This window comes from Vipera ursinii (genome assembly GCF_947247035.1).
Source record: "Vipera ursinii genome assembly, chromosome: 4".
NCBI classification, from domain to species: Eukaryota; Metazoa; Chordata; class Lepidosauria; order Squamata; family Viperidae; genus Vipera; species Vipera ursinii.
Window position 1 is genome coordinate 76,944,663 of NC_139514.1, and position 144,179 is coordinate 77,088,841.

General features: G+C 42.6%; 1 protein-coding gene across 2 annotated transcripts; it reads left to right on the top strand.

Moving 5' to 3' along the window:
- Positions 1–41,672: 41,672 nt before the first annotated feature.
- LOC310639678 (arylsulfatase D-like) lies at positions 41,673–110,380 on the top strand. 2 transcript variants are annotated; one of them, XM_083361512.1, is made up of 11 exons: positions 41,673–41,851; positions 43,565–43,639; positions 52,006–52,155; positions 52,958–53,079; positions 65,030–65,152; positions 67,249–67,672; positions 81,612–81,748; positions 84,504–84,638; positions 96,539–96,701; positions 97,902–98,023; positions 108,502–110,380. In XM_083361512.1, exons 2-11 carry the CDS (start codon positions 43,617–43,619, stop codon positions 108,855–108,857), a joined length of 1,755 nt encoding a protein of 584 aa, XP_083217638.1. In that variant the 5' UTR covers positions 41,673–41,851; positions 43,565–43,616; the 3' UTR covers positions 108,858–110,380. The 2 variants fall into 2 exon arrangements, with proteins under 2 accessions (XP_083217638.1, XP_083217639.1); XM_083361513.1 differs by lacking the exons at positions 52,006–52,155; positions 52,958–53,079 and having other exon boundaries at positions 41,705–41,851.
- Positions 110,381–144,179: the final 33,799 nt, after the last annotated feature.

The following is a 144,179-nucleotide window of genomic DNA, read 5'->3' on the forward strand; positions in this document are numbered from 1 at the left end:
GTCTCACCCTGTAGCCTATTTTTCTGAACAACTGAATCCTGTTGCTCAAGGATGGCCAGCATGTCTTCGGGTCGCTGCAGCTGCTGTTCCTCTTTTGGGGGCTGCTAAACATTTAACCTTTGGGGCTCCTATCACAGTGGAATCACCCCATTCCATCCAGGATTTGTTAGCATCCAAGGGGGGCCATTGGCTTTCAGCCTCCTGACTAGAGCGGTATCAGATTGCACTCCTTGACAACCCACAAGTTCATGTTAAGCACAGTGGCAGGCTTAATCCAGCAACCTTTCTTCCCCAACTGGAACAGGATAGTGAGCATGATTGTGTACAGATATTACAGAAGTATTTTCTGGCTGACCAGATCTAACTGGCCAGTCATTGGAAGAAGCAGATAAGGACCTGTATACAGATGGCAGCAGTTTTATAAATCTGGGAGAATGGCTGTCTGGCTATGCTGTGGTCACATTGGATCAGGTGGTGGAAGCTGCAGCTCTCCCTGCAGGTACCCCAGCTCAAACAGCTGAACTCATTGCTTTGGTGAGAGCCTTGGAATTGTCAGAAGGTGTGGTTGTTAATATTTTTACAGATAGTAAATTTGCTTTTAGTGTTCTACATTTATTATTATTATTATTTTTATTTATTGGATTTATATACCGCCCCTCTCTGAAGGGACTCGGGGTGGTGTACAGGGCAATTAAAACACTATAAATAACAGACTTCCAGGTGGCAAGGCATCGCCACAGGCAGCCATTCTGGCTGTCAGCCCCGCCGGCTCCGTAGAGCCGCCGAAAAAAGTGCCAATCAGCTGTTTTGGTGGCTCGGAAGCCCCCTCCTTGGGAGAAGAGGAGGGGGTGAGCGCTCAGGTAGGGGTAGAGCTCTCTGGGGCTGCCAGAGCTAAAAGTTCTGGCAGCTGAAGGATTGAGCCCCCCCGAAGCCTGAGTTTGCTCTGGACTGCGGGGCGCCTCTGCTCCGGGTTTTTTGGAGCAGAGCAGGGTGTCCGCAACCATCCCTGCCAGCAAGAAAGAACCTTTGAGAACCTGGACGCAGGCAGAGCGATACAGGAGATCCAGGTGAAAGTGAATTTATGATCTTTAACTAAAAGGACTCTGTGGAGTTTGAAAGTGAAAGTGCGTACTAGGCAATAGTGGGTGAAAATGGCTGCCAAATCCTCTAAGGTTCCTAGAAGTGCAGGGGCTTCTCCGGTGCAGCAGTTTTCGTTACAAGCTTTAATGCCCCCTCCCTCTGCACCTGCACCTGCATCTGTACCAACTCTTACAGTTAAAGACCTGCAGGATGTGTTGCAAGAGGCTATGAAAAAGCAATCCCAACAATTAGCTGAGCTTATGGATGAAAAGCTTACAGAGCTTCTGGATGAGAAGTTAACAGAAATAAGGGCAGACATCTTACTTGCATTTCAAGGCATGGCTATATGCATAGAGCGCTTGGACGAGAGAGTGGAAGATCTCAGCCAAAATAATATTAGATTAGATGCAAAAATGACAGAGACTGAAAATGTGGAGGAGAAAATTGATAGTGATTTGACCTTGGTACAATACCATGAGATGGAGTTTGCTGTGAGAATTAGAGGCTTAAAAGAGGATCCTAAAGAAAATTTGAAGAAAATAGTTTCTGAGGCTTTGGAAGGTGTGCTGGGGCGACCAGCAGATGCAATTATGGAGGATATAGATAAAATCTTCCGTGTTAATTCATGGATTGCAAGACAAAGGAAATTACCCAGAGATGTGGTGGTTTATTTTACAAAGAGAGCAATTAGAAATGAGGTTATTCAAGCCTTTTACAATACTAAATTTGCAATTGCTGAGCAAGAAGTTTTGATTTTAAAAGAGATCCCTCCAAGAATCCTAAGGAGAAGGAAGGAATTCGCCTTTTTGGCACAAGAATTAAGACAACGTGATATTAAGTTCAGATGGGAGATACCGGTGGGTATGGTGGTGATGCATGAAGGCATGAGACATCGTCTTACTACAGTGTTGCAGGCACGTGATTTTTATAGTAATGTTTTAAAAGCAGTCCCCATACCACTTTTGGAATCTACAAAGAAGAATGGTGAGGGAGAGCCTCAACTACGCAGTGAGAATTTACAAGGTGCTGAAGGAACAACGCAGATAGATGAGAAAGCTACAGGAGTGGATCAAATTTCAGTATCATCGGAGGAGGCCAGAGACCAGAGGATGACGCGTGCTGCTTTGAGACGAATGAGACGAGAGCAAGAACAAGACCAGCAGAAAGTCATGATGGCACCTCCAAAACTTACTTATAGTGAAGCTGTGGGAGGAGCGCGACCTAAGAGAGTGCAGGTGATTTTGGAAGAAGCACTCCAAAAGCTTCAGGTCGTGAAGGATGGCGACAAAATTTCTAACCTGGAATGTTAATGGCTTAAATTCACCACAGAAGAGAAAGAAAGTTTTTCAATATTTAAAACAATTCAAGAATGATGTTATTTGTTTACAAGAAACACATATCAGAGTTACGGATCAAAAGTACTTATTAAATTCAAGACTGGGTACACAATTTATTGCCTCTGCAATGGATAAGAAAAATGGAGTGGTTGTTTATGTTAAGAATACCTTGACAGCGGAGCTAATTGAAGCAAATAAACAAGGAAAATATGTTATAACTGAACTGTTAATAGAAGGCAAGAAAACACTTCTGGTGGATTATATGCTCCTAATCAACAACAAGCAGACTTTTATAGTTTACTACACAGCAAGATTACTCAGGGGGATTATAAATCTTTTATTTTTATGGGAGACTGGAACGGTGTTTTGGATGTACAAATAGACAAGAGTGTTTTTTTTTAAAGTATTCCAAGTCATGCTAAACTGCCTAAATCTTTTTTTGAAATGAAGGATGATTTGGAATTGCGAGATATTTGGAGAGAAAGAAATCTGCAAGAGAAGGACTATACTTTTTTCCGATAGACATCAATCTTTTTCTAGGATTGACTTTATACTAATTACTAATGATTTCTTTTCCAGGATTAAGAAGATTAAGATTTGTCCAAGAACTATGTCTGATCATAGTCCAGTCTGGTTAGAGATAGAAAAAGATAATAGAGATAGGCACTCCTGGCGTCTAAATGAGAATCTGTTTAGAAATCAGGAAAATGTGGAAGAATGTAAAAAACAGATGAAGGATTTTTTAAAAATTAATATGAATAAAGGTACTTCTATTGAAATGGTCTGGGATGCTAGTAAAGCTTATATGAGAGGTGTATTAATATATTTGAATAACAAATATAGATGCAATTTGGAATTCAGGAGGAAGGAATTAGAGAATGAAATTAGGGAAAAAGAAAAGGCTTTAATTTTTTATCCATCGGATGTGAAGATTAAAGAGGTAATTAATTTATTAAGGGGACAGTTCGACAAGTTGATGGCTGATCAAGTGGCAACTAACTTATGATATGCTAGACATAACACTTTTTGCAATGCCAGTAAACCAGGTAGATGGTTAGCTTATTTGTTAAGGAAGAAGCAAAGGGCTTCTAATATAGATAGAATAGAACATAAGGGTAAGGTAGTGTATCAGCAGAGTCTTATTAAGAAGACTTTTGTTGATTTTTACTCTAAGTTATATGCTAGAGATAAGATTAGTGAGGCAGATATTGATGTATATTTGATGAATGCTAATATTCCTGTTCTTACACAAGAGCAAAAGGAAGAGATGAATCAATTGATAACTGAGGAAGAAATTTTCTCAGCAATTAAACAATTGAAAGTGGGTAAGGTGCCAGGTACGGATGGATTGACTGCTGTGTATTATAAAAATTTACAGTTAGAGATGGTAAAGGCATTAAGGGAATTGTTTCAGACAATTCAAATGGGAGGAGGGGTGCCCCCGTCCTGGAAAACTGCTTTTATTTCTTTGATTCCGAAGGAAGACCAGGATGTCACCCAAGCAAAAAATTATAGGCCAATATCACTTTTGAATACGGACTACAAGATATTTGCTAAGGTTTTAGCTAACAGATTAATGAGGGTATTGCAACAAGTAATTCATGGTGATCAAACTGGGTTTATAAGTGGTAGACAAATGAAGAACATTGTGAGGCATATAGTTGATTTGTTGGAATTTTTGGAAAGAAACAATCAGATCCCTGCAGCGTTGATCTTCTTGGATGCTGAAAAAGCCTTTGATCAATTGGATTGGTAATTTCTGTTGAAAGTATTAGATAAAATGAACTTTGGGGATAAATTTTTACAACCAATTAGGGCACTATATCAAAAGCAAACAGCCCGTATAATAGTTAATAATAGTTTGACGGAAGTATGTAACATTGAAAAGGGCACAAGGCAGGGGTGCCCATTGTCACCTTTACTATTTGTTTTAACATTGGAGATATTATTGATTAAAATACGGGACTCGGAAAAAATTAGGGGAATTCAAATAAGAGATCAGGATTACAGACTGAGGGCGTTTGCAGACGATCTGGTTGTTACAGTAACTCAGCCTGAAGATTCAGTGGTAGAACTGATGGAGATAATAACGCAATATGGGAAAGTTTCTGGATTCAAGGTTAACATACAAAAAACTAAAATGTTGTCTAAGAATATGACAGTATCACAAAAGGCGGTTTTAGAAGAGCTAACGGGATTTGAAATTGTTAAAAGGGTTAAATATTTGGGGATATACTTGTCACCCTCAAATGTAAAACTATATAAAAATAATTATGAAAAGTTATGGGGAAAAGTTCAAAAAGAATTGCATAGCTGGAAAAGAACTACAATTATCTTTATTGGGAAGAATTGCAGCAGTGAAAATTAATGTTTTGCCGAAATTTTTATTTTTATTTCAAATGATACCTATTCTTAAAAAGGATTCAAACTTGGAGGAATAGCAAAAGGGTATTAATAAATTTGTCTGGGCAGGGAAAAGGCCACGAGTTAAATTTAAGATTATGCAGGACACGCGTGAGAGAGGTGGTCTTAAAATGCCTAATCTTAAACTATATTATGAAGATGCTGCTTTGTCAGTGATAAGTGATTGGATTAATTTAACACAAGTGAGATTATTAAATCTTGAAGGCCATGATTTGTTATTTGGTTGGCATGCATATTTATTGTATGATAAGAAGGTGGATAATGTGTTCAAGGTACATATTTTAAGACATGCTCTGTTGCGAGTTTGGAAACAGTATAGACATAAGTTAAATTATAAGATACCTATATGGGCAATACCGAAACACACAATAGAAAATATAAGTGTTGGGTTTAAACATGATGTGACTACATATAAGGAAATTTTAAGTTTGGAAAGGAATGTATGGCATTTGAAGCCGTATAATATCTTAAGAGAAGAAAAGATTGTACAAAGTTGGTTTCAGTATGGGCAATTTAAAGGCCAGGTGGAAAGAAGACCAGAAAATTGGTTTTTCAATGACTGATGAAAATCTGGTAAAGCAAATTAGAGATCAAGGTCAAGCACATATTAAAAGGATATATCTTGCATTGATAGAAATTGATTCAGAGACAGAACTTGTTAAAGACTGTATGATAAAGTGGGCTCAGAATTTTCAAGAAGTCATTACTTGGGAAAAGATTTGGGTGAGAAATGTAAAATTTACACAAGCTCAAAACTTAAGAGAGAACTTTTATAAAATATTTTATAGGTGGCACTTAGATCCTAAAAAATTAGCAAGTATGTATCCGAACTGCCAGCCTAAATGTTGGAGGTGTGGTGGTGAAGATGCAACGTATTTTCATATATGGTGGACCTGTAAAAAGGTTAAAGCTTTTTGGATTAAAATCTGGTGGAACATGCAAAAGATATTTAAGAAAAGGATAAAGTTTTGTCCGCAATTGTTTTTATTGGATATTATTACTGATACTACTGTTGTGGACACTAAGTTGATGTTGAATTTAATTACGGCAGCAAGACTTTTAGTAGGGCAATATTGGAAGAAGGAAGAACTGCCGACTATAGAAGAATGGACTTTAAAAGTTTCCAACCTGGCGGAAATGGCAAAGATCTCAGCGTACTTGAAAGACCATTTGGAACAGAGATATATTGTGGAGTGGAAAAAATGGATTGATTATATCCAGAATAAATATGGGACTAAAAAGTTTCATTTAGCATTTGAATAAGTATTGATGTAATATTTATATTGCTTGTAGTTATTTTATAAGAGTTAAAGTGCGATAGATTTAATAGCTTATTGTTATTTGCATAAGGTAGATTATGATTGTTTGTATTTTTATACCCTGTATTTAGCTCTGGGAAGTCGGGGAGGGGGGAGGGGGAAGGGAGGGACGTGTTGGGGAGGGTTGGGGAGAGGGAAGGGGGTTGGGAGGGGTTTTGTTTCGTTAAAAAAATGTATTGTAAAACTTTTCAATAAAAAAACACTATAAATAACATAATGTATAAAAATTAAAACAGAATTAAATCAAATAGCCCTAAACAATACACAGTTTAAAATTTATAATTTTTTAAAATTTAAAACTAAAACCCCAATCCCTCAGTCCAGGCCGGCAAGTTCAAATAACCAAGTCTTCTGGTCGCGGTAAAACGAGCGAAGGTCGGGAGCCATATGGAGCTCAACCGGAAGCTGATTCCAGAGGGCAGGCGCGCCCACAGAGAATGCTCTCCCCCTGGGGGCCACCCGTCGATATTCCCTGACTGATGGCATCCTGAGGAGGCCCTCTGTGTGGGAGCGCAAAGGACAATGGGAGGTTAACGCCGGCAAAAGGTGCTCCCATAAATAACCCAGACCCATGGCATTTAGGGCTTTATAGGTCATCACCAGCACCTTGAATCTCACCCAGAAGACAACTGGAAGCCAATGCAGCTCGCGGAGCAGAGGTGTTACATGGGAGTATCGGGAGACCCCCATCACAACTCGCACGGCCGCATTCTGCACCAGCTGGAGCCTCCGAGTGGTACTCAAGGGCATCCCCAAGTAGAGAGCGTTGCAGTAGTCTATCCGAGAGGTCACGAGCGCATGAGTGACTGTGCGCAGGGCATCCTGGTCCAAATAGGGCCACAACTGGTGCACCAGGTGAACCTGGGCAAAAGCCCCCCTGGTCACAGCTCTTCAAAATTGAGCTGTGAATCAAGGAGGATGCCCATGTTGCGAGCCCTATCTACGGGGATAACACCTCACCCCCCATCATTAAAGGTGGAATAGAATGATTCACTCGAGATGCCGGTATGCACAGCCACTTGGTCTTGTTGGGATTTTGACGAAGCCTGTTCCTCCCCATCCAGACCCTCACCACCTCCAGGCAATGGGATATCACAGAGAGGGCATCACTGAGTTGATCTGGGGTGGAAATAAAAAGCTGGGTATCATCAGCATACTGATGATACCCCACCCCAAAACCATGCATGACCTCACCCAGCGGCTTCATATAGATGTTGAACAGGAGAGGTGAGAGGACTGACCCCTGAGGGACTCTGCAAACAAGAGGCCTCAAGGCCGACCTCTGGCCTCCTGCCAACACCGACTGTGAACGACCCAGAAGGTAGGAGGAGAACCACTGTAAGACAGTGCCACCCACTCCCAACCCCCTGAGGCACCGCAGTAAGATACCATGGTCAATGGTATCAAAAGCCGCTGAGAGGTCTAACAGGACTAGGACAGAGGAGCAACCCCTGTCCCGAGCCCACCAGAGATCATTCACCAGTGCAACCAATGCTGTCTCCGTGCTGTACCCAGGCCTAAAGCCCAATTGGTAGGGGTCCAGATAATCCGCTTCCTCCAGGAACAGAGTAAGCTGATGAGCCACCACACTCTCAACAACCTTCGCTAAAAAGCGAAGGTTGGAGACCGGATGGTAGTTATTCAAAATGGCCGGGTCCAGAGCAGGCTTCTTGAGGAGGGGCCTCACCACCGCCTCCTTCAAGGCGACGGGGAAGCTACCCTCTCTCAAAGAAGCAGTTATTACTGCCTGGAGCCAGCCTCGTCTCCCCTCCCAAGCTGCATAAACCAGCCAGGAGGGGCACGGGTCCAGTAAACAAGTGGTGAAACTCAGCTTCTCCATGATCCTGTCCACTTCTTCCGGAGTCACAGGATCGAATTCTTCCCAAGTAATATTCCCAAGACCGCTCGATTCCCCATCGTCAGACTCTGCCCAGTCGGAGTCCACGCTGGCCTGAATCTGAGTGATTTTATCCTCCAGATATTGGCTAAATTCCTCGGCACAACCCTGAAGGGGCTCCTCCCTCACCTCCTGATTCAGGAGGGAGCGAGTCACCCCAAACAGGGAGGCCGGGCGATTATCTGCGGACGCGATGAGGGCAGCGAAGGTTCTTAGTCACAATCGATCAGACTCAGACCGGCTGGACCTCCAACAGCTCTCTAGGCTCTGTCTCCGACGCTTCATCTCCCGGAGCTCCATGTTGAACCATGGTGCCCGCCGGGATCTGCGCCAGGTCAGGGGCCGCATGGGATCAACACGGTCGAGTGCCTCCGCGGCCACCCTTTCCCAGGCTTCCACTAAGGCATCGACCGGGCTGTGAGCGAAGATGGCAGGCACAGATCCAAGTGCCTCCTGGAACCGTTCAGGGTCCATTAGGCACCTGGGATGGAACCACCTAGTCGGTTCCGTAACCCCACGACAGGGGGTGGTGAAGCGGAAGGCCAGCCGCAGGAGGTGATGATCGGTCCATGACAGGGGAGTAATAAATAGAGATCCCCCTCCCAGATCATCAAGCCACCGTCCAGATATAAAAATAAGATTGAGTGTGTGACCCCCCTCATGAGTCAGGCCCTGAATTACCTGGGTCAGGTCCATGGCCATCATGGAGGTCATGAACTCCCGAGCCAACCCAAGGATGGCAGGTTAAAGTCCCCCAGAACCATAAGTCTGGGGAACTCAACCGCCAACCCAGATAGGGTGTCGAGGAGCTTGGGCAGGGTGGCTGCTACACAGGTAGGTGAAAGATATGCCAGCAACAAGCCCAACTGAACCCCACGGCCAAATCTCAAGAGGAGCGACTCACACCTGAATATCTGAGTAATGGTTGCCTCCCGCAGACACAAGGTCTCCCTTACAACCACCACAACACCCCCACCCCTTCTCTGAGCCCGGGGCTGGTGAAGCACATGGAAACCTGGCGGGCAAAGATCAGTCAGAGGGACACCTCCCTCTGGGCCCAACCAGGTCTCAGTAATGCAAGCCAGATCGGCATGCTCCTCCTCAACCAGCTCTCGGATAAGGGGAGCCTTGTTAACTACCAATCTGGCATTAAGGTACACCAGCCTGAGCTCAGGGGTCTGCTCATCCCCGCTCCCGGGAATACAGGGTAAATCCAGGGGGTTGGAGCACGCCACCTCTTGAAGATAGCAGGGGCGTGCTCCCGCATGTTGATGCGGCCCCCCGTACAACCACCTGTTGCCATTCCCAATCGTTGTGGGGATCCGCAACCCCACCCTTCCTTCCGGAGACCCAGAGGCGCCCAACCCAAGCCCGGTACCACCGCGACCTGTCACAAGCCTGGACTGAAACATGGTTGGTAGAATGCCCCCCAGATTCCAACCCAAACTGCAATCCAACCCTCCCCCTTAACCCCTTAAATTTTTTTGCTAAAAAACAGATCAGGGGTCTCTTCCTAACAATAAACCGGAGACCCCAATCCATACCTGGCCATCTCTCAGGGTCCCAACAATTGGGCCCGTCATCAAGAGGAGAGGTAGAAAAGAAGGCGGGACGCACCCAAGAGGGAGGAACACCCCTGAGGGCATATAAGTCCGTGCCTGAATAACGTAAGCGTGCCATGAATGGCCATGTGAGTTCGGGAAGTGGCAGTCAGATGTCGAAAGATGATGTCATATCAGAAGGATGATGTCATATCAGAGTCCAAAACCACCAGTCCAGCACCACTCTCACTTGTGCTGGGTACTCCAGAACCAGTCAGCAGTCGTTCTCTCACCCCGACCTCGAGGCTGATCTGGGAGGCAGATGGAAACCCCATCCAGGGAAAAAGAACATACCCTCACGGATCTCCTACATCCGGAGAGGTTGTAGATGAAAAAGAAACTGAGCCGCCCTCTCACAGCGACTCTTCACCCTGGGTCCTCCTGAGTCTTTGGGGGACAAGAGAAACAGCATGCAAGAGTCCAACTCCATATAGGTGATAGGCAAGCCCAGCCCAACTTGGAAGCCGTAACTCCAGGCCATGATTGAAAGGCTGTTTTGCTAGGCAGCCAGCCAGTGCACAACCCAGCCAGCCAAGAACCCGGGAAGCAGCCCAAGCTGCTTCAGATCTCTTAAAGGCAGCAGATCTTAATCAACATAGGAGACCAACACCGTCCTGATTTACATGGGGCCTTGTGGAAAGAACGTGATTTACTCATTGCTCAAGGTAAAATATGGACAAGATATTTTGAGGTTACTGGATGCTGCTCCCACAGAAGGTGGATGTCATGCATGTGAGGGCCCATGGTAAGGATGATACTAAACATGGAAAGGGGAATGCCATAGCTGATCGCATCGCCAAGTCTGCTGCAATAGATCCCCTGTCCCCTTGGTATGTGGGTGCACTTGTACCTTTACTTTTGCCTATGCCAGCTCCAATGTATACTTCACAGGATAGGCACACAGCTTATAAAATGGATGCTGTCTATCAGGGAGAATGGCTGGTGAAAGATGGGAAACGCCTTCTCCCAGATCATGAATTATGGGCCCTCTTACGAGAATTGCATGCCAGCACTCACTGGGGTTGCAGAGCTATGGCTGAATTTCTTATCAAGGATTATGTTTGTCTTGGGATATATGACAAGGCCCTCACAACTATCAAACGATGTATCATTTGTGAATGGAATAATCAAATAAAAACTATTAAGTTTCCATTGGAGAGGCTTAGGACTGGTCATGCTCCTGCCAGTTTTTGGGAAGTTGATTTTACTGAGTTGCCAAGGAAACAGGGTTTTCAATATTTACTCGTTTTTGTGGATGTTTTCTCTGGATGGGTTGAGGCTTTTCCTTGTACTAACAAAGCACATGAGCTGGTCAAAGCTCTTAAGGAAATTATCCCACATTTTTCCTTCCCTTACCAGGGCATTGGTTCTGATAATGGGCCCCACTTTATCTCTGATATTACTCAGCAGGTGTCAAAGGCCCTGGGTATTGATTGGCAGCTTCATTCAGCCTACAGATCCCAATCATCGGGGTGCATGGAGAAGGCTAATGGCATTCTTAAACGTCATCTTGCCAAGCTTGCTAAGAAGACACATCTTACTTGAGTTCAGGCACTACCCCTTGCTCTTTTGTGTGTGAGGACTGCCCCCAGGCAACCTCTTGGCTTATCTCCCTTTGAGATCATGTATGGTAGGCCCATTCTTTATCATTCTTCCTTGTCCACTTCCCTCCCTGTTTTTGGAGACCAGACTGTCAGGGAATATATGCACTATCTTGCTAATAATGTTTCTTCCATTTCTCAGCCTGTTCAGGCCCTCCATCATCCGGGGTTGGATCATCCACTCCATCCTTTCCTTCCTGGTGATTGGGTGCTTGTTAAGTCCTGGACTGATTCTGGCCCTTTGGCTGAACGCTGGAAAGGACCTTTCATTGTTCTTCTCACTACTCACATGGCAGTCAAGGTTGCTGGAATTCATGCTTGGATTCATCACACTTGTCTTCGCTCTTCTTCGCCACCTTCTGACACTGAGGACCAAGTTGCTTGGACTGTGGCCCCTGGTGCTGAGGAAGACCTTAGGCTGAAGCTTCTGTTTTAGGGCCAACACTGATCTGTATGCTGGGACGTGTTGGTCATTGTGATACCTGTGCCTGCCGGGCTTCTGCACGGGCGGTTTCCTCTTACCAACTTCCTGCTTCCTCACATCACAGGCATCACTCCTCTCTCCCTTGGCTGACATCTGGTTTTTTGTTTGGGTTGTTCATATTTTCTTTTTTGTTGTTCTATCTTGTTTTTCTTTCTCTGCTCCCTCTTTCTTTCTGTCTGTCTTTCTTTTTATGGAGCCTAATTTGCCCCTGGGGGGGGAGTTTGGCAGGGGTGGTCAGGTTCTGGTCATGGTTTAAGTGTGTGACATAGTAGGATGCACAGACATGGACTCCCTTAATATTTTACCACACTCAAGGACTCTCATTATGTTTTGGAGAAGACAGACTCATAATCAGGAGAGTCCAGAAGTTGGCAAAGACAACCCAAAGAACCCATCACATGTATTCCACCCTGGCAGGTCAGTTTCAGGACATCAGCCAGAAGTTTTCCATAATGATGTGGTTGGACCTAAAAAGGGTACTTTGCACAACAAAGCCCAAAGTAAGACATCTGATATTTTGCCTCCAGAAGAAACCAGACATCAGGAGGGGTTTCTGCCATTTCCAGGTGATCACATCTTGGCAAAACAGCCACCTTCTTCTGATTCTGGGGATCCTAAGTCTGTGCCTGAATTGTCTGGAGAATTACAAACATCATTTCCCATCCTTCCCAGTAAAATAGGCCAAGATGCCCCCCAATTTCCCAGTCCCTCTTTGGGAATTTGGGGCTCCAACACCCATATACAGAATATGCAAGCATGGGTTAAGCTTTTGAATATAACAAATTGTTGGATCTGCACACATATATCCCCCCACTGGTACACATGGGTTGGTCATGGAGGCTACACCCTTAGGGGCTTTTATGTTCAGCATGAACAATGTCACTAGGGGTTGGACACTTCTTGTGTTTGGGGCAGGAAAGCTGCGGATTGCTAAATTAGGGGCACTACAGCACACACTGGTGATGACATATAAAGCCCTAAATGGCTTGGGTCTGGGATATCTGAGGGAACACCTGCTGCCAGCATCAAGTTCCCTTCGTCCTGTGTGCTCCCACAGGGAGGGCATTCTTAGGGTGCCACCGGTAAAAGATTGCCGGCAGATAACACCCAGGGGGAGGGCCTTCTCTGTGGGTGTGCCTGCCCTCTGGAACCAGCTGCCTGCGGAGCTTAGGACTGCCCCCAACCTTCGTTCATTTCACCGGGACCTGAAGACCTGGCTCTTTGAGCTTTCCGGCCCAGGCTGAGAGTTTTAATCGGGGGTTTTTTATATTTTTTCAGGAATTTAATTTAATCTTTTTAAATTGTTTTTAATCTTTGTATCAATGTTTTAAGTACCCTGTAAACCGCCCTGAGTCCTTCGGGAAAGGGCAGCATATAAACTCAATAAAATTCAAATTCAAAAAATTAGAGTGGTATCATCTGCATATCTTACATTGTTGATATTTCTCCCAGCAATCCTTCATTTTTAAAAAACAAGTTTTATTGATTTCTCCCAGCAATATTAATTCCAACTTTTCATTCATCTAGCCATGTCTTTTTCATGATGTGCTCTTCATATAAGTTAAATAGGCAGGGCAACAGTTTACAGCCTTGCCAGATGCCTTTCCCAATTTTGAACCAATCAGTGCTTCCGTGTCCAGTTCTCACTGTTGCTTCTTGAGCCGCATATAGGTTTCTCAAGAGACAAATAAGATGGTCTGGTACTCTCATCGCTTTAAGAACTTGCCACAGTTTGTTGTGATCCACACAATCAAATGCTTTAGCATAGTCAATGAAGCAGAAGTAGATGTTTTTCTGGGACTCCCTAGCTTTCTCCATGATCCAGCGTATGTTGGCAATTTGATCTCTAGTTCCTCTGCCTCTTCGAAATCCTGCCTGTACTTCTGGTAGTTCTCGATCCACATACTGCTGGAGTCTAGCTTGTAGGATTTTAAGCATAACTTTATTAGCATGTGAAATGAGTGCAATGCTGTGATAGTTTGTACATTCTTTGGCACTGCCTTTCTTTGGAATTGGAATGTAAACTGATCCTTTCCAATCCTGTGGCCACTGCTGAGTTTTCCAAATTTGCTGGCAAATTGACTGTAGCACTTTTACTGCATTGTCTGGCTCGATGTCAGTAACCACCTCATTGTGGTTATCTGCGATGTTAAGTTCGTTCTTGTATAGTTCTTCTGTGTAGTTTTGCCACCTCTTCTTAATCTCTTCTGCCTCTGTTAGGTCCCTGCCATTTTGGTCCTTTATCATGCCCATTTTTGCATGAAATATTCCCTTCATCTCTCCAATTTCCTTGAAGAGATCTCTGGTCCTCCCTATTCTATTGTTTTCTTTCTTTCTTTGCACTGTTCATTTAAGAAAGCATTCTTATCTCTTCTAGCTATTTTCTGGAATTCTGCATTCAATTGGGCATAACTTTCTCTTTCTCCCTTGCCTTTCACTTCCCTTCTTTCATCAGCTATTTGCAAAGCTTCCTCAGACAGCCATTTTGCTTTCTTGCATTTATTTTTCTTTGGGATGGTTTTAGTTTCTACTTCTTGTACAATGTTGCGAATCTCTGTCCAGAGTTCTTCAGGCACTTTGTCTATCAGATCTAATTCCTTAAATCTATTTGTCACCTAGTGCTTTTCCCTACTTTCTTTAGTTTAAGCCTAGATTTTGCAACAAGAAGCTCGTGGTCTGAGCCACACTCAGCTCCTGGTCTTGTTTTTACTGACTGTATAGAGCCTCTCCATCTTTGGCTGCAGAGCACATAGTCAATCTGATTTCTGTGTTGACTGTCTGGTGATGTCCGTGTGTAGAGCCGTCTCTTGGTTTGTTGGAAAAGAGTGCTTGCAATGACCATCGTATTCTCTTGAGAAAATTCTATCAGCCTGTGCCCTGCTTCATATTGTACTCCAAGGCCAAACTTGCCTGTTATGCTGGTTATCTTTTGGCTTCCTACTTTAGCATTCCAATCCCCCATGATGATAAGGACATCGTTTTTTGGTGTTAGTTCTATAAGGTGCTGTAGGGCTTCACAGAACCGGTCAATTTCATCCTCTTCAGCACCGGTGGTTGGGGCATAGACTTGGACTACTGTGATATTGAATGGTTTGTCTTGGATTCAAACTGAGATCATTCTGTCATTTTGGGGATTGTATCCCAGTATTGCTTTTCCTACTCTTTTATTGACTATGAAGGCTACTCCATTTCTTCTGAGGGATTCTTGCCCGCAGTAGTATACCTGATGGTTATCTGAATTAAATTCACCCATCCCTGTCCATTTTAGTTTGCTGATTCCTAAGATGTCGATTTTCAGTCTGGTCATCTCTTGTTTGACCACATCCAGCTTTCCTTGATTCATAGATCTTACATTCCAGGTTCCTATGGAGAAAAAAAATCTTTACAGCTTTGGACTTTCCTTTCACCACCAGATACATCCACAGCTGAGCGTCCTTTCAGCTTTGGCCCAGTCACTTCATTCTTTCTGGCCCTACTAGTACTAGCCCTCTGCTCTTCCCCAGTAGAATATTGGATGCCTTCCGACCTAAGGGGCTCATCTTCCAGCGTCATATCTTTTTGCCTTTTGGTAGTGTCCATAGGGTTTTCATGGCAAAGATACAGGAGTGGGTTGCCATTTCCTTCTCCAGTGGATCACATTTTGTCAGAACTCTCTGCTATGACCTATCCGTCTTGGGTGGCCCTGCACAGCATAGCTCATAGCTTCATTGAATTACTCAAGCCCCTTCACCATGACAAGGCAGTAATCCATGAAGGGTAAAACTGCCTAGAGTTAGTATTTTAAAGTATAACTATGAACCAAAGTGCAGCAATGTTTAATCGAAGCATGAACTTTGTTACACACATAGCTTCTAGATGAAAAGCAGGCACTCTCATAGATAAAGAAGGGAAGACATAAATCCTTTATAATTGCAATTATCCATTTTGGGTAACAGTCCACCTTGTAATAAGCTACACCCTTAGTTAGCAGGATATTACAAATCATGCCACAGAAAAGGGAGGGGAGATAAGACAGGACCAAAAGGAACTTTTGATCTAATAATTGGAGGGTTTTGTAATTATAATGGTTGCTAGGTGGTCGGAAAAGCATGTGACCATTTGAAACTTATCAACTGGGTTTCAGTTGGATGTGATGTGATGCACGGGACAGGGTATAAAAACCTATGCAGAAATTCATTCAGTGTGGCTCTTTATTTGAATATAGAAGGGTACACCAGATTTACAAAATCTTTAATAAAACTTTCCCAACACCTTTGGAGTTGAATTTTTATTCCTCACAATTTGGTGGCCCGTAGGGGGAAAGCTGTAACTCAGAAATTCCTTGGCTGGCTCCAGTAAGAATTCAGGAGGCATGCCCTGCTGATTTCAGCAGCCTAGAGATCTGAGCCACCTGGGGGCATCTGAGGTCTACCCAAACTAACCCATTGGAACAAAACAACTTTAAAGGAACTGCCAATTGGATTAAGCAAGGAGATATTTCGACAGAGAGAACTCTGTGCACGGACCCTGATGAGTACTTTGTGGGTGGACTCACCTGGGCGGTCAGGACTGGTATGTTTGTGAGACCTGGGCAGGCATGATCATAGAACATAAAAGTATTAAGGATCAATCTGGGATCCTGTATATACAAAGAGAGAAATAGGTTGACTGTGTGTGTTGGGGGTCTCATAGACAGGGAAAAATCAGTCATTGGCAATAAGGCCAGTAAGGGGATAAAATATCCCCTGGAAAGTCCCTTGGAGCAAAGGTTGGCAGGAGAAACTATATACTTGAGGTAAAAGTAAAAATATTATGATAAAGTATGGCTGTTTTAAATGCTAGCAGGATGGGATGGAATCATCTGGAAAATATACCTGGAATAAGAGTAAAGCTACCATGACTCAATATTGTTATTTTGAGTGGCCAAGAAATCCTATTACAAGCACTAGTGCATTTTGCCCAACTTATGAAAGTTTTGAAAATTGGCTATGTCAAACACTGAACATATATGTTAATAAAAGAAGTTTATATGTCTGTTAGATTCCAGGCAGTAAATAGTTCATTTTTGTTAAGAGTGTGGCGGTAGTGATTATGTGTGTCTGCCTGTGTTGTGTCTAATAATAACAAAAAGGCCTTATTTAAAAACAAAGATAAAGAGATTTGTAAAAAGGAGCTCATAATAAGTTATTGGTTTGTCAGGAGAAAGTATGAAAGGAAATATTTGTATATGGAATTTTGATGCAAGCAGTTTGAATGGAAAGGAATGTGTGAATATGCTGATGTGTGTAAGTTGTAGATTTTTTTGTTGATGCTGTAAAAGTGAAATGGAAAGGCAATAGCAAGTTTTTGCATGAGGATGTGGAAAAAATATGCATGTGAAGGAGAGAAAACTATTTTGTTGGTGAGATTTTTGTAGTAATTTCTTCTTCTTTTTCCTGTCTCCTTTTTCGCTGGCTGTGTAGCTTTAAGAGTGAGAGAGACAGAAAGGGGAGGGGGAGGGTCTGCTCTTTTTAACTATTTTTTTTCTGCTTAGAATTCTGGTTTGAGAAAGGTGGGGTGGATGTGAAATTTAATACCCACTCTTGCAGTTTCAGCTTTTTTTCACAGTTTTAAAATGTTTAGTTCAGGGGTAGGCAACTTTGGCTCTTTTATGACTCGTGGAATTCAACTCTCAGAATTCCTGAGGCAGCCTGCCCCTGGTTTAGTTAAACTATATATCCATCAACCAAAAGAAATGACTCTGAATTGTTTTGCTTAGATTTGTAAATGTTTTAACCTACTTAATGGAAATTTGTTTCCACCTGAATGGAATCTGATCAAATTGGAATTTGACTAAATTTATATTAAAAGCAAACATTTTATACTAGAGTTTGATACAAAACTATTTTAGTAATTCAGAATATCTCATTACGCTTGTTTATTTTTTGGGGAGTTTATTTTTTGTTGTTTTATTTTTTTATGTTTTTATGTCTGTGTGCTGGACACAGTGATGGAAAATAATACCTAAGAGAATTGAAGGAATTGTAATTCAATCCTTGCCTAAAACAAAGGAGTTGAGAAGATTTTGGGGATTATAAATAGCTATGCTGTTTTGACTAAAAATTTGTATGCAAAACTGTTAGAAAAAGAGCTTATGTTAAACAAACTCAAGCAGAGATTGGTAAGCACTCCTTTGTTGGTTCTTTACTAAGCAATTTGTTTGTAAATACAGACAAAGGCTTGGAGGTTTTGTCCCAGAAGTGGGGGGAAAGAGGCAGCCAATGGCATTTTTGTCTAAAATTGACATTTGGGGAAATGTCTTGGTGGTTAGCATTTCTTATCAAATGTGGGTAATTTTAAATCAGAAAGCTGAAAGGAGGTAAACACTTGTTCATAGCAAGGGGGTGGGAAGAGACATAATGAATATGGGGACATATTAGAACATGCTCTGATAGTGTAACAATGGATAAGTGCATTAGAGTTTACAGGAACTGTAAACCCTGGATGACTGCAGAGATACGAACACTCCTGAGAGCCCGGGATTCTGCCTTTAAGGCAGGGAACAGGGATAGATACAGAGAGGCCAGGGCAAATCTCAGAAGAGGCATTAGGATGGCAAAACAACAATACAAATAAAAGGTGGAGAACCATTTAGCGAACAACGATCCCAGGCAAGTATGGCAGGGACTGCAGCACTTAACCAACTATAAGGGCAGCACGAGGAGCATGGTGAACACTGATGCCTCGTTGGCTGCAGAGCTGAATATCTTCTTCGCCCGCTACGAGGTTAAAAGACCAGACCCAGTAGCCTTTGCTGGCCGGCCTTCTTACTCTCAGCCACCCACCCTGTGTGAACACCAAGTGAGAGCTGTATTGAAGGCTGTGAATCCCAGCAAAGCCGCAGGCCCAGATGGGGTGCTGGGGATAGTGGTCAGGAATTGTGCCGATCAATTAGCAGGGGTCCTGACAAGGATTTTTAACATCTTGCAAACGGCATGTGTACCATCGTGCTTGAAAGCAGCTACCATTGTCCCAGTCCCCAAGAAAACTGCAGTTGAGTGCCTGAATGACTACAGACCTATTGCATTAACGTCTGTAGTCATGAAATGCTTTGAAAGATTGGTTCTCCAACTTCTTAGGACATGCCTCCCACTGGACTTTGATAAACATCAATTTGCCTACAGGGGAAATAGGTCAATAGACGATGCCATAGCTACTGCTTTACACTCTGTAGCAAGTCATCTCGAGAAACCTGGAAGTTACGCCAGGATGCTTTTTGTTGACTACAGCTCGGCTTTCAACACCATTTTGCTGAGCATTCTCATCGAGAAGCTGACTGACTTGAAATTCTCCCCTGCCATCTGTGATTGGATTCAAGACTTTCTTAGGGATCGGTTACAAACAGTGAGGGTTGGGTCTGTTTTGTCCACCCCCTGAAGCTTTGCACTGGCACGCCACAGGGCTGTGTGCTTAGCCCCTACCTGTACTCTTTATACACTTATGATTGTGTATCATCTGACGCATCCACTGCGATAATCAAGTTTGCAGATGATACAACTGTGGTGGGTCTTATTACAGGTGGGTCTGAGACAGCATATAGGGCGGAGGTACAAAAACTATCCATATGGTGTAGTAACAACAACTTGCACCTAAACATTGGCAAGACGAAAGAGATGGTGTTAGACTTCCGGAGAAAAAAGGAGGAACCTGTCCCACTTTACATTGGGGAGGACTGTGTAGAGAGAGTTTCCTCCTTTAAATTTCTGGGAGTCTACCTCTGTGAAGATCTGACCTGGAAAGTTAACACAACCCAGGTGGCTAGAAAGGCCCAACAGAGGCTTCACTTTCTTAGGGTCTTGCGGAAGAACAGGGTAGAACAACGGCTAATGACCCTCTTTTACCGGTCTACTATAGAGAGTGTCCTCTCATATGGTATTGTGGTTTGGTATGCTGGTCTGACAGCCGCGGACAGGAAAGTATTACAGAGGGTAGTGAGCACAGCACAAGACATTGTGGGCTGTTCCCTGACACCACTGGATGACATCGCCAGGGCTTGTTGCCTTGGAAGAGTGAGGAAGATTCTCAGGGATGACTCACACCGGTAGGAGATATAGGAATATAGCCAGCCATACCAACAGGCTGAAAAATAGCTTTTATCTGTGGGCTGTTAGGCTTTTAAATGGGACATAATTTTATGCAGAATTGACTTGGGAGGCCAGTGTGTGTTGTAGTTGGTTCACATGGTGTGGTAGGATGGAGGGTTTGTTGTCACTGTGTGTTGGGGGGAGAGAGCACGGGGGGAGGCTCAGCTAATCTCAATGTACACATGTTGTACTTTGACAATAAAGGTTTATTATTATTATTATATAGACTTTTAAAAAGGCCCTCCTGACATCATCATCATCATCATAAAAATAAAAATAAAAATAAAAGAAAGAAGAAAAGAAAGAAGTTAGGCCAGAGTGTAATGACCCACTTCAGCTGTCCTCCCAAAAATTCAAACTCTTGAGGCAATCACTGCTTCAAAGCAGGATTCTTTTATTTGGGGATCAGTAACAGTGGGGATCAAGGTGAGGTCTGAGGTAAAAGCTCGTTAACATCGTATAGTCATCCAAACTGTAAAACCCCTCCCACCAAAGCCACGCAGGGATTTGAATTATATCCAATCAGCTGGCATCTCGGGGCAATTAGCTGTTGCTTTGGGCGTGCAACTTCCTGGCTTCACTGACATCCAGTTTGTCACAATTGTCTTCGGAGAGCTACCGTACCCCTCCCCATGACAATCAGGAAAAGGAAGCAGAACTGGTGAACAAATACAAACATGCAAGTAATGCTGGGCTCCCCATTCCTGCAACAGAATGGCAGGTTCCAAAGATGGAAGGACAGAAGGAAGGTAAGTGAAATAGAGAACCAGACCCCTTTCTAAAAGGAAGGAGATCCACCTAGAGAAGAGAAAAAAGAAAAGAAAAAAGAAAAAAGGGGGGACAACAACAATGTTATTTAGGTTTATCAGAAACAGTGTATGAAATGTTTTAAGCAATCGAGGAGCTCTAACATGTTCTTTGTAGATCCATTCCCTCTGGGAACTGGGAGGTCTTTCCAAGACACAAGGTAGTGAGTTTTCTGATGGTGGGTTCTAGAGTCTAAGATGTCATGAACCTCAAAATGTTGTTCTCCCTCAATCAAGATAGGGGTAAGAAGAGGGGGAGCAGGTGGCTTGAGGTCAGAGGTAATTTCTGGTTTCAGCAAACTGCAATGGAAGACTGGGTGGATTTTCCATAGATTATTTTAATTCTAATTTTAATTTTTAATAATTATTTTTTAATTTTAATAATTAATTAATAATTAATCAATTCTAATTTTAATAATTAATTTATAATTTGTAATAATTTGTAATAATTAATTTTTAATTTTTAATTAGAATTTTGTTTAATTGGAAAAGGACCCACAAATTTTGGACCCAATTTCTTTGAGGGTTGTAGCGATTGCAAATATTTAATGGCAAGAAATATATTTTCTCAATGTTGAATGGTTTTTGTTCATTTCTTTTCTTATCGGCCTGGGTTTTGTAAGCTTCCCTAGCCTCATCTAGAGCCTTCCTGACTACTGGCCAAGTATTCTGTAGTTGCTTAATCCATTCCTGTAGTGAAGGGATTTTAGGCTCTTTAAGAGGAAGTTCCAGCATGGTTACAAAAGTCTACCCATTGGTGACTTGAAATGGGGTAAATTCAGTGCTAGAATGTACAGCATTATTTTAGGCCACTTCGGCAAATGGTAACAAGTCTGACCAGTCATTCTGCTGGTAGTTAATAAAACATCTCAGGTACTATTCCAGGACAAATTGTTCCATCCCCCCATTCGTTTGAGGGTGGTGAGAAGATGAGAGGCCTTGGCTAGAGCCCATTAAATTCAGAAATGCTCTCCAGAATTTAGAAGTAAACTGGACCCCTCTATCAGAAATTATCCTTTGTGGGGCGCCATGGAACCAATAGATATTTTGTAGAAAAGGTTTTGCCAAAGTTTTTGCTGGGGGAATTTTTGAGCATGGGATGAAATGTACCTGTCTGGAAAACAGATCTGTAACCACCCAAATAACCATATTACCAGCATTTTCGGGTAGCTCCACAATGAAGTCCATGGAAATTTCTCTCCATGCTGCTGAAGCACTTGTTACTGGTTGAAGTAGTCCTGGGCTCTTCCATTGGCACCTTTTGCTGATGCACATGTGGGGCAGCTGACCACATAACTCTCAATATCTTTTTTGAGTGCTGGCCACCAAAATTGTCTCTTAATCAAGTGTAATGTTTTCACAAACCTGAAGTGGCCAGTGATTTTTGAATCATGTCCAGCCTGCATCACCTTAATTCTCATTTCAGCTGGGACATAGATTTTCTCCCCAACACATGTTAGTCCATCCTTTATATTACATATATGTTATGGTTGCAGTGCCACTCATTAGTTTGTAGTGCTGATTTGAATTCATGTGATAGAGTTTTGTTCACCAGAATTTTCAAGTTTGATTGGGCCCTGATGGTAACTAATTGGTGAGGGTATAAGAAGGTTTTAGTGATCCTTAACAGCTTTCTTGCTGTTATATTGAGGTAACCTAGAAAGAGCATCAGCTAAAAAATTCTTCCCTCCAGGTAGGTAGTGGATAGTGAAATTAAAATGGTGAAAATATTGAGACCACCTTGCCTTTTTGGGTGAAAGTTTCCTAAGAGTTTTCATTGCCTCTAGGTTCTTATGATCCGTCCATACTTGGAACGGTATTGTCAAAGCAAGAACATGTCATGGTTCCAACAAGTATTTTATTCCTATCAAGAAAATGTCTCCAAGTTAGCAATGTCCACCATACTGCGTAGGCTTCTTTCTCCCAGGATGCCCACCTTTGCTCCATCTCTGAAAGTTTTCTGGAGGTGTAAGTGCATGGTTGTAATCGCCCCACTTTGTTCCTCTGTAGTAATACAGCACCCACAGCTACGGCAATAGCATCTGCTTGTATTATAAAAGGTTCCTCTGGGTCCGGGTGCTTCAACACTGGTTCCATAGAGAAAAGGGTTTTTAGTTTTTCATCTGCCATTTGGCACTTCACTGTTGATAAGTTTGCTAGGCTTTGGCTTATCCCCCCCTTTAGTTTTTAATAAATTCGTAATAGGAAGAGTGATTTGTGTGAAAGAGGGAATAAACTGCCTGTAGAAGTTCGCAAATCCCAGAAAACTTTGAATTTGTTTTTGAGTTTTAGGAGGAGCCCAGTATAATATGGCTCTTACATTTTCTGGGTCCATCTCTATTCCCTGGTGCGATATGCAATACCCCAAATAGTTAATGTGACTTTTGTGAAATTCACGCTTTGATAATTTAGCATACAGTTTAGCGGAGTGCAGTTTCTCTAATACAGCCCTGACTAGTTTAGTGTGTTCGTCTTGGGATTCTGTAAATATAAGGATATCATCTAGATAAACTAGGACTCCCTTATAGAGGTGTCCTCATAAGACCTCATTAATTAGCTGCATAAAAACTGCAGGTGCACCTTGTAACCCTGAATGGGAGGACCCTAAACTGGAAGCATCCCAGGGGGCAGTTAAACACAGTCTTCCACTCATCTCCTTCCCTAATTCTTATGCAGTAGTATGCCTCCCTTAAATCAAGCTTTGAGAAAATTCTGCCCTTCGACAGGTGTGCTAGCATGTCCTTCATCAATGGTAACGGATATACATTTTCCACGCAGACTGCATTGAGGCTCCTATAGTCTACACAGAGACGAATAGAGCCATCTTTTTTTTTCTCTCAGAACAACACAGGGGGTGCCACTCGAGGTTTGGTAGGCTCAATGAACCCCCGGTCTAAATTCCTATCTATAAAGTTTTTTAGTTCATCCAGTTCCCTAGGAGTCATAGAATACATTTTTGGCTTTGGTAACTTTGCCCCAGGGATGATTTCAATCGCGCAGTCTGTGGATCGATGAGGGGTAAGTTCATCTGCCCTCCACTCACTAAACGGCTCAGCCAAATCTCTGTACTCCATTGGTAGGCTTTGACTCTCTGGCTCAGTAAGGATAGCGGTAACCTTCAGTTTCATTTCACTCCCTTCTTCCAGATAGTTACAGGGATTTAGAGTCTCTTTTTTCTAGAATCTGAGTTTCGCCTCCCTCCAGTCCACCATGGGGTTCCAATTTCTTAACCATGTTAGCCCCAAGACTAGTGGCCATTCCATTCCAGGGCCCACAATAAAAGGTAGAGTTTCTATGTGGTTCCTAGGTCGATGTGTAAGAGACTAGTGGTAAAGCTGGCAGGCATCCTCCATGCGATCAAACCATCCAATTGGTGAAATGTGATTGGACTCTTTAGTTTCCTAAGGGGCACTCCCATTTTCCTAACTAGTTTTGGGCCAATCATGCACTGAGTGCAGCCTGAGTCTAGTAAGGCGGCTAATTTCATGTCTTTCCCATACCAGGGATAGACAGTTCTACGGGGACCATTATTGGATCGATTGGCCCACTCGCCAATGGGTCATCCTCTTCCTTGTCTTCCACAGATCCGTGATCCTTGAAACGCGGGGCCATAGCTCGACCTTCTCGGTTGTGGCCCCAAGAGACCTTGGTGGCTTCGGTGGCCCTCATTAGGGTGTGGTGGGTTTGTAATGGTCTACCAGCCAATAGATGATCTCCCCTTCCTGTAGGTATCTTTGCTTGACACTCTGTGGCCCAATGCCATTCTTTCCCACATTTAAAACAGGCAGTGTTGTGGGGTGAGATAGGCGGTGCTTGTGTGGGTTTCCTTCAGTTTTCTGAGTATGGGGTGAAATTTAACTTCACCAGGTGGTGTAATTGCTTACACTGATCAATTTCTACCTCTTCTGCCAGCATGCACCAGTCATATAACTGTCCTGGGGCCTGTCCAGGGACCTATCAGTAAATTATACTCTTGGTAAAATAATGTCCCGGGAGTCTCTTTTGCTACATATGCCATTGTTGACAGCCCACATTAAGAAAATCATTACATATGTTATTTATCTAAGCAACAGCTGACACCAATGTAGCTATATTTTTCTGCTGGTTGATTGGATTTCTGTAAACACTAGATTGCTTATTGGAAGGACAATGACAATAAGGATTTTTCTTGTGCAATTAGACTTCTCCATGTGATTGTGACATTTTTGCAGGACCAGAATGCAGGTAAGGCTGATGTGATAATGGTGTCTCATTTGCATTTAAATGGATAGATGTGGCTATTTTGGTCTTTCTCTTTAGCCTTGCCTGGGAGATCAGAGACATTTATGCTGGAGTTAAACAATTTACCTTTGGGATAATTAACCCTGTCTGAGACTAGAGATACTCTTTTAAAAGACTGGAAAGCTTATTTGGCTTCTATTTGAAAAGTAGAAAGAAAACATTTTCAGATGCCTAGGGGAGAAAAAGTAATTTTGAACTGAAATAAAATCCTTTCTATATGTCTTGAATTAAGTAGTTGGAAATAGATTATAGACTGATATAACAACACTCATTTTACAGGAACTTAGAGAGCAAAACATGTTTCAGGAACAATAAACAGCCTCCCTCCTTCTCCAGTTCCCCACAGTTCTATTAATGGCTTTATCTTCCATTCCATCAGCTCTCCTTCCTTATCCTCCACTATGTTCTGAAACCTTGGTTTGTAAAATGTCTTTTCCATTTTCAATATTATCACTGTGTCTTCTAAGTTTTCATTTATCTGAGTCTGGTCATTAGTTTCATCCTTTAGATCAGGTGTGTCAAACTCAATTTCATTGAGGGCTGCATCAGCATTGTGGTTGCTCTCGGGGGGGGGGGTGAGGGTGTGTGGCCAGGGTGGGCATGGCCTACTGGGTGGGTGTGGCTGGAGTGGGTGTGGCCTACTGGGTGGGTATGGCCAGCTCTACATCATTCATGTCAAGGGTGCCTGTGGGGGCCTGGGCAGGAGTGGGACCGATCTGAGGGTCTCTGGCAGAAGGGGGTGAGACCATGGCAAGTGCCAAGGCATGGTTCACTGGAGGAGCCTCACTGTTCCTCTCAGGCCATGCGGGGGGGCTGGATGGTGGCACGGGCTGCCCAGAGCCCTGGGCAGCAGAGGTCAAATGCCCAGTTTGGCCCTCGAGCACCCACGGCACCAAGCCCAGCCCCACTTCCCCAAGGGGGTGCCCAGCTGAACTTACCTTCTCCTCAAGGCTGCTGCTGCTGTGCTTGCTCTCCTTAGCCAGGTTGCTCATGATGTGTACAAGGGCAAAGTCAGAGGGAGGCCCATTCCCACTCCATGGGAGGAGACTGGGCTTTGTATCCAAAGCTTCCTTAGCAATAGGATGGGAGACCCTCAGGATAGGCCAGGAGGAGGGGGCAAAGGGATGGTGAAAGGGCAGCAAGGCAGGACTAAGGCAGGACTTCCCTCAGACCCTCCCTCTCCTTCCTTCCCTCCCTCCCTCCTTCCTTCCTTCCTTCCTTCCTTCCTTCCTTCCTTCCTTCCTTCCTTCCTTCCTTCCTAAGAAGAGAGTGCTGGGAAAATCTTTGAGATGAGGGAGGGAGAAAAACAGAAAAGAAATGCAGCTGGGGAGGTGTCACCCTTTGTGAGGAATGAAGAAATGCACCATCACCTGGAAATGGCCAGCACATGGTGCTTGCCTACTTCACATATCTGGCTTGGTGGGCTCTGGAGGAGGGGATGCCATGAGCAGCATGAGAGCCAACGTTACCTGCACAATGCCACCCAGCCCCCAGCCTGCCCAGTTTCAGCAGGCAGCAAGGTGCTCTCAGTGTGCCAAGAAGGTGAGCCAGGCAGTGCAAATCTGAAAAGAAGCATGACACTGACCAGCCCCCAGCCTGCCTGATTTCAGCAGGCAGCAAGGCACTCTCCTCAGTGCACCAAGAGGCTGAGCCAGGCAGTGCAAATCCAAAAAGAAGGGCGACGCCACCAAGGCCCCAGACTGTCCAGTTTCGGCAGGCAGATGGGCGCTCCTCTCACAGTGCCAAAAGGCTGAGCCAGGCAGCGCAAATCTGAAAAGAAGCATGATGTCATGCAGCCCCAAGCCTGCTCGATTTCAGCAGGCAGCAGGGTGCTCTCCTCAGTGTGCCAAGAGGCTGATCTGGGTGGTGCAAATCCAAAAAGAAGTGCAATGCTGCCCAGCTTGCCCAGTTTCAGGAGGTGGCAGGATGCTTTCCTCACAGCACCAAGAGGCTGAGCTGGGTGGTGCAAATCCAAAAAGAAGCATGATGCTGCCCAGACCCCAGCCTGCCCAGTTTCACACTCCTCACAGCGCTGAGAGGCTGAGCCAGGCGGTGCAAAGCTCATCAGCTTTGCAGCTTGCTGCCTGCTGAAACTGGGCAGGCTGGGGGCTAGGCAGCATTGCACTTCTCATCAGAGTTATGCCACTTGGCTCAGCTCTTGGCGCTGTGAGGAGAGTGCCCCACTGCCTGCTGAAACTGGGCAGGCTGGGACCTGGGCGGCGTCACACTTCCTTTTGGATTCATGCCACCCGGTTCAGCCTCTTGGCACTGTGAGGAGAGCGCCCTGCTGCCTGCTGAAACCAGGCAGGCTGGGGGCTGGGCGGCATTGCACTTCTTTTTGGATTAGCGCCACCCAGCCCAGCCTCTTGGTGCTGAGAGGACAGCACCCCACTGCCTGCCGAAACCCCTCCCCCAGAGCCCATCAAGCTAGATATGTGAACTAGATGAGTGCCATTTGCTGGTCACTTCCAAGCGATGGTGCATTTCTTCATTCCTCACAAATAGTGACACCTCCCTAGAACACGCCCACGGGGCAAGGCCAATGCAGCAGGGGCTGGTCCCTCGTTGTTTCCAGATGGCCTTGTGGAGCTAAGACTGAATGTGTTTCAACATAGATGGCCATTGTGCATTGGCTCCTGGCTGGCTGGAGCCAGGGCCAAGGCAGCAGGGGCCATTCCCTCACTGTTTCCAGGATGGCTTTGTGGGCCACATAAAACCACTTTGTGGGCTGGATCTGACACGAGAGCCTTGTGTTTGACATGTCTGCTTTAGATCATCAATGTCTGTGTCAGCATTCTCTAGTTTTCCTTCTATTTTCTGGGTTGGTGGTTCCTTCTCTATAATTATTTTCTGAGTTTGTATATTTAAATTAGAAAATTGTTCTTTTATCTCCTTTGTGTTATTTTTAACCTGATCACAAGCTAAAGCAATTGTTTCTTGTATTAATTTCAACACAGAGATAATTTCTTTCTGTGTTTCATCAGTATTTTCTTGGTGATATGGCAAACAGGCTACTGGGGACAGATGTTAAGGGTGATTTTTTACTATTTAGAGCTAACTATGGAACATCCATTTTATTTTATTTTTTTATAAGTAGCCTTTATAAATTTATCCAACCAACTAGCCATTCCTAAACCTCCCCTAAGCAGATATAAGTAAAATTCAATTTTTTCTGTCCAATCAGAAATATATCCTTTCCAGGGAGAAAAAAGAAACATTAAAGGTTGTTTAACAATCAAGATTTATAATCCAAAGTGTTCCTTATGTTTCTTCTACAGGAAAATAGTTCCACAATACAGTTCTGAAAGTCAGTATTTGTGTTCATAATTCTGACAGGCCAATTTTAGAGTAATAAGCAGCCTCAAGTCTATTCCTTTTTTTCTCAATTGCAATTCTCAATAGTAAATCTTCCAAGGCCAGCCAAAGTCTTATCTAATTCTGAGCTTTGAGCCACGTTTCTTTTAGACATAAATAAGTTGTAGTGCCATAATTCACCACTAGATGTCATCAATGCCATTTCTCAGTTTTAAATCCAAAATTTATATTGTAAACTTTTCAAGTTTTTTTTAAAAAAAGGTCTTAAAAACCACTTTTAGTCTCCAAATTTCCAAGCCATACACACACACACACACACACACACACACACGAAACTGGGTGAGACCTGATCCACATTATATTTTAAAGACCCCTTCCTGAAAATCTGCCCAAAGCACTCTCCCTGAAGAGAGAGGGAAAGGGAATTTCCACCCCATTTCCTCAGAAAAGAAAAGCGGCAAATTAGTTACTTGGGGAAAATAGAGAAACCTATGACTCATCAGTCTTATAGGTTTCCCCATCTTCCTGCATCTGCAATGCTGCAACATCAAAACCAGAAGCCTCTCCCACCTTTCCTGATGGCGTATTGACCCTTTGCAAACAGTACTTCGTATCCCATATTATCCCAGTTCAAAATACTGAGTAAATTATGGTCTAATTCTGGCATATATAACACATTATCCAAAGTTTCTCCAATACCAGGTACGTAAATAATACCTTCCCCTTTAACAGCAGACTGTTGTCCATTTGCCAAGCTAACAAATGCTTGATTAGTTGGTCTCAAATTGGAAAACATTTGTGGGTCATTTGCAATATGGTGACTGGCCTCACTGTCCAAAAACCAAGTGTTTTTTTCAGTTAATGTCGCTACCAGGGAAAATGTTGGTTGTATAGTTCTACGATAATTTTTCGCTGCACCTCTGTTTCTCTGCTCGGGGCAGTGTCTCTGGAGATGCTCTGTAGAACCACATTTGAAGCAGCATTTCACCATGCAAACTTTCTCAGCTGCTCTGCTGGCATCTTTGGACATTGAAATTTTAGGCTTAGGCTGTGCATTCTTGCCCCCTCTCTGCTGCCTTTCCAGATGTTTCTGTTCCTCCTCCAGCAACCGGCCAGTCAAATAACTCATGGTTATGTCCTTCTCCTGCATGGCCTCTAAACTGGTCACTCAGATATTCCATGAAGTGCCCAATGAACTGAGCACCACATACACCTTATGTGACTCAGAAAAATTCATTTCTCTTTCCTCTAATTCTAGGAATGTCTTTCTCATGGACTGCAAATGCATAGAAATGATCTCTCCTGGGTTCAGCTGTGCTTTATATAGATTTCTTGTCAACATTACTTTGCTGCTTGCAGTCTCTCTCACATACACACTGCACAAAGCTTCCCAGCACTCTTTAGCAGACTGGAGACCCTTCATGTGTATTAGCTGGCTGTCCTCCAAACTCAGGATTATGCTGGCCAATGCCTTCTCATTTTTCACCACTCCCCAGCATCCAGGGCTGCAGGTGGATCAGCAAATATTATCCACAACTTCTCCCTTTGCAAGTATGCTTTAGCGAAGAAGCAGGCGAGACAGCAAAGTTAAGCAACTTAACTTTTATTACGAACCAGGCAAACAACAGAAGAACATGGCTCCTATTTATACTAGCAGCTGTCAACAGGTTAGCCAATCAGGGCTGAGCCGGTTTCCCGTGCCGTTTGCTTCCGCCAATCAGAGCCGGCTGGATTTGACAGCTCGGAGCTGTCATCGGCAGCGCGTGCTGTTGCCAGGTGATTTTGACAGCCGAGAGCTGTCAGTCGGTTGGCGCCTGCGTGGTTCGGTCCGGCAGCTTTTGACAGCTGTCAAAAGCTGCCGCGGCTTTACCTCAGCCCTGTTTAACACATATATATAACATTAATAATAAGTGAATACATAACACCCCTTACCCCTCCCTCTGATTGAGTTGATGTTCCCCAACTGTTTCTTTTTTGGGTTTCCCCATTCGAAGTCTTTCAAGTAGGCGGTGGGTCTTTTTATTCTTTCGGAGCGCCGGGGGGTTGTTTCAGCTGGTCGTTCCTTTTCCCCAGGCGTGTCGAGTGTTCTGAACCAGCCCTCTTCTAGCAAACCCCTATTCAAAAAGAAGAGACTGGAGAGCGTCCAAGGCTAAAAGGCTTCTGCCAAGATTTAATTACGCAGTTAACAAAAACACTAGAGCTTGTCTTCTCAAGCGGAAAAGTTGCTTTCAGCAACCAGCCCCTCCCCAAACACTCCTTTTATAGAGAGCTCAGGGCGTGGTCTCCCTGTGCCTCCTCCCGAGGAGTCCCACATTCTTTCTTTGTTTGTTCCTGCTCGACTGCCTCCTGCGTCGGGCGTCCTTGAACAGGGCCAGCTGTGGGTCATCATCTTCCGCACTATCGGGCTCACGCAGCTGAGAAGAGGGCCCCGGCTGGGAACTCTGCCAAGCCTCCACGCCATCATCAACCGGTTCGTCTCCCACACGGTCCTCCTCCCCCTCATCTGAGTCCTCCGACACATCTGAGCCGGCTGCCAAAACCACAGGCTGGCCCTGAGTCACAACACTGAGATCTGGCTCAGGGGGCATGGGGCCTGGCTCCGGCGTTTCAGCGTCGTTTTGTGCGGGGTCTTGTTGTGGTGTATTTTGATCGGGGGGGTTTTGGTGTGATAGTGTTTGCGGTGGGGCTTCTGCCTGCATTTCGTCGTTCCCCCTTTCCCCCATATTTTGTGGGCTGCGACGCCGAAGTTGGTCGATGTGTCTGCGGATGTGGGAATTGTGCCCAGTGTCTATGATGTATGATAGGGGACCTGTTTGTTCAATGACAACCCCTTGTGTCCATTTGCTTCCCCCTCCATAGTTCCTTGCCCAGACAGCTTGCCCAGTGCTGAGAGTCCTGTGTTGGAGGGGCAGTTCTGGATTTGGAGGGGATCTGTCTGGATGTAAATGGTCCAATCTAGTAGTTAGTCTCTTGCCCCAGCGGAGTTCAGCTGGAGACTTCCCTGTAGATGTGCATGGGGTGGTGTGTTGAGCCAAGAGGAATTGAGCAAGTCTGCGGTGCCAGTTGCCGGAGATGATTTTCCGCAGTGCCTCTTTTGTTGATTTCACCATCACCTCTGCCAAGCCGTTAGTGGATGGGTGAAACAGAGCCGTGGTGGTGTGCCTAATAGAGTTCGCCGTTGTGAAACTCTGGAATTCGTAGGAAGTAAATTGGGGGCCGTTATCGGAGACTATTACATCCGGAAGCCCATGTGTTGCGAACAACCCCCTTAAAACTTGTATTGTGGCTGCCGAAGTCATGCTAGTCACTGGGGCCACCTCCAGCCATCTCGAATAGCTATCCACGACTATTAGGAATGTTTGTCCCTGGAATGGACCTGCATAGTCTATGTGGATACGTGACCAGGGTGTCTTTGTAGTTTCCCATCTGTGAATGGGAGCCTGGGGCTGGGCTGCTCTGACAAGTTAGCAGGGATAGCAGCCGGCTACATGCGCTTCTATCTGTTTGTCTAATCCTGGCCACCAGACATAGCTTCTGGCCAGAGCCTTCATTTTGACGGTCCCTGGGTGACCTTCATGGAGGCTTTCTAACACCTTAAGTCTGTGTTTTTCAGGTATGATTACCCTGCTGCCCCATAATAAACATCCCTGATGGGTGGATAATTCCTTTTGCTTTAAAATATATGGTTGGAATTCTGGGTCTGGGGGTGTGGATTGCCAGCCAGACGTGACATAGCCTAAAACTCTGCCTAATGTTTTGTCTGCAGCAGTGGCTGCAGAAATGTCTTTAACCGATAATGGGCATTCAGGCAGGTCTGAGATAGCCAGTATCTTCCCAGCTGGTGCTGGGTCTGGGTCGATTATTGGTTGGGGCAGTCTGCTAAGCCCGTCAGCATGGCCCATGGTTTTCCCTGGTTTGTATTCTAAAGTGTATGAATAGGGTGACAAAAAGGTAGACCATCTCAGGATGCGGGGAGATAATATTTGGGGCGTTAGTTTGTTTACTGTAAAGATTCCTAATAGGGGCTTATGGTCCGTGAAAATGGTAAAAGGTCGGCCATATAGGTAGTCATGAAACTTTTTTACGCTAGCCACTATAGCTAAAGCCTCTTTATCAATCTGAGCGTAATTGCGCTCAGGTTTTGACAGCGTTCTGGAATAGAACGCTACAGGGGTTTGCGTTCCTTCCTTAGTTAAGTGGCTTAGGACTGCTCCGATGCCCTAGGGAGAGGCATCACAAGCCAGACATAAGGGTAGCTGTTCGTTGAACAGTGCTACCATTGCATTGCTAGTTAGTAAGTTTTTTAGTAGATTAAAACTTTTATCGTGCTGAGGTGACCAGTTCCAGGGTTTGCCTTTATCTAATAGCCTATGGAGGGGTTCAGCGATGGAGGCTTTATGAGGCAGGAAGGTATGATAAAAATTAACTAACCCTAGGAAGGCTTGTAGTTCCTGTTTATTTTTAGGGGTTGGTGCTGTTTTAATGGCTTTAATTTTTGTTTCAGTGGGGTGAATTCCCTTTGCGTCAATTTTAAATCCTAAAAACTCTGTTGAGGGCACCCCAATGGAGCATTTGTCTCATTTTAATTTAAGGCCAGCCTCCCTGAATCTAAGGAGCACCTTTGTTAATTTGTCAGCTAAGTCATTTTCTGATTTCCCTGCAATTAGGATGTCGTCGAAATATGGACAGACCCCAGGGATCCCTTTAAGTGTTTTTTCCATGATTTCTTGGAAGATCCCTGGGGCTGCAGAGATGCCGAATTGAAGGCGGTTAATTTTAAATGCTCCTTTGTCGGTGACGATTGTCTGAGCTAAGGCGGTGTCAGGGGTGACAGGCAGCTGTAAATACGCCTGCGCCAAGTCTAACTTAGCAAAAATGGCGCCTGACTTAATGGCCGCGAGGATGTCTTTGACAGCCGGGACCGGGTAGGCATGGGCATTTAATGCGCGGTTTAGTGTCGCTTTATAATCGGCACATAATCTTATTTCGCCATTTGGCTTAATTGGGGTCACTATGGGTGTCTCCCACTCTGCCCCTTCTACTGGTTCTAGGACTCCTAAGTTAGTTAATCGGTCTAGTTCAGTTTCTATTTTTTCTCTTAAGGCGAAGGGAACTCTTCTTGCCTTGATTCTGACAGGCATTACATTTGGGTTTAGTTTTAATGATACAGGCGGTCCTGTGTATTTTCCTAGCGAGCTGTCAAAGACATCCGCGAATTGAAGGCAGACGGATTCTAAGTTTGACAGCTGAATGGCGTTGACGCCTGTCAACGCTATCCCTAGCGCCTCAAACCAGTCCAGTCCTAGCAGGCTGGTCCTGTTTTCCTGGGTCACTAGTATAGTGAGGGGTCCTTTAAATTGTTTGAACTCCACTGGGACAGAAGCCTTTCCCCGGAGTTTAATGGGCGTTTTTTGAAAATCCGCTAGGCGGAGTTTGGTGGGGCGAAGGGCGGGCCGTTTTCTACTGTGGTTACAAATGTCCCTGTAAGTTTGCCAAGAAATGAGTGAGACGGAGGACCCAGAGTCCACTTCCATCTCACAGGGAATTCCATGAATCAGTACGTCCACCTTGACGTTGGGCTTAAGGGTGCTGTGGACTGTGTATTCCCTTGCCCTTCCTTCCACGTTTAGCACTAGGGGTTTGGAATTGTGCCTGGCCCTGGGTGTGTGCTGGTTCATACCTGCGGATGTCACCTCCAGTTCATGCAGATTTTCTCGGCTCCGGCTGCGGCACACGGCTTTGAGGTGACCTGTCTTTCCACATCCATGGCACTTGGCACTGCGGAACCGGCACGCTGCTCTCGGGTGGCTTCCGCCGCAGCTGGCACATTTAGCCCTGTTTGGCTGGTAGTTAGGGCCCCTCTGGTTGTTGGCAGGGCCCCCTCTGTTGTTGCGTTGCAGCCTGAGCTTTTCGAACCGCCGCTGTACAGCATCGATGTCCATGGAGACGTCGTCATCTTCTGGACCGCTGAAACCGCCGTCCTCCTGGTGCACGGACCCGCTGGGCCCGCTGTCAGGGGAACGTTGGTTGTCACCGTGGCTGTCCTCGTAGGCAATGACTTCTCTCGCCACTTCAGCCAGTGTCAGTTCGGGCTTGGCGATCAGTTTCCTCCTCAGCCGCTCATCTTTAAGCCCAATGACTATTTGGTCCCTGATTCGGTCCTCTAAGTCCGGGAACCGACATCACCGAGCGGCGTGTCTGACCCTGGTTATAAAGTCATTGGCGGGCTCGTCAGGGAGCTGTATTCTTCGGGCGAAATTTACCCTCCAGAAGAGCTCTGACTTCACGGGCATGAAGTGTTTACTCAGCCCCTCGGTGAGATCAGCGTAGGAGATCGTGGCGATAGGATCTGGACTGAAGAGTCCCACAGCGGCGTCGTAGACAGCGGGCCCGCTGAGCCAGAGGAGGGCGGCTGCCTTCACCCGGTCGTCCGTAATCTTCTTTACCACCAGGTATCCTTCTACCTGGCCCAGATGAGATTCCCAGCATTCTGGGTGGCGAGTGTTGAACTCTCGAATGTGGCCGTGGTTCGTCATGCTGTCTGTCTAGTCGTGGGTGCAGCTGCTTGCGTTGTGTGGGAGATAGGCTCCCAAGTGACTTCAGCGAGTGACTAGCTCAGGCTAAGGGAAAAAATCTCTTCTCCCCTTAGGCGGTGACTTCAGCTATGCAAGCAGGCATCCCACCTTCGTCGCCAGTGCTTTAGCGAAGAAGCAGGCGAGACAGCAAAGTTAAGCAACTTAACTTTTATTACGAACCAGGCAAACAACAGAAGAACATGGCTCCTATTTATACTAGCAGCTGTCAACAGGTTAGCCAATCAGGGCTGAGCCGGTTTCCCGCACCGTTTGCTTCCGCCAATCGGAGCCGGCTGGATTTGACAGCTCGGAGCTGTCATCGGCAGCGCGTGCTGTTGCCAGGTGATTTTGACAGCCGAGAGCTGTCAGTCGGTTGGCGCCTGCGTGGTTCGGTCCGGCAGCTTTTGACAGCTGTCAAAAGCTGCCGCGGCTTTACCTCAGCCCTGTTTAACACATATATATAACATTAATAATAAGTGAATACATAACAAAGTACATCTCCATTTTCAGATTACAGGAGAGGTAGTTTGTCTCATTCAGCCGAGATACTACAAAACCTCCTCCCATTATGCTGATGGACTCCATGTTGCCTGCTACCACTACAAACCACAACAAATCACAAGCCTCAACTCCTCTGGCTCTGGGTCAAGCTTTCACTGGGTTTCTCCTCACTCTGGGCCCATAGCCTGTCAGAGCATGCACAGTCTTATTGCACTGAGGTAACCCAAGAGAAAATACAGTGAACAGTGGTTTGTATTAAATGGTGGTTTGTGTTACAATATCTACAAATATACAGAAGGAACAAAAAGCATACACGTGGAGATAATTCAGCAAACTTCAATATACAGCAATTACAGCAGGAAACCGACAAGAGAGAAAGACTCTAGCAAGGCCTTCCCTTTTATATTCAAGCTCTTAAAGGGATACAAAGTCTTGCTGAATCATTCCTAATATTGCCTCATTCATCTCACATTATACAACTGCATAGCTTCTAAATCATTACCTTGACATTGTATTTCTTCTCATTATTTATTCATAGATGTCAGAATCTATTTATATTTCATTTCTAACTATCTCCTTGATGTGCAGGTTCTGAGGTTTTGCTTGATAACAAACATTTTAATTTTAATTTTTAATTTTAATTCCATTTATATCCCGCCCTTCTCCAAAGACTCAGGGCGGCTTACAAGCTTAGCAGTAGCCTTCATTCTATGTATATGCCTGCTTATTAGGGCTTTCATACACCCCCCAAGCGGCATTATTACAAAGTCAGCTTAATTGCCCCCAACAATCTGGGTCCTCATTTTACCTACCTCGGAAGGATGGAAGGCTGAGTCAATCTTGAGGAATACAGGAAACCAGAATTTGCCTTCAAAAGTATGTGTTTATTCAGCTGAATAGAGACAGGCTTCTCTAAAAAATGCGAAAAGCACCAAATAGCAAAGATATCTTATTTTTATACCTATTTTGGTTCTATAAGCAATTCACACAAGACTGAACGTCAACATCTTAGGAATCAGTGAGCTAAAATGGACAGGGATGGGTGAATTCAGATAACCATCAGGTATACTACTGTGGGCAAGAATCCCTCAGAAGAAATGGAGTAGCCTTCATAGTCAATAAAAGAGTAGGAAAAGCAATACTGGGATACAATCCCCCAAATGACAGAATGATCTCAGTTCGAATCCAAGGTAAACCATTCAATATCACAGTAGTGCAAGTCTATGCCCCAACAACCGGTGCTGGAGACGATGAAATTGACTGGTACTACCAAAAAATGATGTCCTTATCATCATGGGGGATTTGAATGCTAAAGTAGGAAGCCAAAACTTAAGGGGAATAACAGGCAAGTTTGGCCTTGGAGTACAAAATGAAGCAGGGCACAGGCTGATAGAATTTTCTCAAGAGAATACAATGGTCGTCGCAAACACTCTTTTCCAACAACCCAAGAGATGGCTCTACACATGGACATCACCAGACAGCCAACACAGAAATCAGATTGACTATGTGCTTTGCAGCCAAAGATGGAGAAGCTCTATACAGTCAGTAAAAACAAGATCAGGAGCTGACTGTGGTTCAGACCATGAGCTTCTTGTTGCAAAATTTAAACTGAAGTAAGTAGCAAAAAGCACTAGGCCACTCAAATATGAACTAAATCATATCCCTGATAAATACACAGTAGAGGTGGCAAATAGATTTAAGGAATTAGATCCTGATAGACAGAGTGCCTGAAGAACTATGGACGGAGGTTCACAACATTGTACAAGAGGAAGCAATTAAAGCCATCCCAAAGAAAAAGAAATGCAAGAAAGCAAAATGGCTGTCTGAGGAAGCTTTGCAAATAGCTGAGGAAAGGAGGGAAGCAAAAGGCAAGGGAGAAAAAGAAAGATATACCCAATTGAATGCAGAATTCCAGAGAATAGCTAGAAGAGATAAGAATGCCTTCTTAAATGAACAGTGCAAAGAAATAGAAGAAAACAATAGAATAGGGAGGACCAGAGATCTCTTCAAGAAAATTGGAGTGATGAAGGGAACATTTCATGCAAAAATGGGCATGATAAAGGACCAAAATGGCAGGGACCTAACAGAGGCATAAGAGATTAAGAAGAGGTGGAAAAATTACACAGAAGAACTATACAAGAATGAGCTTAATGTCCCTGATAACCAGCTCACTGACCTCGAGCCAGACATCCTAGAATGTGAAGTGAAGTGGGCCTTAGGAAAGCTGAACAACAACAAAGCTAGTGGAGGTGACAGTATTCCAGCTGAGCTATTCAAAATCTTAAAAGATGATGCAGTAAAAGTTCTACACTCAATTTGCCAGCAAATTTGGAAAACTCAACAGTGGCCACAGGATTGGAAAAGATCAGTTTACATTCCAATTCCAAAGAAAGGCAGTGCCAAAGAATGTACAAACTATCACACCATTGTACTCATTTCCCATGCTAGTAAAGTTATGCTTAAAATCCTACAAGCTAGACTCCAGTAGTATGTGGATCGAGAACTACCAGAAGTACAGGCAGGATTTCAAAGAGGCAGAGGGACTAGAGATCAAATTGCCAACATACACGTTGGATCATGGAGAAAACTAGGGAGTTCCAGAAAAACATCTACTTCTGCTTCATTGACTATGCTAAAGCCTTTGATTGTGTGGATCACAACAAACTGTGGCAAGTTCTTAAAGTGATGAGAGTACCAGACCATCTTATTTGTCTCTTGAGAAACCTATATGCGGCTCAAGAAGCAACAGTGAGAACTGGACACGGAAGCACTGATTGGTTCAAAATTGGGAAAGGAGTCCGGCAAGGCTGTATACTGTCGCCCTGCCTATTTAAGATGCAGAGCACATCATGAGAAAGGCAGGGCTAGATGAATCAAAAGTTGGAATTAAGTTTGCAGGGAGAAATATCAACAACCTAAGATATGCAGATGATACCACTCTAATGGCAGAAAGTGAAGAGGAACTAAAGATAGTCTTGTTGCGGGTGAAGGAGGAGAGTGCAAAAGTTGGGTTGAAACTAAACATTAAAAAAGCCAAGATCATGGCATCTGGCCCCCTCAATTCCTGACAAATAGATCAGGAACAAACGGAGGTATAGAATAGTGGCGACGTCTGCTGCTGATCTACTAAGAGACATGTTAGTCTCAAATGCTGTGGCACCTCCCTCCCTCACTTGTGGGCCCCTCAGTGGTTGCTTGGCTGTCGGGGGTGGTGACCAGCCTCCATGGGATTGTTGTCCCCCAATTGGCTGTTGCTCTCCAGGCTTCTGCATCACCAATCTGTTGCAAGGCCTCTGTTAGCTGACTTAGACCCAGAGGTTGCTGCCCCTCCTTCTGTGGGGGTTGCCATACTCCCCACTGCTGAGGGCGCCCTAGGTCCTCTTCCTCTGTGGGACTGGAGGCCCTAGCAGGGAACTCAAGGGGTTGGAGGGCTGTTAGCTCTGCGAAAAGGGGGCTGGGGGCCTCTTTTGGCAGGAGCTGTTCTGCGCTTCTCACTTCTAGTTCTTCAAACCTTTCCACTAAATTGTCAATTGATTGGCTTTGGACTGCAGATGGATATTTCCACTCACCTGAGTATTCAATCTCAGCTGGCCTGGCCATTCCCCACTGGTCTGGGGAATATGATGTGCAGGAATCTCTTTGTTGTCACCCCACCTCCTCTGCTTTGAAGCACCTTTGGGGATGGCAAGGCTGCTTTGAGGCGCCTGGAGTCTCCACTGGGCTTAATCCACTCTGATGACCAGACCAATTCTCCTGGTTGTTTGGGTCTAGCTCCCAACTGGGAGGATTGCTGAAACTCTTTCCCTGTCGGCTTCTTCGCTGGCCCTTCCCCTGCTGGGATGGCTGCTGGTGCCAGGGAGCTGGCTTCAGGCAATTTTTCTTCCTCCAGTTCCTCCCCAACTTTTGCCAGACTGTCTCCCAAACTTGGAGACAGTGATGGGAGGTCGGGACCCCCTAGTTAGTTTGTAAAGTAGAAAGATTCCAGCTTGATGTCAAGTTTCCAACGTATGAGGTTTTCAAGTGACTCTGAGGCATTGTTTACCTTAAAAGTCCTTTAATTAGCCCAATACACCGGCAAATGCTTGCTCGAGGAAGCTGGAATCTGAATCCCTTCCCCTTTGCACAATATATTAAACACAATTCTCCACCTTTCTATTTTTGTCATGAATCACATTCTCCAATTAATTTGAAGAATCAGTTTCTCTTCTGTTAGACAACCCACCAAGTTCTTATCTTCTTTTATTTCAGACGGCCTTGTGGTGCAATCCTCCTCCTCCCTCCTCCCAGCCATAATCCTAGTTCTAAAAGTAATGCACAAGTTTAACATATGAAACAGCTGCTTCTTCATCTCTTGTCAAGCAAGAACATTCGATGTTAGCAGCGTTGACACACTGCAGTTCCAAAAGTTTGGAAACAGTTATGAAGAATCTTGGTTATCATTGTGAGGAATAAAAATTCAATGCCAAGGGTGTTTGAAAACAAAACAAGTTTTATTAAAGCTTTTGCAAAAGCAGTGGAACTCTTGGTAATGGAAAATCCCAGAGTCCACACTTGAATCAATTTTTGCATAGGTTTTTATACCCTGTCCCGTGCATCACGCCACATCCTTCCAAAGTGAGCCCAGTTGATAGGCCCACCTGGTCACATGCTTTCCAACCATCTAGCAATCATTACAATTACCAGACCCTCCAATTATTAGATTAAATGCCCCTTTTTTCCTGTCTTATCTTCACTCCCTTTTCTGTGACATGATTTGTAACAGCCTGCTAACTCAGGGTATAGCCTTATCTACAAGGTGAATTGCCACCCATACTGAATAATTGCAATTATAAAGGATTTATGTCTTCCATAAGAATACCTGCTTTGCATCTAGAGGCTATGTGTGTAGCAGAGTTCATGCTTTGGTTAAACATGGCTGCACTTTGGTTCATAGTTATACTTTAAAATACTAATGTCATGGTTCCGACAAATGCAGTACTTCAAGGAACTTCAAGGCATTGTTTTCCTTAAAGAATCTTTTATTATACTTGCACAGCTTCGGCAAGAACATACTGAAGCCAAAATCTGAATTCTCCTCCCCTGAACACATCGTATCAAACACAATTCCCTCCCTTAATTAAATGTCATAAATCACATTCTCCAATTAGTTTAGAATGCAAACTTTCCCTTCAGTTTAACAACCCACCAAATTCTTATCTTCTCTTATTACAAACAGTCTTGAGATACATTCTCCCTACTCCCCCCAGCATTCACTAATTCTAGATCTAAAAGTAAAATATTTATTTATTTATTTATTTTATTACATTTATATACCGCCCTTTCCCGAAGGACTCAGGGCGGTTTACAGGGTAATTAAAAACCAATATACAAAAGTTAAAAACAAGTTTAAAAAAATTATATTTGTCCCTGTATAAATAAAACCCCAGTTAAAATAAGATTAATCCTCAGCCTGGGCCAGAGAGCTCGAAGAGCCAGGTCTTCAGGTCCCGGCGGAATGAACGGAGGTTAAATATGAGTTAAAGGAAGGCTATATCACCCTATGTTGTCAAGCAAGAACTTCCGATGTTAGCAGCATTGACAACTAATTCAAAGCAGTTTTTATAAATAAGCCTTATATAAATTGAATAATATGCTATTCATAAGCTATATGCTATTCTACAATAGTGTGCAGTATTCTAAAAGTATACTTTAAGTTGGTGTATATAGTTTATCTCTATTCCTCCAGCTTACTACATCTCATTTCCTAAAAATACCTTAGCTAAGTGCCTCTGTATGCTTATTCCTTTAACAGAAATGGAAAATTACAACATGTACATTTCTTGTGTACCTCACATTATAAAGTATAATCAGACTTAGTACAGATATAATGCCACATCAGAGTATAAGAAACAGAAAAAGAAGGGATCATGAAATTATATGCCGAATTACAATTGTACTGAAAAGGTTCTTTTCAAAAACTAGTCTATGTTTGAACAAATCTCCCTTGCTGAAACGTAACAAAGCTTGCCATTTTTTCCTATAGCAGTTGTTTTGATTTCTCCTAGATGAAAAGCTTTGAAAATAGCTCATTGTGCTCATGACTGTTTTGGAAAGACTTCAGTTAAAGGATGTGACGTCCCTTTTTTGGAGACGAGGGAGTAGCCATTAAGCCGTGTGAGGCTGATCCCTGTGAAAAACCTCTTTGTTCACTGATCAGTCCCATATGGGCAAATGAATGTCAACGGATGTAATCAGCAAGAAGCTCAGGGTTGAGAAAGGAAGCAGAGATAAGCTTGTAGAGTTTCCCACATCATTTATATTAAACTGCTCCCCCTCCCCCATAGGCTTTCAAGTACGCATGAGCAGATAGGATTAACGTGAGCAGTTTGTTATTAGCGTTCAGCAGACGTTGATGGAAGATGTTACACGTGAATGAAGTTCAGCATTCTTGAAAAACTAGGAATAAAATTTGCCTTCCACCCAAGCTGTCTAGTTGCTATTGTGGCTGCTGCTGCTTTATCTCTTGAGAACTAATGGAGATTTCTCCAGGTACTATATTAATTCATTTTCTTAGATTAAATATAGAAGTAATTTGCAAAATGTACTTCTGGCACTGAAAAATAAACTTGTGATAGTTTAAAATAGACTGGTTTGATAACATTTATTACAGGTTTTTCTGCACCAAATGTTTATTTTAAAAAATACTTCTTTGGACATGAATGATAAGCATGCACGAAATAGTTTTTTTTAAAAAGCTGCTGTTTTAATTGCTAATTTAATTCTAAAAAATGGGAATTACCTTTTTCTTTTTTTCTCACTAATGTGCCTCTGAGAGGCCATGTTATCTAAAAGAAAGTTGATTGAATCATATTCATGCAATATGCTTAGGCTGATGCAAACAGGAGGAGGATCTGTTTTACTTCATCGAAGAGGATTCTGTGCATGCATTGCACATGTGCAGGAGCTGCTGTTAACCAGACTTGGCTGACTGAGGCAAATAATCCCTGTGTCATTTGTTCAGTGACTCACCTGCAGGCTCTTCTCTTGTCAGCCTTGAAAGCTAGTCCAGACAAGAAGCACATCCAGAAGCAAAGCTCTAATTTTATTGTATGGTTATGTATATTGAAAGTACATTTCTCATTGACCTTTGCAGTCAATGACACTAGTAAGGGTCCCTTCTGAGACATTTGCCATACCCCCATTTCATCTTTGGGCTCAGCTGCCTCTGGTTTGTTATGATCTAGTTCACGGCTTTTCCACCTGTCTCCCAAGCTCATTCCCACATACCATTACAACATCCCTCTCTTATTCATGTATTCATAATTTTATATACATTTCAAAATATATAATTTCATAAACAATGTCTGTCTCTGTGTGTGTGTGTGAGAGAGTGTGGGGTAGGGGGGAATATGCTGCATCCATCTGTTGAAATATCTGTGGAACTTCTGTAATGTTTACCTGTAACTTTTCCAGGAGATTTTAGTAACATGCTAAGAAAGCCTTCAATAAATTAGAGAGCACTGGATTTTTTTTGTCTTGATCACGTTTATTGTGAGAAGGTACCTCTCTGTGGATTGTGTCTGGCAAGCTATGTATTCAGGGAGATATGACATGGAAATGCCTATGGTGTGCATGTATTATGCCTACATTGACATTTATCTTCTAAAAACTTAGTAAGATTTATGAATAGAGATTGGACAGCAAGGAGTTTTACAATTAGCAACACATTTCAGTGCAATGCCTAGCAATCTTTTAGACTCTACTTTTAGCAATTCCAGGCAGCATGAGGAATGATAGGTTTTATTGTCAAGCACAGTGGGAAGCATCAATCTGCAAAAGGAGCAACACTCTGAAAGCAGGGGTGTCAAACTGCCAGCCCATGGGCCAGATGCGTCATGCCAAAACCGTGCCCACCCCAGCTCTGGCAATGGGGAAAAAATTGCAACACGTCATGTGACATGGCAAGTTTGACACCCCTGTTCTAAAAGTCTTAATAAATTGAAAAATATTCCTATATGAGGAAATATGAAGTAATTTGTTTTATCTGGCAGAAGCATGGTAAAGAAATTAATCCCTCTTTCATCATTAAAAGATATCCATAAAAAAACTGAGGAAGAAAAAAAAGAAAAAACTTATTTTTCATCAGATTTCATAGACTGAGATCATCTCTGAACAAACTTTGAAGGTATTTAATATTTATAGCATGTCAACACAATTTCCAATTATCTGAATTTTTTCTAATATTGTCATGTTTTTCTCTAGTCTCAGATTTCTCATTCTCAGTATCTGCAACTTGACTTTCCTGGAAGATATCATGGAGTGTTGTGCACATTTCTGGTAAATGAAACAAACATTTTCTTTATTAATTTACTAATGTCTCAGTAAAATGTGTAATCTGGCACAATTGCATTCTTATGAACATTAGATTTAATACTTTTCAATTTATTACACTCCAGTACAATATGGAAATCAGCAAAGAGGGTCCATTATTCACCATTATCTCCTTTAAAGAGCAACACATATAATTCAAAGAAAGCTGGCATAGTGACAGTGGAGTTAAATTACCGAGTGAAAAGCTACATATATGGGATCCTTGTTTGATTAGTCATTTTGTTTTATTTCATAGAACCTAATTATATATAGTTTTTATTCTCTACTTACTGAGTACTTTATCTGCATCTGCTTTAAAAAAATGTTAATACACTGATAAGAAAGAAACAAGAGAAAATAACCTCTAGTATAAACTATTGAAGCAACAAAAAGTGATCTCACAGGACTTAGGAATGAAGATGTAAGAAATAATAACAGTGTTTGCAGAAAAGCAAGCCTCTGGAATGGGACTGAGAGAGGCTTAACTAGCAGCAGAATTCTCTATCATTTACTATAGGCAGGGGTGTCAAACTGGTGGTGCGCAGGCCATACGCATCGCACGCAGGCCATTCCAGCTCTGCAAAGGCAAAAAAGGTTGCAATAGTCACAATATGTCACGTGACACAATCAAGTTTGACACCCGTGCTATAAGGAATTACAAATAGAGCCCCTGAGCTGCCTAAATTCAATAACTTCTCAAGGCTGCCATTTGTTCAGTTGTTGCAACCACTTCAGAAGGTTGCTAGGACGAGATCCTTAAAAATGACAGTATTAAAGACTTCATATCCAGGCTAACCTTCCTGACAGCCCAGACTGTGATTTCAACCTTTGAATATTTAACTGCAATAGAGAGAAAAGTGGAGCTTCTGAAAGAGTTCTTTAATGTATTCATGCCTAATTATCAGAGATTATTACTACACAACGTCCTTTATCTAAAAATAAGATGCTTACTGTTATGTATTAAATGTTATACCATTATGTATTGATGCCACAATATTATTGTGTTAATAGTTATGAGGTAAAACTGGACGGGAACACGCGGCAGCTTTGACAGCTGTCAAAAGCTGCCAAGAGTTAATGCGTAGGCGTGACGGCTTGACAGCTCTCAGTTGATTGCAAACAGTTGACAGCTCCTGGCTGTCAAAACCAGCTGCCGCCGATTGGTCCTTGCCAGCAGCAGGAAACAGGTGCTGTTTGGATTGGCTACCAGCCCGCCAGCTGGGGTATAAAAGTAGGTGCTGTAAGTCTGTCGGCTGCCTGGTTCCTCACCAGTAAAGGTTGTCAACTTGAGCCAGCTGTCTCGCGTGATCCTTACAAGAAGACATTACACTGGAGATGAAGGTGGGATTTACTGCTTCGCAAAGCTGAAGTGACTAGCCGGGGAAAGAGAATCTCTTCCGCTGGCCCAGAGCTAGTCACCGCTGTAGTCACAGGGCGGGAAGTACAACTTCCTTAAAAATGCTTGTGAAGCAGTACCCCAGACCGGGACAGTATGGCCAACCTCGGGCATATCCGTGAGTTCGACATTCATCACCCGGAGTGTTGGGAGTCGCACTGGGGCCAGGTCGAAGGGTTCCTGCTGGTTAACAAAATCACGGACGACCGGTCCAAGGCAGCAGCACTCCTATGCCTCAGCGGGCTGACTGTGTATGACGTGGCCATTGGACTTTTCAGCCCTGAACCCGTTGCCTCAGTACCATACGTGGAACTCACGGACAGACTCTGTAAGCATTTCATGCTGACTAAATCTAAACTTCACACGACGGTGCCAACTCCCGGACAAATCAGCCACTGACTTCATAGCAGGGGTCCGGCATGCCGCACAAAGATGCTGGTTCCCGGATCTAGAGGACCGGATCCACGACCAGATAGTCAGTGGGCTTAAAGATGAATGACTGCAAAGGAAGCTGGTCGCAAAGCCCACCTTGAGTCTGGGCGAGGTCACCATGGAAATCATGGCTTATGAGGACAGCCACCATGAAACAACCAGACAACCAGGAAACGGACTGTTTGGGTCCGTACACCAGGATGACATAGCCCCCAGTGACTTTGGGGAAAACGACGTCTTGACCGATGTGGATGCCATCCAACGAAGGTTTGACAAACTCCAGACCCGCCTCAACGGTCGCAGGGGCCTGCCAAGCAACAAAACCGCCAGCAAAAACACCAATTACCCAAGGGGCAATCCACAAGAAAACCTGCCCAGATGTGCCAGCTGCGGGGGAAGCCACCCCAGAGCCACCTGCCATTTCCGCAGTGCCAAATGCCACAGCTGTGGCAAAACCGGGCACCTCCAAGCCGTATGCCGAAGCCGGAACCGGGAGAACCTGCACGAGCTGGAGGTGACATCTGCAGGTATGAGTGACAATGGCCAATAGAAAAAAGCCCCCTGGGTCACTAGTACAAGCTGTAGATAGGAATAAGGGGTTGCTGGCGGTCCATCAAGTACTAAAGCCTAAAGTCAAAATCAAAGTCTGGCTACATGGGGTCCCCTGCGAAATGGAGGTTGACTCGGGGTCTTTGGTCTCCCTCATTTCGTTAAAAAACTTCTGGGAGATTTGCTGCCGCAGCAAGCAACAAATTCCTTTACAACCCACCCAAATACACCTAGCTGATTTTCAAAAAGCCCCTATCACACTTAAAAGGAAGGCCGAGATATGGGTGGAGTTTAAGCAATTCAAGAGATTTCTAACAATCTTAGTTACCCAAGGGAACCGAACCAGCCTAATAGGCCTCGACTGGTTCGAGGCCTTAGGAATTGCCATAACAGGAGTTAACACAACCCAGGCCGCAAGCCTCGAGGCCATCTGCAATCAATTCACAGATGTCTTCGACGGCTCACTAGGGAAATATGCAGGTCCCCCAGTATCCCTAAAATTAAACCCAGAAATCTTACCTGTTAGAATAAAAGCCAGAAGGGTCCCGTTCGTGCTCAAAAGCAAAATTGAGAATGAACTGGACCGGCTAGTTAAACTGGGAGTTCTAGAACCTGTCGAGGGTGGTAATTGGGAAACCCCGATCGTTACCCCAATTAAACCTAATGGCCAAATTAGAATTTGCACCGACTATAAGGCCACCCTAAACCGAGCGTTAAATTTGCACGCTTACCCGGTCCCAGTAGTAAAAGACGTCCTCGCGGCTATTCGATCCGGCGCCATCTTTGCTAAGCTGGACTTGGCGCAAGCATATTTACAGCTACCCATTACCCAGGAAACCGCAGATGCGCAGACCATCGTTACCCACCGCGGGGCTTTCAATGTGAAACGCCTGCAGTTTGGCATCTCAGCAGCCCTGGGAATTTTCCAGGAAATTATGGAAAAAACCCTTAAAGGAATTCCCGGGGTCTGCCCTTACTTCAATGATATACTGATAGCAGGTGAGTCAGAAGTGGATCTAGCGGACAGATTGCATGAAGTTCTAGGCAGATTCAGAACAGCAGGGCTCAAACTAAAAAGAGATAAGAGATAGGGGTACCCTCTACCAAATTCTTGGGATATAAGATCGACTCCCAAGGAATTCACCCCACCGATGCTAAAATCACTCCAAAAAACAAACAGGAATTGCAAGCCTTTTTGGGACTGCTAAACTTTTATCATACATTCTTGCCCCATAAGGCAACGATTGCAGAACCCCTTCAAAGGTTGCTTGACAAGGGAACCCCCTGGTCCTGGTCTCCTTGGCATGACACCAGTTTCCAGCACCTAAAAAACTACTCACCAATAACTCCACTGTAACACTCTTCAGGGAAGAACTGCCCCTATGTATAGCATGTGATGCTTCCCCATACGGGATTGGGGCAGTTCTAAGTCACTTGATGCAGAACAGAACTCAAAAGCCAATTGCATTTTACTCTAGAACACTTTCAAAACCTGAGCACAATTACGCTCAAATAGACAGGGAGGCTCTGGCAATCGTTGCCAGCATGAAAAAATTTCATGACTACCTTTATGGACGGCATTTTACAATCTTCACGGACCACAAACTGCTGTTAGGAATATTCACATGGGATAAGCAGACACCCCAAATTCTGTCTCCTCGAATTTTAATGTGGTCTACCTTTTTATCTGCTTATTCGTTCAAAATGATCCACAAGCCAGGTAAGGAAATGGGTCATGCCAACGTTTGGTGGCCAGGCATAGATAAAGACATCGAGGCACATGTGGCCGGATGCTACCCCTGCCAGCAGGCTAGGCCAGGACAACCGCAAGCCCCAGTCCACAAATGGGAGGCAACCAAAAATCCTTGGTCCTGGGTACACTTAGATTTTGTGGGACCCTTCTAGGGACAGGTATTTCTGATAGTGGTAGACAGCTATTCCAGGTGGCTAGAGGTCGTGCCTGTTAGCAGCACGACTATGGCTGCCACAGTACAGGTACTTAGGGGGCTTTTTGCCACACATGGCCTTCCTGATGCAGTGGTCTCGGATAACGGCCCCCAATTTACTTCCCGTGAATTCCAGATTTTCACTATGGAGAACTCAATTAGGCATGTCACGTTGGCTCCGTTCCACCCCTCGTCTAATGGCTTGGCTGAGGTTATGGTGAAATCCACAAAAGATGCGCTACGGAAAATCATCATGGGGAACTGGCACCGCAGGTTAGCCCAATTCCTACTAGCCCAACACACCACCCCCTGCACGGGTACAGGGAAGTCACCGGCAGAACTATGTTGGGGCGACGCCTAGTAACCCGACTTGACAGATTACACCCTGACAGAGCAACAGCAGAACCTGAACAACCCCTTCCGCACAGAACCTTGGGAAACGGACAAACCGTTTGGGCAAGAAACTATGGGGGAGGGAACAAATGGATTCAAGGGGTTGTAATTGAGCAGACTGGACCCTAATCATACATTATTGACACTGGCAATGACTGCCATATACGTTGGCATATCGACCAACTACAGCAGCGAAGCACTCAGAACATGGAGGAAAGGAACAGCGAGTCACTTCCAACACCAAGCACGGCCGCCAGAACGAACAACCCCCCCTGCATCACACCCCCAATAATCACAACCAACAAAGGAAACCAAGGACTTCCAGAGCCGGACCCAAGACAAGTAATTTCGCATCCAGAACAGGGGGAAGGGGAGCCTAACACGGCAACACCCCTCTGCTGTTCAAAAAGAACCAAGAAACCCCCAGCCTACTTAAAAGACTACGAGTGGGCACCCAATTAAAATAGCAACCAACAAGGGGTAAAGCCACCAGTTCAGGGGAGGGGTAAGGGGTGTTATGTATTAAATGTTATACCATTATGTATTGATGCCACAATATTATTGTGTAAATAGTTATGAGGTAAAACTTGATGGAACACGCGGCAGCTTTGACAGCTGTCAAAAGCTGCTGAGAGTTAATGCGCAGGCGCGACGGCTTGACAGCTCTCAGCTGTCAAGGCGCTGGCGAACTGCGCAGGCACAGCAAACAGTTGACAGCTCCTGGCTGTCAAAACCAGCCGCCGCCGATTGGTCTTTGCCGGCAGCGGGAAACAGGCACTGTTTGGATTGGCTACCAGTCCGCCAGCTGGGGTATAAAAGTAAGCGCTGTAAGTCTGTCAGCTGCCCGGTTCCTCACCAATAAAGGTTGTCAACTTGAGCCAGCTGTCTTGCGTGATCCTTACAAGAAGACATTACACTTACTGGTAGTCCTCAATTTATGACCACAATTGAGCCCAAAATTTCTGTTTGTTAAGTGAATTTTGCCCCATTTTACAATCTTTCTTGCCATAGTTAAGTGAATTACTGCAGCTGTTAGATTAGTAACATGATTAAGTGAATCTGGCTTCCCCATCGATTTTAATTGTCAGAAGTTTACAAAAGGTGATCACATGAACCCAGGATATTGCAATCATCATAAATATGAGTCAGTTGGCAAGCATGTGAATTTTGATCACATGACCATAGGTATGCTGCAATGGTTATAAGTGCGAAAAAGTCACTTTTTTCAATGCTGTTGTGACTTTGAAAGATCACTAAACAAAATGTTGTGAGTCGAGGACAACCTTTATTTATCCAAAAGAAAGATCCTAATCTTATTAACGAATCAAGTGGGAAAGGTGACCAACTCAATTTCCCACTGATATATGGTTTGGAAGCAAAACAATTACACCCTCCAGATGTGAAGGGAGTTGGTTTTGTTTCGTTTTACAGATTAAACTCCCTTTTTACAATCTCATAAATTCAAGAAAGGCCTATGAGGTACAAAGAAAGCAATTTTGTTCTTCTAAACTCAGTTACTTCACTAATAGTATATTAGTCTACTGGAAGCAGTGCAGCTCCCAGCAAATGGGCAACAAGTTAATTTTTAGACATTTAAGCATTCCACAATTTCAAACATATTATTTCAAATGAAGCCCTTTGGAGATACTCTCTCTGCATTTCCAAAATGCATATTTTGTCAGGCATAGATTATTTCCATCTTTAAAATACTGACAGCATCTTCTTGGAAAAATTCATGAAAAGCAACAGTTGCAGATAAGCATAAAGACATCAAACCAGAAATGCCCTTGAAAGGCAGCTTCTTTAGAGAACAACCTTAGATAATGATTGAAAGACAAATGATATCGAACTTCTGATACTTTTGTAACTTTGACAACATTTACTGGAAAAACTAGATCAGGGGTGTTACACTGGTGGCCTGTGGGCCAGATGTGTCATCCGGAAGCCCCCCCCCCTGCGGGCAATGGCAAAACAGTCCAGATATGTCTTGCAACGTCACGTGACTTCGCAAGTTTGACATGTCTGAACTAGATGATCTTCAGCAAATCCTGTCTATAACGCATGAAAAACTCTTCTACTACTTTAATATATTTGATTTCCCCAACTTCTTTAGATGGCTAGAAAACAAGGAAGTGCATTGAGTCCTTCCATAACACTTTCTGAGATCAGAAGACCTGAAGCCACTATCAAATCTGCTTTTAATATATTACATGTTTTTATATAACACTATCATATAATTTTCATCATTTCAATATTCCATTAATTATAGATTTATTTGTAGATTGTACTGACAATTTTTAAAATTTATTTTTATTTTTAGCTATTTTATATTACATTATATTTTATAATATTTCTTTTTATCATTGATTTTACACAATTATAAAATGTTGTATTATACTCCGCTGCATTCTGGATGTAATCAAGTTTTAACTATCACTTGTATTTTTGTAATCTCAACCAGAGATTCAGAACCATGTTTTCATAGTTGTATTCATAATTTTATTTATTTATTTTATTTTATTAAACTTATATACCACCCTTCTCCCGTAGGACCCAGGGCGGTTCACAAGGTTTTTTAAAACAATACAACAAATTACATAGATTAAAAACAATTAAAATGATTAAACTAACCTTGAAACTAAAAACCCCAATAAAAATTAAAATACAATTAAAACCCCTATTAATACCCTCAGTCCAGGCCAGAAAGCTCAAAGAGCCAGGTCTTCAGGTCCCAGCGGAATGAGCGAAGGTCAGGGGAATTCTAACACTAATTCTAACACTCACAATGAGATCATTAAAAATTTCATCACTTATCTCATACTGAAAAAAGATTACCGCTACAGTTCATGAAATGTTGATTTAATGATATTTGGAATAACATTATAATACACCTTTAATTTTGACCATTTTAGCAAGAGCTGCATGAAGTAATATGTTAAAATATACCCTGTATATTTGTTACTATGGTTTCTGACTTTGCCTCTTCTGTTTTCTTATGTTCACTATGGGTGGCAAATGAATTAATTTAATCCATACTTGAGATTCAAAAATTACAGTTTACTGAATGTTGCAATGCAGCCTATAATGTTTTTAAAAAGTGTATTAGGAAAAAGAATTCTTTATGGAAATATAAAACATCATTTGATTGAAAACTTCAAAAAAACTCTATCTTGGGCAAAAGTGAAGAGAAAAAACTTGCTTGGAGAACTGCACTGTTCCATGCTAGTTGTGAACATCTAAGACATTTGTATTTTAGCAATCCACAGCTGAAACTCATCCCAAATATTCTTTAAATCCTTAAGTTCAGATGGTCTTTTTCTACCTGATGTGGCTTTACTGCTTTCTAGTCTGATGCATTCTGATTTCAATAAGAAAATGTGGGACAATACTTTCTGATTACCTTCAGGCATCAAAAACAAACAAACAAAAAAACAAACACCAGGTCTCTCTGTTTACATTAAAGTCCTTGAGACTGAAGAATAGCATATTCCTTTGATACAATTTACTCCATTGTTGGTTTCTACAGTTTTATAGCCATCTATAAATTTTATTATGTATTAAGAACAGCCTTCCTTGAGATCTTGCTAAAATGTCTAACTGTTCTGTCATCTTTTTAGGAGATACCCAGTTTTAGTTCTAATTTTCTACCTGGTACTAAAGCCAAGTGAATCTCATGCCTTGATTACCTACAAGCCCAATATTGTAATCTTATTGGCTGATGATCTAGGCATTGGGGATCTAGGCTGCTATGGAAATACTACAATGAGGTAAAATCTTTCATACCAATGCTGTATTTTATTTATTCATTTATTTATTTGATTGATCCAAGTGCATGAAATATTTGGAAAGTTTATAGGGACATAACATATAATTGGAAAAAAGATCACTAAGTAATATGCTCTTAATATACACAGCATATTAGTAGATAAATATTCATAATCTATAATCTAGGCATCGATATTAGGAATTGTAAAAAAAAATATACTCCCAGTATAAGACTATTATATGTATTTACTTGATAAAATATTATGGGTTTTCCCTGTAAATTTTAATTGTAAATTAAATTAATTAGAGCTGATCAGCTTTTATCCCATGATGGGAATCTAAACAGCTGTTGAAACAGATCCTGCAGGGGAGGGGTCTTCAAAATTGGCCCTTTTATGACTTGTGGACTTCAACTCTCAGAATTCTGGGATTTGAAGTTTACAAGTCATAAAAGCGCCAAGTTTGAAGACCCCCTGCTGCAGGCACTTTTTACATGGCATCTATCTGCACTGCCTTCATATCCAAAGATCACCAAATGTTAGCCACTGCTTCCAAAGGAATATAATCCTTATTATTATCTTTTTCTATTGTACAGAATTTCTGTCTCTGTTTCACCTCCAGTACCCAAGTTGTCCCATTGCTGGAAGAGTGGTCTAACAAGCATGTTCATGTGCATACTTGTATGTTTCTAGATTTAAGTAAATTTTGACACATGCAAGTATGCTCTGTTTTTACAATGGGATAACTGGTTTCTATCCGTCCTCCCCACAACTATTTGAAATATGTGTTGACATCTTTTCTTAGGACTCATAATATTGATCGGTTAGCAAAAGAAGGAATAAAACTTATTCAGCATATTGCTGCAGCACCCCTTTGCACACCAAGCAGAACTGCTTTCTTAACCGGAAGATATGCAATCCGATCAGGTTTGTTATCATATTTAAATCTCAAGTGGAAACTATTAGACATAATAGTGGAAAATCATTTGTATATGGAATATTAATGTCTTGTGGTAAGTAAAGGTTGTACTAAATAATTAGTTGAGCTACACCATATATTCCAAGAAGGAACAGCTTTCCACAAATTAGTACCCTCCCAATGTTTTAGATTACAATTCCAAAATATGTAACCCAGCCTATCTGGAAGGTTGTTGAAGAATAATTAAATTCACTGTTTTTCTCCTTTTCCACCAAAGTTTTCAACATTAACTGCCTATGTCATGGTTCCGATAGATGAAACCCATTAAAGAAATTTAAGGCAAGAATTCTTCCTTTGAGAACATTTTATTCAGAAAACAAAGTATCGGCACTACATAGTTGAACCCAAAACTAGATTCCCTTCCCCAGATACAAAGTAACAAGTTGCAAGTTCCACCCCCACGAAGCAGTCATAAATCACATTCTCCAATTAGCCTGGAGCGCAGGCTGTCTCCCCAGCTCTTCAGCCCACCAAAACAGCCCACAGAGCTGCATTATTATTATGGCTAGCTGAGCTCAAGCATTCTCCCCATTGCCCCTTCCACACCTGATTTCTAAACAGAAGAAAAAGCATGTTAAAAGCAAAGTAAAAATGGCTGCAATTTCCATCAGTTGTCAGAGCAGGAACATCCATTGTTACAGCATTGACATCTGGCTCCCCTTTACAAAAAGGAAAAATCCTGCAATTCAAACAAAAACATAGGTTAGAGGTTGCCTCTTGATTTATTAGGGTGTTTATTATAGAAGTTATGAATGAACCTGTTGGCTTTTACATCACTAGATTTTACCCAAGTGACCTCAGATAATGGGTATCTTTTCCACTGTACTAAATACTGCAACTTTCCCTTGTAAAGTCTAGAATCAAGAATACGCTTCACTTCATAATGAGTCTGTCTGGCTACCACCAGCAGGCCAGGTGTCTTCTTAGGGAGAGGTTGTAGAGTAGAACCCCAAAAAGGTTTCAATAGGCTAGAGTAAAACACAAGGTGTTTTACTGTAAGAGTCTGGGAAGCTTTGACTCCATCATAACTGGATTTATGATCCTTATGATGGGGAAGGGACTGAGGTATTTCGGTTCCAATTTCTTACTAGACAACTTGAGTCATAAATATTTTGTGGATATGTAAACTATTTTCCCAACCTGGAATGACCTTTGGGGAGCCCTCTTTTTATCTGCTTGTTTCTTATATGTCTCGGAAGCCTTTTTCAGAGCAGGTTTCATTTTCTCCCAAACCTCTCCCCACCCCTTCACCCACTGGTCAAGAGTTTGGGAAGCAGAGTGTCCCTGAGGATACTCAGATATTAGTTTAGTTTAGTTTAGTTTTATTTGATTTCTATACCGCCCTTCTCCCTAGGGACTCAGGGCGGTTCACAGGGCATATATAAATAACAATACAAAAGTTAAAAGGAAATTAAACCAGTGCCCGATTAAAAACAACAATAATAAATACTAAAAATCAATTTAAAAACCCATATTCCCCCATCAGGCCAGACCAGCTAATTCAAATAAGTGGGTCTTCAACCCGCGACGGAAGGATCGGAGGTCTGATGCCATCCGGAGCTCAACCGGCAGTTGGTTCCATAATGCCGGAGCGCCCACAGAGAAGGCCCTCCCCCTGGGGGCCACCAGTCGACATTCCCTGACCGGAGGCACCCTGAGGAGGCCCTCTCTGTGGGCACGTACTGGGCGGAGGGAAGTTGACGCCGGCAGCAGGTGGTCCCCGAGGTAACCCGGACCCATGCCATGTAAGGACTTAAAGATCATGACTAGGACCTTGAACCTCACCCGGAAGACAACTGGTAGCCAATGCAGCTCGCGGAGCAAAGGTGTAACATGGGAGTACCGGGAAACTCCCAGGACAACTCTTGCGGCCGCATTTTGTACCAGTTGGAGCCTCCGAGTGGTCTTCAAGGGAAGCCCCATGTAGAGAGCGTTACAGTAGTCAAGGCGAGAGGTCACGAGCGCATGAGTGACCATACACAGAGCATCCCGGTCCAGATAGGGCCGCAACTGGCGCACCAGGCGAACCTGGGCGAAAGCCCCCCTAGTCACGGCCACTATATGGTCTTCCAGAGTAAGCCGTGAATCTAGGAGGACTCCCAAGTTGCGAGCCCTATCCACGGGGGGTAAAAGCTCACCCCCCATAGAAAGAGATGGAACATTTTGAATGTCCCGGGATGCTGGAATGTACAGCCACTCAGTCTTGTCAGGGTTGAGTTGAAGTCTGTTCCTCCCCATCCAGACCCGAACCGCCTCCAGGCAACGAGACATCACAGCGAGGGCATCACTGGGGTGGTTTGGGGTAGAAAAGAAAAGTTGGGTATCATCGGCGTATTGATGATACCCAACTCCAAAACCACGAATGATCTCACCCAGCGGTTTCATGTAGATGTTGAACAGGAGAGGTGAGAGAACCGACCCCTGAGGAACTCCACAAACGAGAGACCTAGGGGCCGATCTCTGCCCCCCTGCCAACACCGACTGCGAGCGTCCCAGGAGATAGGAGGAGAACCACTGAAGAACTGTGCCTCCCACTCCCAATCCCCTGAGACGCCACAGCAAGATACCATGGTCGATGGTATCGAAAGCCGCCGAGAGGTCTAATAGGACTAGGACAGAGGAATATCCCCTATCCCGAGCCCTCCAGAGATCATTCACCAGAGCGACCAATGCCGTCTCCGTGCTGTACCCGGGCCTGAAACCCGATTGGTAGGGGTCCAAATAATCCGCTTCATCCAGGACCAGAGGGAGCTGATGCGCCACCACACTCTCAACAACCTTCGCAAGAAAGCGAAGGTTGGAGACTGGACGAAAGTTGTTCAATACAGCTGGGTCCAAGGCAGGCTTCTTGAGGAGAGGTCTCACCACCGCCTCCTTCAAGACGGTGGGGAAATAACCCTCACTCAAAGAAGCAGATATAACCGCCTGGAGCCAGCCTCGTGTCCTCTCCCTAGCTGCATAAACCAGCCAGGAAGGGCACGGGTCCAATAAACATGTGGTAGAGCTCAGCCTCCCCATAATCCTGTCCACTTCATCAGGGGTCACAGCATCAAACTCTTCCCAGATAACATTGACAAGACCGCCCGTGTCCTGATCGCCAGACTCTGCCCAGCTGGAGTCCAAACCGGTCCGAATCCGAGCGATTTTATCCGACAGATGTTGACTAAATTCCTCGGCACGACCCTGCAAGGGATCCTCCCTCACCTCCTGATTAAGAAGTGAGCGAGTCACCCTAAACAGGACGGCCGGGCGATTATCTGCGGACGCGATGAGGGTGGAGAAGTAATTACACCTCGCCACCCTCATAGGTTGAATTCTTTTCCCATGGCAATTTTAAAAGACGTAAAACTGGTGCTGCTGTGAACAGTGTTGTTATAAGCCACCTCTGTGAAAGGAGGAGGTCAGTCCAGTTCATTTGCTGATAATCCACATAGGATCTGAGGTACAGCTCCACCACTGAATTCACTTTTTTAGCCGCCCCACTTCTAGGTAGTGTCAGTTTAGCAGAGCCCAATGGATGGCAAAGGTTTCCTTCTCCCACACAGCCCATATTCTCTGGCAGTCGGTGAACTTTTTTGAGGTGTAGGCACAGGGCTGCAGGACCCCCTCATGGTTCTTTTGCAATAGTACAGCTCTGATGGCTATGTTGCCGGCATTGGCTTGAATAACAAAAGATTTCTCGGGGCAGGGGTGCTTTAGGACTGGCTCAACCGCAAATAGCCTTTTCAGATTCTCAAAAGCAGTTTGACAGTTCATAGTCCATGTTAGCGGCTTGCCCAGTCACAGCTTTCCCCCATCTTTGCCTGTTTTTAAGAAATCCATGAGAGGTAAAGCAATTTTGGTATATGAGGGGATGAATTGTTGGCAAAAGTTGGCAAACTCCAGAAAGTTTTGAAGCTGTTTGCAAGTCTTTGGGGAGTTGCCATTCAATTACGGCTCTCACTTTTGCAGGATCCATTTCAATACCCTCACTGGAAATTCTGTAGCCCAAATAATCCAATCAGGTCTGATGGAATTCACACTTTGACAATTTAACATATAGTTTGGCATTCAATAATTTCTTTAACACCTCTCGCACTAGCTTTACATGGTCAGCTATGTTATTGCTGTATATCAGGATGTCATCAAGGTACACCAAAACCCGGGGAATTCTGGTGGCAACGCCACGCCAAATGGCAGCTTTTCTCTGCCTGCCCGTCCTGAGGTTTCGTTAGATCCGCGGAGATGGTGACAATCAGCTGTCCCGCAGCTCGTAAACTTCCCTCACGGGAGAAGAGGGGGAGGTGAGCTTTCCTACGGTAGTGGTAGAGCTCCCCAAGACCTCCCAGAATTATCTGGGGGGTCGGTGGGTGAGAGCTCCCACGGAGCCCGAGGCGTTCTCCGAGTCCAGGAAACCTTTGCTTCAAAGCAGGGGCGAAGCCAGATGCTGCATCCACATCTGCGGATTGTAGTGATTTATGATTGCTTTTAAAGCAGACAGAGCTGACCAGGAGGAGTAAAGTTGCAAGTATCCAGAACTTTAACTTGGGGTGCTTTAATCTTCCCCATACATAAATTTGATTTTGAAAGAGAAAAGATGGCACCGAAATGTTTTTTTTTCTTTTTTGAAAGAATAAAGTATGAAGATTCTGTCAAAATTTAAACATTATATTGGATTTTAGAGTTTTAAAGATTTTTTATTATTATTATTAAGGGTTCCTTATTTTTGGATTTTATTTTTATTCCAAAGTGCAGAGGGAAAGTGAAAGTGATAAGAGAAAGTGAATTGTAGCAAGTTGGAAAATGGCTTCAAGATGGCAGGCAGTTCCTGCTGTTTCTAAAACCTCAATTTCTTCTCCTGTAATACAACCTGCAATGCAATCCACTTCAAAGCTCAGATCCCCTCCACCCTCTCCTCCACCACCAGCACTTACACTTAAAGACTTGCAGGATGCTTTGAAGCTGCAGGCACAAGAAATGACCCATCAAATAAAGGAAGAGGTGGCTGATCTTCTTGAGTGTAAAAATAGAGAGAAGACATTTTGCTTGCACTTCAAGGGCTGGCTGCACATATTGAATGTTTAGATGATCGTGTGGATGAAGTTGTGGAAAATAGTGAAAAACTTAAAAATAGAATTGCTAAAACAGAAAATAAAATTGATAAAACTGAGGATGAGGTGATTATTTCACAATATAAAAAAATGGAATTTGCTTTGAGAATAAGGGGGTTAAAAGAAAACCCTCGAGAGGATTTACAGGAAGAGGTGATTAAAGTCATTGCTCCCATCTTGGGATGGGATCCTAAGGAGTTATTAAGGGAGGTGGAAAAAAATTTCAGGGTCAATTCTTGGATTGCGAGGCAGAAAAATTTACCTAGAGATGTGGTGATTTATTTTTCTAAGAGGTCACTTGGAAATGCAATCATCCAGGCCTTTTATCAACAGAGATTTCAAATTGCAGATCAAGATATTATAATTTTGAAAGAAATACCTCCTAAAATGTTGAGAAAAAGGAAGGATTTTGGTTTTTTGTCTGATGAGCTTAAAAATTGACAAATTCAGTTCAGATGGGAGATACCTATTGGAATAGTGGTAAATTATGCAGGGACATGATATAGACTTAATACGATCGTAAAGGCAAAAGATTTTTATACCTATGTCCTGAAAGCAGGTTCACCACCATCTCCATTACTCAAAAGAGTGAAAGAAGATAAACAATGTTGAAGGGGCATCAGCACAGTTTTTTGCAGAGGCACAATTGGCTGAATCTACTGAACAGAGTTTGCTGTTAAAGGGTGATCCAAAAGAGCAGAGAATGACACGTGCTGCGCACAAACAGAAAGAAAAGGAGCAACTGAAACAGAAGATGGACTCTGTGCCTATGATACAAGACCCTGTTACTATGGAGCCAGTGGGAGGGGCGCGACCGAAGAGACCAACTGCGGATCTTCAGGTGGCGTTCCAGAGGTTCCAGGTCGCTGAGGATGGTGATAAAGTTTTTGACATGGAATGTTAATGGTTTAAACTCACCGCAAAAAAGAAAGTGTTTCACTACCTGAAGCAACATAAAAATGATATTGTTTGCTTACAAGAAACTCATATTTGTGCAAAAGATCAAAAGAATTTGATTAATTCCCAGTTGGGACTACATTTTATAGCATCTGCTCCAGATAAAAAGAGTGGGGTGGTTATTTATCTAAGAAGAGACTTATCTGCTACATTAATTGAGTCTGATCCACAGAGAAGATATGTTATTATTGAATTATTGCTACAAGGCAAGAAAATTCTCATTATTGGATTATATGCTCCTAATCAACAGCAAAGAATGTTTTATAAGTTTTTACATGATAGATTAACTCAATTGGATTATAAATCTGTTATTTTGATGGATGATTGGAACGGTGTTTTGGATTCAAGTAAGGACAAGAAGGGGTCTTTTAAAAATTCTCCTAATTATTCTAGATTACCTAAAGGGTTTTTTGACTTGAAAGATGACTTGGAATTAAGAGATATTTGGCGGGAGAAAAATTTGGAGGACAGAGATTTTACTTTTTTTGGACAGGCATCAATCGTTTTCTAGAATTGATTTTTTTTTAATTACTGGTGATCTTATTTCCAGAGTCAAGAATGTCAAGATTTTTCCTAGAACATTGTTGTATCATAGTCCTGTATGGATGGAGCTATTTAGGGAAGATGGGATAAGAAGATCTTGGAGATTGAATGAAAATTTATTTAGATATGTACTTTCAGAGTAATGTAAAGATTATTTGAAAGAGTTTTTTGTTTTGAACATGCATAAAGGAACACTGATTGACATGGTTTGGGATGCTAGCAAAGCTTATATGAGGGGGATTTATTAAATAATAACTATTTAATATCTATGGGTGTGAATTTAGATATGACTTCTTATAAGCAATTACTTAGACTGGTAGGGAATGATTGGCAATTAAGGTCAGTAGCCGAGTTAAAACAAGAAAATATCGTACAGTGTTGGTTTCAGTATACCCAATTGCAAGCTAGGTGGAAGTTAGATCAGAAGGTTGGTTTGACACTGATGGATGAAAATTTGGTAAAACAGATTAAAGATCAAACTCGAGCGCATATAAAGAGAATTTATAATGCTTTAATAGAATTAGATTCAGAAACGGAATTGGTGAAAGACTGCATGGTAAAGTGGGCTCAAAATATTCAAGAATCGATCCCATTGGATGTTTGAGAGGTAATTTGGGTTAGAAATGTAAAATTTACTCAAGCCCAAAACTTAAGAGAAAATTTTTATAAAATGTTTTATAGATGGCATTTGGATCCTAAAAAGCTGTCTTGTATGTATTCCAACTTACAGCCCAAATGTTGGAGATGTGGTAGTTTGGACGCTACTTACTTTCATATCTGGTGGGCTTGTAGAAATATAAAAGCTTTTTGGATTAAAATTTGGTTGAACATTCAAAAGATTTTCAAGAGAAAGATAAAGTTTACTCAACAATTATTTTTATTGGGTGTTATTACAGATTGTGATACTAAAGAAATTAATTTGATGTTGAATTTGATAACAGCTGCAAGGTTATTGGTAGGGCAATATTGGAAGAAGGATTGCCTGCCTACTATAGAGGAATGGACGCTTAAAGTGTCAAATTTAGCAGAAATGGCTAAGATTTCTGCTTACTTGAAGGACATTCACAAGAAAGATACATTTCGGTTTGGAGAAGATGGACAGATTATATTCAGAAAAAATATGGGACTAAAAAGTTCCATTTAGCTTATGAGTAAACTTTAGATTGTTATTTTTTTTTTAAGTTGGATATTTTTAGAGTGTTTGTAATCATGATATAGGCGGGTTAAAGTATATTATGTATTTGGTTATTTAGATAGTTGATCAATGTTAGTTAGTTTATGATTATTATATATTTGTAACCCTGTAATCAGCTTTGGGAAGTGGGGGAGGGGGAGGGGGTTTAAGGGTGGGTTGGGGATGGGATAATATTGTAACTTTTATGAAACTCTTTAATAAAAAAAGGTACACCAAAACCCCTTGTATAAATGATTGTGTAGCACCTGGTTGATAAGTTCCATGAAGACATCTAGAGCCCTGTGTAGTCCAAAAGGTATAACTTTGAAGTGATAGCCACCCATAAGACAGTTAAAAGTGGTCTTCCATTCATCTCCTTTTCTTACTTTCACTCGGTAGTATGCTTCTCTTAGGTCCAATGGTCCAATTTAGTGAAGATGCTCCCCTTTGCAAGATGGGTTAGTAGAGGTCCTTCAAGGGGTGGAGGGAGTCATGTTTTCTATACTCACAGCATTTAACCCCTTATAATCCACACAGAGACGAGGTGACCTATCTTTGTTCTCTTTAAATAACCCCTGACCCACTCTCCCCCACCTGGGATTTGGCTGGCTCAATGAAGCCTCTTGCTAGGTTTTTGTTCACATATTGCTGTAGTTCATCCATTTCAAGTGGGGTCATAGCATACATTCTCAGCTTTGGGAATTTAGCCCCTGCTAATAATTCAATTCACAGTGATTTGGTCAATGGGGTGGCAAGATGTCACACTCTTTCTCACTAAATACCTCCACTAAATCTCATTATTCACTGGGAATGAGTGGTTTGCCCGGTCAGAGAATGGCAGCTATCTTTGCTGATTCAGTGAATGGCTTAGATGCTCCAGTAATGTTGGCAGATTCAAGGGAGGGCTTGGGCCCTATGGGCAATCTCACAGTCCTCATCCCCTTTTCCCACCAGATAAAAGGTTTCCACTTGTCTAACCAGGCTAGATCTAAAATCACAGCCTCAGTCATCTTCGGGGCCACCACGAAATGGATGAACTCCCAATGTTCACCTATTTCTAAGCGTATAGGTTCTGTCAGATGGGTGACTAAAGTCCCTCCCATTAAGGAGCCATCTGCCTGTTTGAACTTCATAGGCCTAAAGAGCAATCTTGCTCGTATACCCATCTTGAGGGCAACTGGCAAACTGATAATGCATCGAGAACATCCTGAGTCCACTAACACTTTCAGATCCATTTGTACCCCTGTCTTAGAGACTACAAGCTTAGCAGCAAGAGCAAAAGGTGGAATGGGTCGACTCACCATTGGGTCATTTTCCCCTTAATCGCAGAGTGATGGTAGGACCGGCTTGGGTTTTGGAGGTCTGCTATGTGGGCAATGTGACCTGGGTAATGGGCTCTTGTGTGATCCAGCTTGATTTTTCTTTCCCCAGCTTTTGCTGGGCTGGTTTCTTCCTTACTGGTGGCCCCAATCTACTTCCCTGTTGGGGGTACAGGATTGAACAATTCACCACTCAGTGCCCCCGTTGTCCACACCTGAAGCATTTGATTGGTGGACTGGCAGGTCGCTTAGGGGTTTCCATGGCTGCAATGGCTGGGGTCTTCATGGAGGCAGCTACCTAGTCTGCTCTAGTCTCAGCCCAGCTTCTGGAAGGGATGATTTCTTGTAATGAGCAAGCTCGACATTCAATCTCACTGCTGCCTGATACCACTCTTGCAATTGATCAGGGACAGCTCGGTAGATGCAGGCCTGGGAAAGGCCCTCCTTGAAGTGATGCTGTAGGGATTGCTCAGGCCATCTTTCAATCTGACCTGCTATTTTGCGAAACTCTCGTATGTACTCCAGCACAAGTCTACTGTCTTGCTTTATTTTGTGAATTTGCTTCTCTGCTTTGAAGGCTATGCATTGGTCCTAGAACCTGGCCCTCAATCCAATGAGAAAGTGATGGAGATTTCTCAGTTCGGGCGCTTGCTTTACAGATTGTTTAGCCACTCAGATGCTTCCCCTTCCAGATTAGCAGCAACAGCATCGACTATAGCAGCTGGATCTGGGTAAAAATTGGCATTGCAATTCATGTGGGAACATACTTGATTAAGGAATAAAATCAGCTTCTTTGGATCGCCATCAAAAGTTGCTTTAAGGGGTGGTGCCATCATGGGCTGCTGCCCCCATTGCTGCTGCACTCCTAACAGTTGTTGGCCTCCCTGCAGTGGGTGCTGCACTCCTAATGGCTGTTGACCTCCCAACAGTGGCTGTGGCATTCCCAATTGCTGCAGGCCCCCCCAGTGGCTGCTGTGCATTCAGGGGCTGCTTCCACCCCTATTGCTGCTGCACTCCCAATGGTTGTTGACCTCCCAGTGGCACCAGTGGCATCCCCAATTGCTGTAGGCCTCCCATCGGCTGCTGTGCATTCAGAGGCTGCTGTCCCCCCATGGCTGCTGCACTGCTAACGGTTGTTGACCTCCCAGCGGCAGCATCCCCAATTGCTGCAGAGCCGTCAGCAGCTATGGCACCCCAACCTGTTGCTGTCTTTCCAACAGGGCACACAGCTGTTGAATCAAATCTCTTTGAATGCCCACATTTGGATCTTCTCCCTGCACAGGTCTCAGGCTTCGGCAACGTTGACAGTGATGCTCAGGGCTGTGTGACTGATAGTAACGATGGTCAGGGCTCCCACGGTACTTGTGATGATCCAGGCTTTGACTATACCAGTGGTGGCTCAGGCTTCGGTAGTGAGGGCGTCTGTCAGGGCTGTCATTATAGTCCCACTGTCTGGAACTATCACGGTGGCAGTACCTGTCGGGAGATCACGATGATCGATGCCGACTAGGGCTTCTCAGGTGGCTGGGGCTCTTGTGTTGTGAGCAGTGCTCTGGAGTTCTAGAGGAGCAGTGATGACCTGGATTGCTGTGTCCTGAGTGGTGGCCAAGGCTCTCCTTCCTTACCGGGCTGGAGGTTAGCACTGGTAGCTTTGAATGCGGGGAAGCTGCTCACTCTACATCGGTGGGGCTGGGGCTTCTCTTAGGCACAGATTGGCATCAGTCCCACCAGTCATCATGTTCACTTACAGGTGAGGAGTGGGAGAGTTGTTCCCTGCTTTTCACCTCTAGCCCCTCGAATCCCTCCACTAACTTCTCCACCGATTAGCTGCAGACTGCAGACAGGTACTTCCATTCTCCAAAGTCCTCAATGATTGCCTATCTCTTGGCTCCCCGTTGGTCCAGGGAGCCTGATTCTTGAGAGGTTCCTGCCTGTAAGTCGACTTCAGGCACTTTCGAAGAGCTTGTCTTCAGCAGCGTTGCCTCAAGATGCTTGGAGTCTCTGCTGGGCAAGGTCCATTCCGAGGACCAGATCAGTTCTCACACAAAGCCATTTGCAAGGCTTTCAAACTTTCTTTCTCCATCGGTGCAATGGCTTGCGGTGCAATGGCTTGTCTCCACGAAGACAGCAGCCTTGGCCCGAGTGCTAGTTACAGGCGCTTCTTCCTTTTCCATGATGAGGTCTTCCCTGAGTCTTTGTCAGCTTATCCCTTGACTTAGGAAAGGTGACAGGAGCTCAGGATCCCAAGGTGGTCAAGGTAGAAAGTAGTTTTGGGTTAATGTCATGGTTCCAATAGATGAAACCCTTTAAAGAACTTTAAGGCAAGAATTCTTCCTTAGAGAACATTTTATTCAGGAAACAAAGTATTGGCACTACATAGTTGAACCCAAAACTAGATTCCCTTCCTCCAGATATAAAGTAACAAGTTGCAAGTTCCACCCCCACGTAGCAGTCATAAATCACATTCTCCAATTAGCCTGGAGCGCAGGCTCTCTCCCCAGCTCCTCAGCCCGCCAAAACCTTATTGGTTTGTGTCCCATGGAACTGCGTTACTATTATGGCTAGCTGAGCTCAAGCATTCTCCCCATCCCCTCTTCCACACCTGATTTCTAAACAGAAGAAAAAGCATGTTAAAAGCAAAGTAAAAATGGCTGCAATTTCCATCAGTTGTCAGAGCAGGAACATCCATTGTTACAGTGTTGACACCTTACTGATTAATAAAAAAAATGTCATTAGTTGCATAGATGGTTGACCATTTGCAGTCAAGAGACATTGACTGGTTGTTGTTGTTTTTTAATTTATGTTTTAAATTTAGGTATGGAGGGAACCATTGGCTATCGTGTTCTTCAGTCACTTGCTAGTTCTGGTGGTCTTCCTCTAAATGAGACCACATTTGCAAAGATATTGCAGAGACAAGGCTACAGCACAGGTTTAATAGGTAAGGATATTATATATTTGCCTGCAAATGTTTGGGTAAAAGACAAAGCAACATATTACATGGCTTTCATTTTGGATAATTTTGATCAGAACTGTCCTTTCCACTAATATCTTTATGTGACGTTTACAAGTATAACAGAATATTTAATTCAAGCTTGTTTGGTAAGAAGCATATGCTAATTTTTAATTTGAGAAAATATTCCATTCAATTTATGATTAACTAAGCACTGTAAAATTAATTTACTTCAATTAATAAACTCTGCTGAAATTATTCTATAAGAATTAAATGGAAGTTAGAAATTGGGATTATTATGTTATCTCACAAGAAAAAATACATTCATTATAACTTAGCAGTCACAGAATATTTTATACATTTTCAACCCAAGTTTTAAAATATCTGACCAGTGACATAGTACATACAAACAAAATGCAAACAGTTAATAAATTAATAATCACATGCTATTGACTACAATACCTTAAATATGATTTTAAGAGCCACCACAAAATGAATAAAACAATTCGCTTAATAAAGTTTTTGAAGTCTTTAAAAGTTCATCTAAAATTTAGAAACATTGAAGATTTTTTACAAGCATGATACCAAGTGATTTCCATCCTGACAACTATCATTGTGATTAATTGTCTATTTTTCTGGACTGCTCTGGAAGTTGTTAAGGGCATTAGATTGTAGGGAAAACATATTTTTAGAGAGGATGCATATCTTTTCTCTACAAAAGTAAAATTACAAAGTTTAATTTTCAAATGTTAATTTTATAGAGAAATATATGCTTCCTTTACAAAACAAATAATAATTGTTTTAAAGTTATACAAAAAGCAACAGGGGGCATGATGTCTCAGCGGTTAAAGACACTGAGCTTGTCAGCTGGAAGCTGACAGCCCAGGTTCAAGATTCAAGCACTGCATGATGGGATGAGCTCCTGTTCCTGCCCCAGCTCCTGTCCACTTAGCAGTTTGAAAGTAGGCAAATGAGAATAGATTAATAGGTACTACTTCGGTGGAAAGGTAGCAACATTCCATGCACTTCGGCATATAGTCATGCTGGCCACATAACCACAGAAATATCTTCGGACAACACTGGCTTCCTCTGCTAAGAAACAGAGATAAGAAACAGAGACACTGCGCCCTAGAGTCAGACATGACTGAAAGGGGATCTCTTTACCTTCATCTTTTACATAAAATCAGTAATATTGAAATTGTATGAGAGTGTAAGAAGGGATAGAGCAATTTTGAAGAATCTTGGATCTAAAGAATGGCAGTTAACTAGACCATCCTTATATAAATAAAGCAAAACCTATTGTAATGTGGATATAATTGGTAAGTAAATGAAGAATCCCATAGTTTGTTAGAAACAAGTGCATTACCTCCCTATTTGGGAAGGATTATCAATAGAAAATAATAAAAATGTTAGGAATAATGATTCATACAAAATAAAAATATTTAATCCCATCATATATGTACTATGATTGATATATACGTGTTAGGTTTCCAAGAAAATAAAGTCTTGTCTAGCATCTTCCTTCTTTTGAAGATCAAAATGGTTAAGATTAAACAAGACTTCTAATAATGTTTTAATATTTTGATTAAAATCAGTTTAATTTAATTGAAAGATTAAAAATGGTTAGAAATCATTTAAACATTTGTAACCTGTGAAAGATGCCTTGTATCACATTTTTAATTATTCCTAGATGATGATGGTGATGGTTGGTCACACAGTCAGCCAGATGTTTGCCTTGCCATGCCTTTTTTCTATTTTTCATTTGGTCTTTCTTGGACGCCACTTTGGTTATTATGTTTTAATTAAAAGTTATACATTATTTTGGATTACTGAAAAGCAGTTGGTACTTTTTAAGAGTACATAACATATAACAATAATGAACACACACAAATATGTGATTGTGTATACATACAATAAAATTGTAGCCAATTTTCCCTCCTGATTCTGGAAAAATAGGATATGTTTGAAATGAATAAGGAAATATAAAAAGTAGTGGTTAAAGTAAGCCTGTCTTTGTTACTGATATTGATATTCATGTCTGCTTTGCTTGTTTTTTGTTTTGTCTTTTTTACTGTATATTTCAGGCAAGTGGCATCAAGGTATGAATTGTGAATACCGTAACGACTACTGCCATCATCCATTAAATCATGGATTTGATTATTTTTATGGGATGCCATTTTCACTAATGAATGACTGCCAAATCTCACATCTCTCTGAATTAGATCTTCCACTGCAGAAGAAACTCTGGTTTTTTACTCAGATAATTACCCTTGCTCTTCTGACCTGTATAGCAGCAAAACTAAATCATCTTGTCTCTCTCAGTTGGAAAGCCATCTTCTCTTTGGTTTTGTTTCACTTCTTCTTCTTTGTTTCCTGGTACTCAAGATTTGGCTTTGTGAGATATTGGGAATGTATTATAATGAGAAACTATGACATTATAGAGCAGCCAATGAAAGTAGAAAGAGCTGCACTTCTTATGCTGAAAGAGGCCATTTCCTTTATAAAAAGGTATGTTTTTTGCTGGGAAAACTTTATTTTTTATTTAATAATTCAGAACAAGAAGAAATAACAATAACAAAAAGAAAGGCATTAAAATTGTTTATCTGCCACATGTGGACACCATGTAGACATTATACAGATACAGATTGGATGGATGAATAGATAGATAGATAGATAGATCGATCGATAGATAGATAGATAGATAGATAGATAGATAGATAGATAGATCGATCGATCGATCGATCGATAGATAGATAGATAGATAGATAGATAGATAGATAGATAGATAGATAGATAAAAGGTAAAGGTAAAGGTTCCCCCACACATGCGTGCTAGTTGTTTCCGACTCTAGGGGCCGGTGCTCATCTCTGTTTCAAAGCCAAAGAGCCAGCGCTTGTCCGAGGACGTCTCCGTGGTCATGTGGCCGGCATGACTAGACACCAAAGGCGCACGGAACGCTGTTACCTTCCCACCGTAGTGGTCCCTATTTTTCTACTTGCATTTTTACGTGCTTTCGAACTGCTAGGTTGGCAGAAGCTGGGACGAGTAACAGGCGCTCACTCTGTTACGCGGCACTCGGGATTTGACCCACCAAACTGCCGACCTTCTGATCGACAAGCTCAGCGTCCTAATAGATAGATAGATAGATGGATGGATGGATGGATGGATAGAGAGATAGAGAGATAGAGAGATAGAGAGATAGAGAGATAGATAGATAGTGCTTTGAAGGAGCAGGCAGGACAGCAAAGTTAAGCAAACTTAACTTTATTAGGAACCAGGCAAACAACAGAAGAACATCGCTCTTATTTATACTAGCAGCTGTCAAACGTCTGGCCAATCAGGGCTGTGCCAGTTTCCCGCTCTGTTCGCTTCCGCCAATTGGAGTCGGCTGGTTTTGACAGCTCGGAGCTGTCATCTGGTGGCGCGTGCGCTGTTGCCGGGTGATTTTGACAGCCGAGAGCTGTCCGTCGGTTGGTGCCTGCGTAGTTCTGTCCGTGGCTTTACCTCAGCCCTGTTGGTTCTTATACATTAAGAATGTTTAACGTTATATTAACATGTAAATACATAACACCCCTTACCCCTCCCTCTGATTGAGTTGACGTTTCCCCCACTGTTTCTTTTTTGGGTTTCCCCATTCGAAGTCTTCCAAGTAGGCGGGGTTTTTTTTTATTCTTTCGGAGTGTCGGGGGGGTGTCTCTACTGGTCGTTCATTCTCCCCAGGTGTATTGGAATCTGGCTCGGGGGGCAGGGGGTTTGGCTCCGTCATTTCAGAGTTCCTTTGTGGGAGGAAGTCATTCTGTGCGGGGTTTTGTTGTGGTGCCATTTGTTCGGGGGGGTTTTGGTGTGACAGTGTTTGCGGAGGGGGTTCTGATCGCATTTCGTAGTTCCCCCTTTCCCCCATATTCTGTGGGCTGCGTTGCCGTAACTGGTCAATGTGTCTACGGAGGTGGGTGTTGTTCCCGGTGTCGACGATGTATGATAGGGGACCTGTCTGTTCTATGATGACTACCTGTGTCCACTTATTGCCACCTCCGTAGTTCCTAGCCCAGACGGCTTGCCCGGTGCTGAGAGTCCTGTGCCGGAGGGGAAGTTCTGGGTCTGCTGGGGTTCTATCTGGATGTAAACGGTCCAATCTGGTCGTCAGTCGTTTGCCCCAGCGGAGTTCTGCCGGAGACTTCCCGGTAGTCGTGCAGGGGGTGGTGTGTTGCGCTAATAGGAATTGAGCCAGTCTGCGGTGCCAATTGCCGGTGATGATTTTCCGCAGTGCCTCTTTGGTTGATTTCACCATCACCTCAGCCAAGCCGTTCATCGAGGGGTGAAATGGAGCCGTGGTGGTGTGCCTAATAGAGTTCGCTGTTGTGAAACTCTGGAATTCGTGGGAAGTAAATTGGGGGCCGTTATCAGAGAGTAATACATCCGGAAGCCCATGTGTGGCAAACAACCCCCTTAAAACTTGTATTGTGGCTGCAGAGGTTGTGCTTGTGACTGGGGCCACCTCTAACCACTTAGAATAACTATCTACGACTATTAGGAACATTTGTCCCTGGAAGGGACCTGCAAAGTCTAAATGGACGCGTGACCAGGGCGTTTTTGTTGTTTCCCATCTGTGTATGGGAGCTTGGGGCTGGGCTGCTCTGACAAGTTGGCAGGGGTAACACCCAGCCACATGTGTTTCTATTTGCTTGTCGAGGCCGGGCCACCAGACATACCTTCTGGCTAAAGCTTTCATTTTGACAGTTCCCGGGTGACCTTCATGGAGGCTTTCTAGGACTTTTAATCTGTGTTTTTCAGGTATTATTACCCTGCTGCCCCATAATAAGCATCATGGTGGGAGGATAATTCTTTTTGTTTTAGAAAGTAAGGTTGGAATTCTGGGTCTGGGGGTGTGGTTTGCCACCCTGAAGTGACGTAGCCTAAAACTCTGCCCAGGATTTTGTCCGCAGCTGTGGCTGCTGAAATGTCTCTTACTGATAAAGGGCATTCTGGCAGTTCGGATATAGCTAGGATTTTTCCAGCTGGTGCGGGGTCTGGGTCAATTACTGGTAGGGGCAGTCTGCTAAGCCCATCTGCGTGACCCATGCTTTTTCCTGGTTTGTATTCTAATGTGAAAGAATAGGCTGACAAGAAGGTGGACCATCTGAGGATGCGGGGAAATAATATTTGGGGCGTTTGTTTATTTAGTGTGAAAATCTCTAACAGGGGCTTATGATTCGTAAAAATGGTAAATTGGCGACCATAGACGTAGTCGTGAAACTTTTTCACGCTGGCCACTATGGCTAAAGCCTCTTTATCGATTTGAGCGTAATTGCGCTCAGGTTTTGACAGCGTTCTGGAATAGAACGCTATAGGGGTTTGGGTTCCTTCTCTGGTTAAGTGGCTTAGGACCGCTCCTATGCCGTAGGGAGAGGCATCACATGCCAAACATAGGGGTAGCTGTTCGTTGAACAGTGCCACCGTGGCGTTGCTGGTCAATAAGTTTTTTAGAAGTCTGAAACTTTCGTCGTGCTATAGGGACCAAGACCAGGGTTTGCCTTTGTCTAAAAGCCTATGGAGGGGTTCTGCAATTGAGGCTTTGTGTGGCAGGAAGGTATGGTAGAAATTAACTAACCCCAGAAAGGCTTGCAGTTCCTGCTTATTCTTTGGGATAGGTGCTGTTTTGATGGCTTTTATCTTAGACTCGGTGGGGTGAATCCCTTTTGCATCAATTTTGAACCCTAGGAATTCCGCTGAGGGTACCCCTATGGAGCATTTGTCTCGCCTTAATTTGAGCCCTGCTGTTCTGAACCTAAGGAGCACATTTGTCAGCTTGGTTGCTAAGTCCCTTTCAGATTTCCCTGCAATTCGAATGTCATCAAAATATGGGCAGATCCCAGGGATTCCTTTTAGTGTTTTTTCCATGATTTCTTGAAAGATCCCTGGGGCTGCAGAGATGCCGAATTGAAGGCGGTTAATTTTGAATGCTCCCTTGTGCGTGACAATTGTCTGTGCCAGGGTGGTGTCAGGGGTGACAGGCAGCTGTAAGTACGCCTGTGCCAATTCTAATTTAGCGAAAATGGCGCCTGACTTAATGGCCGCGAGGATGTCTTTGACAGCCGGGACCGGGTAAGCATGGGCGTTTAATGCGCGGTTCAGGGTCGCTTTATAATCAGCTCATAGTCTGATTTGGCCATTGGGCTTGATTGGGGTCACTATGGGTGTTTCCCATTCGGCCCCTTCGACTGGTTCTAAAACTCCCAAAGTGACTAGCCGGTCTAGTTCGTTTTCTATTTTTTCTCTCAAAGCGAAGGGGACTCTCCTAGCCTTGATTCTTATGGGCATTACATTAGGGTTCAGTTTTAGTGACACCAGGGGTCCTGTATATTTCCCAAGCGAGCTGTCAAAAACGTCCGTGAATTGAAGGCAGACGGAGTCTAAGTTTGACAGCTGAGTGGCGTTGATGCCTATAAGTGCTATCCCTAGTGCCTCGAACCAGTCCAGCCCTAGCAGGCTGGTCCTGTTTTCTTGGGTGACTAGTATAGTAAAGGGTCCCTTAAATTGTCTAAACTCCATTGGGACTGAGGCTTTTCCCTTGAGCTTAATGGGCGTTTTTTGAAAATCCGCTAGGCGGAGTTTAGTGGGACGTAAGGCAGGTTGTTGCCGGCTGCGGCTACAAATGTCCTTATAAGTTTGCCAAGAAATGAGAGAGACGGAGGACCCTGAGTCAACTTCCATCTCGCAAGGGACTCCATGGATTAGGACGTCCACCTTGACTTTGGGCTTAAGGATGCTGTGGACCGTACTCTCCCTCGCTTTTTCCTTTACATTTTGTACTAGAGGTTTAAATTTTTGTTTTTCCCTGGGTGTGGGTCGGTTTGTACCTGCAGACGTCACCTCCAATTCATGTAGGTTTTCTTGGCTACGGCTACGGCACACGGCTTTGAGGTGACCTGTTTTTCCGCATCCATGGCATTTGGCACTGCGGAACCGGCACGCTGCCCTCGGGTGGCTTCCACCGCAGCTGGCACATTTAGCTCTGTTAGGCTGGTAGCTAGCACTCTTGTTGTTGTTGGAAGGGCCCCCTCGGTTGTTGCGCTGGAACTTGAGCCTCTCGAACCGTCGCTGAATGGCATCGATGTCCGTAGAGATGTCGTCATCCTCTGGCCCGCTGAAGGTGCCGTCCTCCTGGTGCACGGACCCACTGGGTCCGCTATCAGGGGGACATGGGTTGTCGCCGTGGCTGTCCTCATAGGCGATGACTTCCATGGCCACTTCAGCCAGCGTTAGAGCGGGTTTGGCGATCAGTTTCCTCCGCAGGCGCTCGTCTTTAAGCCCGATGACGATTTGGTCCCGGATCCGGTCCTCCAGGTCGGGGAACCGACACCGCCGTGCAGCGTGTCTGACCCGGGTTATGAAGTCATTAGCGGGCTCGTCAGGAAGTTGTACGCGTCGGGCAAAATTCACTCTCCAGAACAGCTCTGACTTCGTGGGCATGAAGTGTTTGCTCAGTCCCTCGGTGAGTTCTGCGTAGGAAATTGTTGCGATGGGTTCTGGACTGAAAAGTCCCACAGCGGCATCGTAAACGGCTGGCCTGCTGAGCCAGAGGAGGGCGGCTGCTTTGGCCCGATCGTCGGTTATTTTCTTAACTACCAGGTACCCTTCTACCTGGCCTAGGTGTGATTCCCAGCATTCTGGGTGGCGAGTGTTGAACTCGCGAATATGGCCGTGGTTCGTCATGCTGTCTGGTCGTGGGTGCTGCTTGCGTTGTTGTGGAAGCTAGGCTTCCCGTTAGTGACTTCAGCGAGTGACTAGCTCGGGCTAAGGGAAAAAATCTCTTCTCCCCTTAGGCGGTGACTTCAGCTACGCAAGCAGGCATCCCATCCTCGTTGCCAGTGCTTTGAAGGAGCAGGCAGGACAGCAAAGTTAAGCAAACTTAACTTTATTAGGAACCAGGCAAACAACAGAAGAACATCGCTCTTATTTATACTAGCAGCTGTCAAACGTCTGGCCAATCAGGGCTGTGCCGGTTTCCCGCTCTGTTCGCTTCCGCCAATCGGAGTCGGCTGGTTTTGACAGCTCGGAGCTGTCATCTGGTGGCGCGTGCGCTGTTGCCGGGTGATTTTGACAGCCGAGAGCTGTCCGCCGGTTGGCGCCTGCGTAGTTCTGTCCGGCAGCTTTTGACAGCTGTCAAAAGCTGCCGCAGCTTTACCTCAGCCCTGTTGGTTCTTATACATTAAGAATGTTTAATGTTATATTAACATATAAATACATAACAGATAGATAGATAGATAGATAGATAGATAGATAGATAGATAGATAGATAGATGATAGATAGTTTTATGCAACAGTATCAATAAGAAATGTCCATTATTTATTATAATTGTTCCATACAGTACATAATTATATCTGTAAGCTATCCATAGGTTACAAGTAACATTGATGTTATTAATGAAAGCCTCGTTCTTTTAGATGTAATCTATTGGATGCTGTACAATAAGTGAAATTGAAACAAAAAATAGGTTGGTCACCCATAGCTTCTTTTAAAAGCTTTTTCTCTGTTTTTCTGAAGCATAGATATATGGACTAATCAATTGTAAAGTTATTTTGAAATTCAACCAAGGGTTGTGTGAATGTAAGCTGATGACTACAGTACAAATACTACCATGTTTCCCCAGAAATAAGACCTATCCCAAAAATAAGCCCTCTCTGAAAAATAAGGCCTAGTTAAGAGCCTGCCCACTCCATCCCAGACTGCAATGCAGCCACCGCCACAAGGTGGAGCTGCTCCATGTGCCCCACACCCACATACCCCTGGCCCCTGCAGCCAGGTCACTCCCTCCTTGCTGACCTCCCCCCCACCTGTTCAATGATCCAGCTGCCCGCTTCTTCTCTTTCACACCCCTTTTAAGCCAGACATCCATACTACGGATGATGGGTGGGGGAGGCTCAGTCACCTTACCAAGTCCCCTTCCACCGTTTTGGAGCCGGGGGGAGTGACAGTGAAAGGTTCCACCACTGTTGCACAACAGTCACATGTGCCATTGGAGGGGCTTTGTTTGGTTCCTGCCACCCCTCTTTTACCCTCACTTTGCCCCACAGATTACCTGCCCAGCAGCAGCCACTACCTCTTCCACCAACTCTCCTGTGGCTTGCGCCATGACTGGGCAGCGCAAGCCTTCCCTGTCACCTCTACCAGGGAAGAGAATGGGGAGTGACAGGGAAGAGAATGGGGAGTGACAGGGAAGAGAATGGGGAGTGAGGCAGCTTTAGCTCAGTCGCCAGGTTTGCACCTGCTTGCATGAAGCAGCAGCCCATATGGGCTGCCTCCATCCCAGCTGGAAAAGGGAGAAAGATGGTTTATGGTAGCTTCCTTTGCCTCCCCCAGGTGTCTGTCCATCCTTCCTTCCACAGTGATCACTGGTCTGTACTTTCTCACTGCCCTGCATTGCCCCACGTCTCCCATCTCCATTCTGGAAATGGCAGTTCTGTTTTCTGCTGCTTCTCCTCCTGGCATTGTGTTCCTCCTTTGTATGGAAGGACTCTAAGCTCCGGAAAAACTATGCCAGCTGGAGCTGGGTGAGGAAGGCTCCTTCCTCGATGGTTTTGCAAAGCCCTTCAGTTTTGCGCGGAGAAGCAGATCCACTTCCTACAAGGCTCAGCTCATGCTGAGGGGGGTGGACTCACACATACCAGTACACTCAGCTTCTTACAAAAATCATAACTACCGTATCCTCAGCTGATCAATAGAAAAACTTGTCTGCTCTGGATTTTAAGGTAGAAAAGGGGGGGGGGCAATTTCAAAGGCCCTGGAGAAAAAGAGCAAAGCTCTTCTCTTTGCTGTCTAAAGCGGGTGCTGAGGTCAACCTGCAGGAACTGATCCACTCCTCCATACAAAACCTTAAGTGTTATGTGTTGAAGTTCTACTATGTTAAAATTATAATACTATGTTAAAGTTGTAATAGTTGTGAGGTAAAACCTCTGACAGAACACACGTGGCAGCTTTTGACAACTGTCAGCTGTCAAAGGCTGCCGAGAGCGAATACGCACACGCGGCAGCTTGATAGCTCTCAGCTGTCAAGGCGGCCACCAGTATTACGCAGGCACGGCAACACGTTGACAGCTCCAAGTTGTCAAACCGGGCATTGCTGATTGGACCAAGCTTCCGCAGTGGGAAAAATGCGCTATGCGGATTGGATAAGGGTCCGCCAGCTGGTGTATAAAAGAGTGACACCGCCACCCTGCTGTCTGTCCACTTCCACACTAAATAAAGGTTGTTACTGTGAGCCAGCTGTCTCTTTAGGGTCATTATTGCTGAAGCCACTTCACTGGTTACGAAGATGGGATTTACTGCTTCGCGGAGCTGAAGTCACGAAGCCAAGGAAAGAAAACCTCTTCTGCCGGCCCAAGCACTAAGTCACTTGTTGAAGTCACTGGGCGGCAGAAGTCACAACTTCCACCGCACACTCACGAAGCAGTACCCCGGACCAGGACAGCATGGCCAACCTCGGACACATCTGTGAGTTCAACATCCGTTATCCCGGTTGCTGGGAGTCGCACTCGGGACAAGTAGAGGGCTACCTAGTGGTCAACAAAATCACGGAAAACCGGCACAAGGCAGCGGCACTTTTGTGCCTCAGCAGGCCAGTAGTGTATGACGTAGCTGTTGCACTCTTCAGCCCTGAACCTGTCGCCGCAGTACCCTATGCGGAACTCACGGACAGACTCTGCAAACATTTTATGCCTACAAGGTCCGAACTATTCTGGCATGTAAACTTTGCATCACGGTGCCAACTCCCAGATGAATCGGCAACCGACTTCATCGCTAGGGTCCATCACGCTGCCCGAAGGTGCTGCTTCCCTGACCTGGAGGACTGGATCTGCGACCAGATCGTCGTAGGGCTCAAAGATGAACGTCTTCAATGGAAGTTAGTCGTGAAGCCTTCATTGACCCTGGCTGAGGTCACCATGGAAATCATGGCCTATGAAGACAGCCACCGTGAAACCCCTGTGCAACTGGGCAACGGACCTCACGGGTCAGTCCACCAGGACGACTTAGCCCACAGCGACAACTGGGAAAATGAGGACATGACCGACGTTGATGCCATCCAACAGAGGTTCGTAAAACTCCAAGGCCGCCATGACGGACGAGGGGGACCAACTAGCAACAAAACCGCCAGCAAAAACACCAACTACCTGAACAGCAATCCTAAAGAAACACCACCTAGATGCACCAGCTGTGGAGGAAGCCACCCCAGAGCCACCTGCCGTTTCCACAACGCCAAGTGCCACGGGTGCGGTAGGACCAGGCACATCCATGCTGCATGCCAAAGCCGGAACCGAGAGAGCCTGCACGAACTTGAGGCGACATCCTCAGGTATGAGACCTACAATGGCCACTAGCAAAAAGCCCCCTGGGTCCCTAGTACAGGCCGTAATAGGGATAGGGGGTCGCCAGCGGTCCAATTACTGAGACCCAAGGTTAAAATTGAAGTCCGGCTACAAGGGGTTCCCTGCGAAATGGAGGTTGACTCGGGCTCTTCGGTCTCCCTCATTTCGTTTAAAACTTTCCGGGAAATATGCCGCCACAGCAAGCAGCAAATTCCCTTACAACCCACCCAAATCCACCTAGCGGATTTCCAAAAAGCCCCAATCCAACTAAAGGGGAAGGCCAAGATACCGGTGGAATTCAAGCAATTCCGGGGAAATTTAACTCTCTTAGTTACCCGAGGAAACCGAGCTAGCCTAATAGGCCTTGACTGGTTTGAGGCCTTAGGAATCGCAATAACGGGAGTCAACGCAACCCAGGCCGCAAGCCTCGAGGCTGTCTGCAACCAATTCACAGACATTTTTGACGGCTCTCTAGGAAAATATACAGGGCGCCCAGTCTCCTTAAAATTAAGACCAGAAGTTTTACCAGTCAGGATTAAGGCTAGAAGACTCCCGTTCGCTCTCAAAAACAAAATTGAGAACAAACTGGACCGGCTGGTAAAGCTGGGAGTTCTGGAACCGGTGGAGGGGGGAAATTGGGAAACCCCTATTGTCACCCCGATAAAACCTAACAGGGAAATAAGGATTTTCACCAACTATAAAGCCACCCTGAAACGAGCATTAAATCTGCATGCTTACCTGGTCCCCGCAGTAAAAGACGTCCTCTCGGCTATATGATCCGACACCATCTTTGCTAAGCTGGACTTGGCACAAGTGTACTTACAGCTCCCTGTCACCCAAGAAACCGCAGATGTGCAGACCATCGTAACCCACCGCGGGGCTTTCAAAGTGAAGCGCCTGCAATTTGGCATCTCAGCAGCCCCGGGCATCTTCCAAGAAATAATGGAAAAAACCCTAAAACGAATTCCCGGGGTCTGCCCATACTTTGATGACATGCTGATAGCAGACGAATCGGAAGAGATTTTAGTGGAAAGATTGCAGGCAGTTCTAAGTAGGTTCAGAACAGCTGGCCTCAAACTAAAAAGGGAAAAGTGCTCTATAGGGGTAACCTCCACCGAATTCCTAGGGTATAGGATTGATGCCCAAGGAATTCACCCCACCAATTCCAAAATTAGTGCTATTAAATCCACCCCACTCCAAAAAACAAACAGGAATTGCAAGCCTTTTGGGGGCTTCTAAACTTTTACCATACATTCTTACCCCACAAGGCAACTATCGCGGAACCCCTGCATAGATTGCTAGACAAAGGAACCCCCTGGACCTGGTCTCCTCGGCACAACACTAGTTTCCAGCACCTCAAAAATCTCCAATAACTCCACCGTAACCCTCTTCAGAGAAGATCTGCCCCTATGTATTGCATGCGATGCATTCCCATACGGAATCGGGGCAGTTCTAAGTCACTTACTGGGAAATGGAATGCAAAAGTCTATTGCATTCTACTCCAGAACACTTTCTAAAGCAGAGCACAATTACCCACAAATTGACAGGGAGGCTTTGGCGATAGTTGCCGGCGTGAAAAAATTTCACGACTACCTTTATGGCTGGCAATTCACAATCTTCATGGATCACAAACCCCTTTTGGGAATATTCACTTGGGATAAGCAGACGCCCCAAATTCTGTCTCCTAGAATCTTGAGGTGGTCTACGTTTTTATCTGCTTATACGTTCAAATTGGTCCATAAGCCTGGGAAGGAAATGGGTCATGCCGACGGATTAAGCAGACTGCCCATGCCTTGCAATGACCCCGACCCCACCCCAGCAGGTAACATCCTAGTGATCTTAGAGTTATCAGAATGCCCATTATCTGCAAAGGACATCACAACAGCTTCGGCTACAGATAGAACCATTAGTAGGGTACTAAACTGGGTTACCTCCGAGTAGCAGGCCAAATGCCCGGGACCTGAGTTCCAGGCATACTTCACCAGGAGACAGGAACTGTCATCCCATCTAGGGTGCATACTTTGGGGCAACAGAGTAGTTGTCCCAGACAAACACAGACCCAAAGCTTTGCACACACTGCATGAGGGCCACCCTGGGATGGTAAAAATGAAAGCATTAGCCAGGAGCTATGTATGGTGGCCAGGCATCGATAAAGACATTGAAGCACATGTGGCAGGGTGCTACCTTTGTCAAAAGGCAAGGCCAGCACAACCACATGCCCCAGTCCATAAATGGGAAACAACCAGGAACCCATGGTCCCGGGTACACTTAGATTTTGCGGGGCCCTTCCAGGGACAGGTATTCCTAATCATTGTAGACAGCTATTCCAGGTGGATAGAGGTCGTTCCCGGCTGCCACTGTGCAGGTACTTAGGGGGCTTTTTGCCACTCATGGCCTTCTTGACGCCTTGGTCTCAGATAACGGGCCCCAATTTACTTCTCGTGAATTCCAGATTTTCACCAAGGAGAACTCTATTAGGCATATCACTTCAGCTCTGTTCCATCCTTCGTATAATGGCTTGGCTGTGGTTATGGTGAAATCTACTAAGGACACACTTCAGAAGATCATCAGGGGTAACTGGCACCACCGGTTAGCCCAATTCCTGTTGGCCCAACACGCCACCCCCTGCATGGCCACAGGGAGGTCACCGGTGGAACTTCATTGGGGGCGACGCCTTGTAACCAGACTAGACAGAATGCACCCGGATAGAGCGACAGCAGAACCAGAACAACCCCTCCCTCAAAGAACCTTGGAGAACGGGCAGAGCGTTTGGGCAAGGAACTACAGGGGAGGGAACAAATGCATTCAGGGGGTTGTAATTGAACAAACGGGACCCTTATCCTATATTATAGACACTGGCAAAGACTGCCACATACGAAGGCATATCGACCAACTAAGGAACCGAAGTGCGGAAAACCCAGCTGAAGGAAATGGCGAGATACTGGGACTACCAAACCCTTCCAGTGAACTGGACACTCCCCAATACGTCACCCCACCAATGCCTATGCAGCAAGAGACGAACCAAAGGCTTCCAGGGGCCGAACCTATGCATCTACCTTCTCATCCAGGACAGGGGGAGGGTGAGCCGAAGACAGAGATACCTCTCCGGTGTTCTGATCGTACTAGAAAACCCCCAGTTTACCTTAATGACTACGAGTGGTCCCACAACAAACTAGCGAACAAATAAAGGTTAACCCTCCAGTTCAGGGGAGGGGTAAGGGGTGTTATGTGTTGAAGTTCTACTATGTTAAAATTATAATACTATGTTAAAGTTGTAATAGTTGTGAGGTAAAACCTCTGACAGAACACACGCGGCAGCTTTTGACAGCTGTCAGCTGTCAAAGGCTGCCGAGCGAATACGCACACACGGCAGCATGACAGCTCTCAGCTGTCAAGGCGGCCGCCGGTATTACACAGGCGTGACAACACTTTGATAGCTCCAAGCTGTCAAACCAGGCATTGCTGATTGGACCAAGCTTCCGCAGTGGGAAAAATGTCCTATGCGGATTGGACAAGGGTCCGCCAACTGGTGTATAAAAGAGCAACACCGCCACCCTGCTTCTGTCTGGTTCCACACTAAATAAAGGTTGTTACTGCGAGCCAGCTATCTCTTCAGTGTCATTATTGCTGAAGCCACTTCATTAAGAGTTTTGTAGAACCATTGGGGAAGGGGACCCTGGTTTTCCACACCCAGCTCCAGCTGGCGTAGTTTTCCTCAGAGCTTAGCATCCTTCCATACAAAGGAAAACAACGTTGGGAGTAGAAGTGGCAGCTAATGGGGCTGCCATTTCCAGAAGGGAGAAGGGAGATGCAGAGTGATGCAGGGCGATGCAGGAGGGCAAGAATGTGCAGACCAGCAATTGCTATGGGAAGGAAGGAAGGAAGGAAGGAAGGAAGGAAGGAAGGAAGGAAGGAAGGAAGGAAGGAAGGAAGGAAGGAAGGAATACTGACTTAAGGACCCCTAGGGAGGTGAAGAAAGCTAACGTAAGTCACCTTTCTCCCTTTCCCGACTGGGATGAAAGCAGCCCATATGGGCTGCTGCTTTGTGCAAGTGGGTGTGACCCTGGTGACCAAGGCTCCCCAGGGCCACTTGAGTAGTTTTGTTCCTAGGTGGTGGTGGGCAAAATTGACCAGCCTGCAGCAGTTTTCCACCGCTACCTTTCCCTCAGGCAGCTAACTCCCCCCCCCCTTTACTTTTAGCATTCAGGGAAGTCCGTGCCTTTACATGTCCTAAAGTCACTCTTTGGGCTCTATCCTAACTCCTGGAAACCCACATTTGCCTGGCGTAAAAACTTTGGTCAGCATCACAGCAAAAGTCCTCCCCTCCACCCCGTTCTCTGTTCTCTCAAGTGGCAGCGATGGAGGGCTGGCAGTGGGATACCAGGGCTGGTGGAGGGAGGCAGAAGGAGAGGCTTGTGCTACCTGGTCACAGCTTAAGCCACAGGAGAGTTGATGGAGGAAAAGCCAGGCAGGTGCTCTTTTGGGAGAAGCAGGGGTGGCAGGAACCAAAGAAAACCCCTCCAGCAGCAGATGCAGCAGCAATGGATCCTTTTTCCATCACTCTCCTTGCACCAAAATGACAGAAGGGGGACCAGGTAAGGTGACTGAGCATCCCCCACCCATCCTCCATAGCATGGCAGTCTGGCTCGGGAGGGGAGTGAAAAAGAAGAGCCAGGCAGGCAGCTGGGTCATTGAATGGTCAGGGGCGGTCACCAAGCAGGGTGTGGCCTGGCTGCGGGGGTCCTGATACGTGCAGGTGCAGGCATGTGGGGCAGCTCCACCCCCCAAAATAAGACATTTCCTGAAAATAAGTCCTAGTGCATCTTTTGGTGCCAAAAATATAAGACCCAGTCTTATTTTTTGGGAAAATACAATATATCCCTTACAAAGCAAGTAATCTTAAAATACTACAGAAACAAGAAAGCATATTGAACTTTCATAAATGAGAACATAGGATTATTGGTGGATTGGTTCAAAGCATCAAGTATTAATAGTACAATTGTTTTGCAAAATATCAATTGCCCCTCCCCAAAATAATAATTTCATTGAATAATTATTAAAGGCAACATTTCCTTATTTTTTAGAAAGAAACAAGGTCCATTCCTCCTCCTAGTTTCTTTCTTGCATGTTCATACACCTCTGGTTACTACAGAAAATTTCATTGGCAAGAGCAATCATGGATTATATGGTGACAATGTAGAAGAGATGGATTGGATGGTGGGTAAGTACAATTTTAGTTGTATTATTGATTTTATTTCTAGGCTGTCATATGTATCAAAATATACCTCAAAATTGTGTGCCTATATGTGTAACTACAATTAATAAAGCAATTAAATCATTCAAATATTATACTATTACTCAGAATAAGAATTATGTAATATTTATGTAAAAGCATACTTTTGTCAATTTTGTTATGCTGCATCCTGATTCTACAGTTGTTGAAATTCATTTTTTCTCATTAATCTACACTCAGTACCCCATGATGACGAAGTGAAAACAGAAGTTTAGAAATATCTGTAAATGTATTAAAAAGAAAAAACTGAAATATCACATTGGCATAAGTATTCAGACCCTTTCCAACAACACTTGAAATTTAGCTCTGGTGCCTCCCATTTCTCTTGATCATTGCTGACATATTTCTACACCTTGATTGGAGCCCACCTGTGGTAAATTAAATCGATTGGATATGATTTGGAAAAACACACACCTCTCTATAGAAGGCCTCACAGCTGACAATGTATACTGTAGCAGAGCAAAAGCCATGAGGTCAAAGGGACTGCCTTCAGAGTTCAGAGACAGGATTATTGCAAGACACAGATCTGGGGAAGGCTGCGATAAAATTTCTGCTGAGCCCAAAATTTCTGTTGCTGAAACATTTTTAAGTGAATTTTGCCCCATTTTATGACCTTTCTTGCCATAGTTGTTAAGTGAATCGCTATAGTTGTTAAGTGAATCTGGCTTTCCCATTGACTTTGCTTGTCAGAAGGTTGCAAAAGGTGATTTACATGACCCCAAAACACTGCAACAGTCATAAATATGAATTAGTTGCCAAGTGTTTGAATTTTGATCAGGTAACCATGGGGATGTTGCAATGGTCATGTGAAAAAAGTGACACTGTAACTTTGAATGGTCACTAAAGGAACTGATGTTAAGTCAAGGACTATCTGTACTTTGAAATATGCCCTTCTGATAACAACGGAATAAACTCTTAGGCAGACACACCTATGTAGATGTTAATTTAAAATGTCAATGTATAGCTTGAAAAGGGACGCGGAGACATCCTCAGACAAGCACTGGGTCTTCGGCTTTGAAACAGAGATGAGCACCGGCCCCTAGAGTCAGAAATGACTAGCACGCATGTGTGGGGGAACCTTTACCTTTTACCTGTAGCTTGATCCCAAATAAATACTTCTAGTTTCTTTTGCATAGTTACTTCATATCCACATTCTTCTGCTTATAATGTTTTATTGAGCAATTGTCAAAAGACTCCTTTCATTTAGATTTTGGTGAGTGTTCAGAAATAAAGATTTAAAAAGTATTATTATTTTTTTACTTACTGCAGCATTGCAAAGAAATGATGTCTTTTTGATGAGTTCAGCATCATGCAATCTCAGTTCATTCCAAGAGAACATTTGTCCAGTGAGGGAAGGGTGCAATCTTATGAAAAATCTCATAAGTAAATCTGACTAAATTTATTGGCAGGCTCTGCATTATATATCAGAGCATAAAGTGTTTTTAAAATAGTTTAAAATAACAAGAATGACGCAGAATCAAAGTACTTTTTCTCAGTTATTGAGCTAAAACTAGAGCCACAAAGCAGATAAAAATTAATGAAATAAAATTAATGAGATAAAATAGAATTAAAAGTAAAATAAGGTTATAAAGGTAGATAAAAATATAATCTAATCAAAATGTTCCTGGCAAGGTCCTGGCACACTAAAAATATTGCCAGCTCTTAGTGGTACTATAAGAAATTATAATACTCTGATGCATTATGAGATTAAATAAAGTAAAAACAATGAACACTAGTTGAAACATAAACTAAGAAAAGTGTACTAAGTTTCTATCATAGTTCATAGTATGATTGACAATAAAGATGTATGAGAGTCTAGCTAGACATAATAACACTGGACCTAGCATGAGAACCAAGGTTCTTGAAATAAGAGCTGATAAGGAATTGGCAGCTGGAGAGCTGGAGGGGAAGCCTGGGCTTTAAACTAATTGGGGAATGTGATTTATGGTTGTTAACTGGAGGAGGAAATTGTGCTTTGATACTTATGTGCTCAGGGGAGGGGAACTCAGTTTTTGGCTTCAATTATGTTAGTGCTGATGCTATTCTACTCAAATAAAGATTCTTTAAGGTAAACAATGCCTCAAAGTTCTTTGAAGAGTTTCATCTGTCGGAACCACGACACTTTTATTTCAGTAGCTCCTGATTTGCAGTAATTAAGGTGTTCATTTTATGGAATTTTCTGGCATCTTCTTTCAAAACTTCAACTTGCAACTCATTGCAACATGCCAAGGTTAAAACTAAAAATATTAATAAAGCAATTTGATTGAAATGACAGACAGGGTTATGTCTGCTGACATGAGTACCTAAATAGACATCACGAGAGATTATGCTGTCCTCAATTTGTTGTTCCATATCAAATAGACCTTCTAAAATTACAAATGAAGGTGTTGATAAAATGCATATGGATAAATAATATGGGAAAACCTGATTGTTAGAAAGAAACAGAATTCATAATCTGAACTTTAGGTCTTCTAAAGGATGTAGCAGTAAAAACATGCCTTTAGGCTCTCTTATCTGCACAATTGTTGGGATTATGTTATGAAAAGTTGATTTTTAATTTAATGAACTAATCTAACAATATTAGTGTCAAGAACAAACTAATCAAGATCACCAAAAAAGATGGTATAATAGAATTTTGCCTGACTTAAAAGTTAGTGATACATAAGTGATGTTTGCTTTACAGGACAAATTTTGGATACTCTTGATAAGGAAAACTTGAAAAACAGTACTCTGACATATTTTACTTCTGACCATGGTGGACACTTAGAGGCTTGGGAAGAAAATATTCAGCAAGGTGGTTGGAATGGCATGTACAAAGGTGAGAGTAACCCTCCTATGTTTCCTTAAAAATTGTTTTGCATTTTAAAAGCTATGATATGGTACTTTAAACATAGTTTAAGATACAGTATGGAACACTGAAATTTGGTTTAAGGAAAATCTAGTAGACCAATGAAGCATGCATCTGCAATCAGAAGATTCAAAATAGGAGTTTAATTCCTGCAAATAATCAACTTTGCTAGAATAAAAGATTACCTTTGAAGAAAGACTTGTAATAGTAACTCTATGAAGTCCCACATAGATCCATCTGACAGTGTTGCTTTTAATCTCCTAGAACAGTGATGGCGAACCTTTTAGAGACTGAGTGCCCAAAGTGCAACCCAAAACCCACTTATGTATCATCGGGTGCCGGATGGGCATGGTCCATTGGATGGGTGTGATCAACTAGGTGGGTGTGGGCTATTGGGTGGGCATGGCTGCAGAACTGGGTGGGACTAAAAAGTTCAATCAATCAATTCCAACTTTGTGAGATCTTTTTTTTCCCATGAGAAATTGAAATTGATTCATTGAACCTTTTTTTTTTGCACACAGCGGCAGAGGCCTAAAGCAAAAAGGTTTTATAAAACCCAGCTGAAGGCCAAGGACTGGGGCAACAGCGCACGTGCCTACAGAGAGGGCTCTGCATGCCACCTGTGGCACTCCTGCCATAGGTCTGCCACCACAGTCCTAGAAAAATCTATTTTGCAAAACCTAATAATTATAAGTCTCCTTTGCGAAAACAAAGCATAGATAAGCACTCTTACATGTAAACATTAATGTGCTTATGAGTACCACCCTGACCATCTGCTTGACTTACTGACCATTTGTAGGACTGCTTCTCCCTAAGAATATCCACCCATCCCACTAGATCAGATAGGGTGGGCAAGCTCCAGGTCTCACCAGCAATTCAACAGATCTCCTTTCTAGCCTTTTGTAAGCCCTTTAAGACTTAGATTTTACCGAGGTGCTGAGATTGTATGAGTACAATGAGAACAGTATGGAATGGGAGTAGCTGAGCCTCCTATGGGGCATCCCAAGGGGGATAATTATCACTCATAATATTTGCTTATTATTTGTATTGTTTTATTTATTGGTTCTATGATTGTTGTGAGCTGCCCAGAGTTGTTTTGAGATAGCCATATAAATATTTTAAGTAAATAAATAATTTAGTTTAATTTTCTGCTTAGTTCCTTTTAATTGTTCATGGGTTCTTGCTCTAGGAATCTGATGTATTAAAAGGTTCTATTGTTTATAAGACCTAGTGACCCTACAACTCTACAACCTAGCTAAGATAAAAGTGAAGTGTTAGAAGCACTGGGTTCTGGCTGAAAGTTCTCTGTGTTTGCAAAGCCTTTCACAAAGACAGACTTACCAAGAAATCAGTAGCAACTGAAAGAGGCTGACAAGAGGGGAGAAGATGAAGGGGCTGTTAAGATGATGATGATGATGATGATGATGATGATGATGATGATGATGATGATGATACCCCGAGGTTCTGAAGGAACTGACAAATGTGATCTCAGAACAACTGAACTATATCTTTCAAAGATCCTGGAGCACCAGGGAACTACTAAAGGACTGGAAAAGAGCTGATGTAGATCCCACCTTCAAAAAAGGAGAAAAAAAACAGACCCAGGAAACTACAGACTTATCAAGGCCTGGGAAGATGCTGGAAAAGATAATCAAGCAACGAATCAGTGAACAGTAGAGGCAAACAAAGTCATAACCAAAAGCCAACATGGGTTTCTCAAAAACAGATCATGCCAGACAAATCTTATTACATTCTTTGACAAGGTGACAAAATTAATGGACTAGAGGAATGCTTTACTTAGATTTCAGTAAGGCATTTGATAAAATAGACTAGAACCTACTACTTGATAAGATAGAAAAATGTGGGTTAGACAGCTTTACCAACAGGTGGATTTGTAACTGGCTGACCAACTGCACTCAACATGTTTGAAATGATCATATTGGTCTCCCTTTATTCTTTGTTAGCAAGCCAAAAAAATTTACACACACACACACACACACACACACACAGGTCTTGGTGTATTCGGGTCTTTTCCCATGTAAGATTGAGAGTGTCTTGGCGACATTTCGACGAGGTCCCACTCGTCATCTTCAGGATGGTGTCTTCGGCTTCGTGCTTGTGCGAGCAAAGTGTGATCGGAGCTGCTGTCTCTATAAATATTGGTGGGGTTGTGTGTGGTGCAGGCTTTGTTGCTGTAAGTGGGTTGGTTGGCTGTGTTGTTACATCATGACTGGATGATGGAGTTATTGTTTGCAGCTTAGTCAGCTGTTTTTTTTAACATCCAACAGGTGTTGGCTGTGTGCCCATTAGTCTTTTGTTTTGTAATGACTTGGGTGATGGGCTGTGTGATGACATCCTGAGCTCTAGTGTAGTGATATCTTGAGTTCTGGGCTGCAACATCCTTGGTGGTTGTGACATCCCGAGCTTTAGTATTGTAACCTCCTGAGTTCTGTGATGTAATGTCCTGAGCAGAAGGCTGTGGTGTAACATCCCAGGCTCTGGTTTGGCTCCGAGTTTGCGGTCTAGCTTTGTGTTCATGGCGTGTGTCAGTTTGCTTTGTGTGGGGGTCAGGAGGGGGTGCAGCAGCTGGAGATGCCACCATGGTTTAGTTTCTGGATGGTGGTTGCATTTTGTCATTGGGGTGGGTTTGGGTTTGAGTCTGGTGAGGATGATTGGTGGTGGCATCCTGTGTTGTTGTGGGTCCGGTGTCAGTTTTTGTGGCTGGGACTCGTTTGTTGACTAGGGCTAGTTTCCAGATGTCTGGTAGGCAGGAGGTATTGTCATGTTTATTCATGTTGTGGGGGTGTTTCTCTATTTCGATGGCTTCCATAATTATTCTCTTCTTGTAGTGTTCAGTTTTGGAGATTAATTTCATTCCTTCAAAGTCAATTTCATGTCCTGTTGCTTTAAGGTGCTGGAAAAGGGAGGAAGATTTTACTTCTTTTCTGACTGCGTTCTTTTGTTCTGCGATATGTGCATTTATTCTCCTATTAGTTTGTCCAATGTATGTGGCTGGGCAGATTTTGCATGGTATTTTATAGACTCCTTGGTTTTCAAGTTGGAACTTGTCTTTGGGGTTTCTTAAGATGTTGGTTATTTTTTGGTCAGTGCCAAAGGCTGTCTTGATATTGTGTTTGTGTAGAATTTTGCTGATTTTATCTGTGGTGCCTTTAATGTAGGGGAGGAGGGCGATGCCGTTGTCCTGTTCTGTGTCTTGGTTGTTGGGGGTGTCTCCCTTTGGATTAGGTTAGTGATAGTGTTTCTTTGGAATCCGTTGGAAATTAATATGTTTGTGAGAGTGTGTAATTTGGTTTTTAGGTGGTCTTTGTCAGCTAGGCGTTTGGTTATGGAGATGAGGGTCTTGGCTACGGAGTTGATCTGTGCCGGGTGGTGATGGGATTTTGCGTTTAAGTAGCGGTTGGTGTGTGTTTTTTCTGGTAGATGGTGTGTCCTAGGGAACCATTGGGTTTTTTGTAGATTAGGATGTCCAGAAAGGGGAGTTGGTTGTTGGCTTCTATTTCCACAGTAAATTGTATTTTGGGGTGTAGGCTGTTGAGATGTGTGAGGAAGTTGTCTAGTTTTTCTTTCCCATGTGGCCAAATTACAAAAGTATCATCTACATATCTAAACCAGAGTTTGTGTTTGTGTTCAGATTTGTCTAAGTTATTGGTTTCAAAGTGTTCCATGTATAGGTTTGAAATGACAGGAAAGAGAGGTGATCCCATTGGTGCTCCTTCTATCTGTTTGTATCTTTTTCTATTGTGGCTGAAGTATGTGTTGGTTAGGCAGTGGTTGGTCAGATCTAGGATGTGCTTAGGGGGGTTGTATTTGTTTTGGATAGCTATCAAGGCTTCTTTAATAGGCACTTGGGTGAAGAGGGATATGACATCAAAGCTCACGAGTAGGTCGCTGGGTTGCAGGTTTTGTTTCTTTATTGTTTCTATGAAGTGGAGTGAGTTTTGTATGTGTGAGGTGATGGATTTTGTGTAGGGCTGAAGTTGTTTGGCAAGGACTTTGTCAAGATTCTCTGCTTGGGCTCAACTAAGATGGCGGATGTGTCGAGCTGAGCTCCGTGAGCTCCGTGAGTTTGGTGTGGTTTGGTGGTCTTGGGGGCGCCCTTGGAGTGCATAATGCCTCCATGTTAGGGCTGGATGATCAGACTGCTTTGTCATCCCTGTTTTTGGGGGCGTTGGTGCCCTCCATATCGGCGAGAGGCAGCTGGAGGTCTGGCAGGGAGATCGTGGCCGTTTTGAAACGCCGCATCTTGAAACGGCCGATCAGCTGATTTTCAGGTGGAAAGAGCCGCGGCTTGAACCTGCTTGCATCTGTCTGAATTAGACCGAAACGGCCTGAATTTGACCAGAATTGTCTTGTAATGGCTGGAGGAACTGCAGAGGAGGTCTTGCCGGGAGATTGTGGCCATTTTGAAATGCCGCGGCTTGAAACGCCCGATCAGCTGATTTTCGGGGCGGAAAGAGCCATGGCTTGAATCTGCTTGTATTTTTTGAACTTAACCAGAAACGGCTCGTAATGGCTGGAGGAACTGCGGAGGGAGTGAATGCTCCAGCCTGGAATATTTGGAAAGGCTGGGGGAACTGGATGAACTGTAGCTTAAGCCACGGCTTGAAACGCCCCAGTTTTGGGGCAGATAGAGTCATGGCTCCAAATGGCTGGTTTAACCGGAGAAACCGCGGCATGGGTGAATGCTGTTGGAGGAGCTGGATATTTCCATCGATTACTCGCTTGCTCCTTGCTCCTAGCTGCTCGCTTGCTCCTAGCTGCTACCTGCTGCTATCTACCCACCTCTGGTTTAAAGCAGCCATTGGAGATTATCGAGGGAAAGATCAGGACGGTGTTGATCTCCTATGTTGATTAAGACTTGCTGCCTTAAGAGATCTGAGGCAGCTTTCAATCATGGCCTGGAGTTACGGCTTCCAAGTTGAGCTGGGCTTGCCTATCACCCACATGGAGATGGACTCTTGTACACTATTTCTCCCATCCCCCATAGACTCAGGAGGACCCGGGGTGAAGAGTCTCTGTGAGAGGGCGGCTCAGTTTCTTTTCATCTACAACCTCTCTGGATGTGATAGATCCGTGAGGGTATGTTCTCTCTCCCTGGATGGGGTTTCCATCTGCCTCCCAGATCAGCGTCGAGGTTGGGGTGAGAGATCGACTGCTGACTGTTTCTGGGGTACCCAGCACAAGTGAGAGTGGTGCTGGACTGGCGGTTTTTAGACTCATATACTCCTCCTGATATGACATCGTCTTTCAACATCTGACTGCCACTTCCCGAACTCACATGGCCAGTTATGGTATGCTTACGTTATTCTGACACGGACTTACTCGCACTCAGGGGTGCCCCCCCTTCCTGGGTGCGACCCGCCTTCATTTCAACCTATCCTCTTGATGACGGGCCCAATTACTGGGACCCTGAGAGATGGTTGGGCAAGGGCAAGGGCAGGAGCCTCCATCACAAATTTAATAAGAGGCCCCTGGTGCATTTTTTAGCTCAATTTTTATGGGGTTAGGGAGAGGGGAGGGTTCTAAGAAGGTTCGGTTGGAGACTGGGGGGGTTCCACCAACCGTTTCTCAGACCAGGCCGGGGATTGCTCACGCCGTGGTGGGGCTTGGGTTGGGGGCCTACGGGGCCCCGGAGCGGGGTGTGGGATTGCCTATTCCCACGGCGGTAGGGAATGGCCGCAGGTGTATGAACAGAGGGCCGTATCAATATCCGGGAGTGCGTCCCCGCTGTCTTCAAGCGGTGATGCGCTCCGACCCTCTGATTTCAGCTCGTGGTACTGGGAGCGAGGATGAGCAGCCACCTGAGCTCAGGCTCATGTATTTTAATGCCAGGTCCATAATGAATAAGGCTCCTCTCATTCAGGAGTTGATTGAGGAGGAGCATGCGGACCTGACTTGCATTACGGAGACCTGGTTGGGCCCAGAGGGCGGGGTCCCCCTGCTTGATCTTTGCCCATCAGGCTTCCGGGTGCTGCACCAGCCTCAGGCTCAGGGTAGGGGTGGTGGAGTGGCAGTAATTGCAAGGGAGACCTTATGTCCGCGGGAGGCCACCATGGTCCAGATAGTCAGGTGTGAGTACCTCCTCCTGAGATGTGGTCCCAGAGCTCAGTTGGGCTTGCTGCTGGTGTATGTTTCACCTAGACACGTGGCAGCAGCCCTGCCTGAGCTTCTCGATATCCTCTCAGGGTTGGTGGTTGAGTTCCCCAAACTTATAGTTTTGGGTGACTTCAACCTACCATCCCTGGGGGGATCATCTGAGTTAGCTCGGGAGTTCATGGCTTCCATGACGGCCATGGACCTGAAGCAGGTTATTCTGGGCCCAACTCATGGGGGGATGGGTCACACGCTCGATCTGGTTTTTCTATCCGGACGGTGGTTAGATGATCTTGGGGAGGGTTCTCCAATTAATTCACCCCTGTCAAGGACCGATCATCATCTCCTGTGGATGGTCTTCCGTTTTGCCACTCCCTGTCGTGGGGTTGCTGAGCCAACAAGATGGTTCCGCCCTAGACGCCTTATGGACCCTGAGCGGTTCCAAACGGCGCTTGGGCCCCCACCTGCCTCCTTTACTCACAGCTCGGTTGATGCCCTAGTGGAAGCCTGGGAAAGGGCAGCCACAGAGGCACTCGACCAAGTTGTACCCATGCGGCCCTTGACCCGACGCAGATCTCAACGGGCCCCATGGTTCTCCATGGAGCTCCGCGAGATGAAGTGTCGGAGATGGGGCCTAGAGAGCTGTTGGAGGTCCAGCCGATCCGAATCCGACCGGTTACGACTAAGGTCGTTTATGAGAACTTATCTCGCAGCGTTGAGGGTGGCTAGGTCTAACCACTTTGCCACCCTCATCGCATCCGCAGATAATCGCCCGGCCGCCCTGTTTAGGGTAACTCGCTCCCTTCTTAATCAGGAGGTGAGGGAGGAACCCTTGCAGGGTCGAGCCGAGGAGTTTAGTCGATTTCTGTCGGACAAAATCGCTCAGATCCGGACCGGTTTGGACTCCGACTGGGCAGAGTCTGACGAAGAGGATACGGGCGGCCTTGTCGATTTAATCTGGGAAGAGTTCGATCCTGTGACTCCTGAAGAAGTGGACAAGATCATGGGGAAGCTGAGCTCCACCACGTGTTTGTTGGACCCATGCCCCTCCTGGCTGACTTATGCAGCCCGGGATGGGACACGAGGCTGGCTCCAGGCAGTGATTACGGCCTCTTTGAGTCAGGGTAGCTTTCCTGCCGCCTTGAAGGAGGCGGTGGTGAGACCCCTCCTCAAGAAGCCTGACTTGGACCCAGCAATTTTAAACAACTATCGTCCGGTCTCCAACCTTCACTTTTTGGTGAAGGTTGTTGAGAGCGTGGTGGCGCAGCAGCTCCCTTTGTTCTTGGATGAAGCTGATTACCTAGACCCGTACCAATCGGGTTTCAGGCCCAGGTACAGCACGGAGACGGCATTGGTCGCGCTGGTGAATGATCTCTGGCGGGCTCGGGACAGAGGTTGCTCCTCTGTCCTAGTCCTTTTAGACCTCTCAGCGGCTTTTGATACCATCGACCATGGTATCCTGCTGCGACGTCTCAGAGGGTTAGGAGTGGGAGGCACAGTTCTCCAGTGGTTCTCCTCTTACCTTCTGGGATGTTGGCAGTCGGTGTTGGCAGGGGGGCAGAGATCGACCTTGAGACCTCTCATTTGTGGAGTCCCTCAGGGATCGGTTCTCTCGCCTCTCCTGTTCAACATCTATATGAAGCCGCTGGGTGAGATCATTCGCGGTTTTGGAGTTGGGTATCACCAATATGCTGATGATACCCAGCTTTTTATTTCGACCCCAAACCACCCCAGCGATGCCCTCAACGTGATGTCCCGTTGCCTGGAGGCGGTCCGGGTCTGGATGGGGAGGAACAGGCTTCGACTCAACCCTGACAAGACTGAGTGGCTGTTCGTGCCGGCATCCTGGGAAATTCCGATTATTCCATCATTGGCCATGGGGGGTGAGCTATTACCCCCCGTAGATAGGGCCCGCAACTTGGGGGTCCTTCTAGACTCACAGCTCTCTTTGGAAGAGCATATTGGAGCTGTGACTAGGGGGGCCTTTGCCCAGGTTCGCCTGGTGCGCCAGTTGCAGCCCTATCTAGACCGGGATGCCTTGAGCACAGTCACTCATGCGCTCGTGACCTCTCGTCTAGACTACTGTAATGCTTTCTACATGCGGCTGCCCTTGAGGTCCACCCGGAGACTCCAACTTGTGCAGAATGCAGCCGCGCAAGTTGTCTTGGGAGTTTCCCCGATACTCCCATGTTACACCTTTGCTCCACGAGCTGCATTGGCTACCGGTTGCTCTCCGGGTGAGGTTCAAGGTGTTAGTTATGACTTACAAAGCCCTTCATGGCATGGGTCCGGATTACCTACGGCAACACCTGCGGCCGGCATCAACTTCCCTCCGTCCAGTGCACTCCCACAGAGAGGGCCTCCTCAGGGTGCCGCCGATCAAAGAATGCCGATTGGTGACCCCAGGGGGAGAGCGTTCTCTGTGGGCGCGCCAGACCTTTGGAACCGCTTACCGGTTGAGCTCCGGATGGCCCCCGACCTTCGCTCCTTCCGACGTGATCTCAAAACATTCTTTTTTGAACAAGCTGGCCTGGTCTGACGGGATGGGGTTGGGTTTTTAAAACTAGTTTTAACTTTAATATGTATTGATTTTATGGGCATGATGTTTAATGGCTTTTTAATTTTTGTATTCGATTTTTATTGTGTATTGCCCTGTTCACCGCCCTGAGTCCTTCGGGAGAAGGGCTGTATAGAAATCAAATTATTAAATTAAATTATTAAGATTCTGTAGAGGTGAGCCTATGGAGCTATTGGTCTGGGTGGTGTTCCTTCTTTGTGTATCTTGGGGAGGCCATAGAGCTTGGGGCATCTGGATGATTTCTCTCTGGAGATGATTCTTTGCTGGATCTCTTCACTGATGGGAGAGGCTTTTATTTTGGATTTGGTGTTTTTTTCTAAGTAGGTGGTGGGGTCTGTGTTTAGAAGTTCGTAAGCGGGGTCTTGGAGTAGGTTGGCTAGTTTGGCTTGGTAGTCAGATGTGTTCATCACCACAGTGGTGTTACCTTTGTCTGCTGGGAGAATAATTATGTTGTTGTCTTTCCTCAGGTTGATGAGTGCTTTTTGTTCTTCTTTGTGTAAGTTGCTTTTAGGTGGATTGCTGGAGTGGAGGACATTGGTGACTTCAAGTCTGATTTTATTGGATTCATCTGGGTTGATTTTGGTTAGGGTGGCTTCAACTTCGCATATGATGTTTTCAGTGGGGATGCATTTGGGGGCGACTGCAAAGTTGAATCCTCTGGAAAGGATGTTGGTTTCTGCTATGGTGAGGGTCCTGTCTGATATGTTATGTACTGTTTGTTTCATGAGTTGCTTTCGGCATTTTTCTAGTCTGTGGAGTTTGTTGGTGTGTGTGTCTGTCTTGTGGGAGGTTTCTGTTTCTGCTCTCCAGAGGACTAGTTGTTTGGATTTGTCCCATAGTGCTGGGTGGATTTTGTTGCTGGGTTTGAGGTGAAGAGTGAGTAGGTCCCTGTTGGTTTGGTCTACTAGGAATCGTTTCTTGTGCAATTCATTTCTGATTAGGGCTAATTCAGTTCTTTTCAGGATCCTTTTGGAGGCTGAGGTTTTAGAGTGGAATTTTAGTTGGAAGCATGTGGGGATCACGTTTTTGTCTCGGCAGTTGTGTAGGAATGTGAGATCGCATAAGATGATGGCTCTTCAGACTTTGAGTTTCTCGTAGGTCCTGGTCAGCAGGAAGGTTTCCTCCCCGTAGAGGTAAGATATTTGTTTTCATAGATTTTCAGGGGTACAGGTATGTAGGTCTTGGCCTACTGTATTTGGGTCTTTTCCCGTGTAAGATTGAGAAATTAATCTCCAAAACTGAACACTACAAGAAGAGAATAATTACAGAAGCCATCAAAATAGAGAAACACCCCCACAACATGAATAAACATGACGATACCTCCCGCCTACCAGACATCTGGAAACTAGCCCTAGTCAACAAACGAATCCCAGCCACAAAAACCGACACCAGACCCACAACAACATAGGATGCCACCACCAATCATCCTCACCAGACTCAAACCCAAACCCACCCCAATGACAAAATGCAACCACCATCCAGAAACTAAACCATGGTGGCATCTCCAGCTGCTGCACCCCCTCCTGACTCCCACACAAAGCAAACTGACACACACCATGAACACAAAGCTAGACCGCAAACTTGGAGCCAAACCAGAGCCTGGGATGTTACACCACAGCCTTCTGCTCAGGACATTACATCACAGAACTCAGGAGGTTACAATACTAAAGCTCGGGATGTCACAACCACCAAGGATGTTGCAGCCCAGAACTCAAGATATCACTACACTAGAGCTCAGGATGTTATCACACAGCCCATCATCCAAGTCATTACAACACAAAAGACTAATGGGCACACAGCCAACACCTCAGCCACACAGGATGTTACAAAACAGCCGACTAAGATACAAACAATAACTCCATCATCCAATCAGGATGTAACAACACAGCCAGCCAACCTGCTTACAGCAACAAAGCCACTACAACACACAACCCCACCAATATTTATAGAGAGACAGCAGCTCCGATCACACTTTGCTCACACAAGCACGAAGCCGAAGACAGCAGCCTGAAGATGACAAGTGGGACCTCATTGAAACATCGCCAAGACACTCTCAATCTTACACGGGAAAAGTCCCGAATATGCCAAGACCTACATACCTGTATCTGTGAAAATCTACAAAAACATATATATATATATATATATATATATATATATATATATATATATATATATATATATATATATATTAACATATATAATCTACAAACATATAACATATAAAATCTACAAAAACATAGTCACTGCTGTGACTACTGCCTGTGGATGGCCTTGGGTTAGGCCGAAACAGGAAATAAAGATTTTTCCAATGTTTGGGGCCTAGCAAGGTAATCTAAATAGTTAACATTTGTGTAAATTACTAACAAAGAATTAAGGGAGACAGAAATGCATTTCAAACTTATTAGTTTTCATCAGTCAGCCATACCCTTCTGAGATTCGAACCTGGGCTGATTGCACATTAGGCAGTTGTTTTTACCTCTTGAGCCACAGGATCTCTCTCGCTTTGTTAGCTTCTGCAAGGGGAGATATGAAATGCATTTCAGTCTCCCTTAATTCTTTGTTAGTAATTTACACACACACACACACACACACACACACACACACACACACACACACACACACATATATATATATATATATATATATATATATATATATATATATATATATATATATATACATATACACACATGTATGTATGTATGTATGTATGTACAGTATGTATGTATATGTATATATGTTTTACTCTTAGAGTTGGAATTAGATGATACTGGGGGGGAGGAATGTGTATGGGAGTTAGTTAGACATAACAATATTGTAACAGTGTGAGAACCAAGATTTTTTGAAATAAGAGATGATAAGAAATGGTGGGTTGGAGAACAGGATGGAAAGCTTGCATTCCAAACTAATTGGAGAATGTGATTTATGACTGTTAATTAGAGGAGGGAATTGTGCTTGATACTATGTGCTCAGGGGAGTGGAATTCAGATTTTGGCTTTGCTATGTATGTGCTGATGCTATGCTACTCAAATAAAGATTCTTTAAGGTAAACAATGCCTTGAAGTTCTTTGAAGAGTTTTATTTGTCGGAACCATCACACACACACACACACACACACACACACACACACACACACACACACATATAATCATGACATGGTTTTGTATGTTATTTCAAGGTGGAAAAGCCATGGGAGGTTGGGAAGGAGGAATCCGTGTTCCAGGATTAGTTAGATGGACAGGAGTGCTGCCAGAGGGCAAAGAGATTGCTGTACCAACAAGCTTAATGGACATCTTTTCCACATTGGTTCATTTGGCTGGAGAAACAGTGCCACAAGACAGGTATGGATGCTACAGAACGTAATATCCCTAAAACTGCTGAAAAGTACTTAATGGTACAGACTTGCTATATTCTGATTTATTGATTTTCAGAATATTTCAGACTATTCCTTCCATTCTGCAACTATGCTGATTTTATTCTAAAAGATAAAAGGTGGATGAAGCAATGGGAAAACTTGGGAGGTTTCAAATTAAAGAAGTAAATGTATTTTTCATAAATTTTGAGAAATGAGGTAAAGCAGTTGCATGATCAAAAGTAATATAAGCAGAATATTTGTTCTACATTTAGGAACACAAGTCCAGATGGCTGGGTGAATGGATGGGAAATAGTTTGATATTGCTGAATTGCTATTCTTCCCATGGAATAGCACTTACAGTGTCCAAAATAACCCCAGTACACTGGTAGAAAGTTTTACCAACATAGACTTGCCTGTAGCAATATAATGGAAAAAATAATATTTCGGAGGTGGTTGAGAGAAAACTGAGTATTCTTGTTCCCATATAAAAGTAAGATCTCTTAAAAGTAAGGTTGACTCTTCATGATTTCATGAACATGTCTATGGAGTCTTATTGGCAGCAATACAGAAGTGTCCTTTTTCAGGAATTCTATTTAAAAAAACAGTTTAACTAACAGTTCCCATCTAAGGAAGAAAACAATCCAAAAATAGCCTTTTAGTTGATATGATTATTCCTTTTTCCATTTGTTCAAAGTAAGCAAAAAATAAATAAATACAGTAGGGCATAGAAGAACTGTTCTATCTTCTTCCTTGTTTAAAGTAACATTTAGAAAATGATGTTATTCTGCCACAAAGTCTCTCCCACTCCTCTTATAAGAACTAATCAATTAAGTTAGCATACAAAGTCTGTTCATTTATTTTCAATGAGATTAGTATTTTGTTCTCAGAACATCATTCCAACCAGAAATTCCAGTTCACTTCAATGAAGGCTTCAAAATCACAATATTTTTAGAAATTACAGAAGTAAATAGAGAATTATTTCTTGCTGAAGAATTCTGCATATGCTCCAGAAAATTCACAGGTACAAGAATTTGGAATTTCAAGGGATTTTGACTGTATATATAGTAGATGTCCAGCTATATTCATTCAAATGTATTAACAAATGTCCAGTTGTTGGACTATTAATGCAAGGCTCTGAATTACTTCAAGTACATCTATTGAAAATCTGTGCTTGTTGTCCTTTTAGGGTAATTGATGGCCGGAATTTGATGCCTTTGCTGCATGGACTGGTTCAGCATTCAGAGCATGAATTTATGTTTCATTACTGTGGAATATACTTACATGCAGTGCGGTGGTACGAGAAGGAGAGTAAGTGTCAAGGGTTCCTCCAAAGAAATCCTAATTTGCCTGTGTTTTAACTTGCAGGGTTATGTGTTGAAATGACCTCAAAACTGATATGCTTTGCATTTTGATTTGACTTTTCTCTATTGGAACAATTTTTTTTCCTTCCACTTTTACCCCTTTCCAAATGTAGGAATGTCAAAATAAATTATTTTTTAAAAACCTGCATACAAAAATAGATATAGTACTCTGTACTACTTGAAAGATGATGGAATGTCAATATTTTGAAGAATTAATGGATCGGTATTTCAGTATCTTGTTTCTTTTAGTTTTCATAAAGAAAAGTCATATCTCTGCTTTACAGTTCAATCAAAAACTGTTACTTTGACCTACGGTGTCAAGGTTCCAATTGATGATCCCAACAAAGAAAGCACAGATGAGACATTCCAATCTCTAATGCAAAACTTCATTGAGCACAGCATATTGGCACTAATGAATAGAAAACCAGCTCTAGTTAAAATGGTGCCAGAACAGTAAATTAAAAGTATATAACAGTGATGGCGAACCTTTTAGAGACCAAGTGCCCAAACCGCAATCCAAAACCCGCTTATTTATCACAAACTGCCAGGGCTGCATAAGCATTGTGGTGACCTCGGGGTGGGGCAGGGAGGCGCCTCTGAGTGATGCCTCTGGCACACAAAACTCGGGGGCACAAAAATGGGCCACTGTGCTGCAAGGTGCAAAAATGGCCACTGCCGCGCTGTACCACGCAATAATGGGGCAGGGCTACTAAGTATCACGCAGGCACTAGCCCCACTCCTTTTGCCACACATACATGTTTGTGGCCCTGTGTGCGCAAGCACGCATGTAAAATGCTTCCCCTCCATTTTCTTCCAGTCCACTAATCAACAGTGGTTGGTGACCTCTGCTCTACCACCTCTACTCAAGCTTACTAGTTGGCCACTTCGCCTCCTGGGCGGGGTTTCTGCTCCGGGCGGCAGTGGCGGTCTGATGGACCTGCTGCTGCTGGCGGCAGTGGCATGTGTGCCAAAAGAGAGGGCTCTGAGTGCCACCTCTGGCACACATGCCATAGGTTCACCACCACTGGTATACCTCCCTTCCCCTCTGATAGTGCAGGTCACATTCTCCAGTTAAGTGTCAGACATTTGTTATGAGAAAATCTTCAATTCCCAGCCAACAGTTCTCCGATGACCTTGATTCTTACAATGGACTGCTCACACACCTGTGATAAGCATTCCAATCATTCCCCCCTCCCACCAGGGTCTGTTGGCAAGCTAAAAAACAACAATGGCTGAAGCAGAATAAGTTTCTTTGAAGCTTGACAGGCTGGTCCCCTAGAAACTGGAAGGAACCTAAAAAACAATAAGCACACATTACATGAGGGTCCCAATTTCCGGGGACACGTATTATGGAATTTCTCTATTAAGCAATCCACCTTAACATTATGGGCTTTTGTCCATGTAGCCTCCAACATAGGGTAACCCTTCCACTGGATTAGGGACTACAACTTACCCTTGTGGATTCTAGAGTGTAGGATCCTTTTAACTTCATAATGTGTCTACACACACACACACACACACACACACACACACACAATGATGGGACCCGGGGCCTCTTTCTCAACTGATCTCATCCTAGAACCCTGAAATGGTTTCAGCAGGCTGCAGTGAAACACCAGTTGTACTCTACCCAGTATTCTGGACAGCCTTAACTCTAGTAATCAGATTGATGACTTTTACAATGGTAAAGGACCCTATGTACTTTGGACCTAGCTTTTTGCAAGTTTGTTTCAACTTTAGATATTTTGTACACAGACACATTTTATCTCCTACATGGAATGTCCCCTGAGGAGCTTGCTTTTTATCTGCCTGTTTCTTCTGGTTTCCTGTTGCTTTGTTTAAACTTTCTTAATGTTGCTCCAGACACTCTGGAATGAGTCTACCCACTCAGCTAAAGTGCCTGAGGAGGGAGGCTCCTGAGGGCATTCTGGCATAGGTGCAAATTCTAGCCCTGTGGCTATCTTAAAAGGAGTGAAACCTGTGTTACTGTGTATCATGTTATTATATGCCCCTTCAGCGAATGGCAGGAGCCCTGCCCAGTTAGACTGCTAGTAATTTACATAACAATGCAGGTACTGTTCCACCATTGCATTGGCTCATTCTGTGGCCCCATTTGTACTCAGATGAAAAGCTGAACTAAGCCCCTGGGAGGACCCAATCATCCTTATAAATTCTCTCCAGAACCTAGCAGTGAACTGGACCCCTCAGTCTGAAATGATGCACTTGGGCTTCCCATGCAGATGCTAAATGTGCTGCAGAAACATCTTTGCTAGCTTCTGGGCATAGGGGAGTCCATGGCATGCAGTGAAATGGGCTTGCTTGGAGAACAGGTCCACAACAGTCCAAATCACAGTGTTTCCCCCACTCTTGGGTAGTTCCACAATGAAGTCCATGGCTATCTCCTCCCAGGGTCTGGTCAACTCAGCAACCTGCTGCAGCAACCCCGGCCTCTTTCCTGCAATTCTCTTACTGGCTGTACACACAGCACAGCTTTTTTCATAGCTTTCAATATCCTTTTTCATCTTTGGCCACCAAAACTGATGGTTACCTTGATGTGCTTGGCATCGTGGCTATGCTCCAAAATTTGTAGTCGCAAACTGTCTGGGATGTACAGCTTGTCCCCCTTCCATGCCAATCCATCCCTCAGGGTTAGCTGTCTTTAATAAGCCCCAAACCACATGTCAGTTTGTATCTCCTGTTTTAGTTGCTGGGCAAAAACATTGGTAGGAGGTGAGCTCCTTTTTTCTTTTGTTGCCTGATGGTGCTTGTGCTGCTTGCTGCCTCATAGGGATGATGGAGTTCATCACCTCCTCTTGATTACTCTTATACTGAGGGATGTAGGACAAGTCGTCTGCCAGGAAATTCTCCCCCCCCAAATGTATTTCAAGTCAAAGTCAAACCACTTGAAATAATGAGCCCACCAGACTTGCTTGGGGGAAAGTTTCTGGGAGGGGCTTTTAAGTTTTTATGGTCAATCCACATCTTGAATGGGTTTTTACTCCCCTCCAGGAATTGCCTCCAGGTTACAAGCACCCACCACACTGCAAAGTCTTCTTTTTCCCACGCGGTGCACTCTCGATCTGGTTCAGTTTTCAGGACGTGTTTGTGCACAGTTGCAGCTTCTCCTCCTGGTTTTGCTGGAGGAGGACTGCTCCCATGGCCACATTCCTGACATCTTCTTGAATTACAAATGGCTCCTCTGGGTTTGGATGTTTTAAAACTGGCTCAGCCATGAACAGCCCTTTCAATTTTTCTTTTTCTTTTTTTATTGAAAAGTTTTACAGTACATTTTTTAATACAAAACCCCTCCCACCCCCCTCCCCTCTCCCCAAACCTCCCCAACTCTCCCCTCCCCTCCCTCCCCCTCCCCAACTTCCCAGAGCTAAATACAGGGTATAAAAATACAAACAAACATAATCTAAAATATGCAAACAACAATAAAATATTAAATTCTATTGCACTTTAACTCTTAATAAAATAATTACAAGCTAGTTATACATCATATAAATCCACTACTTATTCAACTGCTAAGTGAAACTTTTTAGTCCCATATTTATTCTGGATATAATCAATCCATCTTCTCCACTCCACAATATCTCTGTTGCGATTGGTCTTTCAAATATGCTGAAATCTTTGCCATTTCTGCCAAATTAGAAACTTTTAAAGTCCGTTCTTCTATAGTCGGCAGTTCTTCCTTCTTCCAATATTGCGCTACTAAAAGTCTCGCTGCCGTAATTAAATTCAACATCAACTTAGTGTCCACAACGGTAGTATCTGTGATAATACCCAATAAAAACAGTTGCAGACAAAACTTTATCCTTTTCTTCAATATTTTTTGCATATTCCACCAAATTTTAATCCAAAAAGCTTTAACCCTTTTACAAGTCCACCATATATGAAAATACGTTGCATCCTCACAACCACACCTCCAACATTTGGGCTGGCAGTTCAGATACATACTTGCTAATTTTTTAGGATCTAAATGCCACCTATAAAACATTTTGTAAAAGTTCTCTCTTAAATTTTGGGCCTGTGTAAATTTTACATTTCTCACCCAAATCTTTTCCCAAGTATCCATTGTTATAACTTCTTGAAAATTCTGAGCCCACTTTATCATACAATCTTTAACAAGTTCCATCTCTGAATCAATTTCTGTCAATGCAAGATATATCCTTTTTATATGTGCTTGACCTTGATCTCTAATTTGCTTTACCAAATTTTCATCAATCATTGAAAAACCAGTTTTCTGGTCCTCTTTCCACCTAGCCTGTAATTGCCCATACTGAAACCAGTTTTGTACAATCTTTTCTTCTTTTAAAATATTATATGACTTTAATTGCCATACATTCCTTATATGTAGTCACATCATGTTTAAATCCAACATTTATATTTTCTATTGCATGTTTAGGTATTGCCCAAATAGGTATCTTATAATTTAACTTCTGTCTGTACTTTTTCCCAACTCGCAACAGAGCATACCTTAAAATATGTATCTAAAACACATTATCCACCTTCTTATCATACAATAAATACACATGCCATCCAAATAACAAATCATGACCCTCAAGATTTAATAATCTCGCTTGTGTTAAATTAAACCAGTCACTTATCGCTGACAAACCAGCAGCTTCATAATATAATTTGAAATTAGGCATTTTAAGACCACCTCTTTCACGCGTATCTTGCATTATCTTAAATTTAACTCGTGGCTTTTTCCCTGCCCAAACAAATTTATTAATTCCTTTTTTCCATTCCTCCAAATTTAAATCCATTTTAAGTATAGGTATCATTTGAAATAAAAATGAAAATTTTTGGCAAAACATTCATTTTCACTGCTGCAATTCTTCCCAATAAGGATAATTGTAATTTTTTCCAACTATCTAATTCTTTTTGTAATTTTCCCCATAACTTTTCATAATTATTTTTTTTATTGAAAAGTTTTAACATACAGTTTATCTTTAACAATCCCCCCTCCCCCTCCCCTCTCCCTCCCTCCCTCCCCCCCTCCCCCCTCCCCCCCAACTTCCCAGAGCTAAATACAAGGTATAATAGAAAAAAACAATCATAAACAACCATATACTAACAACCATAATTATTTTTATATAACTTCACATTTGAGGGTGACAAATATATCCCCAAATATTTAACCCTTTTAACCATTTCAAATCCCGTTAGCTCTTCTAGAACAGCCTTTTGTGATACTGTCCTGTTTTTAGACAACATTTTAGTTTTTTGTATGTTGACCTTAAATCCAGAAACTTTCCCATATTGCGTTATTATCTCCATCAATTCTACAACTGAATAATCAGACTGAGTCACTGTAACAACCAGATCATCTGCGAACGCCCTCAATCTATAATCCTGGTCTCTAATTTGAATTCCCTTAATTTTATCCAAATCACGTATTTTAATCAGTATTATTTCCAATGTTAAAACAAATAATAGAGGTGACAACGGGCACCCCTGCCTTGTACCTTTTTCAATATTACATACTTCAGTCAGACTATTATTAACTATTATGCGGGCTGTTTGCTTTTGATATATTGCCCTGATTGGTTGTAAATATTTATCCCCAAATTCCATTTTCTCTAATACTTTCATCAGAAATTGCCAATCCAATTGATCAAAGGCTTTTTCAGCATCCAAGAAGATCAATGCTGCAGGGATCTGATTGTTTCTCTCCAAAAATTCCAACAAATCTACTATATGTCTCACATTGTTCTTCATTTGTCTACCACTTATAAACCCAGTTTGATCACCATGAATTACTTGTTGTATTACCCTCATTAATCTGTTAGCTAAAACTTTGGCAAATATCTTGTAGTCCGTATTCAAAACTGATATTGGTCTATAATTTTTTGCTTGGGTGACATCCTGATCTTCCTTCGGGATCAAGGAAATAAAAGCAGTCTTCCAAGACGGAGGTACCCCTCCTCCCATTTGAATTTTCTGGAACAATTCCCTTAAAGGCTTCACCATCTCTAACTGTAAATTTTTATAATACACAGCAGTCAATCCATCCGTACCCGGCGATTTGCCCACTTTCAGTTGTTTGATTGCTAAAAAAATTTCTTCATCAGTTATCAATTGATTCATCCCTTCCTTTTGTTCTTACGTAAGAACAGGAATATTAGCTCTTACCAAATAATAATCTATATCTGCATCTCTATTCTTATCTCTAGCATACAACTTAGAATAAAAATCAACAAAAGTCTTTTTGATAAGACTCTGCTGGTACACTACCTTACCCTTACGTTCTATTCTATCTATATTATAAGCCCTTTGCTTCTTCCTTAACAAATAAGCTAACCATCTACCTGGTTTATTAGCATTACAAAGAATATTATGTCTAGCATACTGTAAATTAGTTGCCACTTGATCTGCCATTAACTTATCAAACTGACCCCTTAATAAAGTAATTACCTCTTTAATCTTCCCATCAGATGGATTCAAAATTAAAGCCTTTTCTTTTTCCTTAATTTCATCCTCTAATTCTTTCCTCCTAAATTCCAAGTTACATCTATATTTATTGTTCAAATATATTAATACACCTCTCATATAAGCTTTACTAGCATCCCAAACCATCTCAATAGAAGTACCTTTATACATATTAATTTTAAAAAATTCCTTCATCTGTTTTTTACACTCTTCCACATTTTCCTGATATCTAAACAAATTTTCATTTAAGTGCCAGGACCGTCTATCCGTATTATCTTTTTCTATCTCTAACCATACTATGATCAGACATAGTTCTTGGACAAATCTTGATCTTCTTAATCCTAGAAAAAAAATCATTAGTAATTAATACAAAGTCAATCCTGGAGAAAGATTGATGCCTGTCGGAGAAAAAAGTATAGTCCTTTTCTTGCAAATTCCTTTCTCTCCAAATGTCTCACAATTCCAAGTCATCCTTCATCTCAAAAAAAGATTTAGGCAATTTAGCATGACTTGGGGTGCTTTTAAAAAAACAACCCTTGTCCATTTGTACATCCAAAACACCGTTCCAGTCTCCCATCAAAATGCAAGATTTATAATCCCACTGAATAATCTTGCTGTGTAATAAACTGTAGAAATCTCGTTGTTGATTAGGAGCATATAGTCGAACCAAAAGCGTTTTCTTGCCTTCTATTAACAGTTCAATTATAACGTATCTTCCTTGTTTATCTGCTTCAATTAAAGCCGCTCTCAAAGTATTCTTAACATAAATAACCACTCCATTTTTCTTATCAGTTGCAGAAGCAATAAACTGTGTGCCCAACCTTGAGTTTAACAAATACTTTTGATCCGTGACTCTAATATGTGTTTCTTGTAGACAAATAACATCATTCTTAAATTGTTTTAAGTATTGAAATACTTTCTTTCCCTTCTGTGGTGAATTTAAACCATTAACATTCCAGGTTAGAAACTTTGTCGCCATCTTTCGCGACCTGATGTTTTGGAGCGCTTCTTCCAAAATCACCTGCACTCTCTTAGGTCGCGCTCCTCCCACTGCTTCACTGTAAGTAAGTTTTGGAGGTGCCATCATAACTCTCTGCTGTTCTTGTTCTTGCTCTTGTCTCATTCGTCTAGCAGCAGCACGTGTCATTCTCTGGTCTCTAACCTCCTCCGATGATACTGAAATTTGATCCACTCCTGTAACTTTGTGGAATTCTCCATCTTTCATCTGCACTCTCCCTCACCATTCTTCTTTTTAGATTCCAAAAGTGGTATGGGGACTGCTTTTAAAACATTAGTATAAAAATCACGTGCCTGTAACACTGTAAGAAGACGATGTCTCGTGCCTGCATACGTCACCACCATACCCACCTGTATCTCCCATCTGAACTGAATATCCCGTCTTAATTCTTGTGCCAGAAAAGCAAATTCCTTCCTTCTCCTTAAGATTCTTGGAGGGATCTCTTTTAAAATTAAACTTCTTGTTCAGCAATTGCAAATTTATTATTGTAAAAAGCTTAAATAACCACATTTCTAATTGCTCTCTTTGTAAAGTAAACCACCACATCTCTGGGTAATTTCCTTTGTCTTGCAATCCACGAATTAACACGAAATATTTGGTCTATATCCTCCATAATTTCTTCTGCTGATTGCTCCAAAACACCTTCCAAAGCCTCTGAAACTATTTTTTTCAAATTTTCCTTAGAATCCTCTTTTAAACCTCTAATTCTTACAGCGAACTCCATCTCCCTGTACTGTACCAAGGTCAAATCGTCGTCAATCTTATCCACCACATTTTCAGTCTCTGTCATTTTTGCATCTAATCTGATATTATTTTGGCTGAGATCTTCCACTCTCTCGTCCAGACGCTCTATACATACAGCCATGCCTTGAAATGCAAGTAAGATGTCTGCCCTCATTTCTGTAAGCTTCTCCTCCATAAGTTCAGCTAATTGTTGAGATTGCTTTTTCAAAGCCTCTTGCAAAACATCCTGCAGATCTTTCACTGTAAAAGTTGGTGCAGGTGCAGGTGCAGGGGGGGCATAAAGCTTGTAGCGAAGATTGCTGCACCGGAGAATCCCCCACACTTCTAGGAACTTTAGAAGATTTGGCAGCCATTTTCACCCACTATTGCCTGTTACGCACTTTCACTTTTATCAAACTCCACAAAGTCCACCGAGTTAAAGATCATAAACCTGCTTTCACCTGATTCTCCTGTACCGCTCTGCCTGTATCCAAGTTATCTGAAGTTCACTCTTGCTGGCAGGGATTGTTGCTTTGTCCTTCTCTGCTCCAAAGCCCTGGAGCAGAGGCGTCCTGAGGTCCGGAGCAAACTCAGGCTTCGGGAGGGCTCGATCCTTCAGCCACCAGAGTTTCAACTCTGGCGGCCTGGGAGAGCTCTACCCCTGCCTGGGCGCTCACCCCCTCCTCTTCTCCTGAGGAGCGGGCTTCCGAGCCATCAAAACAGCTGATCGGCGCTGTTTTCGGCGGCTCCACGGAGACGACGGGGCTGACAGCCAGAATGGCTGCCGGCGGCGGAGCCTTGCCACCCGGAAGTCCCCCCTTTCAATTTTTTCAAATGCCGCTTAGCTTTCTATCATCCAGTTCAAGGGCTGGATCAGCCAGGGCTTCTCTCCCCTTCCTGCCATTTTCAATTGTCCCATGATGGGCAGGGCAGTCTTGGTGAAGGAAGAGATGAATTGGGTGTAAAACTTTGTAAAACAGAAGAAGCTCTGTAGCTGCTTACAGGTCTGAGGACCTTGCCATTCCAAGATGGATCTCACTTTCCCTGGGTCCATCTCCATCCCCTCACACAACACTCTGTAACCTAGGTAATCTAGGCTGGTTTTGTGAAACTCGCATTTTAACAGTTTGGCATATAGCTTAGCATCCAAAAGTTTTTTCAGCACCTGCCACACACGTTTTACATGTTCATCCAATTTCTCAGAGTAGGTGAGGATGTCATCCAGATAAACCAAAACTCTCTTGTAGAGGTGCTCATGCAACACCTCATTTATGAGCTGCATAAATACAGCTGGGTTCCCTTGTAGGCCAAATGGCAACACCTTAAATTGGTAGCTTCGTAGGGTGCAGTTGAAAGTTTTCCACTTGTTGCCTTCCTTCATTCTCACTCAATAGTATGCCTCACTCAGGTCCAATTTTGTGAAAACCTTCCCATTGGATAAGTGTTCCAACTTGCCTGTCATAAGGAGGAGTGGGTACATGTTTTTCACACACACTCCATTAATTCCACCAAAATCAATGCACAATCTAAGCAACCCATCTTTCTTCTTTTTGAATAGCACAGGGGCTGCCACTCGGGATTTTGCTGCTTGGATAAATCCCCTCACCAAATTCTTATTGATGTAGTCCCTCAGCTCCCTCATTTCCCTTGGAGTCATGGAATACATTTTTTGCTTTGGGAGTTTCAGTCCAGGCAGAATCTCAATGGTACAGTCTGTGGGGCAATGAGGGGACAGCACGTCACACTCCTTCTCAATATTCTCTGCTGCTCCTCCCCCTGATGCCTTGCTGCATTTGGGGTTTCCTTTTACCTTTCTCTCTGGTATGGACCCACCCTTCTTTACCCCTGGGAGGTCAGGCTCTTCCTTTTCATTACTACTCACTTTGCAGTTTTCTCCCAATGGACCTTGGTGCTCCACTTACCTAGCCAGGACAATCCTAAAATTGCCGCCTTGGCCATTTTTGGGGTGACCACAAACCTAATAGTCTTTTGGTGGTCCCCTAGCCTCAGGTGCCCCGGTTCAGTCAAGTAGAAGGCAGTTAGACCCCACCCACCAGGGAACCATCAACTTGCTCAAATTTGATGGGCTTCCATGAAAATGAATACATGAATACAGGCAACATAACAAGATTGCTTGTCTCAATGGCCACACTAGAATTGAAACAGTTATACTGGTGAAAACTAGACTGTTTAAAACTTGTTCATTGTTTGCTTCCATTTTAATCAATCAGATTCTTTCCCATCAGGTGGAAAGGTGTGGAAAGCCCATTATGTGACCCCAATTTTCCAACCTGAAGGATCTGGAGCCTGTTATCATATTAAGTACTGTCCATGTTCTGGAGAAGGGGTCACCCATCATGATCCTCCTCTACTGTATCATCTCTCAAGAGACCCTTCAGAAGCCATGCCTCTGTCAGCAGACAGTGAACCACAATTTTACACAATTCTTGAGAGAATAAACAAAGCCAGAGAAGAGCATCGCAAAACTCTCACTCCTGTCCCACAACAGCTGTCTTTCTACAATATCATCTGGAAACCATGGCTCCAACCATGCTGTAGGTCATTTCCATTTTGTTATTGTGACAAAGAAAACAATATGTAATATAGTCATCATTTTTGAAGTTGTTTGTTTTTCATGTTTTATCACGTCTAGAAAAATAAACCCTCTAAACAGCATAGCATTCACTGGATATAAGAGAGTTTAAAATGTGTTGTGTTGCAAAGAAAGATTCCATCTCAGCTTGGGGTGGTGGTTTGTTTTGGGTATCTGTGTTTCCAGGATTAATGACATAAATAATAGAAATAGATTTTATTGCAATTTATTAATTTCCATTCAGTAAGGGAGACCTAGATTACTCTCCATGAGTTTTGCTTTAACATAGCATTCTACACTGAACGTCATGTGAGTCTCAGAGCCCTCTACTTTTAATTAGGATTTTATAAACTAAACATAATGATACTATATGACCCAGCAGCCTGGTACACTTACAACTGTCATTTCCAAAACTTGGTTTTCCATTATACATATGTACTTGCTTCTCATCTTCTATTTCTCCATAATGGGTTTTAGAGGTTTTAAATGTAGAAAATTGTGATTATGCTGGATTCACCTATTAACCAGGGCAACTTGGACTGAGGCAACTGCCTCAGTCATCAGTCGGAGCAGTCACGTGATACCGTGCTTACCTCCAAATTTTTTATAGTATTAAAAGGTTACAATTTACAACCATAAAAACTAATACAAAAAAAATAAAATTTGTATGTGCAGAAAATAAAAAATATACTAAAGAAAAAAATAGTATATGTAAAGAAGTATATTTTCATGATGTCACACTTTATGACCACATTGCTTAGGGGGAGAGAATTGCCAGTTGCAATTGTCCTTGTTCAGCATCAGACCAGGACTGTAGCCAGGCACAAAAGAGCAGAGCTTGTATGGTGACAACAAAATGCATATTTCACCATTTTTGGCATCATCATTGTTATGTATTGAGATAAGTTGCTTGTAAACTGTGTGTGTAATGGTTAACAGCCATTATGGTTAAACTCCAGACAGCTTGTCTCTGGAGTTGTTACTTTACATTTTAAGGCAGGAAGTTACTATTTAATCTCATTGGCTGCCGACTAGCGGCAGCTCGGATAAATAGAAACTGAGCAGTGTTTGGGGCTCCTTCTGTTATGTTGGACAAACAGGCAAAGTGGCAATGGACGAACGTCCATGAGAAAAGCTTCTTGGGGACCTCCGGGTGGCAAGGCGTCGCCACAGGCAGCCATTCTGGCTGTCAGTCCCGCCGGCTCCGTAGAGCCGCCGAAAACAGCACCAATCAGCTGTTTTGACGGCTTGGAAGCCCACTCCTCGGGAGAAGAGGAGGGGGTGAGCGCTCAGGTAGGGGTAGAGCTCTCCGGGGCCGCCAGAGCTAAAGTTCTGGTGGCTGAAGGATTGAGCCCCCCCGAAGCCTGAGTTTGCTCCGGACTGCGGGGCGCCTCTGCTCCGGGCTTTTTGGAGCCGAGCAGGGCGTCCGCAACCATCCCTGCCAGCAAGAGAGAACTTTAGAGAACCTGGATGCAGACAGAGCGATACAGGAGATTCAGGTGAAAGTGAATTTATGATCTTTAACTCAATGGACTTTGTGGAGTTTGAAAGTGAAAGTGCGTAGCAGGCAATAGTGAGGGAAAATGGCTGCCAAATCTTCTAAAATTCCTAGAAGCGTGGGGGCTTCTCCGGTGCAGCAATCTTCATTACAAGCTTCAATGCCACCTGCACCTGCACCTGTACCAACTTTTACAGTTAAAGATTTGCAGGATGTGTTGCAAGAGGCTATGAAAAAGCAATCGCAACAATTAGTTGAGCTTTTGGATGAAAAGCTTACAGAGCTTCTGGATGAGAAGTTAACAGAAATAAGGGCAGACATCTTACTTGCATTTCAAGGCATGGCTATATGCATAGAGCGCTTGGACGAGAGAGTGGAAGACCTCAGCCAAAATAATATCAGATTAGATGCAAAAATGACAGAGACTGAAAATGTGGTGGATAAATTTGATAGTGACTTGACCTTGGTACAATACCATGAGATGGAGTTTGCTGTGAGAATTAGAGGCTTAAAAGAGGATCCTAAAGAAAATTTGAAGAAAATAGTTTCTGAGGCTTTGGAAGGTGTGCTGGGGCGACCAGCAGATGCAATTATGGAGGATATAGATAAAATCTTCCATGTTAATTCATGGATTGCAAGACAAAGGAAATTACCCAGAGATGTGGTGGTTTATTTTACAAAGAGAGCAATTAGAAATGAGGTTATTCAAGCCTTTTACAATACTAAATTTGCAATTGCTGAGCAAGAAGTTTTGATTTTAAAAGACATCCCTCCAAGAATCCTAAGGAGAAGGAAGGAATTCGCCTTTTTGGCACAAGAATTAAGACAACGTGATATTAAGTTCAGATGGGAGATACCAGTGGGTAGGGTGGTGATGCATGAAGGCATAAGACATCATCTTACTACAGTGTTGCAGGCACGTGATTTTTATAGTAATGTTTTAAAAGCAGTCCCCATACCACTTTTGGAATCTACAAAGAAGAATGGTGAGGGAGAGCCTCAATTACGCAGTGAGAATTTACAAGGTGCTGAAGGAACAACGCAGATAGATGAGAAAGCTACAGGAGTGGATCAAATTTCAGTATCATCGGAGGAGACCAGAGACCAGAGGATGACGCGTGCTGCTTCAAGACGAATGAGACAAGAGCAAGAACAGCAGAAAGTCATGATGGCACCTCCAAAACTTACTTATAGTGAAGCTGTGGGAGGAGCGCGACCTAAGAGAGTGCAGGTGATTTTGGAAGAAGCGCTCCAAAAGCTTTGGGTCGTGAAGGATGGCAACAAAGTTTCTAACCTGGAATGTTAATAGCTTAAATTCACCACAGAAGAGAAAGAAAGTTTTTCAATATTTAAAACAATTTAAGAATGATGTTATTTGTTTACAAGAAACACATATTAGAGTTACGGATCAAAAGTACTTATTAAATTCAAGACTGGGTACACATTTTATTGCCTCTGCTACAGATAAGAAAAATGGAGTGGTTGTTTATGTTAAGAATACCTTGACAGCGGAGTTAATTGAAGCAGATAAACAAGGAAGATATGTTATAATTGAACTGTTAATAGAAGGCAAGAAAACACTTCTGGTTGGATTATATGCTCCTAATCAACAACAAGCAGACTTTTATAGTTTACTACACAGCAAGATTACTCAGTGGGATTATAAATCTTTTATTTTTATGGGGGACTGGAACGGTGTTTTGGATGTACAAATGGACAAGAGGTTTTTTTTTAAAAGTATACCAAGTCATGCTAAACTTCCTAAATCTTTTTTTGAAATGAAGGACGATTTGGAATTGCGAGATATTTGGAGACAAAGAAATTTGCAAGAGAAGGACTATACTTTTTTTCTGATAGACATCAATCTTTTTCTAGGATTGACTTTATATTAATTACTAATGATTTCTTTTCTAGGATTAAGAAGATTAAGATTTGTCCAAGAACTATGTCTGATCATAGTCCAGTCTGGTTAGAGATAGAAAAAGATAATAGAGATAGGCGTTCCTGGCATCTAAATTAGAATTTGTTTAGAAATCAGGAAAATGTGGAAGAATGTGAAAAACAAATGAAGGATTTTTTTAAAATTAATATGCATAAAGGCACTTCTATTGAAATGGTCTGGGATGCTAGTAAAGTTTATATGAGAGGTGTATTAATATATTTGAATAACAAATACAGACGCAATTTGGAATTCAGGAGGAAGGAATTAAAGAATCAAATTAGGGAAAAAGAAAAGGCTTTAATTTTGAACCCATCAGATGTGAAGATTAAAGAGGTAATTAATTTATTAAGGGGACAGTTCGACAAGTTGATGGCTGATCAAGTGGCAACTAACTTACGGTATGTTAGACATATTACTTTTTGCAATGCCAATAAACCAGGTAGATGGTTAGCTTATTTGTTAAGGAAGAAGCAAAGGGCATCTAAGATAGATAGAATAGAACATAAGGGTAAGGTAGTGTATCAGCAGAGTCTTATTAAGAAGACTTTTGTTGATTTTTATTCTAAGTTATATGCTAGAGATAAGATTAGTGAGGTAGATATTGATGAATATTTGATGAATGCTAATATTCCTGTGCTTCCACAAGAACAAAAGAAAGAGATGAATCAATTGATAACTGAGGAAGAAACAATTGAAAGTGGGTAAGGCGCCAGGTACGGATGGATTGACTGCTGTGTATTACAAAAATTTACAGTTAGAGATGGTAATGCCATTAAGGGAATTGTTTCAGACAATTCAAATAGGAGGAGGGGTGCCCCCGTCTTGGAAAACTGCTTTTATTTCTTTGATTCCGAAGGAAGACCAGGATGTCACCCAAGCAAAAAATTATAGGCCAATATCACTTTTGAATACGGACTACAAGATATTTGCTAAGGTTTTAACTAACAGATTAATGAGGGTATTACAACAAGTAATTCATGGTGACCAAACTGGGTTTATAAGTGGTAGACAAATGAAGAATAATGTGAGGCATGTAGTTGATTTGTTGGAATTTTTGGAAAGAAACAATCAGATCCCTGCAGCGTTGATCTTTTTGGATGCTGAAAAAGCCTATGATCAATTGGATTGGCAATTTTTGTTAAAAGTATTAGATAAAATGAACTTTGGGGATAAATTTTTACAACCAATTAGGGCATTATATCAAAAGCAAACAGCCCGCATAATAGTTAATAATAGTTTGACGGAAGCATGTAACATTGAAAAGGGTATAAGGCAGGGGTGCCCGTTGTCACCTTTATTATTTGTTTTAACATTGGAGATATTATTGATTAAAATACGGGACTCGGGAAAAATTAGGGGAATTCAAATAAGAGATCAGGATTACAGACTGAGGGCATTTGCAGACGATCTGGTTGTTACGGTAACTCAGCCTGAAGATTCAGTTGTAGAACTGATGGAGATAATAACGCAATATGGGAAAGTTTCTGGATTCAAGGTTAACATACAAAAAACTAAAATGTTGTCTAAGAATATGACAGTATCACAAAAGGTGGTTTTAGAAGAGCTAACGGGATTTGAAATTGTTAAAAGGGTTAAATATTTGGGGATATATTTGTCACCCTCAAATGTAAAGCTATATAAAAATAATTATGAAAAGTTATGGGGTTCAAAAGTTCAAAAAGAATTGGATAGTTGGAAAAAACTACAATTATCCTTATTGGGAAGAATTGCAGCAGTGAAAATGAATGTTTTGCCAAAATTTTTCTTTTTATTTCAAATGATACCTATTCTTTTTTTTTATTGAAAAGTTTTACAGTACATTTTATCTTTAACAATCCCCCCTCCCCCCACCCCTACCTAACCCTCCCTATCCCTCCCCCCATTCCCCCTCCCCCCCGACTTCCCAGAGCTAAGTACAAGGTATAAAAACAAAGAACAATCATAAACATCCATATGCTAAAAACAATAAACTATTAATTCTATCGCCCTCTAGCTCATATAAAATGACTACAAGCAATACTAATGTTACATATAAAAAGAAAAAAAAAGAAAAAAGAAAAGGAAACTTATTCAAATGCTAAATGAAACTTTTTAGTCCCATATTTGTCCTGAATATAATCAATCCACTTTTTCCACTCCATAATATAACGTTCTTGCGAATGATCTTTCAAGTAAGCCGAGATCTTTGCCATTTCCGCCAGGTCAGAAACCTTTAGAGTCCATTCTTCTATAGTCGGCAGTTCCTCCTTTTTCCAATATTGACCTATTAATAGTCTTGCTGCTGTAATTAAATTCAACATCAACTTAATGTCCACAACAGTAGCATCTGTAATTATGCCCAGCAAAAACAACTGCGGACAAAACTTTATCCTTTGCTTAAAGATCTGCATATTTCACCAATTATTTATCCAAAAAGCCTTAACCTTTTTGCAGGTCCACCATATATGAAAATACGTTGCATCTTCACCACCACATCTCCAACATTTAGGTTGATAATTCAGATACATACTTGCAAGCTTTTTAGGATCTAAATGCCATCTATAAAACATTTTATAAAAGTTCTCTCTTAGGTTTTGGGCTTGCGTGAATTTTACATTCCTCACCCAGATCTTTTCCCAAGTATCCATTGTAATAACTTCTTGGATATTCTGGGCCCATTTTATCATACAGTCTTTAACAAGTTCTGTTTCTGAGTCAATATCTATCAATGCAAGATAAATCCGTTTAATATGTGCTGGACCCTGATTTCTAATTTGCTTTATCAAATTTTCATCAGTCATTGAGAAACCAATTTTCTGGTCTTCTTTCCACCTGGCACGTAATTGAGTATATTGAAACCAAGTTTGAACAATCTTCTCATCTCGCAAGAGATTGTACGGCTTCAAACACCAGACGCTCCTTTCCAAACTTAAGATCTCCTTATACGTAGTCACATCATGTTTGAAGCCTACATTTATGTTTTCTATTGCATGTTTCGGGATTGCCCACAACGGCATCTTGCAGTCTAACTTATGTCTATACTTCTTCCAAACTCTCAACAATGCCTGTCTTAAAATATGCACTTTAAATACATTATCTACCTTCTTATCATACAACAAATATGCATGCCATCCAAATAAGTCGTGGCCCTCAAGATTTAATAATCTCCCTTGTGTCAAATTAATCCAATCACTTATTCCTGACAACGCAGCAGCTTCATAATATAATTTAAGATTAGGCATTTTAAGACCACCTCTTTCACGAGAATCCTGCATAATCTTAATTTTAATTCGTGGCCTTTTCCCTGCCCACACAAATTTATTGATACCCCATTGCCATTCTTCCAAATTAGAATCTTTTTTAAGAATCGGTATCATTTGGAATAAAAATAAAAATTTAGGCAGGACATTCATTTTCACTGCTGCAATTCTTCCCAGTAAAGACAATTGCAATTTTTCCCAACTCTCCAATTCTTTTTGAATTTTTCCCCATAACTTTTCATAGTTATTTTTATCTAACTTTGCATTTGAGGGTGACACATACACCCCCAAATATTTAACCCTTTTAACAATCTCAAATCCAGTTAATCCTTCTAAAAGGGCCTTTTGCGGTATTGTCATATTTTTGGCCAAAATTTTTGTTTTTTGTACATTAACCTTAAATCCAGAAACCTTCCCATATTGCATTATTATCTCCATCAGGTCCACAACAGAGCTTTCTGGCTGAGTCACCGTAACAACCAGATCGTCTGCAAACGCCCTCAATCTATAATCCTGATCTCTAATTTGAATACCCTTAATTTTTTCCGAATTCCGTATTTTTATCAATAATATCTCCAATGTTAAAACAAATGTTGTTGTTGTTAGTTGCGAAGTCGTGTCCGACCCATCGCGACCCTATGGACAATGTTCCTCCAGGCTTTCCTGTCCTCTACCATCTTCTGGAGTCCATTTAAGCTCACGCCTACTGCTTCAATGACTCCATCCAGCCACCTCATTCTCTGTCGTCCCTTTCTTCTATTGCCCTCAATCTTTCCCAGCATTAGGCTCTTCTCCAGTGAGTCCTTCCTTCTCATTAGGTGGCCAAAGTATTTGAGTTTTAGCTTCAGGATCTGGCCTTCTAAAGAGCAGTCAGGGTTGATCTCCTCTAGGACTGACCGGTTTGATCGCCTTGCAGTCCAAGGAACTCACAGGAGTCTTCTCCAGCACCATAGTTCAAAGGCTTCAATTCTTTGGCGCTCAGCCTTTCTTATGGTCCAACTTTCACTGCCATACATTGCAACTGGGAAGACCATAGCCTTGACTATACGCACTTTTGTTGACAGGGTGATGTCTCTGCTTTTTAGTGTGCTGTCTAGATTTGCCATGGCTTTCCTCCCGAGGAGCAAGCGTCTTTTAATTTCTTGACTACAGTCCCCATCTGCAGTGATCTTGGAACCCAGGAAAATAAAATCTGTCACTACCTCCATTTCTTCCCCATCTATTTGCCAGGAATTGAGAGGGCCAGATGCCATGATCTTGGTTTTCTTAATGTTTAGTTTCAACCCATGTTTTGCACTCTCCTTCTTCACCCGCAACAAGAGGCTCTTTAGTTCTTCTTCACTTTCTGCCATTAGAGTGGTATCATCTGCATATCTTAGGTTGTTGATGTTTCTTCCGGCAATCTTAATTCCAACTTTTGATTCATCTAGCCCTGCCTTTCTCATGATGTGCTCTGCATATAAGTTAAATAGGCAAGGCGACAGTATACAGCCTTGCCGGACTCCTTTCCCAATTTTGAACCAATCAGTGGTTCCGTGTCCAGTTCTCACTGTTGCTTCTTGGCCCGCATATAGGTTTCTCAAGAGACAAATAAGATGGTATGGTATGCCCATCTCTTTAAGAACTTGCCACAGTTTGTTATGATCCACACAATCAAAGGCTTTAGCATAGTCAATGAAGCAGAAGTAGATGTTTTTCTGGAACTCTCTAGCTTTCTCCATGATCCAGCGTATGTTAGCAATTTGATCTCTAGTTCCTCTGCCTCTTCGAAATCCTGCCTGTACTTCTGGTAGTTCTCGATCCACATACTGCTGGAGTCTAGCTTGTAGAATTTTAAGCATAACTTTACTAGCATGAGAAATGAGTGCAATGGTGCAATAGTTTGAACATTCTTTGGCACTGCCTTTCTTTGGAATTGGAATGTAAACTGATCTTTTCCAATCCTGTGGCCACTGTTGAGTTTTCCAAATTTGCTGGCAAATTGAGTGTAGCACTTTTACTGCATCGTCTTTTAAGATGTTGAATAGCTCAGCTGGAATACTGTCACATCCACTAGCTTTGTTGTTGCTCAGCTTTTCTAAGGCCCACTTCACTTCACATTCTAGGATGTCTGGCTCGAGGTCAGTGACCACCTCATTGTGATTATCAGGGACGTTAAGCTCATTCTTGTATAGTTCTTCTGTGTAATTTTGCCACCTCTTCTTAATCTCTTCTGCCTCTGTTAGGTCCCTGCCATTTTGGTCCTTTATCATGCCCATTTTTGCATGAAACGTTTCTTTCATCTCTCCAATTTTCTTGAAAAGATCTCTGGTCCTCCCTATTCTATTGTTTTCTTCTATTTCTTTGCATTGTTCATTTAAGAAGGCATTCTTATCTCTTCTAGCTATTCTTTGGAATTCTGCATTTAATTGGGCATATATTTCTTTTTCTCCCTTGCCTTTCGCTTCCCTCCTTTCCTCAGCTATTTGCAAAGCTTCCTCAGACAGCCATTTTGCTTTCTTGCATTTCTTTTTCTTTGGGATGGTTTTAGTTACTACTACTTGGTTGCTACCTGTTGTACAATGTCGTGAACCTCTGTCCATAGTTCTTCAGGCACTCTGTCTATCAGATCTAATTCCTTAAATCTATTTGTCACCTCTACTGTATATTCAACAGGGATATGATTTAATTCATACCTGACTGGCCTAGCGCTTTCCCCTACTTTCTTTAATTTAAGCCTAAACTTTGCAACAAGAAGCTCATGGTCTGAGCCACAGTCAGCTCCTGGTCTTGTTTTTACTGACTGTATAGAGCAGACATGTCAAACACAAGGCCCGGGGGCCGGATCCGGCCCGCGAAGTGGTTTCATGCGGCCCGCGAAGCCATCCTGGAAACAGTGAGGGAACGGCCCCCACTGCCTTGGCCCTGGCCCAGAGACCCTCCTCCTGCCAGAGACCCCCAGATCTGTCCCACTCCTGCCCAGGACCCCATAGGCACCCTTGATGCGAACGATGTAGAGGTGGCCACGCCCACCCAGTAGGCCATATGCACTCTAGCCACGCCCACCCAGTAGGCCACACCCACCCTGGCCACACCCACCCGGCCCCCTGAGGGCAACCGCAATGCTGATGTGGCCCTCAATGAAATTGAGTTTGACACCCCTGGTATAGAGCTTCTCCATCTTTGGCTGCAGAGCATATAGTCAATCTGATTTCTGTGTTGACCGTCTGGTGATGTCCATGTGTAAAGCCGTCTCTTGGGTTGTTGGAAAAGAGTGTTTGCTATGACCATCGTATTCTCTTGACAAAATTCTATCAGCCTGTGCCCTGCTTCATTTTGTACTCCAAGGCCAAACTTGCCTGTTATTCCAGTTATCTTTTGGCTTCCTACTTTGGCATTCCAATCCCCCATGATGATAAGGACATCATTTCTGGGTTTTAGTTCTATAAGGTGCTGTAGGGCTTCATAGAACCGGTCAATTTCATCCTCTTCAGCACCGGTGGTTGGGGCATAGACTTCGACTACTGTGATATTGAATGGTTTGCCTTGGATTCGAACTGAGATCATTCTGTCATTTTGAGGATTGTATCCCAGTATTGTTTTTCCTACTCTTTTATTGACTATGAAGGCTACTCCATTTCTTCTGAGGGATTCTTGCCCGCAGTAGTATACCTGATGGAATTAAATTCACCCATTCCTGTCCATTTTAGTTCGCTGATACCTAAGATGTCAATGTTTAGTCTTGTCATCTCTTGTTTGACCACGTCCAGCTTTCCTTGATTCATGGATCTTACATTCCAGGTTCCTATGAAGAAAAAATCTTTACAGCATCAGACTTTCCTTTCACCACCAGACATATCCACAGCTGAGCGTCCTTTCGGCTTTGGCCCAGTCGCTTCATTCTTTCTGGCGCTACTAGTACTAGCCCTCTGCTCTTCCCCAGTAGCATATTGGACGCCTTCCGACCTGAGGGGCTCATCTTCCAGCGTCATATCGTTTTGCCTTTTGGTACTGTCCATAGGGTTTTCATGGCAAAGATACTCGAGTGGTTTGCCATTTCCTTCCCCAGTGGATCACGTTTTGTCAGAACTCTCTGCTATGATCTGTCCATCTTGGGTGGCCCTGCACGGCATAGCTCATAGCTTCATTGAATTACGCAAGCCCCTTCGCCACGACAAGGCAGTAATCCATGAAGAGGTTAAAACAAATAATAAAGGTGATAACAGACACCCTTGTCTTGTGCCCTTCTCAATATTGCATACTTCAGTCAGACTATTGTTAACTATTATTCAGGCAGTTTGTTTTTGATATAATGCCCTAATTGGTTGTAAAAATTTATCCCCAAAATTCATTTTATCTAAAACTTTCATCAAAAATTGCCAATTCAATTGATCAAAAGCTTTTTCAGCATCTAAGAAAATTAGCGCCGCAGGGATCTGGTTGTTCCTTTCCAAAAACTCCACCACATCAACTATATGCCTCACATTATTTTTCATTTGTCTACCACTAATAAACCCAGTTTGATCCCCATGAATCATCTGTTGCAAAACCCTCATCAATCTATTAGCTAATACCTTAGCAAATATCTTGTAGTCTGTATTTAAAAGTGATATTGGTCTGTAGTTTTTTACTTGAGTAGCATCTTGATCTTCCTTCAGAATCAAAGAAATAAAAGCAGTTCTCCAAGACGGAGGCACCTTTTCCCCCTTCTGAATTGTCTGAAACAATTCCCTTAATGGCTTTATCAGCTCCAATTGTAGATGTTTGTAGTAGACTGCAGTCAGACCATCTGTACCTGGCACTTTATCCAACTTCAATTCCTTAATTGCTATAAAAATTTCTTCTTCTGTTATCAATTGATTAATCTCCTCCATTTGTTCCTGTGTAAGAACCGGGATGCTAGCATTCTTCAAATATACATCGATATCTGTTTCATTAATCTTCTCCTTAACATATAGTTTAGAATAAAAATCCACAAAGGCTTCCTTGATAAGATCCTGTTGAAACACAACCTTTCCTTTGTATTCAATTTTATCTATGTTAGAGGCCCTTTGTTTTTTCCTTAACCTGTAAGCTAGCCACCTACCTGGTTTATTGGCATTGCAAAAAGTGTTATGCCTAGCAAACCGTAAGTTAGTTGCCACCTGATCAGCCATCAACTTATCAAATTGTCCTCTTAACAAGTTAATAACCTCTTTAATCTTCACATCCGATGGATTCAAAATTAGGGCCTTTTCTTTTTCCCTAATTTCATTCTCCAGTTCTTTCCTCCTAATTTCCATATTACGTCTGTATTTATTATTCATATATATTAACACCCCTCTCATATAAGCTTTGCTAGCATCCCAAACCGTGTCCATAGAAGTATCCTTGTTCATATTAATTTCAAAAAAGTCATCTGCTTTTTACATTCTTCCACATTTCTCTGATTTCTAAACAAATTCTCATTTACGCGCCAGGAGCACCTATCTCTATTGTCCTTATTGATCTCTAACCAGACTGGACTATGGTCAGATATAGTTCTTGCACAGATCTTTATCTTCTTAATCCTAGAAAAAAATCATTAGTCAGTAATATAAAATCAATCCTAGAAAATGATTGGTGTCTATCAGAAAAAAAAGTATAATCCTTTTCATGTAAATGCGTTTCACGCCAAATGTCTCGTAATTCCAGATCATCCTTCATTTCAAAAAAAGATTTAGGCAGTCTAGCATGACTCGGGACATGTTTAAAAAACCCCGATTTGTCCAGCTGTACATCCAAGACACCATTCCAATCTCCCATAAAAATAAAAGATTTATAATCCAACTGGGTAATCTTTGTATGTAGTGAACAAAGTCAGCTTGTTGTTGATTTGGAGCATACAGTCCAACTAAAAGCGTTTTTTTGCCTTCTAACAGCAAATCTATCATAACATATCTTCCTTGCTTATCTACTTCAATTAGTTCCGATGTCAGAGTATTCTTAACATAAATAACCACTCCATTTTTCTTATTAATTGCAGAAGCAATAAATTGCGTACCCAACCTTGAATTCAACAAGTACTTTTGGTCCATAACCCTAATATGCGTTTCTTGCAAGCAAATAACATCAGTCTTAAATTGTTTTAAATATTGAAAAACTTTCTTTCTCTTCTGTGGTGAATTTAATCCATTAACATTCCAGGTTAGGAACTTAGTCACCATTGTTGGCATCCCAAAGCTTCTGGAGCACGTCTGCCAGGACCCGTGTAACTTCCTTAGGCTGCGCCCCTCCCACAGCTTCACTGTAAGTACGCTTTGGAGGTTCCATAACTTTCTGCTGATCTTGTTCTTGCTCTTGTCTCACTCGTCTTAAAGCGGCACGCGTCATCCTTTGCTCTCCAGCAGCTGCCGATGAAACTGTAATTTGATCCCCTCCAGCACCATTCTCCTCTGTCTGTGTTCCATCAGCATCTTGAGGCTTTCCCTCGCCATATCCCTTTACAGCTTCCAGAAGTGATAGAGGGGTTGCTTTTAAAACTTTGCTGTAAAAATCACGTGCCTGAGTCACTGTAACCAGACGGTATCTTTTACCTTCATGCATCACCACCATGCCCACTGGAATCTCCCATCTAAACTTGATGTAACATTTCTTAAGTTCCTGTGCTAGGAAGGCAAAATCTTTCCTTCTCCTTAAAATCTTTGGAGGAATCTCTTTTAAAACCAGAACTTCTTGCTCAGCAACCACAAACTTAGTATCATAAGCAACTTGAATAACTTCATCCCTAATTGCTCTGCTTGTAAAGTAAACCACCACATCTCTAGGTAACTTCCTCTGCCTTGCAATCCAGGAGTTCACACGAAAGATTTTATCTATACTTCCCTCAATTTCAGCTGCTGATTGGCCCAGTATCACTTCCAAAGCCTCGGAGATCAGCTGCTTTAAATCTTCTTTAGGATTCTCTTTTAAGCCCCTGATTCTGATAGCAAACTCCATCTGATGGTACTGGACCAGACTCAACTCTCCATCCATTTTATCCCTTATATTTTCATTCTCTAATACTTTTACTTCTAATACAGAGTTCTTTTGACTAAGATCCTCCACTTTTTCATCCAAGCTTTGCACACATACAACCACATTTTCAATTGTAGACAAGATGTCTGCCCTCATTGCTCTAAACTTCTCTTCCAGCTTCTCTTCCATTTTCTCCTCCAATTTCTCCTCCAGCTTTTCCATCATATCTGACATTAATTGTGTTTGCTTTTCAAAGGCATCCTGTATATCTTTAAGAGTCAGTGCCGGAGCAGGTGCGGGAGGGAGCAAAGCTTGCAACGAAGTCTGTTGCACCGGAGAAGCCCCCGCACTCTGAAGAACTTTAGAGGCTTTCGTCACCATCTTCCCCCACTTTCACTTGTTGTGCACTTTCACTTTTAATCCATAAAATCCGTTGAGCTAGAGAGTAAAGATAAAAGTCCACTTCACCTTGACCTCCTGTACCGCTCTGCCTGCGTCTTAATACTCAAGAGTCTTTCCTTCTGGCAGGGGTGGTTGCTAACACTTGGCTCTGCACAGAGACGCTGCACAGCCCGGAGCAAACCCAGGCTTTGGGGGGGCTCAATCCTTCAGCCGCCCAAACTTAAAGCTCAGGCGGCCCTGGAGAGCTCAACCCCTACCTGGGGCCTCACCCCCTCCTCTTCTCCCGGGGAGGGGGCTTCCGAATCACCAAAACAGCTGATCGGTGCTGTTTTTCAGTGAGTCAACAAAGCTGCGGAGCGGACAGCCCAGAGATGGCTGTCTTCAGCGTCGCATCACCACCGGAAGTCCCTATTCTTAAAAAGGACTCAAATTTGGAAGAATGGCAAAAGGGAATTAATAAATTTGTCTGGGCAGGGAAAAGGCCATGAGTTAAATTTAAGATTATGCAGGATACACGTGAGAGAGTTGGTCTTAAAATGCCTAATCTTAAACTATACTATGAAGCTGCTGCTTTGTCAGCAATAAGTGATTGGATTAATTTAACACAAGTGAGATTATTAAATCTTGAAGGCCATGATTTCTTATATGGTTGGCATGCATATTTATTGTATGATAAGAAGGTGGATAATGTGTTCAAGGTACATGTTTTAAGACATGCTCTGTTGCGAGTTTGGAAAAAGTATAGACATAAGTTAAATTATAAGATACCTATATGGGCAATACCGAAACACGCAATAGAAAATATGAATGTGGGGTTTAAACATGATGTGACTACATACAAGGAAATTTTAAGTTTGGAAAGGAATGTATGGCATTTAAAGCCATATAATATTTTAAGAGAAGAAAAGATTGTACAAACTTGGTTTCAATATAGGCAATTAAAGGCCAGGTGGAAAGAAGACCAGAAAATTGGTTTTTCAATGACTGATGAAAATCTGGTAAAGCAAATTAGAGATCAAGGCCAAGCACATATTAAAAGGACATATCTTGCATTGATAGAAATTGACTCAGAGACAGAACTTGTTAAAGATTGTATGATAAAGTGGGCTCAGAATTTTCAAGAAGTCATTACAATGGATACCTGGGAAAAGATTTGGGTAAGAAATGTAAAATTTACGCAAGCTCAAAACTTAAGAGAGAATTTTTATAAGATGTTTTATAGGTGGCATTTAGATCCTAAAAAATTAGCAAGTATGTATCCGAACTGCCAGCCCAAATGTTGGAGGTGTGGTGGTGAAGATGCAATGTATTTTCATATATGATGGACCTGTAAAAAGGTTAAAGCTTTTTGGATTAAAATTTGGTGGAACATGCAAAAGATATTGAAGAAAAGGATAAAGTTTTGTCCGCAACTGTTTTTACTGGGCATTATTACTGATACTACTGTTGTGGACACTAAGTTGATGTTGAATTTAATTACGGCAGCAAGACTTTTAGTAGCACAATATTGGAAGAAGGAAGAACTGCTGACTATAGAAGAATGGACTTTAAAAGTTTCCAACCTGGCGGAAATGGCAAAGATTTCAGCGTATTTGAAAGACCAGTCGCAACAGAGATATATTGTGGAGTGGAGACGATGGATTGATTATATCCAGAATAAATATGGGGCTAAAAAGTTTCACTTAGCATTTGAATAAGTAGTGGATTTATATGATGTATAACTAGCTTGTAGTTATTTTATTAAGAGTTAAAGTGCGATAGATTTAATAGTTTATTGTTGTTTGCATAAGGTAGATTATGATTGTTTGTATTTTTATACCCTGTATTGAGCTCTGGGAAGTCGGGGAGGGGGAAGGGAGGGAGGTGTTGGGGAGGGTTGGGGAGAGGGGAGGGGGTGGGGGGGGTTTTGTTTTGTTAAAAAATGTATTGTAAAACTTTTCAATTAAAAAAAAGAGAAAAGCTTCTCGGCAGTCAAATCACTGCTGTCTTCAGACTCAGTACTCACCCATTTTCAGGAAAAGCTGCCTTTCTGCATTGCTTGTGATGCATCACCATATGGGATAGGGGCCGTGTTGAGTCATTTGATGGGTGATGGGAGACAAGCTTCCATCGCTTATTATTCTAGGACACTGTCTTCAGCAGAACACAATTATGCACAAATAGACAAGGAGGCTCTGGCCATTGTGGCCGGTATTAAGAAGTTTCATGATAGGGGGCGGGGCCAGCATCGCGGTTGGACAACACAGCCTTTGGAAGCTCCTGAAGGATTGTCGCTTTTCAGCTGTTTGCTGAAACTCAGACAGATCAGAGCCATCCTCTAGTGATGGCGAAGAAGGGAGGCACAGCTTTGGCAGCACAGGAAGGATCACAACATCCTGGAGAGCCGACGGAAGCTTCCCAGACCAGTGGCTGTCAGACAGCCATTGCGAGCCATCACAATCTGGGGTGGCCACTTGGAAGATCTTGAAAGTAAGTTTGGAGGACTGCCTGGGTGAGACAATAGAGAAACCTTAAATGCTGGAAACTGGGGGGGGAAAATAAGAATTTGAAGCTGTGGAGAAGTGGGGGGGGAGCAGATGTTTAAACTGCTCCTCTTCTGGAACTGCAGTGGCGGATAACAATGGAAGGCAAAAGAAGGCAATGAATCAAGTATCTCAGCTGAGAATACTCTTGAAGCTTAGGAAAAAAATAAGGGAGAGTAAGTGACCTTGAATGACAGCTGCTGGACTCACTGATAAGAAGTTTACAGAGTCTGTTTTTTAGTTTGTGGAATGGTGGATTGTTTTTTATTTTGGAGATCATATTTTTGATTTACTCTTCATTTGGATTAAGGCCCAGAGATTCTGAAACGAACAAAGAGCATAACCTGTATGGATTAATTTCTTTTTTTCCCTTTTTTAAAAACATATATGGATATTTGGCTTTTTCCTTCTCTTTTTCTTTCCTTTTCCCTTTGTTCTCACCTTTTCTTGTTGCTGAAATTTTTTATACTCTTTTTTTTGGAGCACATTTGGATTATAATACCCCATTGACATTTGGATTATAAACTACTGGAGAAAATGAAGAAAACTACAACACACCCAGCAACAACTGACCTAATATCACAGAGTCCGGTGGCACAGAAATCACTAGACAATAAAACGCAGCAAGATAGATCTAACATGGAATTGAAAAATATGATACTGGCTCTACACACAGACTTCAAAGAAGGGATTGGCAAACTAGAAGAGGACCTAAAAGAGGTCAAAGAACTGATGGAGAAAAATGAACAAAGATTGCAACAAGCTGAAGAAAGAATTCAATTAACAGATAAGAGACTAGAGGAGATTGATAACAGACTTACATTAACAGACAGGAATCAGGAAAAAATGATCATCGCTTTAGAGATGGATAGAGCTGATTATTATTTAAGATTCCAAAATGTTGAAGAAGAAAAAGGAGAGAACCTAGCAGATGTAATGGCGGGAATATTAGCAGAAACATTGGAGGAAAGCAAGGAAAAGATAATTAATTATATAGATGAGATATTTAGAATACATACATACATACAAGACAGAGAAGCAATGCAGTAAGTATAGCATAGAACAGGAGAAAAGGGTGTTGAGAGAAGGGACAAGAGCAAAAGGCAAAAGAGCAAAGAGAGATGAGAATAACGAGAGCAACTAAAACTTCAAATAAATAATCATGGAAGAAGAAATAAAAGCAATTTCGATAAACGTAAATGGACTAAATTCTGCTATAAAAAGAAAATGAACACTAAATAAATTGGGGAAATTAAAAATGGACATAATTTGCTTACAAGAAGTTCATATTAAGAAACAACATAAAAATCTACTAGAATATCCAAAATTGGGAGAATTATATACCTCACTTGCAGATCAGAGTAAAAGATGTGCGTTATTATATATTCAAAAAGCAATACAAACTACATTGATATATTCAGATGAAGGTGAATTTTAATGGTGGAAGTAATTATAAATTGTAAAAAAACTTTATTGGTAGCGATTTACACCCCAAATGAAAACCAAGAAAATTTCTATTCAAAATTACACCAGAAAATAATAGAATTGGAATTCGAAACCATATGCATCATTGGAGATTTCAATGCTATCATAAAGGCCGGGCTGGATTATAATACGACAAAAAAAAAAAAAAACAAGATCCTAAGGAGAACACTTCCAAAATCTTTTCATAATATGGTGGACAAATTAAATAGATGTTTGGAGAGAAAAATATCTGGAAAAGAAACAATATACATTCTATTTTAACAGACACCTGTCCTGGTCGAGAATAGATATGATATGGACATCAATAGACTTATTTACAAGTACACAAAATATAAACATAGAAACAAGCACATGGGCAGACCACAACCCAATCACAATTACATGGAAAGGACAAAAAAAAGAACAAGATGGACATTAAATCAAATTGTACTGAATGAAAAAGACTTCCAGCAATATATGGAAAAAGAAATGACTTTCTTCTTCAAGGAAAACAACAGAAGATACCTCACTTCAAAATGTCTGGGATACGGTGAAAGCGTACATGAGAGGACTTGGTATATCTTATATGGGGAAAAAGAATAAACAGAAAAAACAAATTAGGGAAAAACTGGAGGAAGAATATAAGACTTGAGAAAGAATTGCAGAAAGCTACACAAAACAAAAAGATAAAAAAATTAATGGAGTTGAACAAGCATAAAATGAACTTAATAGAAAATGAAGAAGTGGCAATGAAAATAAAGGCAGTTAAACAAACTTTTTTCGAACATGCAAACAAACCAGGGAGATGGTTGACATATAAAATTAAAAAGGAGAAAGAGAAGAGATGGATTAAACAACTGGAAGATGCCGAGGGCACTTTACAATGCCGGAATGAAGAAAAGAAAAAAATAGCTTGGGAATATTATGAGAATTTATATAAGCAACAAGCAGTTTCAGATGATAGGATAAAACAATTCTTGGAAAAAACAGAGATACCTAAAGTACCAGAGAAATTCTAGACATTACTAGAAGAGAAAATAACAATGATGGAATTAACAGAAAGAATTAAAAAACAAAAGAATGGCAAAACACCAGGACCAGATGGGCTACCAGCAGAACCGTTAGGCAATCTAATGCTGGAACTCTATAATGAACTCCTCTCTGAAGCTAAGATACCAGATTCATGGTCGGAAGCACTTATTACCCTGATACCAAAGGAAGAAACAGAAATACAGAAAATAAAGAACTATAGACCGATTTCCTTGCTGAATGTGGACTATAAAATATTCACATCAATCATGGCCAAAAGTCTTTAAAAGTTCCTAAATGAATTTATACATATGGATCAAAATGGGTTCCTGCCAAAAAGACAGATTAGAGACAATATGTGAATTATATTAAACACATTAGAATATTATGAAACACATCCCAAAAAACAGATGGCATTGATGTTTTTGGATGCACAGAAAGCATTTGACAATGTGAATTGGCAATTCATGATAAGACAACTACAGATTATGGATTTTGGGGAGAAATTTATAAATGTAATTAAAGCAATTTACAATAAGCAAATAGCCAAAATAATGATAAATGGAGATATGACTGAAAAGACTAACATTATGAAGGGAACAAGGCAGGGATGCCCTTTATTCCCATTATTGTTTGTATTAACACTGGAGATACTAACTAGAACTATAAGACAGAATAAGGATATAAAAGGTATGAAAGTTAAGAGAGAAGAAGATAAGCTACAAGCTTTTGCAGATGATTTAGTATTTATCTTGGAGGAGCCACTAGAAACAGAACCTGTATTAATAGAACAAATAGAAAAATATGGTGAGGTAGCAGGTTTGAAGATTAATAAAGATAAAACAAAAATGTTAGTGAAAAATATTACTGAAAAACAAAAAAAGAATTGATGGGAAAGTTAGAGTTACAGATTGTAAAGAAGGTAAAATATCTGGGGATTCACCTGACAGCAAGATGTACAACAATTAAAGAAGATAACTATTACAAATTGAAAATTTGGATAAATGGAAAAAGGAACAACTATCATTAATGGGCAGGATTACAATAATCAAAATGAATATATTACTACGATTGTTGTTTTTGTTTTCAACAATACCAATAAGATTGGAAAAGAAATATTTTGAGGGGCTAAATAAAATAATTTTGAAATATATTTGGCAGGGGGAAAAGGCAAGGATTAATTTAAAAATGTTACATGATGCAAGACTCAGAGGTGGGTTTAGATTACCTAATTGGGAATTATATTACCAGGCTGCAGTAATGTCGTGGATGAGAGAATGGATTTTACTGAGGAATACTAGATTATTGACATTAGAGGGACATGATTTACAGTTGGGATGGCATTCGTTCATATGGTATGGTAAAAATAGAATACACAGCTATTTCCAGAGACATTATATCAGGAATTCTTTATTGATGGTTTGGGAGCAAATAAAGAGGAAGCATTACTTGAGGATTCCAGATTGGCTCTCAATGATGGAAGCATTAATACACCCCAATATGTTTAACATGGGAAACATTATAAGATATAAAGACCTACTAACAGATACGGGGAAGCTGAAAACCAAACAACAATTAGAGGAACAAGGAATAAAGATGGATTGGTATATGAGAACGCAAATACAATCTAGATATGAAAAAGATGCTAAAATAGATGGTTTTAATTTGGGGAGAACAGAGTTAGATGAAATACTTATGGGAACTGAAGAAAAATGGATTAAAAATGTATAGCTATTTATTATATAGGGAATTAGAGGAGGAGAAAGTTAAGGAGTCAATGATAAAATGGTCAAGAAATTTTGGATATACAATTGAATTAGATAGATGGCAGCAATTGTGGGAAAGAAACTATAAACTGACAATTGCGACAGCGTATAAAAAAAATATGTACAAGATGTTCTACAGATGGCATATGTCTCCAGAAAAACTAGCTAAAATGTTTAAGGACAGATCTATGAAACGTTGGAAATGCCATCAAATACCAGGCTCTTTCTATCATATGTGGTGGACGTGTGCAGAAGCTAAAACCTATTGGAACATAATCAAATCATGGATAGAAAATATGATACAACAACATATAGAATTAAGATCAGAAATATTCCTGTTGGGTATTTTACCAGAGAAATATATCAAAGAGAAGAAATATTTGATTATTCATATAACCACTGCAGCTAGGATTGTGTTTGCACAAAACTGGAAGGCACTGAAAGCTCCTTCAGAAGAAGAGGTGATCAGGAAAATAATGGAATGTGCGGAAATAAATAGATTAACAATAATAATTAAAGATAAGACAGAGCCAGAGTATTATGAAATTTGGGGAAAAATTTACGAGTAGGTGAAAAAGAGAATATGCTTAAAAGACAGCTAACACTAATTTAGATGGAAGAAAAATGAGGAGATAAGGATATTATCATACCTACTATAGACATTGAAAATCCAAGGAGAGGAGCTGCTTGGACATCACCCCTGAATTGTATCGGAAGAGGAATGGGAGGGAAGAAAGGAGAGGAGAAAGGGGAGAGAGTAGAGGAAGGGGAAGGAAGTAGGAAGGTTGGAGAGAAAGAGGAGGAGAAGTGGGGAGAAACGGGAGGGGAGTGGTGAGAAGAGGAGAGGAGAGGAAGAAGAGGGAAGTAGGAAAGAAAGGAGAAAGGGAGAAAGAAAGTAGAGAAGAGGGAAGAGAGAGAAGGAGGGTGGATACAGTGAAAGGGGAAATGGACGAGCAGCACCCAAACTTACATGTATGTATTTATGTATGGTGATATATTTGTTGACTTGTTTGTGGAAGAAATGGGAAAATAAAATTGAATATTAAAAAAAAAGATCTTATCCCCATGAAGGTTGAGAACTTGATGCTCCCCTTCAGGGATTACTGCCTTGTCGTGGTGAAGGGGCTTGTGTAATTCAATGAAGCTATGAGCTATGCTGTACAGGGCCATCCAAGATGGACAGGTCATAGCAGAGAGTTCTGACAAAATGTGATCCGCTGCAGGAGGAAATGGCAACACACTCCAGTATCTTTGCCATGAAAACCCTATGGACAGTACCAAAAGGCAAAAAGATGATGCTGGAAGATGAGCCCCTCAGGTTGGAAGGCATCCAATATGCTACTGGGGAAGAGCAGAGGGCTAGTACTATTAGTGCCAGAAAGAATGAAGTGACAGGGCCAAAGCTGTGAAGGACGCTCAGCTGTGGATGTGTCTGGTGGTGAAAGGAAGGTCCGATGCTGTAAAGATTTTTTCTGGAATGTAAGATCCATGAATCAAGGAAAGCTGGACATGGTCAAACAAGAGATGACAAGACTAAACATAGACATCTTAGGAATCAGTGAACTAAAATGGACAGGAATTGGGTGAATTTAATTCAGATGCCCATCAGTTATACTACTGAGGGCAAGAATCCCTCAGAAGAAATGGAGTAGCATTCATTGAATAAAAGAGTAGGAAAAGCAATACTGGGATACAATCCTCAAAATGACAGAATGATCTCAGTTCGAATCCAAGGCAAACCATTCATTATCACAATAGTCCAAGTCTATGCCCCAACCACCAGTGCTGAAGAGAATGAAATTAACCGGTTCTATGAAGCCCTACAGCACCTTATAGAACTAACACCAAAAAATGATGTCCTTATCATCATGGGGGATTGGAATGCTAAAGTAGGAAGCCAAAAGGTAAGGGGAATAACAGGCAAGTTTTGCCTTGGAGTACAAAATGAAGCAGGGCACAGGCTGATAGAATTTTGTCAAGAGAATATGATGGTCATAGCAAACACTCTTTTACAACAATCCAAGAGACGGCTCTACACATGGATATCACCAGACGTTCAACACAGAAATCAGATTGACTATGTGCTTTGAAGCCAAAGATGGAGAAGCTCTATACAGTCAGTAAAAACAAGGCCAGGAGCTGACTGTGGCTCGGACCATGAGGTTCTCATTGCAAAGTTTAGGCTTAAATTGAAAAAAGTAGGGAAAAAGCACTAGGCCAGTCAGGTATGAATTAAATCATATCCCTGTTGAATATACAGTAGAGGTGACAAATAGATTTAAGGAATTAGATTTGATAGACAGAGTGCCTGGAGAACTATGGACAGAGGTTCGCAACATTGTACAACAGGTAGCATCCAAAACCATCCCAAAGAAAAAGAAATGCAAGAAAGCAAAATGGCTGTCTGAGGAAGCTTTGCAAATAGCTGAGGAAAGGAGGAAAGTGAAAGGCAAGGGAGAAAAAGAAAGACACACCCAATTGAATGCAGAATTCCAGAGAATAGCTAGAAGAGATGCCTTCTTAAATGAACAGTGCAAAGAAATAGAAGAAAAGAATAAAATAGGGAGGACCAGAGATCTTTTCAAGAAAATTGGAGAGATGAAGGGAACGTTCTATGCAAAAATGGGCATGATAAAGGACCAAAATGGCAGGGACCTAACAGAGGCAGAAGAGACTAAGAAGAGGTGGCAAAATTACACGGAAGAACTATACAAGTATGAGCTTAACGTCCTTGATAATCACAATGAGGTGGTCACTGACCTCGAGCCAGACATCCTAGAATGTGAAGTGAAGTGGGCCTTAGAAAAGCTGAGCAACAACAAAGCTAGTGGAGGTGACAGTATTCCTGCTGAGCTATTCAAAATCTTAAAAGACGATGCAGTAAAAGTGCTACACTCAATTTGCCAGCAAATTTGGAAAACTCAACAGTGGCCACAGGATTGGAAAAGATCAGTTTACATTCCAATTCCAAAGAAAGGCAGTGCCAAAGAATGTACAAACTATCGCACCATTGCACTCATTTCTCATGCTATGGATTTTAAGTTATGCTTAAAATCCTACAAGCTAGACTCCAGCAGTATGTGGATCGAGAACTACCAGAAGTACAGGCAGGATTTCAAAGAGGCAGAGGAACTAGAGATCAAATTGCCAGCATACGCTGGATCATGGAGAAAGCTAGAGAGTTCCAGAAAAACATCTACTTCTGCTTCATTGACTATACTAAACCTTTGATTGTGTGGATCATAACAAACTGTGGCAAGTTCTTAATGAGATGGGAGTACCAGACCATCTTATTTGTCTCTTGAGAAACCTATATGTGAGCCAAGAAGCAACAGTGAGAACTGGACACGGAACCACTGATTGGTTCAAAATTGGGAAAGGACTCCGGCAAGGCTGTATACTGTCGCCCTGCCTATTTAACTTATATGCTGTTGTGACTCAGGGCCAGCCTGTGGGTCCGACAGCCGGGTCCGATGTATCGGAGGACTCAGATGTGGGGGAGGAGGGAAACGAACCGGCTGATGATGATTTGGAGGCTTTGCAGAGTCCTCAGCCGGGAACCTCTTCTCAGCTGTGTGAGCCCGAGAGTGCGGAGGATGATGACCCACAGCTGGCCCTGTTCAAGGACGCCCGACGCAGGAGGCAGACGAGCAGGGACAAACAAAGAAAGGCTATGGGACTCCTCGGGAGGAGGCACAGGGAGACCACGCCCTGAGCTCTCTATAAAAGAAGTGTTTGGGGAGGGGCTGGTTGCTGAAAGCAACTTTTCCGTTTGAGAAGTCAAGCTCTTGTATTTTTGTAACAGTGTAATTAAAACTTGGCAGAAGCCTTTTGGTCTTGGACGCTTTCCAGACTCTTCCTTTGATTAGGGGTGCGAGAAGAGGGCTGGTTCAGAACATATGCAGAGCACATTATGAGAAAGGCAGGGCTAGATGAATCAAAAGTTGGAATTAAGTTTGCTGGAAGAAATATCAACAACCTAAGAAATGCAGATGATACCACTCTAATGGCAGAAAGTGAAAAAGAACTAAAGAGCCTCTTGTTGCGGGTGAAGAAGGAGAGTGCAAAAGTTGGTTTGAAACTAAACATTAAGAAAACTAAGATCATGGCATCTGGCCCCCTCAATTCCTGGCAAATAGATGGGGAAGAAATGGAGGTAGTGACAGATTTTATTTTCCTGGGCTCCAAGATCACTGCAGATGGGGACTGTAGCCAAGAAATTAAAAGATGCTTGCTCCTGGGGAGGAAAGCAATGGCAAATCTAGACAGCACACTAAAAAGCAGAGACATCACCCTGACAACAAAACTGCGTATAGTCAAGGCTATGGTCTTCCCCGTTGGAATGTATGGCAGTGAAAGTTGGACCATAAGAAAGGCTGAGCGCCAAAGAATTGAGGCCTTTGAGCTATGGTGCTGGAGAAGACTCCTGCGAGTCCCTTGGACTTCAAGACGATCAAACCTGTCAGTCAGATCAACCCTGACTGCTCTTTAGAAGGCCAGATCCTGAAGTTGAAACTCCAATACTTTGGCCACCTAATGAGAAGGAAGAACTCACTGGAGAAGAGCCTAATTCTGGGAAAGATTGAGGACAAGAGAAGAAGGGGATGACAGAGAATGAGGTGGCTGGATGGAGTCACTGAAGCAGTAGGTGTGAGCTTAAATGGACTCCAGAAGATGGTAGAGGACAGGAAGGCCTGGAGGAACATTGTCCATAGATTCACGATGGGTTGGACAAGACTTCGCAGCTAACAACAACAACAACCCCTTTATGCTGGGGATTTAACGTGATTACTAGGTGTACACAGGATGGCTTGAGAAATGTCTGGGGCCAAACTTCCAGAGTTTTTACATGAGGAAGGATGAGCTTTCTTCACATAAGGGGTGCATCCTTTGGGGCAGTTGGGTCATAGTCCCGATCTCTTTGAGACCCAGGGTTTTAGAGTCTCTGCACGAGGGCCATCTGGGAATAGTCTGGATGAAGGCACTCATGAGGAGCTACATTTGGTGGCCTGGGCTGGATAAAGATATTGAGGCTCAGATTCATAGCTGTTTCACATGTCAGCAATCAAAGCCAGAAATGCCGCAAGCCCCTGTCCACTGATGGGAAGCCATGCAGGCTTCATGGTCAAGAATCCACATTGACTTTGCCAGGCCCTTTCAGGGACAACTGTTCCTAGTGGTGGTGGACAGCCACTCTAAGTGGTTAGAAGTTACACCAGTCCCAAATATGACTACTGCCAGAACCATCCAGGAACTGTGCAGGATCTTTGCAACACATGGCCTACCCGATGTGCTAGTCTCAGACAATGGAACTCAGTTTACTGCTACAGAATTCCAGTTTTCCCTGAGGGCTAATCTGATAATCTTTGGCCCCCTTTCAGCTGGACTCAAATGGCCAAGTAGAGCATATGGTCCGTACGACCAAAGACTCCTTAAATAGGATTGTAACCAGAGACTGACAGCAAGGCTAGCAGATTTCTTACTTTGCCAATGCACAATGCCCTGTACTTCAATGGGCAAAAGCCCAGCCGAACTGAGATGGGGTGGGCACATAATTTACTAAGCTGGATCCTCTGCATCCAGACAGAGTTGCCTCCAACACTGCACAGCCAAAAGCACCATGATGCTTGCAAGTTGGTGACCAGGTTTGGGCCCGGAACTATGGTCCAGGGGAACTGTGAGTGGTAGCAGTGGTTGGTAAGGTGTCAGGGCCACTTTCCTATGAAGTGGTCCTGGAAGATGGCAGAGTGATACCATGGCATATTGACCAGCTACGCCTGAGGCTAGCAAACCAAATGCTGGCACAATACTCGTTTCATAACCAACTCCAGGGGCGGTTCAAGAATGCCATCTCTGCAGAGCCTGCAATTACTGATGAGACTCAGCCATGGAGAGGGGGGATTGGCAGCAGGCAATTCAACCTCCCTTGCACAGACTGCACCATTTGAGCAGAACTGGCAACTGGAGCCGATTGCCAGGTCAACACAGACTGTATCACAAATGGACTTTGGCTCAGGTCTACCGGAACAGGCCAGCCGAAGGAACTTGGGTAGATCCGAAGCAATCGGGCCTCAAGCCCCTGGTCTACCCAGCCTGGCAAATAAATGGATAGACCGGGAATTTCCAGCGGCTCCGAGATGCTCGCAGCGACAGCGAAAACCACCAACTTATTTAAAGGACTATGTACATTGTTTGAGATTTGCACCCTGTAGGGGTAAGGGGTGTTATGTATTGAGATAAGTTGCTTGTAAACTGTCTGTGCAACGGTTAACAGCTGTTATGGTTAAATTCCAGACAGCTTGTCTCCAGAGTTGTTATTTTGCATTTTAAGGTTGGAAGTTACTGTTTAATCTCACTGGTGACTAGCGGCAGCCTGGAAAAATAGAAGCTGAGCAGCGTTTGGGGCTGCTTCTGTTGTGTTGAATAAAGACATTCCTGTTTAACCATTCTGCCTTGTTAATGTCTCACTGAACCGAGAACTTAACAATCATACTTAGGAATGAATGTTTAGGATTGCAGGAATTACCCTATTCAAAAACCTGTGTAAATATTATACTTTGTAAACCAAAAAATATGTTCAGATATTTTTTTCATGCGAAGCTTTTGTTACAAAGCACGAAAAACTAGGAATAAATACTGTTTCTTTTAACCTTTGGTGTTCTTGTTAGGAGACAGTAGAGTGTGCAGAATTTCAACAGAATTTACTGGTATAGATTTTCATGGCCCGTATCAATCAAATGGTCATCAACATTTGCTTTTAAATGAATTATCTAATTCTATGAATCTTCTACTGAATCACCGCAATAGAACAGATTCATATATTAAATATGGGGCCTGTTTCTAAGCAATGCATTAGATTAAGTGGCGGTGAAAACTTTCAAAGTACTTCACAGATTCAAAGATGTTAAATGGTAGTGGCACTTCTAGGGTTGCAGTAGAATAGAACAGGTTGACAACATGTGTGGACAATGGTCTCTGGACAAGCTGTGTGGCACATAACTTTAATAAATAACTAACAGACTAAGATAAGGTTGAGTGGCATTGATGTGAATGAGTTTTATAAACTCATTAAATTCTACCTGTCATTCTACCTTGTGATTTCTTAGACTCGGTGTATAATTTGTTTACTTTAACGTTTATTCTATTTGGGCAAAGGGGAAATCATTTTGTAGACTATTATCTATGCATTTAGAGTGGGTAGGTCTTGAATAAGGTCTTAGTAGAGTTTATGGGCTTACAGTATCAGGTATCTAGTACAGGGCTTTTCAACCAGTGGCACGGGTAATACCTGTAGTACATTGGCAGCTGGCAGGTGGTACATGACCATCCTAGAAAAGTGCTAGCAAGGGAGGGGAATGAGCTGAACCTGTGTCAGCACCGCATAAGCTTGAGCGAGAGATGGCTGGAGCTGCAGAGCTACATTCTTTATTTAAATAACATAGCATGTTCTATATAGAAATGCACATATAAGATTAAATTGAATTGACTTCCGGGTGGCAAGGCGCCACTGAAGACAGCCATTTTTGGGCTGTCCGCTCCGTGGCTTTGTAGAGCCGCCGAAAACAGCGCTGATCAGCTGTTTTGGCAGCTCGGAAGCCCCCTCCTCGGGAGAAGAGGAGGGGGTGAGTACCCAGGTAGGGGTTGAGCTCTCTGGGGCCACCAGAGCTTAAAGTTCTGGCGGCTGAAGGATCGAGCCCCCCCAAAGCCTGGGTTTGCTCCGGGCTGCGCAGTGTTTCTGCTCCGTGCTTTTAGGAGCAAAACAAGGTGTTCGCAACCATCCCTGCCAGCAGGAAAGGATTCTGGAGAACGAGGATGCAGGCAGAGTGATACAGGAGATTAAGGTGAAAGTGGACTTTTGATCTTTGGCTCAACAGACTTTGCAGACTTTGAAAGTGAAAGTGCGTAGTAAGTAACAGTGGGGGAAAATGGCAGCTAAATCTTCCAAAGTTATTCGAAGCGCGGGGGCTTCCCCGGTGCAGCAGTCTTCCCTGCAAGCTTTATTGCCCCCGGCACCTCCACCTTCACCTGCTCTGACAGTTAAAGTTTTGCAAGATGCTTTGGAAAAGCATTCACAGCAAATAGCTGAGATTATAGATGAAAAGCTGGATGAGAAGTTAACAGAAAAACTAGTTGAAGTTATGGATGAAAAGCTGGATGAGAAGTTAACAGATATAAGGGCAGACATCTTGCTTGCATTTCAAGGCATGGCAATATGTATCGAACGCTTGGATGAAAGAGTGGAAGATCTCAGCCAAAATAATATTAAATTAGATGCAAAAATGTTAGAGACTGAGAATGTGGTGGATAAAATTGACAGTGACTTGACCTTGGTGCAGTACCACGAGATGGAGTTTGCTGTTAGAATCAGAGGCTTGAAAGAGAATCCTAAAGAAGATCTGAAGGAAATAGTCTCTGAGGCTCTGGAAGGGGTGCTGGGACGGCCAGCAGATGGAATTGTGGGAGACATAGACAAAATCTTTCGTGTTAATTCATGGATTGCAAGACAAAGGAAATTACCTAGAGATGTGGTTGTTTATTTTACAAAGAGAGCAATCAGGAATGAAGTTATTCAAGCTTCTTACAATACTAAGCTTGTAATTGCTGAGCAAGAAGTTCTGGTTTTAAAAGAGATCCCTCCAAAAATTTTAAGGAGAAGAAAGGAGTTTGCTTTTCTAGCACAAGAGCTCAGGCGACGTGATATTAAGTTGAGATGGGAGATACCAGTGGTGATGCATGAAGGCACGAGACATCGTCTTATTACAGTGATGCAAGCATGTGACTTTTATAGTAATGTTTTAAAAGCAAACCCCATACCACTTTTGGAATCTACAAAAAAGAATGGCGAGGGAAAGCCTCAAGGTGCTGAAGGAACAACACAGACAGATGAGAAAGCTACAGGAGTGGATCAAATTTCAGTATCATCAGAAGAAGCAAGAGACCAGAGGATGACGCGTGCTGCTTCGAGACGAATGAGATGCGAGCAAGAACAAGACCAGCAGAAAGCTATGGGACCTCCAAAGCATACCTATAGCGAAGCTGTGGGAGGGGCGTGGCCTAAGAATGTTAAGGGGATCCTGGAAGATGCACTACAAAAGCTTCGGGTCGCTAAGGATGGCGACTAAGTTTTTAACTTGGAACGTCAATGATTTAAATTCACCACAGAAGAGAAAGAAAATCTTTCAATATTTAAAACAATTTAAGACTGATGTTATTTGCTTACAAGAAACACATATTAGAGTTATGGACCAAAAGTATTTATTAAATTCAAGATTGGGCACACAATTTATTGCTTCTGCAATGAATAAGAAAAATGGAGTGGTTATTTATGTCAAGAATACTATTACAGCAGAGTTAATTGAAGCAGATCAACAAGGAAGATACGTTATAGTAGATTTGTTAATAGAAGGCAAAAAACCCCACTTTTGGTTGGATTATATGCTCCTAATCAACAACAAGCTGACTTTTATAGTTTATTACACAGCAAAATCACTCAATTGGATTATAAATCTTTTATTTTTTTGGGAGATTGGAATGGTGTCTTGAATGTACAAATGGACAAGAGTGGCTCTTTTAGAAGTACTCCAAGTCATGCTAAACTGCCTAAATCCTTTTTTGAGATGATGGATGATTTGGAGCTGTGAGATATCTGGAGAGAAAGAAATGCACAAGAAAAGGATTATACTTTTTTTTCTGATAGACATCAATCTTTTTCTAGGATTGATTTTATATTAGTCACTAATGATTTTTTTTCTAGGATTAAGAAGATAAAGATTTGTCCAAGAACTATGTCTGATCATAGTCCAGTCTGGTTAGAGATTGACAAGGACAACAGAGATAGGCGCTCCTGGTGTTTAAATGAGAACCTGTTTAGTAATCAGGAAAATGTGGAAGAATGTAAAAAACAAATGAAGGGTACTTCTATGGAAATGGTTTGGTTTGGGATGCTAGCAAGGCATACATGAGAGGTGTGTTAATATATTTGAACAATAAATACAGACGTAATTTGGAATTTAGGAGGAAAGAATTAGAGGATGAGATTAGGGAAAAAGAAAAGACCTTAATTTTGAATCCATCTGATGTGAAGATTAAAGAGGTTATTAATTTATTAAGGGGACAATTTGATAAGTTGATGGCAAATCAGGTGGCAACTAATTTACAGTTTGCTAGACATAATACTTTTTGTAATGCCAATAAACCAGGTAGATGGTTAGCCTATATGCTAAGGAAGAAGCAAAGGGCTTCTAATATAGACAAAATAGAACATAAGGGTAAGGTTATGTATCAACAGAATCTTATTAAGGAAACCTTTGTTGATTTTTATTCTAAATTATATGCTAGAGATAAGATTATTAAAGCAGATATTGTTGCATATTTGAGGAATGCTAGTATTCCGGTTCTTACACAAGAACAAAAGGAAGAGATGAATCAACTGATAACTGAGGAAGAAATTCTTTTAGCAATTAAACAATTGAAAGTGGGTAAAGCGCCAGGCACGGATGGTTTGACTGCTGTGTACTATAAAAATTTACAGTCTGAGATGATAAAGCCATTAAGGGAATTGTTTCAGATAATTCAAAGGGGAGGAGGGGTGCCTCCGTCCTGGAAAACTGCTTTCATTTCTTTGATTCCGAAGGAAGATCAGGATGTCACTCAAGCAAGAAACTATAGAGCAATATCACTTTTGAATACGGACTACAAGATATTTGCTAAGGTTTTAGCTAACAGATTGATGAGGGTACTGCAACAGGTAATTCATGGTGATCAAACTGGGTTTGTAAGTGGTAGACAAATGAAAAATAATGTGAGGCATATAGTTGATTTGTTGGAATTTTTGGAAAGGAACAACCAGATCCCTGCAGCGCTGATTTTTCTGGACGCTGAAAAAGCCTTTGATCAATTGGATTGGCAATTCTTGATGAAAGTATTAGATAAAATGAATTTTGGGGATAAATTTTTACAACCAATTAGGGCATTATATCAAAAGCAAACAGCACGTATAACAGTAAATAATAGTCTGACAGAAGTATGCAATATTGAAAAGGGCACAAGGCAAGGGTGTCCGTTATCACCTTTATTATTTGTTTTAACATTGGAGATACTATTGATTAAAATACGGAATTCGGAGAAAATTAAGGGAATTCAAATAACAGATCAAGATTATAGATTGAGGGCGTTTGCAGACGATCTGGTTGTTATGGTGACCCAGCCAGAAAATTCTGATGCAATATGGGAAAGTTTCTGGATTCAAGGTTAACATACAAAAAACTAAAATACTGGCTAAAAACATGACAGTATTACAAAAGGCTGTTTTAGAAGGGTTAACTGGATTTGAAATTGTTAAAAGGGTTAAATATTTGGGGGTATATTTGTCACCCTCAAATGCAAAGTTATATAAAAATAATTATGAAAAACTATGGGGTAAAGTTCAAAGAGATTTGGACAGCTGGAAAAAGTTACAATTGTCATTACTGGGAAGAATTGCAGCAGTGAAAATGAATGTTTTGCTGAAATTTCTATTTTTATTTCAAATGATACCCATTCTTAAAAAGGATTCAAACTTGGAGGAATGGCAAAAGGGTATCAATAAATTTGTATGGGCAGGGAAAAGGCCACAAGTTAAATTTAAGGTTATGCAGGATACGCGTGAGAGAGGTGGTCTTAAAATGCCTAATCTTAAACTATACTATGAAGCTGCTGCTTTGTCAGCAATAAGTGATTGGATTAATTTAACACAAGTGAGATTATTAAATCTTGAAGGTCATGATTTGTTATTTGGTTGGCATGCATATTTATTGTATGATAAGAAGGTAGATAATGTGTTTAAGGTGCATATTTTAAAACATACTTTGTTGCGAGTTTGGAAAAAGTATAGATATAAGTTAAATTATAAGATACCTTTATGGGCAATACCGAAACACGCAATAGAAAACATAAATGTTGGGTTCAAACATGATGTGACTACATATAAGGAAATTTTAAGTTTGGAGAGGAATGTATGGTGTTTGAAGCCGTATAACTCTTTACGAGGAGAAAAGATTGTTCAAACCTGGTTTCAGTATAGGCAACTACAGGCCAGGTGGAAAGAAGACCAGAAAATTGGTTTTTCAATGACTGATGAAAATCTGGTAAAGCAAATTAGAAATCAGGGTCCAGCACATATCAAACGGATATATCTTGCATTGATAGAAATTGATTCAGAAACAGAATTTGTTAAAGATTGCATGATAAAGTGGGCTCAGAATATTCAAGAAGTTATTACAATGGATACTTGGGAAAAGATCTGGGTGAGAAACGTAAAATTTACGCAAGCTCAAAATTTAAGAGAGAATTTTTATAAAATGTTTTATAGGTGGCATTTAGATCCCAAAAAGTTAGCAAGTATGTATCCGAGTTACCAGCCTAAATGTTGGAGGTGTGGTGGCGAAGACGCAATGTATTTTCACATATGGTGGACCTGTAAAAAGGTTGAAGCATTTTGGATTAAAATCTGGTGGAATATGCAGAAGATATTTAAGAAAAGGATAAAGTTTTGTCCGCAATTGTTTTTATTGGGCATTATTACTGATACTACTGTTGTGGACATTAAGTTGATGTTGAACTTAATTACGGCAGCAAGACTTTTAATAGGGCAATACTGGAAGAAGGAAGAACTGCCGACTATAGAGGAATGGACTTTAAAAGTTTCTAACCTGGTGGAAATGGCAAAGATTTCAGCGTATTTGAAAGACCATTCGCAACAACGATATATCGTGGAGTGGAAAAATGGATTGATTACATCCAGAATAAATATGGGACTAAAAAGTTTTATTTAGCATTTGAATAAGTATTGATAGGACATTTATATTGCTTGTAGTCATTTTATAAGAGCTAAAGTGCGATAGACTTAATAGTTTATTGTTGTTAGCATATGGTAGTTTATGATTGTTTTTTACTTTTATACCTTGTATTAAGCTCTGGGAAGTCGGGGAGGGGGGAAGGGGGGGAGGGTTGGGTTGCGTTGGGAAGGGGGGGAGGGGGTGGGGTTGTTTTGTTAAAGATAAAATGTATTGAAAAACTTCAATAAAAAAAGATTGAATTGAATTGCTAAATTAATTATAACATATTAATAAAATATGCAATAGAAACATTTGTACTGTAGGTTTAGATACAAAAAAAATTGAGATAGGCTTTGTATATCACCAAGTCAGTCTGCTTCAATTGCCAATAGTTAATGGAGATGAAGAAGCTTTCTATAAGGGGAAAATGCATAGAGAACTCTTGATAGAACTCAGCAAGTTTGTATTACTTCTTCAAGGGGAATGGGCATAGATAGGATTTAGCAACTGCTCAAGTTACTATTTTAGTACCATCTCTATCTATCTTTTTCTGTGTCTAGACATCCATGATATTCAGTTGGCTATAATCATCCATCAGATGAGAATGTACATCACTTCCTGGTATTCCTGTTAGGTCCTGATCTTCCTGTCAGATCTTCCACTGCTTACTCAACTCCAAAGCCTGTTTCTCCTTACCACAGCTTTTCAACTTCCTGCTAGCAGCACTATTTCAGCTTTTGCCAGCCTGCCTGATCGTTTTTTATATACTCTGCTTAATTTGGGCTGGGGTCAAATAAGACACCAAATAAATAAGCCCAGGTATTATCTCCTAATCTCTCTAAGGCGGGATACCTCATATAGAACCAATGTATGATAAGCACTGCTTTGTTTTATTTAGATAAGCCTTTAGCTATCCTTTTTAAGTCCAACCCCAGACTGAGGGGTTTTAATTATTTAATTAATGGGGTTTTAGTTAAGCTCAGGGGTTAATTTAATCTTAGTTTTAATTGATTTTAATTGTATGTGATGTATTTTAACTTTTAATTTTCCCTGTAAACAGCCCTGAGTCCTACGGGAATAGGGCGGTATATAAATTTAAATAAATAAATAAATAAATAAATTACACATGTTGCATTTCTTAGTGTGCTCTTCTTGACAATCACTTTAAATATAAAATGAAGAATACCATAAGGCTGAATTTTGAAACATATTTTTCTTGTTTTTATTTAAATTTCATTGAAATTCTACATATAAACATAAAAATGCAATACATAAACATATGTAGAAACAAACCTGCAAATTGAAAATGCAATAACAAGAAAATATAGTATACTTTAATCAGTCAGAATCCATTTATATCACATTTCATAAATGTATAGGTAGAATATTGTGCTTATTCTGGGGATTCTGCCATCTCTCCGAGGGGGGGGGAGGATGGTTACTCAGATTGCAATAGGCTGTCTTCAAAGACCAGGGAAGCTTTTGATCTGTCGGGATCTGGGTGTTTTAGGACAGGTTCTGCAGAAAAGCCATGGAACCACCAGCCACCCGAGCAAACACGCAAGGGGGAAAAACCACCAGCCACAGCCAAAAAATCAACGGGTTGTTTCAACTGCGGGAGAGAGGGCCACCGTGCTGCAGAATGTCGTTCAAAAGCCCCCCCACGAAAACCAGAGGCATCATCCTCCAAGAAGCCGGGG

What these genes read in the sequence shown, in the direction of transcription:
- LOC310639678 (XM_083361512.1), top strand. Translation starts at nt 43,617, where the DNA reads ATGGAGTGTTGTGCACATTTCTG. An exon ending in TATGGAAATACTACAATGAG is followed by an intron (nt 52,156 to 52,957) that starts GTAAAATCTTTC and finishes ATCTTTTCTTAG; the next exon opens with GACTCATAATATTGATCGGT. An exon ending in AAGATATGCAATCCGATCAG is followed by an intron (nt 53,080 to 65,029) that starts GTTTGTTATCAT and finishes TTTTAAATTTAG; the next exon opens with GTATGGAGGGAACCATTGGC.